The sequence below is a fragment of the Phyllostomus discolor genome, chromosome 11 (genome assembly GCF_004126475.2).
Source record: "Phyllostomus discolor isolate MPI-MPIP mPhyDis1 chromosome 11, mPhyDis1.pri.v3, whole genome shotgun sequence".
Lineage (NCBI taxonomy): Eukaryota > Metazoa > Chordata > Mammalia > Chiroptera > Phyllostomidae > Phyllostomus > Phyllostomus discolor.
The window spans coordinates 15946813-16090991 of NC_040913.2; the positions used below are offsets into that span (position 1 = coordinate 15946813).

At 35.3% G+C, this 144179-nt stretch overlaps 1 pseudogene; it reads left to right on the forward strand.

Moving 5' to 3' along the window:
• Positions 1-18835: 18835 nt before the first annotated feature.
• Positions 18836-80967, forward strand: LOC114508448 (annotated as a pseudogene).
• Positions 80968-144179: the final 63212 nt, after the last annotated feature.

The window sequence follows — 144179 nt, forward strand, 5'->3', positions numbered from 1 at the left end:
ATAAGTAGTAATGTGAAAAAAAATTGTGAGGAAAAAGAGGTAGCCAAGAATTAGCAATTTACACTATAGAATTTTATGGAACAATAAAAAACTAAAACAAACATAAACTTAGGAAAGATTGCATAGGATGTGTCACTAACACAGAAAAAATAGACAAGAGATTTCTTTTCTTTTTTATTAATTTTTAAAATTTATTTAAATTGTTGTTGCAGTACAATTTTCTATCTTTTACTCCCATCCTAACGCACCCACCCAACCCTCCCCTCCTCCCTCCCATTTCCACCCACCCCTAGTTTTTATCCATGTGTTCTTATACTCGTTCCTGTAAACCCTTCCCCTTTCCCCTGAAATTCCCTCTCCTCTCCTCTCTGGTCTCTGTCAGTCTGTTCTCTGTTTCAGTGTCTTTGGTTATATTTTGCTTGTTTCTTTGTTTTGTTGATTAGGGTCCTATCAAAGGTGAGATCATATGGTATTTGTCTTTCACTGCCTGGCTTATTTCGCTTAGCATAATACTTTCCAGTTGCATCCATGAAATTTCTTTTTAAATGAGTAGAAACAGTTCTGAGAAAGTAATAGCCAATTGTTTTAAATAGGGCCAATTCAGGTAATGTAATAGTAATGTAATCATTCATTTGATAAAAAAACTTCACTATAGGTCTTCAGCAGAGGAACTGTTTTGGGTTCCGGGACAGAGGGAATATTGCTAGGGTTTGAGGAGTGAGTGCTGCATTGGAGCGGAGGCACAGCAAGTAGAGACTACTTAGCTGAGTGATTGGAAAGAATAAAAGGAAGTTTTGTAAGTAGTACAGAGTGTGTCTCTGTGTGTAAAGGGGATGGACTTTTTTGTTTGTTTAAAAATGGGTAAGGCTGACACTCATTATTAGACAGAGGGAGGGAATGTATCTAATATCATTGAAAGCATATTTGCTCGAGACTTCTCCACACAATTGCTATAGTAAGTACACATATTGGCAACTTTTTTATTTTATAGTCTAGGGAAAAATAAAGAATTTTATGTCCTGCTAAACACATTCAGCTTTTAAGTGGACAAGACAATGCTCATTTAACTCTCTTGATGGATTCCGTATGGGATGTATTTCTTGGTATATTGAGACAGTGGGTAGCAAAATCTCACTGCCACTGTAATTGTGTCCGTGTACCAAGGTGTTTATCTCTAGGATGTGAGATGCTGCTTTTTGTTTTGTTGTGGACAAAAACAAATACTTCACGGTTTTAAGCCCTGTACATCTGAGAAATCATAACATTATATAAAGTAAATGTGTCAGGTAGCAGCTAGGAATGACTAGCCAGAGGGGAAATAAAAGCAGGTCCCATGCCATTACAATCTAACAAAGGACTTAATACAGGAGGCTATAAGCAAAAGGGAGACAAGTCTCGCCTATGCACTCTGCAGTCCTGAGGTCTGTTTGATAAGATTGCCAGTGTCCGGAGCGTTACAAGCAAGACAGCGCAGCAAAGAGGGGAGAGTCCTTGAGACCATGCTGAGGAAAGGGGCTTCTGTAACAACATTACTAAGATGACAGGATGTTCTGAACAGCACAAGATGAAATTACACAGGAAGAAAAGGTGGGCCTGTGCTGGGAAAGGGGACCTCTGGAACAATTTCACTAAGACAAAGAGCTTTTATTAACTGAGAAAGAAAGCCTTTGTAACTGTATATTATTCCCAAGATACAGAGGGGAAGAAGGAGGGGTACCTCTAAAAGCCAGCTGAGGTGTACAGCCTCTGAATTTCAATAGCCAGCCTGCTTAGATTAGCTAGGTACCCACTTGTAGCCTTAGCTCAGGTGTATAGAACACACTTACTAGCAACTTTCTTTCATCTATAGGTGGGTCATTTAGTCTAGCTGAGTATTTGCTTGCAGCTTTGCTCGTATGTATTTCATAAATAAACTTACTATCTCATTTCCACTACACATATTTGTCTCATGCATGAATTATTCTCTTGTGGGCGAGACAAGAACTCAGGCAGGGGAGGACTCTCTCTCCCCAGCCGTAACAAATGGATTAGGCTGTTATATTGATAAAATGTGTAGAGTGCTGTGTTGAAAGGAGAATGGTCTCTTTGATTCATAGTTCCATTCACAAACAACAAACTACAGGTACCAAGTCATGACAGCCGCCTTATGCAGGTCACCTGAGTACGAAGCTTTAAAGAACTGCACTCTGAGAACCGGCAGCTCGGATCCTCCTTTTCCTTCATTGCCGGGGGAAAGTGGTATGACGTTAAAATGAGGTAGATGTTTATTTGCTGTATAATATTTCTGTAAATATCAGGGAGTTCGTTTACTTTTATTCATGAACCCTTTTAAATGCTCTATCCAATCTTAATTAGCATAATTATACTCCATTGAATATGTGAAATCCCTTCTGAACAAAATCAAGAATGACACGATTCTAACACTATCCTTGTTATCTAAATTTGTCACAGCTTATAAAAAAACATTGGGTGAAAGAGTTAATAATTCAGTCAGTAAATTCAGGGTAAGTAAGAAAGCAAAATAAAATAGGATACTTTATTTAATACCAATAGCAAAATATAGCATATGTATGTGTCTGGTTAATTGTATTCTATCACAGACAAAATTAAATGCACTGTTATATAAAAGTATATTGCATATAAAAGTAAACACCTGTTAGATTTTATATTTCAAAAGCTACTGAATAACAAAACCAGAAAAATGTGTTAAGTTACATTATTTTAATGGCGATGAATTCTGGACCAGTTCACCTGCAGGGACTGTCCAGTGAGTACAGGACCAGAGAGGGACAAGGAAAGGAATGAGATGTCTGAGGTATTCAGACAATGTGGCCACACGGGAATATGGGTGAGTCTAACGTCAAAGTAGGTAAATTTTAGATATTTTTATCTTAAAGGAAAAACAAAAAGCTTTGTGTAAACTATTACAGTACAAAGTGAGTACAGTACAAAATGGCTATATTGTGAAAAATTGTGAGAGTATCAGACTCCCCAATAAAAACTATTATTGCGTGTGCTTACTTTAAATGCTGTTATCAGTTTGTGCTGGGGAAAAACAAAACAGAACAAAACAAAACTCTCTTCCCCTTTTGGGACACCCAGAATCAAAAAGCCATTCCTTTTCTATACGCACCATCTTATATTGTGTTTTGTTTTTTTTCTGGTATAAAGCTCTAGCACTTTTATTTACCTTCATTTAAAATTTAACCACATATAATTTTTCAAGAATTTTCTCAGAGATTGTATGTGTTTATTCAGTTTTTTCTAATCTCCCGAGGAAATGGTCACTCCAGAAAATACAGTAATAGATACACATTTATTTTTTGTAGCGAAATGCAATGTTATGTCTCCTTTCAATTCAAAGGACACATTGTCAGGCCCAAATACAGAAGAGCATACAAAAATAAAAGAAAAAACAATTTCATTGAGCTTTCTACTCTGTGAATAAAGCCGTTTGGGGAGAGGAGAGAAATCAAGATACATTCACCCTCAGGTAAACACTTGATTTTGTTTTACTGTTACTTTTTGTACCCATTTTGTTTACCTTTTTAAGGTAGAAGAACACAGTGACTATTAAAATTGTGTAACGATGTTACACCAGCCCTACAATCAAAGCATTAGGACTTAAATGAAAATCAACATCCAGCAAACTACTTGGTTCCATGATATTTCATATCTTCTTGTGTGGTAAAGGAAGCATGAAAAGAACAGCTGCCTTCCCAGAAATTCTAGAAGAAATGTTTGTGTTCACGGTAGATTAATAGTGGTTAAATGTAATAGAATATGGTAAACAGGTGTGAGTTTTTTCTTCTCTACAAGATGCATTATGTCTTGAAATATTTTGTGAGACAGCAGTCTGGAGAAACAGGTAAAGATGACACGGGAATCAGCAAGTCTAAAATCTAATAAAATTTAATTTTCAAGGAAATGGAAGAGAGAATGGGACTGAAAACACCCAGGAGGTATAGAATGGCCAATAGCAACAAAGTGGAATGAAAGCGGAATACAGGTCACATCCACTTTGCGATTCCATTTTTAATGCACTACCGGCCAGTGATTTTACATAATGATTTTAAAAAGTGAAGTAAAATTGACTAACTTTTAGGATACTTTATTCATTATTATGGTTTACCTGGCAAGAAAGGTAATTATGGCACACATAGGTGATACCTTTTTTGCTACCATTTGGAATAATTGTTATAAATGAAAATGCATCTGAAACTTTTAAGCTATGTTAGTCACATTCTGCATTAAGTCTAGCTTTTATTATTACCTGCTGATTAGACTTTCAATGTGAACAAAAATCAATGCACGAAACAATTCCTATGATTGTAGTATTATTATACAAAATTTAAGGCATTTTACACATATTTATCCTAGACAAAAATATGTGACTACATTAGATATTGTCTCACATGACCAAGAACTCTTAAGGAGTAGAAATATATACTCCTGTAATGCATTATAAAATGTGCAATAGCTGATAAGGATTTCCAGGCTATAAGAAAGACCTGTATATCTCATTAAATGAAAATGTTCAATGAGACTCACTCTAAATTCTCTCCTCTCTTGTTTTATATGATTACAAAGAAAGAAAAAATTACAGCTATGCAAGCACCACTGGTCATGTGCCACATGCACACACAGTACATACATGTATGTATGCATACACATACACATCAGCTTAGTATGAAATTGAGTGAAACTTATTTACAGCAAAACCATAATACTCCACATCGCATAAAGGATTTCTCAGCCCCATGTGAGAGCAAACTATAAGCGGAACTCCCTATAGGTTTTATTAGCTGAATTCATGTCAGGAATCACTCTTTGGTTGTTTTCTCTCTACATGGAGCTGCTTAGATGGGGTGTTTCATTTACATAATCGAAGATTCCTAGGGCTAAGTTCCACACTCAGAACAGCGCTATGAGGATGTGCTGGAAGTTCAGGGCGTATGAAAAGAGAAGTAAATAACAGAGAAAAACAAGTCTAAACTCTCCAAACTCTGACATTAACACTAATTTGAAAGAACACACGCACCCACACTCCACTCTTTTCATGCCATGACCAAGTTTTCTGTGACTTCTTAGGTAGCAAGTAGGGCCCGATGGAATAAGCCTGGTTCTGAGGCCCCTGATTTCAGTTCCTGGCCAGACCATCTGGTATGTGTGGTCACAAGTGACTTAAACTTACTAATACCACACATTTAAATGATCTCCCAATAACATTATTTTCACTTAATCTTCAGTGAAATTCAATTGTGGAGTAGAGAAATTACCTGTCTCTATTTTACATTTGAGGAAATAGAATTCCAAATTAGTTATGAACACAGAATGGGGTCCTACATCAAACCAGTGACACATCTAATGGTGAGACAATTTATCTGTGCTCCTCAGTTAATTTAACACTGCCATTCTAACTTCTTTATAAATTCAGTTTTGTAATGACTGGTTTCCCACATACAGTGAAGGGAAGCTTATTGTTCTATAAAGCTTCCTTAAGTTTTACGTGTGAGGCGATATTGACACATCATGGTCAATAATATTTAGCAACTCTGGAGCATGCATTCTTTTATTAGCCCGCAGAGGAATGTCAGCAGTGACTCCGTATGAAAAACCGCAGTCTTTCTCTAATTATGGTGCAATGCACAAGCATTTCCTTGTATGAGGTGAAGTAAAATTTACCAAAGAACCAAGTTACTTCCCTTTACCTTCACTCTGCTCACAGACAAAACTTCTTTGGAACTGACTCTCTGGCCTGTATGGAAAAATGGACAAAAAAGGGGAAAAAAGGCCCTGACTGATACGGCTCAGTGGGATGGGCATCGCCAGCAAACCAGAAGGTCGCCCATTTGATTCCTGCTCAGGGCATATGCCTGGGTTGCAGGCCAGGTACCTGGTGTTGCAAGAGGCAACTACTTGAGATTTCTTTTGCACATCAAAGTTTCTTCCTCTCCCTATTTCCCTTCCTTCCCTGCTCTCTCAAAATAAATAAATAAAATATTTAAAAAATTTAAAACAAGGAAAACAGAACAGAATGGAGTGAGGGAGAAGGTGAGTGGCTCGAACAGCCAGGTACCAAGCCAGGTACCAAGCCCTGCCGGATGCCCCAGCTGTGGGTATCATATCTCCTTCATAAGTCCCATGGGGCCCCTTGGCTGGCAGAGACCTTGTCTCAGCACAGGAAGTACAATGGAATAATGTAAGCTTTGATTTTGCTTTTACTGAGAGATTAGAGAACATCACAATATTGAAACAGACATATTCAATTGGGGTTGTGTTTCCATATGAAGGCTCTGAGTAGGAGGACCATTAACCTTCAGAATTTCACTTTTCTGGCATGAAAGGGCACTTGCACTGAGAGAGCTGGTGTCGTGTTGTTGATTTTGTGCCAGAGGAGTTGAGATTGATCTCAGCACGCTCGCTGCCTTCATCTTAACGGGTGGCAGTGCTCTTTCAAAGCCCTGGAATGTATCTATTTTACTGTGAGTCCTCAGCTTTATTCTATTAACCTTTAACGAAATCAATGAATCATGAAGTTCTGAAATTATCGTCACAAAGAAACTATTGTGTAACTACAGCTATTATGAATCTATGCATTATTCTTGTTGACACCAAAAATTATGTTTGCATATCCCTTACATGGGAATATTAAATAAATGCACAGGAAAATTTATCTTTAAGCCATCTGGGTCTCACATGGTACCCAAAATATATTTCTTGTTCATCTCCTTTTCAAGTTTTTAAAATAATTTTCTGTTAATGTATTTTATCAAGACATACTCTGAAAAAGTTGATGTTTGAGTAAAACTTATTTACAAAACAAAGCAAAATTATTCCCCCTTGATATTAAAAATGAATTATTAAATGTAAGTCTAAAATACTGTTAGATAGAAACTTTGGAAAATACACCAATAATCGAGTCCTCTGTTTATTCTGTTGGAGATTACTTATTTAATATGGAGATTAGTTTACAGGGCCTCTCTGCTGTGCTTGTCTTAACAAGTTCCTTTATTAAAATTAGATCCTCTATATTTTAGTTTTACTAATTTTAGACGTGGTTTCTTCATCTACACATAATGATAACCATGCTATGTTTCTTGATTGGGGGTATGGATTAAATAAAGTAATATGTAAGAAACAAAATTGCACTGAGATCACACTAGGCATGTAATTTATTCTAGTGTCTTTTCTATTCTCACATTTGTTTGAAAGTTTAAAAGAAGTCAAGATAAAAAGGTTTACTCAAACAGCATTCCAAGTGTCTTCCTCTCCAGTTATCTAACATTTATGACTCCCGATACACTCCCCTCGTATGCAGTTTTTGATGTTTGTTTAGTGATGTTGCCTAAATCAGTAATAGATTTGCTTAAGATCTGAGTAGTCTTCATTTCTGAAAAGTTTACTCTCACCTTATTTCTCACTTTATTCAATTTTATGCATGCCACACTTAAATTATTATTTTTCATATATTTTATTGATTATGCTATTACAGTTGTCCCATTCCCCCCCTTCACTCCCTTCCACCCTGTCTATCTCTCCCTATTTTATGCCTACCAATTATGCTTCTTCTTTCCTGTACTTTTCCCCCCTATTCCTCCCTTCCCCCTCCCCACTGAAATCCCTCCATGGGATGTCCATTTTCCTGATTCTGTTCCTGTTATGGTAGTTTGCTTAGTTTTTGTTTTCATTGTTTTTCTTTTCTTTTAGGTTCATTTGTTGATAGTTGTGAGTTTGTTGTCATTTTACTGTTTCTATTTTTGATCTTCTTTTTCTTAGATTAGTCCCTTTAACATTTCATATAATAAGGGCTTGGTGATGATGAACTCTTTTAACTTGACCTTATCTGAGAAGCACTTTATCTGCCCTCCCATTCTAAATGAAAGCTTTGCTTACCTTTAATTATTCTATATATGAATCTAGGGAAGTCCTTTTGACAACTGCCAAGGTATTCAACTTTCATTGGCAACTGCAGATAAAAAGAAAGGGGTTGGAAGAAATAAAGACATGTGTCACTAGAGTTGCAATACATTTTTAGCCCAGCTTGTGAAAAACAACCCCACTACTTGACTACAGTATGCATACCCCCATAAAATTCCACGTTTTTCTAAGCTGTCAACAACGTATCAGTCAGAGTTCAGGTAGTGGGGCAGAGACAATCTACCTAAGCAAGGAATTACACAAAGTAAAGCCTGCAAAACAATGGGGGAAGCTGTGGGAATGAAGAGCCACAGAGAAACTGGACCTGAAGTTTTCCTGAAGCATTGAATTAGAGGAGTGAGAGTTTACTCCAGGCTTACAGGAGAATCTGAGAAACAGACACATCAGATGTTAAACTTGTACCTGACCCTTCCCCTGTTTTTCACTCTGTGTTCTAATATTACCTCCTCAGAAAAGTATCAGGTTTCTTGATAATGTCACCTAACATCGAGTCCATCACAGCCATCGTCTTTTATCACATTCAGCTTTATTTTAAATTAAAGGCACTATATCCATCTAAAATTATGTATTAATTTTCCCACGTGAAAACTCCACAATAATTAAGCTCTTCATAGGACTATTCCTAATATTTATTTCTTTTCCATATAACTTGTGCCCAGGCCATACCTATAAATATCAGAAAATAATGACATTTGATATCACATCTTTTAAAAAATCTGTAGATATGCATGACTTTCATCACAACAACAAAAGGGAAACCCTAGATTCCAAAAGTGAAGAAGTAGAGGAAACCTGGAATTTATCAGGTCAGGTGACCAAGATAACTGATTTGAACTAACTTTTCAGGAATAGGGAAAAGGCTTTGGTTTTATGAAAGTTTGGAGGTTGGATCTTAGAAAACCATAGAAAAATGAGATATATGAAGTACTATGTATTACATGAAAGAATAGTAAAACTGTTCTAACTGGAGAAAAGTATTTTATTTCTTAAAATAAAGTTCATTATTTAAAGTTCATTATTGAGGAAAAATTGACCTAGTAAGTCACATATATTTTATTGTATAAAATTTATAGCACAATAAACTAATAAAAACAGCAAATGCAAAAAGTATTCCCTTGACAATAAAATCAAGAATTTATCTCTGTTACTTGTAATTAGCCAAATTTTTAAAAAACATACATTAATCTACTGTATCTTGAGTCTAAGTGTGTCTGCTTTTGCCAGTGACATCCCTGTGAACTGGTTATTAATGAAAACAATAATTTTGTAGAAAAAAATGAGGTCAATTTTAAGCATGTCTGGTCTAAAGTACAAATATCAAACTCACACTGATCAATTAGAAAATGAACGATTAAAACACACATGGAGCACAAGCAATATTCACCTGATATTGAGCCATAGTGTACACTTTACATTATTTGCCTAAGTATATCTTACAGACATTATCTTTTTTAAAATGATTTTATTGTTGTTCAAGTACAGTTGTCTGCATTTATACCTCCTACTCTCCCTTCCCCTCACCTCCCTCCCCTGCTTCCACTCCTCCTTGGTTTTGTCCATGTGCCCTTTACAGTTGTTCCTGAAAACTCTTCCCCCCTTCTCCCCATCATCCCCTCCCACCTCCCCCCTGGTTACTGTCAGTTTGTTCTTAATTTCAATGTCTCTGGTTACATTTTGCTTGCTTGTTTGTTTTGTTGATTAGGTTCCAGCTAAAGGTGAAATCATATGGTATCTAACTATAATTCAATTAAGTAAAAAAAAATAAATATATAAATAATAACATTTAATTCTGTGTATGAGGGCATTTTGTGTTATTCTAGGACTGAACTATGACAAAATGTTATTTAAGTGAAACAATCAGTTATAATTTTAAGTACAAAATTTTACATAAATATGATAGTTACACAAAATTTTAAAGTAACCCCTCAATTTTTCTCATTGTTTTTATTTAAATAATGCTTAATATAATGATGAATGCTAATGTCACAGCAACACACATTCTACTTTGTCATCTCTTGTATATTTTTATAGTCTGATAATCTGTATGTAAATTGCTTAACTAGGTTTTAAATAAAACCTGACTGTTTACTATTCAATTCAAGAAAAGGTATTGAGTTCTCACTATGTTACAAAGACTGTGCCACATACTGATAAAAATAAGATGAAACAAAGCCTTCACTTTCAAGAAGCTTACTGTCTTCTTGCAGTATGGGCAGTTATACCAGAAATTACAGTAATACAATAACAATAATGTAGTAACAATAATTTTAGTAGCTCTTATAATAAACGAAAATCCATAGTGCTGTGGAGTTATGTACAATAGATATGTTGGATAATAAAGTGCTTATATTACCAATATTTAAATAACTCCAGTAAATAGTTAGAATAGAATAGAATAGAATAGAATATTACACATATTCTATTCTCAGTAGAGAATAGAATATGTATAATAACTTCCACATATGAAATATGTTCCCTGACTCTTTTCTTTTTAGACACAACTTACTAAGCAGAAAGAGAAAAACAAAGTCCTACTACAAAGCGGTTTACAGGAATTTTTTTGGCTCTTTCACCTTTTTTCTATTTTTTATTTTTCTACCATGAGGTGAATATACACAGGTTCACTACACAAAATATAATGACCTGTCACTTCTGTAAGTTGGACTGGAGAGCACAGGTCAGATGAATGAAGTTTTCAGTTTTGTTTTGTGTTTGTTTTTAAAGGTGGACACAGTGCGGGACAGACATCAAGGCAGCTGCTCTCGGTGCATCAGACCTGCTGGGGAACGGTTTCACCACTACAATAACATTAACTGTCTCACACGACATTGCAGATCATTTTTAATGTGTTTTTCTGAATTTAATACTGAAGTCTTTTTAGGTCAGAGAGAGTGAAGGGCATCGTTCCTTTAATTACAGATAGCACTGGTTTTTTGGAAGCAGGGTATGACTTGGACATCAAAAACATCTTCAGCACAAAGTTCAGCATTTCTGTCTGCTTCTTTCTATTATTTTAAAGCTAATTTTTGAGTTTCAAGAATAAGGTAAAAATATGTCAAGACAACAAAATACTGAAAACATTCCAAAATAAGCTTTAGGTTACCTAACTGAGTTCATACTTGTCAGACTCACTCATTCCTACGTAATAAAAATGTTTTTTATGTTTTTGCTTTTTAATTAGATTTCCAACTTGATATGTAAATTGTACTGCTAATCACTAATATGATATTGCTGGTAGAGAATTTTTTGCTTTAACATTGTCAGTAAAAGAATTTAATGATATCTATGTCCTAAAAGCTTAAAGGAATAATTCAATGAGAAGCAGACCTCATTGCAAAGATATTGCAAATAAAAAGAGAATTTTAGCCTCCTCAAATTTTAAGTGACTAGTCAACAAATAGATTGCCTAACTGAGTCATTTCCAGATGGAATTGTAAATAGGACACCTAGTTAATCAAGGTCTCTCAAACAATCCTACTATTTTCACTTAGTTTCATCATGCAACTTCTTCCCCATTCCATCACATTGATTCATAGTTATATGATACATTTATGGTATAAATTCAGGGCCATTTTATCACAGAATGACAGAGAAAACTCATGAGATAATAAAGTTAAACAAAATGGACTCTGTTCCAGCAAAGGCAGCAAAGGCTTCATGACCTAATGTTCTAGAGAAAAAAAAGTCGGTACATAGTAGTGGACTGTCTGTTATTTGCCTCTTTAATGTGTAAACACTTCTGCATCTATAATCTTCCAAGGAAGAGTGGTTAAGAAACTTATAAGAAAGTTTAGAAGAGTTATTGGAAATCTCACACTGCTGGAGAAAGAAAATTGGAACATAGGAATCTCTAAAAGGAAGGACAGCGACAAAAACCATAAATTATCTATTGAGACTCCTAGAGGATTATAACATATCAGTGGAGGCCAACAACAACAACAACAAAAAAACAAGAACACTGGTCTTAAAAAAATTGAAATGCACTAAGGGCTAACCTCTGAACTGAGAATATCTGACTATTATTTTATAAGGTTGTTAGAGCACAGGGTTAGTTGTTACCATAAGGAGGATAGATCTTGAGCTTCTATAATTTCTCATGAGAAATATCTGTTATTTCATGCAAATTTTTCAGGGACCAATATCTCCCAAGTAGACAATATCACCAGAGTCATATAGGAACTGGGTCTAAGAGTTATCAGAAATGGACTTTAAAATAATGATGACAAATATTTAGATAGAAGAAAACAATTCTAGAAACCGAGTACAAGGTTAATACGAAATCAAACAAAAATCTTGTAAATTCTAGAAATTAAACAATAACTTAATCAAAATGCAAGAACAAAATATTTTAAACAGCTGCTTAGTTGACAGGAAAATAGGTAGGTAGACTAAAGCAAGGAGGAAAAAACAAGGGAGAAGTCCTTAAAAGGTATATAAAGCATGGGGCAAACCCTGTTATGCGTCCATTGCAGTCCCAGGAGAAGAGATAAAAAAGAATGGGGGTAGAAAGAGTATTTGAGGAAATAACTGAAGTGTAATAAAAACTGATGAGATATCGTAACTCAGAGATTTCAAAAAAAATGCGCTCTGACCCCACCACAAATAAAACAAACACAAAGAAAATTTCTCTTAATGTTCAATATAACTACTGAAAATCAAAGCCAAGATAAAATGCTAAAAGATGCCTGAGAAAAAGATTCATTACTTACAAAGGAGCAACAATAAGACTGACATTTAACTTTTCAAAAGCAATCATGGAATTAAAATATAGTAAATGATGTTATTGAAGTAGTAAAACATATTACCATCCACCTCAAATCCTATATACATTGAATATTTTCCTTCTGATTGAAAAATTAACTAAGTGCAGGAAGATTTAAGAGCAAAGAAATGGTAATTCTAGATGTATTAAGAGATCAAAGATTATATTATGAACTACTTTGTATAAGTCATTTTGAAAATTTAAAATTAGTGGGGAAATCCTAGTGAAACAATTTAATAAAAATGTCACAAGAAGAAACAGAATTTGATTATAGAAAGAAAATAAATATGCAATAATTTGCTTTCCTGGAACTTATTTCCCACCCTATGGCACAGAATTGTTTTAACAACATATGTAAAATGCTATCTGCTTCCTGCCCACCAGGTCAAATCATGTTAACATCATAAAAGTAATGAACCAGACTATTATTCTGTGAAAGGAAATGTGTTTGAGATATCAGAAAACTAGATCACACCCTAGAGCTGGGGACCTGACATTCTGCTAAGGCAGGACAGTAAACATGTGCTGCTGGCCTTGCCAGTTGAACGTGAACCGCTGCTGGTGGCCTTTTCAAAGAGGGATAGAGAAAAAGCATTCCCCGGGTCAATGAGCAAGTTTCATTACATTCACTGATTTGCTCCAACAATGGAACCGCACCTGGAGCAGCAACTTCCATTGGAATCTCGCCTGATGAAGTTCACAATAAGTCACTGTCATTTTCCAGTTGTCTTCTGCAGAGGCCAAAATGGGTGAGTTGAATCAGAATGTGATAGGACTCAGCAATTCTTCCTCTAACAAATTCTTGATGGTGACATTTACCTCCATAATCCTTCCAATAAACTTATATTACTTTTGGCTTACCTGTTTCCTGAGTAGAAGCAGTTCTAATGGCTGTCATCTAGCCTTTCCTGGGACGAGAGTGAGGCACACAAGATGCTTAAAGACAAATTTTAGGGAGACACCCACTCTGAGTGATGCATATTTCTCCTTAAATACTGTGCCTTGGGCCTCTTATGTGCCTTACTCTGGTCCTGGCCCTGCATAAAGCTTTCCTTCCATGGCCCAGAGGACCAACGTGTGGATTCTGCCAGTTGTGAAGGATGTCTATTTCAAGTAGGCATTTTGTACCTGCAGAAATACCACAGGTGAGTGCTAAGGTCCCATAATTCCAGTATAAGAGAGACCTGAGTGAAAAATGTCTCAATCATCTGTTCGCTAAAAGATGCTATGCTGACATGTGGACCATTAACCATTAGATCTCCATAATTAGTGTCAGTTCAGAGTCCTTGTCCAGAAATCTCCAAAGAGCTCATTATTTTTCCTTCCCCAATGTACAGAGTAAGATGCCATCTTAGAAGATGGCTGCAAGGACATTTCTAAAATCCTGAAAAAAGACAGTATACATTATTGGTGGTGTAGAAGGTTCTTGTCTCAAGGAGCCATAGCCTTCCCTTTAAGAGGCTTTGGATCTGTGAACTGGTTTGTCTGGTAATGGAGCCTGTAGCTCTCTGCTCTGTTAAATAAAGTGAGACTTGTTTTCCTCAGACCTAGGGATTTTCTGCTTGTGAATACCAGACAGGGCTTCCATAGACTAGCTTCCGCTTCAGTTCCTCAGACACCATGATCAATTAGCCAGCACTGGGCATCTCTGTGAATCAGAGGATATTTTCCGCTCCTTTGAATCATTTACCCATTGCAGTAACCATATCCACTGTAATTGTAGGGATTAAATCACAACAATTGGTCCCTTTCACCTAGTGATCTTGTCTAATCCAAATAAATAATAATAATTATAAGTAATAATAGTTATTAACTTTACTGAAATATAAAAGCCAGATTAAGGCTTTAATACTAACAGCCACAGGTTCCTTCATTTTTTTCATTCATGACACGTATTAAATTGTCTGCATAAAAAATACTGTAGAAGTACCACATGCTTAGAAGCAAAGGTTCACTAGTGGGTAGAATCCGGAAAAATGTGATGCATCTTTGTGGAAAACCTCAACTGGGAATCCTTTGGCAAGCAAGCCTGTTTTATGGTTGTACTTCAAATACAACAACTAGAAAAAATAGCCTACTCTGCTGATTTCTAGTGATCCTTGAGTGATTTCATTTTAGTTATAGATAAAAATGTTTATTTTCCCATAATACAGTAACTTTTATATTATTTTATTTCATTGTATTAAGAAGATTCGATCTCATGAATTACACTGCGTGCATCCACATGCTTAAAACACTAGCTCTGATGCAAGCAGAGTACAGGAAATGACTGCCTTCAGTGCAGTGTAGGTGCACATGCCGACATGCCATCTCATAGTTAAGTCATGGAAGCAGAGAAATGTTAAGTGCAGCAACTTTAGTGAAACATATGGGAATGTTTTCCTCAGAGTGAAATTTCCTACCAAAGCTGTTTTTCTGCCAACTCTTTTTATGATTTAATTTTTGTCAGCATATTATTAAATGAACACTTTTATTAGTTATGTGCATAACTCTTAACTGAATGTCTTAGCTTTTAAAACTCTCCTAAAAAGGTGTACCGGACAAATATTTAAAGTAATATTGTCTAGAATTGTAGACAAATAATCACATACATTTATATTCTAAATGTCTTATTTTAATTTTATACATTAAATATATTACATAATAGTATATGCAAATATAGTCTTGAGGATATTTTGTGTGAAAATGTTAATAAATTTCATCATATTTATTCAAACTTCAAAGTAGTCAAAATATTGACATTATATAAGCAAATGTCAATGCTTATATAATGTAAGCTTTGCTTACAATAAGTTTTTATCAAATCTATGTATGCAGTTCATATAGTCACAAAATTAAATGCTACGTGGGTTTTACTCCCTTCAAATATTTGTTTAATGTTACTGAGACATAAGCTCTACAAAAGATATAGTGTCTAATTCTACCCATATCCAATATTAAAAATAGGAAAATATATTATATATTTCACATGTTATATAATGTATATTTTAAGTTATATGTAAATGAAAAAATATGTCAATGAAATAAAGAATGAACTGACAGTAATCAGAGGGGAGGGGGATAGTGGGAAAAATATGGGAAGGACCACCAAGGAACATGCATAAAGGACGCATGGACAAAGACAAAGGGGGTAGGATCGAGGGTGGGAGGTGGGGGTGGAGGGGTAGGGGGTATGGTGGTGGAGACAACTGTACTTGAACAGCAATAAAAATGGTAAAACAGAAGAAATAAAGCAAAATCACATAATAACTTATGGAAAAAAAAAGGGGGATAGTCAGATATCATCTCATCACCATAAATCCCCATTGTTTGTATTGACACGTGTTTGTTTCCCTGATAAGTTCCGTGAATATGCACGTTCTAGATGGCTAAGATCATGCAATAAACAGGATTTATGTCCTGAAATAAAAATTATGTTCTGAAGATGCTTTCTCAGTTTTCTCAAATGTTATGCAAACTCTTTAACTTCAAGGGTATGTAATTTTCTTTCTAGTACATAAAATTAAAAGGAAAAAACACTGTGGAGATATGAATACAAATTGAATTAAAAAACAAGTGTAAATTTTAGAATAAAAAAACTTCAACTTATACATATTGTGCAATAAAGAACTTCAAATCATGAATTTGGAAAAAGAAGTTCTTATCTTCTCATTCAATGATAATATATTTTATTATTAAATGAAATAATGAAACACATAACCATGCATTCATGTACTTAACTATAAATTTGTTCCTTCAGTGAAATAAAATATATCTCAGTCAAAATGCAATGCAAATAAAACATTTCGGCTTTGCTACAAAACCAATTTTTGTATTTTGAATTGTTGAAATGAAACAAGCCCTAACCCTCTTTCCAGACCATGCATTTGTCGTGGCCTCTGAGTGGTCGTATGAGCAGTTGGCTTGTTTACTCCAGCATCACCACAAAACATGTGAAGAAAATTATATATAGTACATCATACACACACACACACACACACACACACACACATACACATTTTTTCATTCTGTGTCTTGACCCTAAACTTTAGGAAATGGCTCTAAAATTCTCTGCACCTAATCCTCAGAAGTAATCTTTGTCAAGTGCTTTCACCATTCGTTTCATTGCAGTATAATTTACACACAGAGAAACACTCATTTGAGGTGTGAATTTAGATGAGCTTTGACCATGCAGAGCAGAGGGTAGGCCAAAAACACGGATGTTCCTGCACCGAGTCTCGGGCATTTTCTCTCAAGGTTTGTGCGCCTTTTGAGTCGAGGCAGTGACTTCGTTCTAAACTGTTTTTAAAATGATAATTACATAACTAACAGCATTAGACTGGAAATGGAGTCTCACTCTGACCAGAGCTGGTCTTAGGTGATCCAGTATAATAAAAATTAACACATTCTGTGAAAATGTGAGGCTGATTAACTACCTATTATAAAAGAGTCATTTTCCCAAGGCACACAGCTTCTCCTTTAATTCAAACCACTGAGTGTGCAGGCATCAGGCATCGGGTGCTACTCTTTGCCTTACCATGTGGAACTGGGACGTGTAAGAACAGGCACAAATACAGAAACTCTGACTGCTGCTGAACGGTGACTAATAAACTGCCTTGTCTCCGACCCAAGTTTACAGGTGTTTACTGTCAATTCTGAAAATGTGGCAGGCTAAAGTCTCAGTGAGAAAGCAGAGTAAAAACCTCATACACTTCACTATTCTTGACAACTGCAAGTGCCTCTATGTATCAAGGTTGTTCTTAACTATTCACTTAAAACGTCAATGCGATGCTAGTTATGATAGTAACTCTGAGATCCTACCCTCTCAACCCATCACAAATTCTTTGTTTTTTCCTTCATGTTTACTCTCAGTGAATAGCCTCACCTTTTAGTTTTAAAAATATATATACCATTAAGAGAAAGACTCACTTTTCATCCTACCACTACATGTGTAAACCCACCTTTCTCCTTTCCTTGTTTTTCTTTTCCATCGTATTCAAATGTAAGATATACTCCCTTTTCTGTATTTATTTCTTCTTCCTGCTCCTTCTCAAAAACAGTTTCATATTTTAAGGACTCTTTAGCCATTTAAAGCAAAAGACAGAACCTCAAAATGACTAACAATCAAAAGTGTCTTTACTGTACTTTTCATTCTAGTCACAATCATTACACATAGAATATACCTTCATACAGATAATTATTTTAAAAGTTTGGATTATTTGATTTCTGAATTTTATCAGTGTTCAATGATTCTTGAATCCACCCTCATCATAACAAAATCTTTCTTGTTATTAATATCTTATACAATGATATAACCAACTTATATCACATACTTTTAAATTTTAATTTCTTGTATACATTAACCATTTAAAAGTTGCACTTACATTCCTAAGACACTTTTTTTGTTTTTCCTTCTGAAATTATACCATCCCAGTATTTCTGCATTCTCATTGACTGTTCTGTGTCATTCAGTTTGTTCATTTTCTAACATGAAGGTCATCAAAACGAAATTCCATAAAACCCTTATAAATGTTATATTCTCTTCCCTGGTGAGATCTGCTGCCATGGCTGCATATGACATTCTGACAGGCAATGCAGGAGTGACCCAGTTTCTCTGCATCCTTACCAGCATTTGGTGCTATGTTATTTCTTATTCCACTCATTCTGACAGGTGTGTAATGATATCTCACTGTGATTTAATTTTCATTCTCAGAATTGCTAATGATATTGAATATCTTTACACATGCTCATTTGTCATTTATATGTCATTTAGGTGAAATGTCATTCATGTCTTTTGCCTATTTTTTAATTGGACTATATTTGGTGTGTTTTTATTTATTATTTATTTATTTATTTTTGCTGAGTTTTGACATGCTTTTAGGTATTTTAAATAGAAACCTTTCATTGGCTATACGGATTGCAAATGTTTTCTCCTAGTCTACAATTGTCTTTCCATCCTCTTCACAAGGTCTTTTACAGGTAAAAAGTTTTAAATTTTAATGAAGTACAATTTTTCGATTTTCTTTTAACCTACCTTTCTTACAGTGTCAAGTAGAAGAACTATTATCAGTAGGCTGTAAGACTTAAAGACTGTCTCTGAGGTTTTCTCTGTAAATGTTTATTCTTTTACATTCTGTATCAGTGAAACTGAACATGGAAAAGGAGTCAGGGCTAGGCAACGACTCACCTCCTCCCCGTTTCTGTGGCGCCCAGCCGCAGGCCCGCCTGCCTGCGCACAGCGCCGCAGCTGGCAGTTCTGAGTCATCTTCGCTGGTGTCAGTGAGATCCGGCGGCAAGCTCATCTCATATCCATTCGAAGGCAATGTGTTTGTTCAGTGCGTGTCAGTAGCTCACTTTGTACTGTTTTTGGAAAAGTGTCAGCAAGACCAGAGAACTTCCACTCTACCCATGTGCAGCCAGGCAATGTGAATCAGTGCGGGGGAGGGCGGGGGAGTCACCTGGAACCAGCAGAGAGCTGAAAATGCTCATTTACCGAGCATATTACACCTCAACAGACGAACTGTTACTAAGGAAGCCTGTATCAGAGACAGAGGAAACACTTAAGGTGATTGCATCTTGAAAACACGAATGATAAAGGAAAATCAATGTAAATTAGGTTTCTACACTTCACTCTAAGTGGTAAAATGTTTATATCAGTAGATTGTGATAGGTTACATTTGTATATTTTAATAACCAGAGGAATCACTAAGAAAACTATATAAAATATAGTCAAAAATACTATAAGAAATCCAGATGAATTCTACAATAAAAATTCAAGTAACTGGTAGGAAGGTAATAAAGGGAAAACAGAGATGAGAACCATAACAAACAAAAACAATTAATAAAATGATAGATTTGTGTCCAAGCACATTAATAATTGCACTGAATGTAAATGGGATATATACAGCAGTTAAATAATAGAGTATAGCAAAGTGGATTTAAAAATATGACCCAGCTATATCTTATCTGCTAAAAACACATTTCAAATACAATGGTATAATTATATCAAAAACAGAAATATAAAAAAGAATACATTATCCAGGTGCCACTTAAAAAAATAGGTTAACTACAGATATTAAATGAAGTAGATTTCAGAATAAATGTATATATATTAGAGATAAAAAGAGACATTGTTATAGGGTGCAGCAAAAGGGGGGACCCCAAGTGGGCATTTGAAATGGGGCCCAGAACTCAAGGTGTCCAGGAGATTTTAGGTTGTCCTCAACCGCCTCCCCCCCAGGTGTGGGTTGGGGGAAGGGAAATATGGAGCAGGGCCATTGAGAGCTGTTTCACATAGCAACAGCCTTGCAGCTACCCTCTGGCATGGTCATTTAACATATCTATAGCCTTTGACTGGTTACATAGATATGTTAAATAGCTGTGGCCATGCTTTGAGCCAGGGGGATGGAAGTAACTTCCCCACCAAGACGTAACTGGGGGGCAGGTCCCCCTAGTTACAGCGCCTAAGTGAGAGCTTGGAGAAGATTGGCTCCATGACATGGGGCTATGCCTGCCCAGACTCACAATGGCAGCCCAGTGAGGCTGGAAGGATATGGGAGTGCTGGCACGTATAGCCAACTGTAGGAGGAGTCAGAAATGGGGCTGCAGAGGAAGATTGGCCCGGGGATTTAAACCCAGACATGGCTGCCATTGGGGGGAGAGCCATGTGGCTATGGCAGTGCAGAGAGGATCACAGTTATTGAGAAGAAAACCACTCAGCTTTGGCAGAGTGGAAACTCCCGCAGCCCTGTGAGAGAGAATCACCATGTGGCTTTAGCAGAGAATTGCCACTCAGCTTTGGCAGAGTGGTGACCCTCCACACCAGCTTGGAGGGAGAACCACATGGCCCTGAGAGAGACGACCACGTGCCTTTGCCAGAGTGGGGACCCCCGCAGCTTTAGAAGGGGGAACCACCACCCAGTTTTAGCAGAGATCCTGGCGACACAGCTGAGGGTGCCAGGAACCCAGGGAGGTCTCCCAGTCAAGATGGAGTATTAACTGGGAATAACCAGAGGACTGCCTGAGCCATGGACTTCTATTTCCTTCCCAGAGATACGGTACTCTGGACTGGGCAAAGGGGGAAGGAAGGACTACATCTGTTTGTGGGTATTTTAAGAGATTTTAGGATTTTTTGATGAAGACATTAGGTCACTACTTTAAGTTTGTATGGCATTAAATAAACATTCCCTTTTCAGGAATCTCTGGCATTGAGAGACGTCTTTCCTCTGGCGCCGGACATAATGGACCTGGGAGCTTCTTTCAGTAATAGTATATCGTCCCAGGTCCCCCTTGTTTGTTCTGTAACAACATTACATATTGAGAAAATTGTCAGTTCATCAGTACAACCTAATGATCCTAAATGTGTAAACTTTAAACAAGCCTCAACACATATTAAACAAAAAAAGATACAGCTACAAGAGATATGTAGGCAAATCCACACATATACTTGTTAACTTCAGCATGACCATTTCAGCAATTAATAGAACCACTAGACAGCATAGCAGGAAGAACTGAGAATAAATGAACAATACAATCTATACCAGCAACCGCATTCTTATAACATTATTTGTGAAAAAAAAATACTGACATAAAAATACAATTAACCAGCATAATTCCATGAGATATACTCAGAAAGAGAGAAAATAATGCTGGAAAAAATGTGTCAGGTATAAAAGCTAAAATTAAAAAAAAATGCAAACAATCTTTAAATATGTGGGTAAATTTGAATAAATGAAAGCCTATTTCTACATAATGATATGATGACAATGAGGAGGAGGAGGATGACGCTGTCTACTACATATTTGGGGAAAGTGCAATATAAAATGCTGAGGATAACATGCAGGTGAGTCGATGATAATTGATATGAAATGCATTTTTTGAGGATGAAGATTAAGATAATGAGTGTGCTTTTTGTTAAATGTCATGGTAACATTTTAAAGGAAGCCTTTAAGTAAATATCAGGATGTCAATTTAATATCCAAACCAGCTGAAAGAAAAAAAATAAATTTTAAAAATGAAAAAGAAAAGTAGCATACAAAAGATGGGATGGTTATAAGATACAAAATAAAATGAACTCTAAGGAAATTATAACATAAGGACTAATTAATTAGTAAGAATATAAAGGGGATATTCAACAATACTTTATTTAGAAGTAGAGTTACTAAAACATAAGTTTATAAAAAGCTTCAGAATAAAATAGTAGGGTAATGATTTGGTATTTTCATTAACTTCAAGTATTTCAAGTATCTGGATTTAATATCAGATATAATGGTGATAAAAGGCTTTAGTAAGATGGAGGAAGTCACTACAAAATGCTGAAGTATATAATTTTTAGGATATACATTCACACATGTAGATGTAAAGGCAGTATTTATGTGTGTGTATTCATATGCAAATAACCTATGGTAAAGAGAGATATAACTCCACTTAGAAGTGGGCCAATTTTCATCATATTGAAAGCTTTAAACATACCTTTCTCATTTTTGATAGATCAACCAAACATAAATACAGTCATAATAAAGATTTCAACATCATAATAAGTCAACTTCATTTAACTTACAGAAACCCTGCAGTTATCAATAGAAAGCAACTTTTAATTTTATATTCTATTTTCTTTTGAATATGATATTTACAAAAAAATCACAGCATTGTAGGCTACACAGCAAAGCACAAAGAATTTCAAAGACCTGTTATCACACAGGTATTTTTAAAGCATTGTACTTGTTAGAATTCATTTCCAAGCTAGTATAAATAATAACCATATTTTGTGATTTGAATTGTGTCCTCACAAAAGACATATTGCGTTGTAGTACTAGGTACCCACAAATGTGACCTTATTTGGAAATAAGATTTTGGCTGCTGTAAACAAGTTGAAACAGGTTATCAGGGATCTGAGTGACACCTAATCTAAAGACTAGTGTTCTTATAAGAAGAGGGATATTTAGACACAGCAGGCACAAAAGTAAGACCATGTGAAGACACAGAACACAGGGGGGAACAGCATGTAAGACAGAGGCGGAGAGTAGAATGATGAATTTGGAAGCCAAGAAAATACCAAGGATTTCCAGCAACTACCAGATGTTTGGAGTGAGGAATGGGGCAAATTCTCCTTCAAAACCTCCCAAATGAACAAATCCTGCTGATACATGGATATTGGACTGCTAGTTTCCAGAACTATAAGACAATCTTTCCTGTTGCTTTGTAAGCCACCCAGATTATGGTAATTTGTTTTGGCAGCGCTAGAAAACAAATACACCATAATTTTGCATATTCTCCACAGTGATGGCTTAAAGAAAAAATTGTTATGAAAGTTTAAAAACACTATAACATCTACTTAAGATGATTCAACTGCATGTGGAAAACTCACAAAGAAAGACAATATACTGGATCAATACTTTTTAATATTTTTTAAAAAACTATAAATATATTGCCCTGGCTGATGTGGCTTAGTGGATTGACTGCTGGCTTGGGAACGCACAGGTTGCTGCTTTGATTCCCAGTCAGAGCACATGCCTGGGTTGCAGGAAAGGTCCCCAGTGGGGACATGCAAGAAGCAACCACACATTGATGTTTCTGTCCTTCTCTTTCTCCCTCCCTTTTCCTCCCTTTAAAAATAAATAAATAAAACATTTAAAATATAAAATGAAATAAAAATTATAAACATACACATATGTGCTCTAATTATAAATATATTAAATTACAGATCTATTATAATCAGATATCTAGGAAAACCCCAAATAGTTTGAAATTAGATAAACCTTTAATAAGAATCCATTGGTCAAGGAATAAGTCACAAGGACAATATATTTTAAAATGAAGTGTTTTGGTATTCAGTATAATATTATGTGCCACTTAATATTATGTAACAGGATGCAGGAAAGAGGGGGGCCCCAAATAGGGATTTGGAATGGGGTCCAGAACTCAGTGTGTTCAGGAAATATTAGAAAGATATATAGGATGTTCTCACCCCTTCCCCCCACAGGTGTGGGCTGGAGGGATGGACAGCTGTTTTGCATAGCAACAGCTTTGCAGCTAACCTCTGGCATGGTCACTTAACATATCCATAACCTTTAACTGGTTACATAGATATGTTAAATATCTGTGGCCATGCTTTGAGCAGGGGAGATGGAAGTGACTTCCATCCTGGATGTTACTGGGAAGCAACTCCCCTTGGTTACAGCACCTGCGTGAGAGCTTGGAGTTGATTGGCTCCTTGCCACGGGGCTACACCTGCCCAGACTCACAATGGTAGCCCAGTAAAGCTGGAAGGATAGGGGAATGCTGGCAGGTGTAGCCGATTGTGGGAGGAGTCGGAAATGGGGCTGCAGAGGAAGATTGGTGTAGGGATTTAAATCCAGACGAGAGGCCATGGGAAGGAGAATCATACAGCTTTGGCCAGAGTGGGAGTCTCACAGCCATGTGAGGGAGAATCACCATGTGGTAGAGCAAATCATGTGGCTTTAGCAGAGAACTGCCCTGTGGCTTTGCCGGGAGAGAACTACGTGGCTTTGCCAGAGTGGGGACCCCCCACAGCTTTAATGGGGGGGGACCCCTGAGGCTTTGGAGAGAGTGAGGACCCCATGGCTTTAGGGTGCTCCGTTTGGCCACGTGGCTTAGGAAGCAGGAGAGACTTTGCCTGGAAGAAAAGGAGAAAGGACTTTTACCAACAGACCATGAGAAGGTGCCACATGGCTTTGGATTAATTGGAGATCCTGGAGGTGACACAGCTGATGGTGCTGGGAGCCTGAATCATGGACTGCAACTTTTCCTGAGATATGGTACCCCAGATAAGGACAGAGGGAGAAGGAAGGACTGTGGGCATCTGTGGGTATCTTAAAAGACTTTAATATTTTAATGAAGACATTAGGTTACTACTTCAAGTCTGTATAGCTTTAAATAAATATTTCCTTTCCTTTTCACAAACCTCTGGCATTGAGATATGTCTTTCCCCTGGCAGCAGACAAGCGAGCCTGGTGGGGGTACTTTAAGTAATAGTATATCATACCCCCCTTGGCCCTGTTCTGCAACAGTAATGTTAATTTCAGGTGTAAAATATGGCGATTAGATAAATGTGTTCACCTTACTAATTAACTATTCTTAATGAATCATAAAGAATATATACCACATCAGAGTTTAAGCTGCATGTAAATTACTGTGTAATGTAAAATGTATATTGCAAAACCTCATATAATATTAGGGAATCAGTTCTCTAAATTTCATCTTTAAAAAGTAGAATAAAAAGAGTAAATGAAACTAAAAGTTAGCAATAGAAAGGAAACAATAAAATAAGGGCAGAATACTGACAACCATTAGGAAATTTGATTAAGCAAAAAGTAAAATTTATTTAAAAAATAAAAGGAAAAACATAACAATACCAGAAATAAGAGATTATCTCTACACATCTTACAGGCATTAAAAGGTCAGTAAGTACAGCTTTAATAATGCCATGTTAATGAGTTCAAAATAGGTAAATTTTTGGATAATTACAAATTAGCAAAATTAAAATGATAAGAAATAGAAAATCTTCATAGCCCTTGTCTAGTCAGTGTATTGAATTTTTACTTATAAATTTCCCACAAACTAAATTGCAAGCTCAAATACTTCCCTTTTAATTGAGGAATGCAATTCAATATTTAATGAAGAGGACAAAACCGAATTAGATTTCAATACTTTCAAAAAGTTGATGAATTTCTGAAGAACAAAATAATTAAGAAAATGAAATTAAAGTGCTTGTGGTTTTATGAGAATGACAGGCACAAATAAAGCCAAATGTGTTTCCCCCATAGGAGCATCGAAGTAGGCAACAGAAACTGGCATTGCTTTAATGTAACCCCCGTTATCGAGAATATGTGTCTAACACATGTGTCCATTTGTTTCGGAATCAAGACAAACCAAAAGATTAAGGGGGAAGTGAGGCATTTATGTAGAATACTGTTGAAGAGTAAGTAACTTAAATTGCTACATTATAACCAGGCCTAATTTTAAAAATGAACTTTGTTTTATATTCTCATGCCAACATATGTTGCCTCATTGCTTTTTGAATTTAGCCTTAACATATGAAGCACAGTAAATAGGTTTATTAAAAGTTTTCGACAAACCAATATTCTATTCTATAACAAAAGTTAATTTGGGCTTATTGAAGTTTGGTCTTTGTTGTGTAGAAAAGAGTTACTTAACCTGTTTACCCATTGACCTCATACTTTCTGGTACTCACTTTTTCTGGAGTTTGTGATTAAATTTAAGTAAGGTGATAATGTCAAAACACTTATGTAGGAGTTTATCAAAATGCACTTTTATGTGGCTACATCTAATTTTTTAAATTAAAATATGCATTCTAAGTAAGTTCTAAATCAGGTTCTAATGATACTCGGTTCACCAACTGCACTGATATTTCCTACACATATTATGTTTCTGCAACTACAATAGTGTTTTATTGTTTCTTTCCATGTCCTCCTGTCTGACTCGAGCAAATCTTACTTTCTCTTCAATCATCTGTCAATGACATGATGTCACCCACAGTGTTTTTCTTATTATACTACATGTAGTATTATCTCAGATGATTGTATATTAAATACACTTGCAAAAAAAAGGGGTGTTCCTCACATTTCTACACCAATAAAATAAATGTTTCAGAAAGGTTTCTGGGGTTTTAAACTTTTTTTTTCCTTCAAATTTTTCACCAAGCCTTTTGGCATACTAATGTAAATTGTGACTTACCAAGAAAGGGGATATAAAACTATTTCCAAAAATCTTTCAACCTTTAAACATACTATAGTAGAACTTTCTTTATTGCATGATGGAACATTAATATTCTTTATATTACTAATTGGGATTACAGTTTCTCAGCTTTTATGTTCTACCATGCTATCAAACTATTTTAATATTTAAATATTAGTTTTGGGGAGCACAAAACCATTTATGCTTCGCTAACTGTTCTTCTGCTACATAGTTTTGCTTCCCCTTACCAACCTCTGAAGGCTGCTAACTGTTTACCACAGGCCCTCCAGGATCTCTTAATCACTTGTCACCTGAAAACATACCCACCGGTGCACATAAGCCTTTACCACCCATCACCCTCCCTCTGAATGCTGACTGTGAACCTCTTCGGAGGAGCCCTCTGAAGTGAGTGTGGAACTCTTCTGTTTTTGTACAAATGCATTGAGACCGGGAGAACTGCATTCCTTATGACTAAACAGGAGGAGAAAATAAAGGGGATGCCACTGTGAGCATGTGGCCAGAGCTGAGAAGAGGGTGGTCCCAAAATGTACTCTTAAACAGTATGAGGCCAAAACAAGAATCTACTAATGTCTGTATTTAACAACAGTCACAAAATATCTGTGCAGCATGCTCTTGAAACCCAAGGAACGAGCAGACATGGCCATGGTCAGACATTTTGCATTCTATTTTTTCCCTACTTTAACTGTTTAATATCATTGATTTAAAAATGTCTATTCTGAGAATTTTTAAATAAAACATCCATGATAATGCAGGTATTTTGGAAGTCATACCCAAAATACATGTTGAAAAATATCATCACCATTCTGATCTTGTGCAAAAATCTGTAGATTGTTCAAGGGCAAATATATCATCTCTAGTTTGGTTGTATATTTAAAGTCGATGTGCTTGTATGTCCTACCCAGTGCGAATAATGGTGGATAATAAATGTCTCCATGGACCTAGAAGAAGTGATTTGTATAGCAGGATGCCTTAAGAAAAATGACTTCACTTTCCTCCCTCTCTCTGATCTACTACCGAGTATCCTTGGTAGTAGACTAAAATAAATAAGAAACCAGAAATTTAACATAGTCCACGCTTCTTAGTGCCCTAGAACAAAAAGCAAGGTGGAATAGGTGCAGAATGGATCTTCAGAAACACTAGGGAAATATTCGGTCCTCTCTGGTGCATAAATATCCAAGATCCACTCTTGGAGTTTTCTAGATTAAAAGTTGTCCCTAACAGAGAGGAGGCACTAAATTCCAACCACAACCATATTATTGTTTATTGATAATATTAACTCAGCCAAACCTTTACCTGAAAATTAAATGTTAGCATGCACAATAGTTTTGTATAAGATTGTGGAACACAACAGGGATCAAAATACTGAGTAATATACAGTCTAGTTCCTGCATTTTTTCTACCCTCATGCTGGCCTAATTACTAACCATTGCTGCTTCTTTGCACTATACTTTCCAATTTCCCCTTAGTATCTTCTAACACTTTTACTATAACATCTGCTTTACCTAATCATGTGACCATCACCTTTATTCAGGATCAAATTCCTTGTGGTCTTGCCTTGATTAGATTTCTGAAGTTTTCCTTTGGCCAATACTATAGGGCAAGAGAGTAATAAGATGCATCCTAATTAATCTCCTTCAGTTACAAATACTGTGCTCCCTGTAAAAGTAGAGAATGTTCACAAACCTCCACTTTTCCCCATATGTATGTATCTATGTGTTGTGATGATTATTTATATGTGTGTGTGTGTGTGTATGTGTATGAACTAACAGTAAAATGAGACTTTTTCTTCATGCCTTGAATATGGGCTTTTTATTTGTTTGGGAACACAGGCATCATAATTAACATTGTGTGAGTTATGCCTGGCATGCTCTGCCAGGCATGGTCTGCCCCTTTCCAGGAGTTTTGTTGCAATGTCATTTGAGCAAGGCTTAACTGACCTGCCAGAGGATGACAGCCTACATGAAGAAACAAGACATCCCAGCCAAAGCCACCCGACAGAGGCCAAGCTTCTTGCTGATGAGTCAGTATTGAAGCTAATGTCTGAAGATGCCTGAGTGAGCCCAGCTTAGGTCATAGGACTATCCCAGCTGAGAGTAACTTGCTGGTAATCTTAAACATGAGTTTAAAATTTCATTTTTAAGCTTCTGAATTAATATCTCCATAATATTGTCTCCTTTTCTCTTATTTTATAGCATCGATCCAGATCTTCCCAGATAGGAAAAATCAGTCATGTTGGTGAAGAGAGCGACCATGATCTCTGTCTGCTGGTCTACTGCTATAAGAAGCCAAAAATCGTGACAACGGTCAGCTAACCCGCTAGTGGAAGCATTTCACAGTTGATAGGCTGATTTAGAAACCCCAAAGACCAGGAGGTCAGGAAGCAAGGTTTATTCTTTGGGATATTTGATGTAGTAATTGACAGACTCCTGATCTGTGATCTGTGCATCTTTGCTATGAGGGAAGCAGAACAATGTATGTATTGACCCTCGATTTAAGGCTTACTCAGTAACGTTGTACCATACTCTACTGATTTCAGGCACGTGTCTCCAGCCTGCACCATTACTAGTTCTTCAGCATACCAGTCAACCATACTATTAATCCAGCTCCTTACAGGTAAGGGAGTACAAAGTAAGACTGGTGAACCCCATGCTATGAGCCCACAGCCACAGTCCTATAGTCAGGTACCATGTGTGGAAGATATGTTGATGGACAAAGTACGGTAAAGTTTCATGTGTAGAGGTGTTAGAAAGCCTCTGGGGCAAAGAAGGCAAATCCATATGCAGAGTATGGTTCAACACTTGTGAGAACTGAGGACTTCCTTTTGTACGATGTTTGGAGTCCAATGTAATTGATTGCCACCTGGTAGCCAGCAGGCACCCCTCTGAGATGCGGCCATATTAAGCAAAATTGTGACTAGTGCATGTGAGGCTAGAAAAGATCTGGGGATGAAAGCTCATGCTTTGTTGTCATGCATGACCGTAGGTGTGGGCTGTTGGAAAAGCAATAAAGTAGTAGCAGCAGATACCACAAAATCCTGGTCAACTTACTCATTGCTAATAGAGTTTAACTGTGACTTCCAAAATTGCTCATGACTGATCTATTACACACCACTTCTGTTTTATAATGGGATATTTATGCACCCATCAAATTACGTAGTTCACTGGAAGGGATACTATTAAAAACATTACAGATGATGCTAGTTTCATAGTCCCTTGTTATACATGATGATTTGGCTTTGTAGCCTCTACTTGAATCAATTAGCAATCACAGGAGCTCTTGGTAGACACGAGTGGGGACTTACTCCAAAATGTTAGGGGTCTGTTATATTTCAGCTATAGTTTTCTAGAGGTGTTATAAAAATTTTTCCCCCAAATTTACACATTTCTGAGTCCATACACAAGCAGGGGACTTTGCAGGTGACTGCTGAAGAGACATTACTATTATCTGATCCCTGATCACCTGTATCTGGTTGTTTTAGAGATTGTTCGGTATAGCAATAAGAGAATCATGCCCAAATACGGTACACATTTCTTCCCAAACCCAAATAGTGTTTCTCTCTCTCCATGATGGATGGTACAAAGTTAGAGCGACTTGATTTCAGTTTTAACATTGGTGCCACACACTACCAAATTCCATCAGTTTTGCAGACTTTTGAACTTTCACAGGTAGTGAAATCAATGTTACTCTATGGATCTGGTACTGCAACTGTGAATGCTATCACTACATGCTCAAATCTCTGATAACCTACCGATATTTACTTTAGGCAATGTACTTTGCATTAGCCAAATATAATAGGACAAAAGCCACTTTCTCGGGCCCTCTTTCCCAGGACTGGCTGGACCCCATAAAGCATGACTGACCCTAATTGTTTTATGGGCCTTTATCCTCGGGACTAGAAAATTACTGGAAGCCTCCTGAAGGTGCAGGGGCTCTGGGAACACATGAACTAGGACATATCAGATCTCGATGACCTGGGCTGGACCCTGTGCCCAAAGATAAAATCAAAACAAGTCACAGCCCAACTGGAATATCTTACTATACAACCACCCCTCGACTGGATAAAAGCCCAAGGCCCTAACCTCTTGGGGCTGGTGCATTTCACCACACCTAGCCCTTTTCCTCTCTTGGGAAAGTAAAATAAAACTTTACTCTCTGTAATTTATTCTGTTTGTGAATTCTTTCACACCCTGTGTCGCTGACCACCCTAACATTTTGGTGGCCCTTACGGGGGCATTCTCTATCTCTCCCTCTCCTCTGGCTTCCTGAGACTTGCAACTATGGCAGCAGTGGGCAGCAGAAGCTCAGCCCAGGCTAGCCCCCTACCCCTGTCTCTGTGGTTTGGAGAGGATTCTAATATTTCTCCATATCTCAGGGATCTGTAGACAGCTTCCTCTTCACCCATCTTCATGGCCAGCGATTGGTAAGCTTCTCTGAATCTCAGGACTAAAGCATCCTATTGAAAGTGGTAGATAGCTTATCCTCATGTCTCATTATAGTAAACCCCAGTACTGGGTCTATCACTTCCACAAAGTTTCAGCTGGAAGGGATACCTCCCACCACCTCCCTGCTGGTTCAGTCTGCTCTCGGGGCCCAGGGATGCCTGGCTCTGAGGCAGATTCCCCTCTTCCATCTGCCCTCAGGCTCCAGGATGCCCAGTTCTGGCTGCAGACTTCTAGGTTGCTTGAGTTGGGGACACCCTTCTAAAACCTTCCCAACTCCTCAGTTTTTCTCATTCCTGAGATATCCTTCCCTTTTCCCTTCCCTTTTCTTTTTGGTAGTTCTCACCCTGGGCAATATTCAATTGGCCCAACCCAAGGATTCCCCATTGGGTTGCCTACTGAAGAATTTGAAAGCTCCGGGTCTTACCAACCTCAGTCCCAAGTGCTGGATTTTCTGGTGCAACACAGCCTGGCCTCAGTACAAACTAGGTGACCAGGGGGTCTCTTAACTATGATACTGTCCTCCAGCTTGACCTGTACTGTCACCGTCTGGATCACCTCCTTAGGTTTAGTTGTCAGGAGGAGATGATATTTTAACCTTTTATAGGGACTCCAGGCTTCTTTATCCTAACTATGCCTTTTTGTTCGAATTCGCCTCACTCTGCCACCTCCTCGCAGACTGTAAAGCACTCTAAATTCTCCTCGTGGAGACCTGGAAGCTGCTCAGTCCTAGGAAAAATTGGGCCTGCCTCTCAATGCTGAGGAAAAAGTGGCATTTTAAACTCAAGCCAATTTTCTGCCTCTTCACCTGACTCATTAACACCCTCTCCATCTCTTCCTCCTACTCCTCCTCCTCAGGCCTCTGGCCCCTGCCTTCCTTTCCCATTGGGTTTCTCCCTGCTACTCCCACTCCTGCTGTCTCCTTCAGGAACTTCCCAAGAGAAAACTAATGTCAAGACTGACAATGTTCGCTAACCATGTTTCTTTAATTATTGACTTCCATGAGAGCCACAGGGATGGCTGAACAGGGTACCCACTTTCTCACAATGGCCTAAAGCAGCCCAGAGACTTACAGGGATGCCTCTAACTCACAGCTTGCTACACATTAGTCTCTCTGGGTGGGTTTAATCCATTCCTGGGGCATCTGGCTGGTGTTCTCTTCGTTGGTGAGGTCACCGTCAGGCACAGGGTAAACTCTGTGTTTCTCTGCTGGTGCCAGCTGTAACTCCCAGGCTTCCATTTGCACGTATATCTTCTGTATCAGTTTCTGACCTTTCAGGGGACAAGGCAGCCCTGCCCATGCTCTTCCCTGCTGCTACACTCCCTGGAGCTCAGACAGCCCTCCCCCCCCTCATTAACAGTCCTTTAAGCATTTACTGAGAGGCTCAACAGGTCTTGCTTGGTATTTAGGGCCTCCCATCCCCCTTTCCAAGTCTTCTTTTTTATTATTATTATTTTTATTTCAATCATTGTTCAAGTACAGTTTTCTCCCCCCTACTCCCATTCCAGTCCACCCACCCAACCCTCCCCCCTTCCCCCCATTACCCCCCACCCCTAGTTTTTGTCCATGTGTCCTCCAAATTTGTTCCTGTAATCCCTACCCATTCCCCCCCCTGAAATTCCCTCTTCTCTCCCCTCTGGCCACTGTGAGACTATCCCCTATTTCAGTGTCTTTGGTTATATTTTGCTAGTTTTTTTGTTTTGTTTTGTTTTGTTTTGTTGTTTAGATTCCTGTTAAAGGTGATATCATGTGGTATTTGTCTTTCACTGCCTGGCTTGTTTCACTTAGCATAATGCTTTCCAGCTCCATCCATGCTGTTGCAAAGGGTAGGAGCTCCTTCTTTCTTTCTGCTGCATAGAATTCCATTGTGTAAATGTACCATAGTTTTTTGATCCATTCATTTACTGATGGGCATCTTGGTTGCTTCCAGCATCTAGCTATTGTAGATTGTGCTGCTATGAACACCGGGGTGCAAAGGTTCTTTTGTATTGGTGTTTTAGTGTTCTTAGGATAGAGTCCCAGCAATGGAATTGCTGGGTCAAAAGGCAGATCCATTTTTAGTTTTCTGAGGAAGTTCCAAACTGCTTTCCATAATGGTTGTACCAGCCTCCAGTCCCACCAACAGTGCACTAGGGACCCCCTTTCTCCACATCTTCTCCAACACTTGTTGTTTGTTGCTTTGTTTATGATGGCCATTCTGACTGGTGTGAAGTGGTATCTCATTGTGGTTTTAATCTGCATCTCTCTGATGGCTAGCGATATTGAGCATCGCTTCATGTGTCTTTGGATTTTCTGTATGTCCTCCTTGGAGAAGTGTCTGTTCAAGTCCTTTGCCCATTTTTTAATTGGGTTACTTGTCTTCTTAGAGTGGAGTCGTGTAAGTTCTTTATATATTTTGGAGATTAAACCCTTGTCTGAGGTATCATTAGCAAATATGTTTTCCCATACAGTTGGTTCTCTTTTTATTTTGATACTGTTTTCCTTAGCTGTGCAAAAGCTTTTAATTTTGATGAGGTCCCATTTGTTTATTCTTTCCTTTATGTCCCTTGCTCTAGGAGACAAGTCAGTAAAAAAGTTTCTGCGTGAAATATCTGAGATTTTCCTACCTACGTTCTCTTCTAGGACTCTAATGGTGTCACGCTTTATATTTAAGTCTTTTATCCACCTTGAATCTATTTTTGTATAAGGTGTAAGTTGGTGCTCGAGTTTCATTTTTTTGCACGTAGCTGTCCAGTTCTCCCAACACCATTTGTTGAAGAGGCTATTTTTATTCCATTTTATGTTGCTGCTTCCTTTGTCAAATATTAATTGACCGTAGAGGCTTGGGTTTATTTCTGGGCTCTCTGTTCTGTTCCATTGGTCTATGTGCCTGTTTTTATGCCAGTACCAGGCTGTTTTGATTACAGTGGCCTTGTAGTATAGTTTAGTGTCAGGTATTGTGATTCCTCCTACTTTATTCTTCTTTCTCAAAATTGCAGCAGCTATTCGGGGTCGTTTATGGTTCCATATAAATTGTTGAAGTGTTTGTTCTATGTCTGTGAAATATGCCATTGGTACTTTAATAGGTATTGCATTGAATGTGTAAATTGCTTTTGGTAGTATGGACATTTTAATGATATTAATTCTTCCAATCCATGAACACGGTATATGTTTCCATTTGTTTGTGTCTTCCTTGATTTCTCTCCTCAGTGTTATGTAGTTTTCTGAATACAGGTCTTTTACCTCTTTGGTTAGGTTTATTCCTAGGTATTTTATTTTTCTTTTTGCTATTTCAAATGGGATTTTTTTCTTGATTTCTGCTTCTGCTGTTTCATTGTTGGTGTACAGAAATGCCTTTGATTTCTGGATATTGACTTTGAATCCCGCTGTTTTACCAAATTCATTTATTAGGTCAAGCAGTTTTTTGGTGGAGTCTATAGGATTTTCTATGTACACTATCATGTCATCTGCAAACAGTGACAGTTTTGTTTCCTCCTTTCTGATTTGGATTCCTTTTATTTCTTTTTCTTGTCTGATTGCTGTGGCTAGAACTTCCAGTACTATATTGAATAGAAGTGGTGAAAGTGGACATCCTTGTCTTGTTCCTGTTCTTAGTGGAAAAGATTTTAATTTTTGCCCATTGAGTATAATGTTGGCTGTAGGTTTCTCATATATAAAAGTTGTCAAAAGCAAATGAGAAAAATCTTGTGCTTTCTCCACAAAGATTAGTAATTCAAATTATCTGTATGGCCTCTATGTGTTCAGTCTTCATGTGTGTGACCTGTATGTGAATATGTGTTACCTGTGGTGAGTTTTCTACCTCTGGGTGGCATGACCAGGGTGTAATATTTTATTGGCCTAAAATATTAAATACTAATATAAATTAAACAGAATTCTGTGGTTTGGACAAATTATTTGTTATCAAAACTGGTTTTTAAGTTTGATCAATGTCTTTTAGTGTTATTATTACATGTGTGTGTGTTTTAAAACAAGATTATGTTGTTGTTTTTTTTTTTTAGTTAAGCTTGTTTGACAACCTGCCCAAAGTTTAAGTTTAAAAACTTAGAAATGACTTTGAACTATTCCAATGGGCACCTGAAATTCCTCAAGGATCTATTCTCTCTCCTTATAAAAGGAAAGTTTTTGAACTAGTTAGGCCTATTTAATATGCTCAAAATTACATGGGAAAATTTGCCAAATATAATAATAATATGTTCTATTTGTATTAATATATATATTTATCAAAATAGATGTTCTAGAAATTTCAAACTGCTCTAAGAAGAAACTTATAAAAAGTAAAAACCAAGTTCAAGCAGGAAGCTCTCAGGGGTTACAGGGGTCCTGCCAATGACATTGGACAAGCCAGGGTGATTGGTCCCTGTGGGGACATTAAACAGTGGAACTCCGGGTATTTGTAACCCACACACTGGGAATGTTTAATTACTTCCAATGCTCAATGCACACTGCCGATAAGTCCTGTACAACATTTTGAAATCTTGCATACTCTTTGTCTTTATATATATTGAGATTGTGTGTGGATTCTAAAACTGTGGGCTTTATACTATTTTTATGTAATTTCATAGTAATTATTACTGATTGTGTATTAAATAAAAAAGGGCTTTATATTATTCTCATGTCATTTCATAGTAATTATTACTTACCAAGAAATTGTTATCTTGGAAATGTTATGTCTTACAAAGAAGCAAAGTTCTTAATAAATTGCATTATAATCAAACCTATAACCATGTTATTTTAAATTTTGTCATCTTTAAATAGTCATTCTTTTACTCGAATGCATTTGCAAATGTATCTTTAGAAAAGTTCGTGAAAAGAACTTTGACTTATTTTAAATTACAGATATTTAAGCAGGTCCTATCTTTGAAGGAAATGAAGATTTATTGAACCCTAAGGAATAACTGGATGAATGGAAGTAAAGACAAATATTCAAAACAAACAAAAATTGATTTAAAATATCGCTGTTTAAATCTTTGTGTTTTCCAGATAAGAGGTAAATTGTTTTTGTTTTATTTTATCTCCAGAGCAATTTGTAAGGCATGCCCTCATAAGCAATATTGAATCATCTATAATTTTCTCCCTATCTAATTCCTCCAGAATTTGGCAACACTTAATGAATGGGTCTTATTTTCATGGCAATATGTCTGCTTGCATAAACCCAGTAAGAATCTATTCTGTTTGCAATAGCATCAGTTTCCAAATGTGGTTTTATTAACCAAGTGTCTGGAATGTCATGATCGAAGGAATCACATCTGGACTCTGGATGTCACAAGAAAACCTTAAGAAATTAAGACTGACTTTGATGCCATTAAAAGTACCTCTGGAAAATGACCTGGCAAGTTGCTTGGTCTCATGGTTCATGGCAGTCTTTCCAGGTACCGGACAAAGTTTGCTTTCCTGAAGGATGGCAATGAAAGAACCTCAAGACATTTTTGGGACCTCAAGAACTTGAATCCACCCAAACTTACAGGTATTTCAGACAAAGCAAGATGGAAACTGGCTTGGCTTCTTTGCCCTGAGGGGCTGACTAAAGTTCAGTCTGGAGGTTCCTTGTAAAATTCCAGAAAAGTGGATTTGATTTTGTTAAAGATTTTATTTATTCTTTGGAGAAGGGGAAGGAAGGGAGAAAGAGAGGGAGAGAAATACAGATGTCAGAGAGAAAAATCAGTTGGTTGCCTTTTGCATGCTCCCAGTTGGGGACCTGGCCTGCAACCCAGGCATGTGGCCTGACCGGGAACCGAACCTGCTATACCTTTCAGATTGCAGGCAGGCATTCAGACCCACTGAACCATACCAGCTAAAGCCAGCAAAGTGGATTTGAAAGAACCTATATGATCAGTTACTATGGTTGTCTTGTTCATGCAAAAAATCAGGCTAAATAGAAACTGAACTTAATGCAGACTCTTTGATCAAATGAAAGTGATTTTAGGGAGAAAATTATGTTCCACTGGTAATCACAAAGTCCAATTGTCATCCTCAAACTGAATTAAATCCTAATTTGTTCTAGTTTTATTCCAATCTAGTATTTCTTTTATCTCTTAACTTAGAATTATTAAGAGGTACTGATGCAGTGTCAGCCATGCAGAATTTACCTACTACTCTGTCTTACGCTTTTTGGGATTTTAAGGCCAATATCTAGTTCTGGTTTTTCCTGGCTAACTCTCTTCCTAGGGCCTATAGCAGCCTTTTATCTTGCTTTTGGGCCCTCTATCCTCAAATAGCTGATATCCTTCATTGAGCAAAGTGTCCTAGTTCTGGGAGACTCCTTTTGCCCATGACCCCAAGCTACAGCTCTCTCACCTTTCAGGCTATCCAGTTCCACTCTCTCCTCCTTATGGCCCATACCTGGATCCACAGGCAGGGGCACCTCTATGTCTGTAATCCACAGGAGGTTCCAAAAGAAGAGACCTCTGTTCCTATTCCCCAGAGCCAGAACAGATCCACGCCATTAAGAATAAAGCCATCTTAAAAACCAGAGTGGGGAATAATAGGACAAAAGCCACTTGCTTGGGCCCTCTTTCCCAGAGCTGGCAGGACCCCATAAAGCACGACTGACCCTAATTGTTTTATGAGCCTTGATCCTCAAGACTAGAAAATTACTGGTAGTGCCCTGAAGGGGCAGAGGTTCCAGGAACTTATAAAACAGGATCTACCAGGCAACCAGAAGTTGCAGCCCAACTGAAACATCCCGCTCTACAACCATTCCATTAACAGACAAAAGCCCAAAGCCCTAACCCCTCGGGGCTGGTGCATTTCTCCAGACCTCGCCCTTTCCCTCTCTTGGGAAAGTAAAACAAAACTTTACTCTCTGCCCTTTCTTCTCTTTGTGAATTTTTTCACAGCTTGTGCCAACGACCACCCTAACAATATGTGTAAGTTAAAAGCAGATGTGTTAGAAATCGACACCCATGCATCTCTAAAGACTTCAGTTGTGTGGTGGTCTCTTTAATTCCCCCCAAAATGTGGTAATTGCATTTGACTTACTCCCTTTACTGCAGGAAAGGGAGACTCAAGTGCAGTGGCTTCCACCAGGGCATTTTTAACACAATTCTCTCACTCCATATATTAAGAAACCAAACTGGAAATTCTGCCATGTAGCAAGCATAAAAGTTTTGACTATTCCTTTCAGAATTAAAGCAATAATTCAAGGAAGAAAGCTCTAATTCCACTGATACTACTTGGGCTAAGATTAAGAATCCATTTGTCAGGTAATTGCCACAGATCTTTATTTTGAGTGAAAAGCTCTGATAGCTTTTAGAGTGGCAAAAGGTCACTTGACACGCAGAATCTATAACTAACAACTCCTAAAAGGTTTTTAGAATAACCATTACTGTGGGCAAGTTAGTTTTCTGCTCAGCACAGTTCAGAAGACGTAGAACTGTTCTTGCTACAAATGTCAAACACTACATTTCAAAGTTAAACTTCTGTTTAATTTCTAGGAACACTAAAATTACTTAACCATTGTCACAAATCCTTAAGCTTGAAACACCTGATTAACTTTATATGAATTAGTTTAATCATGGTAATTGCACTCTTGTGCTGTCCTTGATGGTTAAATATTGCCAATTGACCTCCACATCTCTAGATCTTGTTACTCTCATGATATCACAATACCTGTAGCTACTGTCTTATTTTGCTCAGGAATCTCTGATATACAGAGCTTTGCATGGACTATGGATCCACCCTTCCAAAATTCGAGTCTTGATGTTTGGTAATGGAAGGGCCTGCTGGGAGGTATTCTTAAGGACAGCTGAGCGATGTGCACTCAGGAGATACATGTCATGTTCCCCTACTCCCAATTCCTCATACCCCATTCTTTCCAATATCACAAGAGCATTCCAGCACTTTTTATGTTATTTATCAATGTCATCATTGAGTCTGGCTTTGAATAGCCCATCTAGTAGACTAATAATACTTCCTATTAATCAAATCTACACATTAAAGCTCAATAGCTGAGTCCCCCTTTACAATGTATTTTTCCAAATCAAAACTTTATTATGGCTCCTTTGATCTATCACACTAGAATGGTCTCCACAAATGCTCCTAGACTATGTCAATACAGATTGTAGAAATCGTACAGTTCTTTCAATGTCAAAGTGATTTTCTCATGGATCAGGACTTGTACTTCTCCATCAGGGCTTTATTGGGTTTTATAGTCAACAGAAAACTGATCACAATGAAAAGAGTGTGTGTGCATGCAATTGGCCTGCCACAGATTGTGGGAAAACTGCCCTCCTTGCATGTAGCCATCGAAATGCTTATATGCATAGATTAGATCCTTGGGAAAGAAGGGTAGGAGGCAAAAGAAATTCAGGAACTGGTCCAGGTTCAAGATTCTTAAATTTGGCCCTGGCTGGGTAGCTCAGTGGATTGAGCTTGGGCTGCAAACCGAAGCATCGCAGGTTCGATTCCCAGTCAGGACACATGCCTGGGTTGCAGGCCACGGCCCCCAGCAACCGCACATTGATGTTTCTCTCTCTCTCTCTTTCTCCCTCCCTTCCTTCTCTAAAAATAAATAAATAAAATCTTTAAAAATATTCTTAAACTCATCCCTGCCTTCCCCCAAATTCCTATGCCTTCTTTTGGGGTCCAGCTTCTTCCCCAACAGAGTAAAATCTTTAGGACAAAATGCCTGGAAGAATAGTGCATTTAATTGGTGCTGCAACTGAGCAAGTGTTTCAAACTTGTTTTCCTCAAGTTAAGGGATTTTCCTTGTTATTGTTTAAGCTTAGAGGAGCCTTCAAAGTTTCTGTGAATTGCTCTGGTTTTTACGAATATTCTTAATTGTATATTGATAAGTCAAGTTTCCTTTCTCAGTGTGTGCTTTCTATAATAGTAAGAAGAGATCAGGTGATTCTATCCTTGCCATCACTTTAGTTTCCATAGTAACTAAATTCCACAACAATTCCACTTGTTCTATAAACGTTCTGCTTTCCACCTATAATTCACCCCAAAATACCACTGATGATAATTTCAGCAATTCTGGGACCTCTTATGCTATGGATTAATCCTGTTTGTGCCAGTATTATGGCTTCAATGTGTTTGCCTTGAATATTTGAGCACCCCAATACAAACAGATTCAATGTTTCCTGGGATATTTCTAATATCAATTATTATATTATGACAAGCGTATACATATAGCATAGGACAGGCTGGGGTGCTGCAAGAATTTATAAAGCATGCCATACCTGACTATTGAGTTAGGGGCACTGACAGCTTTCCCCTTAGAGTGTCAATTAAAAAGTGACAACAAGCAACACAATTGCCATCCAGTGTGAATGAATCAAAGCTATACATACATTTTTGGTGAGATCAACAGAAAATAAAATACACATTTTGGTGTGCCCCAGGATTTTAGTGATTAGTTTATGTGTGCCATGAGATGAGAAAGGGTTGAAAACAGCTGTTGCCTAGATTAGACAAGACTTGAGACACTTAACAATTTACCAGGAAAAAACTGGTTATCTTTATATTTTGAGTGTTTCCCCATCAAGGAAAATTTAGATATCAATATATTCACTTCTCATCTGTCTCAAAGATATTTATAAGTTTAGTTATATGTAATTTTGTATAATACCTTGTTCATTTTTTCATACATACTTTTGAGTATACTATGATTCTGATTATTCTAGTTTCACAACATTGTGTTAAACATCATAGTAGGCTAATTGCCTCATTCTGTATGAAGTATCTATGTATCAATTAATGCTGTGGATTCCATTGATTTATTTGACCTTAATTATTCATCTAGGGAGAAATATATATTAAATATATAAAGGTTTTTGCCAGCCAGTTGTGTATACTAATTCATTTCAACAGGCAATTGATAAATGTCAGGATATGAATGAAGTATACTTGAACAGCAATATTGAAACTTCTTCCTTCTGCTTTTACTTTAAAAATCAAAGTGAAAGAATTACCTTGTAATTATTTCTCACTCTAATAGTGGAACTTCAGTTGTTTTATTTAGGTTCTTCCATCTGTAGCGCTGATGTTTCTGAGGGTTTCATAGAGTATCCTCAGGACATTATATTTACTTAAATGGTACCAAGAAATTGCTGAACAGGCACTTAAATTTAGTCTCTTGATTGAGATAACTGAGCAGCAAATATGTATTGAGCACTTACTGTGGGAAGCACTACACTAAGTGCTTTATATATCATCCCAATATGCTGTCCAGATATGCCAAGGTTATGGATTCGATCCCCTATCAGGGCACATACAAGAATCCACCAATGAATGCATAAATAAGTGGAACAATAAATCATTGCATCTTTCTCTTCCTTCCTCTCTCTCTCTACAAAAATCAATGAAATAAATTTGAAAAAATAATATAGTCTCAAGAAAACAAAAGAAAAAAATCTGTATATAGCAATGTGTATAATGAAAAATTCTTACATTTTCATCCAAGAGCTTATATACTACATGAGAGTAGAAATGTTTCAATTTGGCTATTGTAATCACAGAATTTTGAGCAGTACTTGGTACATCATCCTTACACACTTCAGTCACAGCTATACGTTGAAACCGACTCTCAAATACACACTGCAGTGTTTTTGCAAATGTAAATAATACACAATTATATTCATACGATTTGGGTCAGTGTGTGTGTGTGTGTGTGTGTATCTGTGTGTAAATGATAGACAGTTGCATTCAGGAGTTCTGAGTTGAAGCTACAACCCTAATCATCTTGTAATTGCTTATGACCTTGGATGAACGATAATGATTCTCGGTCTTAACAGTAAAATAATACAATAAGGCATATAAGAAGGTGGTTGAGAATAATAAAAGAAAATAATGGGCAAAGTGGTTTCTAAAATGCCAATTAATCTACCATTACTTCTTACTATATTCTTCTCATATCACGTGCCTTAAAAGTGGTAGCCCAAAGGTGGCAGGAGACACACTGAAGAGAGACCCAGAGGAGACGCTTCTGGAGGGAGCGTCCAACGGTGCCAGAAGACAGCATCTGTCTAATATTCAGAAAAGTCACACAGCCTGCCAGAGAATGGCAAAATGGATGAGTTTGCTAATGAGCACTAATTAACCTGTTTAGATGGAAAATTTGGTTTAATTCAGCGGATCTACCACATGCTGACAGACTGAATTTTAACACTAAGTAACTTTCACTGGCTTAGCTTCAATCCTAAAATTTTCAGAAAAAAATGTTTGATTTTTGCTCTAGGTACTGTGAATACACATTATAAAGACTCTTTTATGTTTTTAACTTATTAGAAATACTTAGAAATAGAGTCCAAATAGTTCCTGTGCACAAAGAGATTGGGGGTTCAATTCCTACTTGGGGCACATACCTAGGTTGCAGTTTGATCCCTGGTTGGACCACGTATGGAAATCAGCCAAATCAATATTTCTCTCTCACATTGATGCCTCCTTCTTTATCTTCTTCTCTTCTTCTCTCTCTAAAATCAATAAACACATTTAAAAGAGAATCAAGATGTGCAACTCTGGAAATGAATCTTGAGGGAAAAAATCAAGTTTTACAGTATTTTTAACTTAGCATAATCCCATTCCCTCCTCCCCAGCTTAGTGGAGACCTTAAAAGTAACAGCTTGTACTTCTGGCAACAGTACCTGAAGGGACATTCATTTTCAAAGAATTGTCATTTTTTAAAATCTGGTAGATCCCTGAAAGACTAGTTCAGGTGGGTTGTCTTTATGTTGTCTAACTCAAGTAAGCCCGTTCCTGAAGTTGCTACTCAGGAAATGTTTGAAGAAAACATGTAGCAAGGGTGTCCAACCCATGGTCCAGGATGGCTATAAATGAGGCCCAAGGCAAAATCATAAATTTACTTAAAACTTTTTTTCTCTCTCAGTTTTCATTAGTGTTTGTCTATTTAATGTGTGGCCCAAGACAGCTCTTTTCCTTCTTCTATTGTGGCCCAGAGAGGCCAAAAGTTTGGACACCCCTGAAAATTTTCACTTAACATCATCAATAGGTTCTATGACAATAAGTAAAATGACTTTTAACAAAACCAATTGTACCATAGGTTAACTAATAAAAACAAGAGTTAAGTTCTAAGAACATCTCATCAAATTCATAATAACATGATGCTGAATGAAACAATGTTATCTGAGGACATACTACATAGGCAAATGTTTTACCAGTAGTTAGTTCTATGTGAGGCAGTACATGAACGTTGAAGCAAAAAGTAGATTAAACAAGAAGATTGGGAGCAAAGCCTGGGAAATGAGATGTTTTAGGGAATAAAGACTTTAAAAGGCTTTGATAAATTCTTGGGAATTTTTAAAGCCTGGCATGGGTGCCTCCTCAGGACAGACCTAAGAAACCATAATACCTTACTTCTAGTTGGCCCCGAGGATATGCGAGAGCAGGGATCAAAGGACAAGGCAGAGCGCTAACCTGTCTGGCTAAGTGGGGCAGGCATGCTCAACATGCATGCAGAGCATTCTGCAGAAACTGGGAGTTAATTTTTCCCCAAGCATTTAAGGTACTTTCTGCCCAGTCATTACATGGCTTTAAACAAATGGAAGCAAGATTTATCTAGCCACATGCAATAAAAATATAGACTTTACAAAGTTAGTTCAAAAATCAGTAAACAGATGAATAATAACTACAACCGGGAGAGAGAGAATCTGATTTAGAGAGCTCTACATAAAAGTGATCAAAATGGCAAGTTCTCAAAAAAGTACATGATATGAGAAAGATAAAAAAAGTATGGTGTAGGCAGCAGAAAAATCAAGAGGAACTAAACTGTTCCTGATGGTTCATGGATATTGGACTCACTTTGAAAAAACTTAAAATCAGTGATGCAGACACCGGCCCACCGTGTTCACGTCATTATGGATGTAATGAGACATTCACACAGACTACCGAGTCCGGTGGAGGAAAAGGGACAGCATGGCTTTTCTCTCAAGGGGAGCAAAAGCCGCGGCCTCTGCCATGACAGGCCTTTTCTGGGTTTCTCCGCCCATTACATGATGGTCCTCCTTTACTATGCACAGGTTTGCTTCAGGTGCTTGCCTTTTACAGAACACAAAGGAACCAATGCTGCCAATCACATCACAGAAAAGGGATATTTGCAAATGAAAAAGCAAAAATGGTTGAACTGGTTACACTCATCCTTGGAAGGTTTAGCATGGATTTTTAGGAAGTTACTTTTCAGTAAATGTCCTCAGTTCAGGGTGAGGGAGTTTTAACAAAAAGCAAGACTCATAGCGGCCTCGGCACACTGCAGTCCTGATTCCCCATGGGAGAACCTATCCGTGGGCGTGGGTCCTGTGCATCTCTGAGTGGGAGCTGGGCCCATGGCATGCAGAACGGTCTCCTACAAATCAGCTACTTAGAATATGTTCAAACAGCTGAAGGATGCTATTCTAAAAAAGTAAGACACTGCATGTCTTACCAAATAAATTATAAATCATTAATAATTAATTGTCTCAACAAATAGAGAGTATCAATAAAGAAATAAAATGATAAAAAAATAGAAATTTTGGAATTAGAAACTGTAAGAACTAAAATTAGAAAAAAATAGAGAAACTCAATTACCAAGTTTAGCAGATTAGGGGAGGAGAATCAGTGAACCTGAAAACAAGTCAATTGAGATGATCAAGTCTGAGATTAAAAAATATTAAGAAAAAGGAACAGAATTTTGGCAACTATAAAATATTCTGAAACATACCAACATATAAAAAATGATATTTGAAGAGATGATTCGTGTAAACTCCCCAAATTTAATGAAAAAGATAAATATACAAATTTAAGAAACTCAAATAACTCTAATTAAAAATATTCAGAGAGCTATGTACAGACATATCATAGGCAAACTGTCGAATGTTAAAGACAGAGCCTGGAAAACAACCAGTATCTTCTGACACATAAGTTTCCCATGGTAAGATTAACAGCTAATTTCTCATCAGAAGCCAGGCAGGTGAGTAGGCAGTATTTAATGTGTGGGAGAAACAACAATGACAACAACAACAACAAAAACTCTGTACACCAATAACTCTATCTTTCAAATTTTTATTTAACAATGAACGAGGTACTCTCTTCCTCTCTAGTGTGGGTAGATCTTGTGAATACTGTATTACTCCTTTAATAGGTTGCAATATATGGTACAATATATTGCACAGTATCACTGACTTTAATAAAGAAAGACTGTCAGGTACACCTATCCTACTCATGTGAGCTCTTTAAGAACAGTCTTTTTCTTCAGGGGGTTACAGAAGAGACATGATGTTCCTCATCATGTGTGATGTGCAATGATGTGACCCGGGCATGGACCAAAGGCACTCCTTTGTTCCTACTAAAGCTGAAACTTCCCAGAATTTTTTTTCCTTCTTCATATTTTTATCTTTATGGAGGGGATTTTTTTTAAATAATCAACTTAACTATGTAAATGAGTAATACATAATTATGGTGCAAAATTGAATGGAACAAAATATATAGTGAATACTTTCCCAGCCACCATTACCCCTAAGATTACTGTTCTAAACTGTTTCCCTACCCAGGTAACCACTGCAGTCAATTGATTGATATTCTTTCAGAGATATTTAAAAATACATGTCTGTGGAAAATGCTCTTAATCACTGCCACTACTCATTCTCTCCATCTTAAATAATACTAAAAATGTTAGTTGGACACACAGCTGCAAGGAAGAAAAACTGTACCCCCTAGGTTCCTTTGCAGTTAGGTGTGGTCAGGTGAGATACAAACATAAAAATTAAGTGGCAGCTTCCAGGAATGTTCCTTGAAATATGCCTCTGGCTTCCTCTGTTTTCTCATTCTTAAAAAATAATCATATATATACAATTTTGAGAGACAGGGTGGTGGAGAGAGAGAGAAAAAGAGAGAAACATGGATTTGTTGTTCAGTTATTACTCATTCATTGGTTGATTCTTGCATGTGTCCTGCACAGGGATCCAACCCACAGCTCTGGCTTTTCTCTGTTCTGCTGCCTGCACAGTAAATGGCAGGCTGGACCTGAAGACAAGACCATGATCTAAGGATGGTGCCTGGAGATCACAAAGTAAACTGGCTCCTGAGCATATGATAGGGCACAGCTTTAATCTCAGTCTGTGTCTGTCTCCCCCTGGACATTGGCAGAGAAAAAATAAACCTATCTTTAAAAAGTTTTCCCAAATAGGTAAATCCATAGGGACAGGGTATATATTAGTGGTTGCCAGAGGATTAGGTGAGGGGAGAATTGCAAAGTTCAGGAAAATTTGGGGGTGTAAGTATATTGTTCTAAAATTAAATATTAGTTAAGAATACACATGATTATGAATATGCTAAAAACAATGAATTGCCTATTTTAAGTAGTTAAAATGATTAATTTAATCTTATGTAAATTTTGTTTCATTAAAAAAATTAAAATAGAATTCAGTGGTACCTTGGTACTCTTCATTAATTCGTTTTGGTGCTCATGATGAATGCCAAAACAGACCAGCGGTGAGCAAGTGAGGAGTGCTGAAACATTTTCTCTCGTGGGGTGGGGTGGTGACTCATATAAGTTCTACTAAGTGCAGAGTCCCTAGCAAGTGCCAAGTGCTGAAATAATTTTGTCTTGTCAATGTGACAAGTACTGGGATTGATGGGATCTGAAGCCAAAGTGTACCAAGGTATGACTGTACTAATAACTTCCTCACTTCTATCCAACATCTGTAGGTGATGTGTATGGAAAGATAGTACCATAAAATCACTAATAATAAGAGAATCATTAATGTCTAAAATGACATATCTTTAACCACTGCAGACCTGAATAACTTCCTGTAATGTGGGACTATTATTCATACTTTCCATGACACAGTTTCTTCCCTGATTTAAGGAAATTCATGGAACAGGAGGAAAAGATGGGAGACATCTGATATCATCAGCTTCCTCATTCACAGTGGGGAAAAAAAAAAAAGACTATTGCTTTGTATGTTCCAGGAAACATTTTAGGATATTGGCATGCCTTGGTGAGCAGATACATATCCTTGTCCTAAATGATCTTGCAGTATAGTAAAGAAATGAAAACAATAAATTATAACAAGAAGTTGGTGTCATATAAGATGGTATAAACTGATAATTACTATGAAGTAAAAGGAAACAAAATAAAACATATTAACAGGGAACCAGGCTAGCGGGGAAATGAGACATGAAAGATGCATGGAATTTGGTGCTTTTGTTTCTGGACAACATGCCAAGGATTACTCAGACGAGCTAAAAAGCTTTCCTCTTGGAGGAAGAGAAAACTTACATTCTCATCTCCCACATCCTTGATTGTGGTCATTACCACTGGTACCTGAATCTTAGTAGAACAAGCATTCACACCTCCCTCTAGATTATGTGTATAAAAACCTCTTTCTTCTGCTGCTTTACTGCCTTAGACAGGTTTTGGAGTTTTGCAAGAGCATCCTGACACACCTTCCTTCTTCCCTTCTCACTGCTTTTGTCTGTCAGACTTTTAGTCCGAGTAAATAAAAACACAATTTTGATATGAATGTCTCTCTCCATTTACTTTAAAAGCATCCAGTAACTAAATTGCTCACATCAAGTTTTAAAGGACTTCACAGGGCACCTGTGGCTCGACTCGTTTCTTGTCACAACCCATTTCACACTCTTCTCTCCCACATTTACCTCATGCTAAGATTACATCAAATCCTACTCTCCACTCCATATCAGTGTTGTGTCACTTTTGTATATGAGGACATTATTCTTCTTGTACCTGCAATAACTTCTTTTCTCTCAATCTTTGTCTTATGAATTGTAAGAAGGGTCATATTTATCTATTCATACAGAAGGGATATTAAATATAAATTATCACTAAAGTATAATTACAAATCACACACCCATGGACTCCCCTCCCAAGTCAATAAATAAAACACAGATTCATTTATTTCAACATGTTGAATATTTGGGTTGGTTTCCTTTTTAGAATTATGAAGCTTTCTGATATCAATTTCTTGAATGAATCTATTCTAAAATTTCAAATATGTATATATTCAGAATAGGTTCTCCAGGTTATAAAGTATGGACTTGCTGAGCCATAAAATGTGCATGTATTCTAAGTTTTTCTAAAGTGGGTGAAGAGGTCTATACTACAGACTACAATGAATAAAAGATCTCTCTCTTTTTTTTTGCATTTCTTTGAGAGATGCTGTTAGAAGTTATTATACATTTTCAGTCTTGTGTACTTGCAATAGAAATGCATTGTGTTTTTTACATTTTGAGGTACAATTACCTACTATAAAAGTAACCCTTTGAAAGATGCATTTGAATAGTCTTACGTATTTAAAAATATTTCTAGAACCACCACTACAATTCTGGAAATTTGTCATCACTTCAAAAAGAAACTGAGTATTCTTTAGCAATCATGCCCTTAAACTTGATTTGAAAAAATAGTCCTTAGGTGAGTATTTAAAAAAAAAAATAACAACAAACAATATCTTTGACCTCATAATGTAAAAGCTAGAGCTTGAATTATATAAATGTACATTTACATTATATTTGAATTCTACCTTCCAGAATGTTAAAGAGTGCTTCAATATTTCATTTACTTCTGTCATATTATTATTAACAGAAAGCTTAATAACAGATATATTAAAATTGGCTCACCCAATTTTTTACTGAGTATTTTTTGGTCTTTATTTGTCTAAAGATATAGGGATTAAAAAAAAAGAAGGAGAGAAAGAAGTATGGAAGGAAGGAAGGAAGGAAGGAAGGAAGGAAGGAAGGAAGGAAGGAAGGAAGGAAGGATGGAAGGAGATGAAGGGAAGGAGGAAAGGAGGACAAAAGGGAGGTTAAAAAGAAAATGACTCATCCTACTTATGCCTTCTGAACACTGGTATACCCTTTTGTCTACTGTATTATTATGAATATATTTCAATGAACCCTTTATTTTTTATATAAAGAAAATCAGTAATTGACATGTAGGTGGTATGTATGGGATAATTTGACAGATTTTTCCCCATAAGAAGTTAAATGGTAATATCTTATACCATTTAAAGTAATATATAGATTACTTTTTCTTGCTCAAAACATTTTATTTTTAATACCTTTCTTTTTGAAATTAAGGTTATTGAGGTGATGTTGGGTACTAAGATGATATAGGTTTCAAGTATACAGTCCTGTGGTCCATCATCTTAGTTTGCATTGTGTGCCCACCACCCAGTCAAATCTTCGGTCACCGTATATTTGACCTTCTTTACCCTTTACTCTCCCACACCCCCCTTCCCTATGGTACCACCATACTGTTGTCTCTTTCTATGGCTTTCTGTTCATTTTATTTGTTCATCTGTTGCTTTCAGCTTTATATTCCACATATGAAGGGAATCATATGGTTCTTGACTGTTTTTGTTTGACTCATTTTGCTTAGCACAGTAGCCTCGAGGTACAACCCTGCTGTCACAAATGACAGTATTTCATCTTTTCTTATGTCTGAATAGCATTCCATTGTATATATGTACCATGTCAAACTACAGTGAGCTACTACCTCGCACCTGTTAGAATGGCTATTATCACCACAAGTGATAACAAGTGTTGAAGAGGTTGTGGAGAAAAAAGACACCTCTCTCACTGCTGGTGGGAATGTAAACTGGCACAGACACTATGGAAAATATTATGGAGGTTCCTCAAAAAACTAAGAATAAAGTTACTATATGACCCAGCAACCCCTCTTCTGAGTATCTACCCCCCCAAATTTGAAAACATTTTATTCATAAAATTATATGCACCTGTATGTTCATTGCAGCATTACACATGGCAGCCAAAACATGAAAACAAACAAAGGCTGTCTCTTAAAGATAACAATAAAATATTATACATTGCAACTAGACAAAGGAAATCACAAACTTTTTATACCTCCATGTCACACAGTTCTTAAGGTAATTTATAAAAAACAAAGAATTTGTTCAATTTCTTTGAAAAAAAATTCTTTGAAAAAAATTTCTCAATTTTTTGCTTTTTTCAAGCCTGAGTTTTTCAAGTTTCTGTCATGAATGTTAAGAGTTATGAATTCTCTTGACTTTCAAGGTACCTGCACATCCCTGATCTTTACACAGACAGAAGGAAAATAAATACTAAGGTCTTTCTTCCATTGCTTGATCTATCAAAGACCAGTAATAATTGTCAAAAATTTGCTTGCATGATTATAATCTAATCTTTGTATGATTTTATTTCTAAGTCACTGCATACATTTATATTCTTTAGCATTAAAATAGATATTTAATGATAGAAAAAATTGGCCCTTCCCTTTTACATCCTAATTAAAATTTTAGTATATTTTGAAAAATGTATTAAATGCTATAGGTGGCAGTTAAGAGAGCCCTCATGGACTTCTAAAATATAAATGATTAAGTCATTTTGTTCTATGGAAACTATGTGACCATGTTACACATAGTTACATGTGTAACTCACATGTCTGTGTCCTTGCTCATGCAAAAACAAAGTCACATACTTAATGTCCTTGCTCATGCAAGAACACAAGTTTCTGAACTATCAGTATGATATTCCATCCGATGCACTAAATGACTACAGTATTATTTGCATTACTACAGCTACCTTACCTGTCTTAATATCACAGTTATGTCCATGCTTTTAATAGAATGTATTTGTATCTTTGTCACCCTGCTTGTGTTCATAATCTAAGTATTTTACATTAGTGTTCCATCCCTGTTATTTTTTATGTGATTAATCCTGTCTTTCTCTCATATAGCAGCTATGATCTCTTTCATACATGCTCCCTTTATTATTTTCTGACAAATATCTTTTTTACCTGTCTATAGTGCACCAAAAGCTTTCTTTATCTGTTATAGTGATACATTTTTAACCCCAATAATGACCTCCATTCAACAAACTTGTAAATGTATTTCTTTATGTAGACATTATACCTGTTCAGCAAAATACATTTGTAAAAGATAGCTTTTATCTCACCTAAGTGTCTTTTAAATCTAGAATTAATACCTTAATATTTTTTCAATATTTTAAGAGGGAGGGACTTGAATAAGATGTAAATGGGGGATGTTAGTAGATAAGAGTCAAATGGGCATTGCTAATGGCTCCATCTATATTTAAGGGTATTTTAACACAAAATCTTCAAAAAGAAAGGATACTTTCTCCAGTTATTATTTTAGTTCCAGAAAAGGTGGCACTTCAGTGGAAAAACAAATCGTAATGGATATATTTTTTCACTGTCCATCCTCTGGTTATTTTCTTTCTTCAATGTTCTGAGAATAGGACACAGAAGTACTAAATTGGAAGTATTGCTTGACTTAACCCATAGGAAACAAAAGCAAAATATGAGTAAAAAAGTAAACTCAGTACATACTAAAAGTAATTCTAAAATGATGTATATTTACAATAACTTTTTCAAATGTTCTTTTTACTACCGAGTAATCAGATGTTTTCCAAAGAAACAGGTAAGCTGAAAAGATTGTTTAAAATAGCCCAGTTTAAAACCAAAGGTGTTATAAAGGACTAAGAACTCATGTTAGGTCATATATCAATTTTCACATTGGAACTGATATATCATTCAAATAATATACATTCATTGAATTTCCTCACTGGGTCTGGCACCTATGGGAAGCTACAAATATGCTAGAATGTAATTTCTGAAGTCATATTCTATTAATGTTTTATATCTTATAACCTTACTATTAAATTGTTTAACACAACCCCATCAGCATAGTAAAATGAATCTATGTACTCAAATTAAAGATTAATATGAAGATATTTATTGGCCCATAATAAAATTTATGATATTATGTAATATCTCCAAAGGCAAGGTTGCATTATCTAGCACAGTTGGAAATTGAGTTTCTGTCAATTGTGTGGTTCAGAAAATGGTGTTGATTTGTCCCATTGAGAATTAGTGACTCTAGATTGTGTGTTCTTGACAGACAAACACGTAAGCCATGTCACTTGCCTGTTGGCTTCTCTGGCTGCATCCTTGTATTGGTTAAACTAATGACTTGTGAAATCAGACCATAGTTATGCAGATTTGAAATTAGCATTTGCAGCCTGAATAAGAATGTGGTAAAAATAAACTACAGTAGAAAAATATTCATTTTTTTGCAGTCTGATATTGTGCAGATTAAAATTCATTGTATTAAATGTTATTTTAAAGTGTTCTTTTAATAAAATGAATGTGTTTCTTTTGAAATCACATATTTATGATGTTTTGTATCCTTACTACTTCATAAAATAAGAAAATAAAACCTAATTTGAAATAAAATAATGTCTTTTCTGTAACATATGTAACATCAATTTAGGTTTGTCTTTTACCATAAGATGTTTATATTTCTGTTTCTTTTCACAATTTCTAATAATGATAATATATAAAATATTTTATATTTGGTATATGGTTCCTTCTAAGGAACTAGAAGGATTATAAATATATAATTATAGTAATATTTATTTGTCAGATAAGTGGGAGTCAAAACAATTATTTCCATTCCATAGCTAAGAGATATAATGTGATCAATTATTTGCTAATGTCTAATCATAGCAAGATTGGTATGTAATATTATCCCATAAGTTTTCATATTCAATGCTTATTTTTAATACATCCTACATTGAAATAGTTTTAATGCCACACATCAAGGAAACTTCACTCTATCTACAAACTTCACTTTAGCTTTGGGGCTACACATTACTGTCATTTTTCTCTCTGCTAACCTTCAGCTCAAATCAGTGATAATATTTCCAACAATTAAACATGTATTGACCACTTGGCAAAGTCAACTGATGAGTCAACTTAAGATCCATCTAACAATTAACAGCTATCTTCTAACTGGTCACTTAGTTTAAAAAAATGCAATCAATTGTTTTGTTGACAGTATTTTTAGAGAGTCTAAGCTAGAATACATGAATGATTTAAACTAAAATACTGAAAAAGAAAGGAAAGGGTCAATTCTAGGAACATGTATGAAGGACCCATGGACAGGGGGATTAAATATGGGAGGTGGGCAGGCAAGGGAGAGTAATGGGGGGGGTGGGGGTAACTGTAATTGAACAAAAATAAAAAAAATATTTAAATATGTACTCCAACAATCTACATAAGCAACTTCAAGGTTAATTTAATTCCCTATTATATAAAAGCTCTGACATGAGTAAGGTATAGAACCATAATAATTTCTTCTATTAACTTCTCCAGGAATACATTAAGTATCAAGCTACCAAAAGACCCAATGAGTGATATTTCTAAAGTGCAGTAATAACTCGCAGGAGGAAATATGAATTGTATGGCATGCAACATTTTTAAAAAGGGGCACAACAAAGACTAGCATAGATCCACAGAAACTTTCTCTCTTTGCCTCTCCCCTTTCATATCATCAGGAATAAAATAATGTTGCAAGCTTAGCTATAATCTTGAAATCATTCACTGGTCATACAACAGGTTTTGCTGTGTTCTTAGGTAATTATGAAGACACACTTCTCAGGCATTACTTAAGTTTTCAAAAAATAAAATGTCACACACAATTTTCTAAATCTTTCTTTTTGTCGTTCATCATCAATACAACATGAAAAACCCCTATGCCCTATTAGTAATGACTAATAATGAATATGTCTGCTTAATAAACACACGATAGTCCATAAAATATATGTACCATATTTTATCAGCTTTTCCCATATTGACTATATTTTCACTTTTATGAAAAAATATTTCAATAAGCTCTGCTATGTATGTATTCTGGTAAAAATTGATATATATTACATTTTCTTAAATGTAAATTCTCTTTTTAAATATAATACATGTTCTACTTTGCTCTCTAAAACAGCTACAAATCCATCACACTTCACTCAGCAATGTATAAAGGCATTATTTTTTCCTCACTCTTGCCAAAAAATTCAGGTATTATATAGAAACATATTGTAACATATTAGTCTTATAAGTGTTAGTTATTATTAATTATATTATAAAATGCTAGTCTTATTAATAGTAATATATTATCATTGCTCTAATTTGTATCTCTAACTATCAGTAAACTTGATATGATTCAATATTTGTGTTGATTATTTGGGCTTGTTTTATAGTAAAATTCCTCTGCATATATCTTGTCCAATTCTCTTTGGACATAGTTATTTTCTTCTTGTCAATATTTATGTGCTATTTGTGCAGTGTAAATGCCAAAATGTTGTCATATTTATTACAACAATACTTTAACATTTATCTCTTGACTTTTATGTGCACATTGAGTTTTATGTCAATATGTTACTATTTTGTAGTTATCCTAATTAATATAAGGAGTCTTTCATACTCATGCTGGTTTTACATATCTTGAAAATATTAGAGAAAACATCTGTTTTTTCCCAAGGGCATTTTACACTGAAGAATAATACTTGCCCCATATCCTACGATGTTGACTTTACTTTAGGAATATATCTGAAAGTCAAACAGATGTTGACTCTAATTGAACTTGTCACTAGATAGATTAGGTCATTTCCTGCATCAGAGATAAGAAAAATAATATTTTAAATGTGCCCCTGATTACTGTTCTTTCCATCAATCACAAAAATGTTCTGTCATCTGATATTACCGTATCCTAATCTAGGCAATAGCTCTAAGAGTCTCATATTAGCCCATAAAATTCAGGTCTCCTTAGTCAACCTGCTTCTTTCTTCTCAAAAGGTCAGTTGAAGGATTTCAAAGGTGATACAAATATATTCACAAAAGAACAATTAACATAAAATTTTTGAAAGTATGATTAAATGACTTTTCATCAGTATCTACAAATATAAATTTGAAATAATATACATGATCATCATTTCTCACACAATTACCCATGTTAATAACATTTAGCTATTTACTTTTTATAGCTGCATAATGAAATCACATTTTTAGAGCTGGTTTTTATAAATCATTGCAGATTATTATTTGGGAAAATATACCTGAAATTACCTAGTTGTGTTTTAATAAACACAGGCACAATGTAAAAGTATATAATGTATTGACACATCCCCCAAACTAGGGCAATATCTTATCTGAGATAGAATTGTACATGAAAATTTATGTTGTCATACACAGTACCATACCCCAATACAAAATGAGAAGTATTGTAAAATAAATTACATTAGATTTATAAATATTGAACTCTAAGTAAATAATAAATAATCTTAAACTAAAATTGTGTTTAAATATGATGTATTATTTGCCATATTCAAGAGAAAGGTGATATAGAGGGCAGGAAGGAAAAATGGCTGAATTCTTTCATATATATACAGACTATTTATATGTAATATTTAACATATAATATATGTACACATCCAATAATGCATATTGTGTCTTCTATATTAATTTATATAATATATACACATCTAATGAATGTACATCTTTTATAGTATATATACTAATATATTATTTGATGGTATTGCATAAATGTAGTAATATCAAAAGAAAGTAAAAATCGAATGTAAAGAGCACTTTAAGATTTAAACTAATCATGCGCTCTGTCTCATTAATGTACTAATATTAATAAAAGGCAAAAAGTCATCCAATAATTACTTTTGGGCATGAGCATATATGGCATCTTTCTAAGGTATAAAAAGTTCACTTCTAATCCAACAAGATAGTGATGAAAATTAACACAGGTGAATCAATTAAAATCATTAAATTGTTTTAGTGATAGTGCGGTGACTGCCTGGGGGCAGGGAAGTAGAGGGAGGTGGAGTCAGGGATGGGGATGTAAATGTGGGTGGACGGAGGCTTGCCTTGGGTGGTGAACACACACTACGCAGTGCACAGATGATGTGCTGCAGAACCGTGCACCTGAAACCTTTATAATTTTGTTAACCAGTGTCACCCTAATACATTGCAATAGGAAAAAAATAAAAAATAAAAATAATTTTTATTGAAATCTAAAATAACAGAAATATATTCAGGTACCTAAATAACTAAAATTTAAAATAGATCTTCACTTGAGGAAATTTGTAATAAGTGACTGGTAATCATCTTGTAAAGCTTCAGGACATATTCATTTTCAAAGAGATGGTATAAGATAAAATTATGTCCAATATTTTTCCAATTACTGAATAGCTACAGAAATGCAACTTTGACCTGCTTCATAATTAGTTGTGTTATAAGTTTATGATATCAAGTAGGTGCACTTTGGATTATTATCTTACTTTGTCACGAAATCTGAAACTTTTATTTAAAAATAAAAATATACAAAATAGATTATTCAATAATCCCCCCAAAGTAACTTCATTCTCATATTTTTGGACCAGAAACCAACCAGAGACAGTTAGGAGTCAAGTAGACTGTGAAGATACCTACCAAATGCCAGAGCTGGTCAATCAAAACCTGTGCAAGCAGAATTCAACCAATCCAGCCCATTGTGTTCCAAAAACCATCTCTTAGGTGAATTGCCTGTATTGACATTAAGTTGAGATACTCAGGCTCTTGGCAATGACAATTAAGAATGTGTACTCATGTTCAGCTTTCAATACACAGATGTATTTTCCTCTAAATAGAAATGCTTTTCTATCTCATGTGTGTCAAAACCGTTTTTAGTGCCTCTAAGCATCTGAAAATCAAGATTTGGTAAACATGCATATTTTAGTCATGGACTCAGAGATTGTGTACACCTAAATTTAGTAAGTAGGTATCATGAACCCTGTGCTCTGTGTGTGTGTGCGTCCACTTACCACAGTTAGCCCACGTTAATATATTTTATTTATCTTTATTTGAACAGATGAGGAGTCCATGGCTCAGTGAGCTGAAATATCTTTCCAAGGTCATACAGCTTGTAAGACCCAAGAGAAGAAGTTCAAGCCTCCTGCCCACCTGCAACATTCTAGCTTTCTCCTTTGCCCTGAACCACAAGAGCTGAATGAAAAATGGATATAAGAAAGGTCACTGAAAAGGGACTTGACAATCTTAAATGCAATTTTGTTTCTCACATTCCAAAATTAAAAAAAAATAATAATAATAAATCAGACACACATCCGTTGTACTGTACAGAAAAAAAATGTGGTATTAGAACACTACTTTTCATTGGTGATATGCCTCTAACAAGATAAGTGACTATTTATATTAAAGCTACCATTTATTTTTCTTCATTCTGACCCAGCAGACATTTCTAAGTCCACATGTAAGTTTTCGTTCTCTCTCCAAAATCTCCAGCATCACAAAGATAAAAACTTTCTTATCACAGCACATGAACTTAGCTATTGATAGTGTCCACATGTTGAGTCCTTTAAATCCATATCACCCTTCCAATTCTAGGGATCTCCTTCATGTGGAATAAATTATTTATAAACCCCACTACAGGGAGGGGTAGGAGGGGGGACTGGACTGGGAGTAAAAAGGAGAAAACTGTATTTGAACAATGATTAAAATAAAATAAAAAAAACACCCCACTACACAGTGTGTACATTTACATATATAAATGATTAATTTATTTGTTGAAACTTCCAAATACAATTATGGCATTGTACCATTATAGGATGTATTATATACATTTGGGTTCTATAGTATTCTTTTTCCTCTGGTAACTCGTCCATGAAATTTTCTGTAATATACCTATATTAAAATATCTGCCCTAGAAACCACAGGTAAGATATCCAAAGAATAAGTCTTCTTGTGCACACGTAGCTTCTGAAATACATCCCTTTGGGAAAAAATATCTTTCACTTATGAACCCCTCAGACTCTCCATGATTAACATTCTCAAATACCCACATTTTAAAATGAATGGAAGAGAAGAACCAGAAGACTTAAGCATAGACCTCTAGAATTTACCTAAGAAACAAAATCAGGTGCTTATACAGCATTAGGATGATGGTGGAAGTGAATAAGCACAGTGATTTTTTAGAGAGGCTGATAAATCTGATCACATCACCCCTGGTCTGGAAGATTACAAAGGAACTAGCTCATTTCCCAAGTCTTCCCGGCATACTCCAGTGTCTACATCCTTTTTTTCCCCCATCCACTATAACAAAATTTACTCCATTCCCTACTTGAAATCTTCAATCACCAAACTCTTTGTAAAAAGTAAGAATGACTAGTAAGTAAAACAGAAATGACAGTCTCATTACTTGTTAGCATTACATTTTGTTTTTTTAGATCATAACTTATGACAACTGATTATGAATTTTTCCGTTAGGCATATTCTGTAATTCTCCTCTCACCCAACCTCCACCACAATCTCAGCCAGGGATGTGGACTTGGCTTTTCCCCATGACCAACAATTGCTGTTAGTGCCATAGGTGACTGTATATCCCAGAGCATGCACATTACAGTGTAAAAGACATGGTCCAGACTTTTTCGATGTGCTTTTGTTTCTCTCCCTACTCTTACTATTGCTCTCATTAAGTCTTTCTCAAATATGAAACCTTTGTATTGTTGGGAGCTTTGATGGCTACTTTTAACTATTTCTTGTATTTTTGTGGCTCTGGAGTAGAAGAAATAAACTTATGTAAGAATGTATTGTCGATTGTTTTCAAACTAACATTATTTTGAAGAGAAGAGCAAGAGCGGTGTGTTTTGAAAAGGCTTAATGTTCTTTTTGTCTTCTTTCTTTCCAGCAATATTATCTGCCTTTTCCAATTTATAAACATATGAGGAAAACAGGTAATTGACTCAGCTGGCTCCACATTTACTGATATATTTGAGAGACAGAATACATCTAAACTAATGCAATAAGCAGACTTCTGCAGAGTCCGACCAGTGAGAGTAACTTCTGTATCCTCTCCATTTTTAAACAATACCTTTGCTGGAAAGAAGGTTGGAGAGATTCACTGATGAAAACATGTGCATAACCCACAGACACACACAGCAGCGTGGTGATGGCTGGAGGGAATGGGGGATGAGGTGGAGGGAGGTGTACAAAGGGAAGGTGAATGGGACGTATGTAATAGTGCAAACCATAAGAACAAAGTAAAAAAAAATGTAAAAAGTGAAGACAGAATTTTTTTAAATTTCCTTTGACTTTCTTTGGGAAGTAGGTTGGCCATCACTTCTGTAATCTATCTTTGTCTATATAATAGCATGACCCTTGCGTCAAGCATGGATGAAGGCCAGACTGCTAACGCTAAGTAGAAGAGAACCAGCAGAGGCACATTTGCTCATTCTTGTTAATTGATTTGTTCTTTTCTCTGACGCCAGTGAGTTTGTCTTTGATAAACATGTATGCTCAATGCAGTGCTAAGTTCTGAAAATTCTGATCTTTTTAGAGGGAACTAATTATGGGCCTGTGAGAAATCCCTACCATTTTAGGATTTGTTTCAAGAAGAGGTGACTAAGTAACCAAGAAAAAGAACTGCATTTGGGGACAAAACACCTACACAACTCTTACACAGACAGTTGTGACAAGTTTAGCTTCATCGGCACAAAATATTTTGTATTAAGAAGAGGATTGCATTTCAATGTCACAATATGTTTCACAGAGAACACAAAATGAGTATAAATAGAAATCCCTTCCCTTCAGTTAGGAGGTTCTTTGGGACCAAGCAAAGTAAAGACAGTCTCCTTTTCTTGGACTCTTAAAGGAAAATAGACTTCTTTGGAATCATAGTTGACTGCTCAAAACAGGATCCTTCTGAAACATAACTACCAGTCAGGAAGATTTAACAGCAACTATTAATACAAGACAATAGTTAACAAAATGCCTTTACTGTATTCTATTTTCCTGTCTGACTTTGCAGAAAATTAAACTAGCTGTTGAATGCAAAGCCGGGTGCTACCACTTGAATGATATAGTAACAACAAGATTTCAAAAAACAAAAATCTGGGAAAATATTACTTCATTAAAAATTATGAACATAGATCATCACTTCTCTTTATGTTGCAGAAGATAGAGACTCTTGGGTTTTTCCAGAGTACAGAGAAATCTGGTAACAGTACAATTAATTTCTTCAGAAGAGATTCATTTCAATTAAATTTACATATTTAAATTTTGTGGGGTATATGACAAATAGTAAAAAGGTGATATTCATAATTCTTGTGATATTAATTTTGTTCCTGCATTTAGTTTTCTAATTTCCAGGTACTTAAAACAAATTATTTTATAGTAACTTAGAAATTTATGTAATTGGAAAATAAGACTTAATTTCTGTAACTGACTATGATTTCATTATTTTATATTTTTAAGTGTTAGGATACAAAACTCTCTAAATACTTTTAACAACAAAGAAAATATTTTTTGTGAATACCAGAGGAAAAAATGTTCACTGAACTTTTTTCGACTGGCAGAAAAAAATGTAGTACATCGTATAGGAAATAAGCAAAATTTCCAGACATTTATTTACTTGCCAATAAATTTCAAATATTATTAGGCTACATTGTAAAGAGCACTGAGAGAACATAAAATTTTTAATTAAAAAGTGCCAACTGCTTTATTTATTCTATTGTTCTCTAATTTGTCTTTAGCATTTAATTTGAAAATGTACTCAAATCTATTCTAAGATTAAAAATAAAATATTTTAGCCCTGGCTGGTGCAGTTCAATTGATTGAGCACTGGACTGCCAACCAAAGGGTCACTGGTTTGATTCCCAGTCAGGGCACATGTCTGGGTTGCAGGCCAGGTCCCCAGTAGGGAGCGCTCAAGAGGCAACCACACATTGACAATTCTCTCCCTCATTTTCTCCCTCCCCTTCCCTCTCTAAAAATAAATATATACAATATTTTTAAAAATAAAATATTTTTAAAATTTTGTAAATGTAATATATTTACCTTCACTGTTACTTACTATTTAGGGCTACTTAATTAGCTGGTTTGAATTTTTTGCCCAGATTACAAGCTAAATGAAGATGTATGGTATTATTATAAGTTATAGATATTGAAATCTCTTTCAATAAAAATATTATTTTGGAAGGTTTAAAAATAATGTTATGAAGTCCTTTGGCAAAGGAGAGAATTATAGATGGCTTATATATGTTCTGAATCTTAATTCATGTGTTAAAGCACTTAGCTTTAATCCTATGTGCTTATCATGAAACAGTTCCAATAGTACATTCAGCTACATTTTCTAGGAAGCCATTCGCTAGTTCACCATCTCAATAGTTATGAAAGCCACAGGTAGTTCTGTGGTTTCTAGAGTGGTGGCCTATAACTCAATCTAAGCTCGAGTGAAATGAAAATTTCCTCTAATTCACATGAAATGTTGTGCCGAATTACAGTAGGAATATGGAAAATAACTTTTATCTAAGAAAACAGCAGTTCCTGAGGCATCAGGGCCGTTGGTCATCCACAACTGTACGACATCCGATTGCACACAACGAATCACAATGAGGTGCTTCCACTTAGGACGGAAGGAGGAAGCAGGGAGCTTCTGTGTTCCTGGTGCAGGAAACAAGGCACGAGCCCCTGGGCGTTAGCAGCCAGCACTGCGGGAGTGTGGGTGGCAAGTGGGGCGGGGGGGTTAGGCGATGGTGATACAGACAAACTCAACATGGATTACATCATCCAACAGCTGCTGGAAGTGAGAGGGTCCAAGCCTGGGGACAATGCCTGAGAATGAATCACAGGGCTGTGACTAAAATCCCAGAAAGTCTTTCTGACTTTCTCAGTCAGAAAGATCTGCTAGAATGTGAAGCACCACTCAAAGTGTGTGGTGATATCCATGAACAATGTTACCGGGGAGACCTGAGTTAGGGGATTCCCTCCTTCTTGGTCCCTGTCTTGTTGGTGAGAAATGAATTAAGTGAGGGACAACATGTATACTAGACATGAGTTAGCAAGATTACTCATGAAATACACTTGAACATGAAGCTGCAGGTGAAGCACCAGGCTACTCTGAGTTCCCTGTCTATGGGGTTTTAGAGGGGTTTTGCTTGCAGCCAGCTTCCAGGTGCCTCCTCCTCCCTTCTCTGGACCTTGGCATGAGCACTCAGTTTCAATGTCCTTCTTTACCAGATGGTGAAAAAGATACCTACAGCACTCCAAAGGTTCTCCTCCTGTACTGTTATGCTCTCTATTGTGATTTTTGGAACACCTTGCAATCTTACCTGGGCTCAGGACAACTGAATTAAGAGGTGAGAGATGTCCCTCTCCCCCTCCCTGCCTTGGTTTTCTATCTATTCTGCCTAAAGGAAATAATAGCACTATGAATTCTTTTGACCTTTTGTATATGGTGGTTTTCCACCATAAAGCAACTACCTGTTTCTTGGAGACTGTGTGGACAGTGAGAAATAGTCACTGGAGACTGACTACCTGCCTCTCATAGTGTTCAAAATCAAATATCCTGAGAATTTGTTCTTCCTCAGAGGAAACCACAAATAGTCCAGCATCAATAGAATTTGTGCATTTTATGATGAAGGTAAAACAAAATATAACATTAAACTATGGAAAACTTTCACAGAGTGCTTGAACTATTTACTGATAGCAGCCATCACGGGTAAGACAATATTTTGCTGTCACTAAAGTTTATCAGCACATTTTCAATTTATGGAGCAGGTTCAGTAATTTATGCAACCAACTGATGTCCCAGATCAAGACACTATTTCTGACATTGTGGTCTGACCCCAATAAATATGCCTTAGGCTGTGGTGAAAATGACACAAGAGCGTCCTACACGTTTGGTGCAGAAGCGGTCGCAGAATTTCTCCACAAGCATGATCTGAACCTTATATGTGGTTGAAGATGGATCCAATTTCTTTTTGCAAAGAGGCATTTGGTCACTCTGTTTCCTGCACCCAATTATTGTGGAGAATTTGACAGTGCAGGTGCCATGATGAGTGTGGAGAAAGCACCTAATGGGTCCTTTTCAGGTTTTAAAACCTGCAGAGAAAAAGAAGATGAATTCCCCGAGATCCTTAATACCTCCAAAGGTTATGATCACAAAGCAAGCAAAAAAAATGTCATTTTCACACTGCCTAATTGTAACATATAACCTTCATTTTAAAAACTGTAATGTGTATTGGTCAGCTTGATCAAATCGTGTGTTTGTGGGGCCCTCTCTTCCACTTTTTGAATTAATGAATGACATTTGCTAGTTATAACAGCAAATAAAAAATTTCATTCCCAAGAAAAGAAAAAGTTTTGTTTTGAAATTCTCTCTTCCTTTTGCAAACAACTTTAAAGATTTTGTTAAAGCTGTACACACCAGGACAGGCCATCCTATCTGAGAGGCATGTGTGCAATTTACTTTTTTTAAAATTCATTACAACACAAGAAAAATATAAATTCTTGTTTCCTTTAGCATATAAAGAGAACTTTAGGGTGATCAATCTGTGCCAGTTATCATCATAAAATGCATACTGTTGATTAAAACCACTGTGAACTTTTTTTAATTGCAGAATTTGTTTTAGAGGGCATGCTTATTTCTCTCATGTTCTTGTCATGCACAAACTGGTTTTATAGCTATCAACGTTATGAGTAACTTTTAACCTTGCCAGCATCGCTGGCACAATGTGCATTTAATCAAAGCACGCTTTCCTCTACCATATACTTAAAATGGTGATTAAAGCTATTATTTTAAAAAATCACAATTATAGATAGACATAAACCCAAAATGAATATCAGCCAGAACTCTGTATCTAGTTTTACTGAATCTGTTTTATACAACTGAATATATTTTTATTCAATTTGAACAAGTTCTCTTAACTACTGAATGACTAAATATAACCACTTATTTAAAAAGCATATTTGTTTTAAATGATACATTTATTTTTTACCTGTTCTATGCTTCAAGATATAAATTTCATCTTAAATATAAGTGTAATTTAGAAATAGAGTATGATATAAAATTGTCATTGCTGAGGGAGAACTATTTGTGAGTGAGAAATGGAGGCAATAGGAAGATAGAAAGGCAACATGTTTACCCAATACAAACAAAGACTTAAAGAAACACTTTTTGGAGAAATTATTGTAGATAAACAAGACTGAAAGAGACAAGGGCAGGAGAGATCAGAGAAGGGGAATGAGGGTAAGACTCTGAGGGAAGAAAATAGGCAACAGGCTGGGGCGATGTGTGTTGTTCCGACGACACCAGTGTAGTTTGCTAAGATCCTAGTGTTTTTCCTGTCTGAGAACCCCTGGGCCCAAGCTGCCATATCCCATTGCTCATTGTCTTGGTAATAGGAACCCCTCTTGGTGGTAATGACATTACAAGGAGAAAACCAATGCCAATACAACTGTAATTTGAGCAATTCTATATATGGCCTATTTAGCTGCACCTTCAGAGAGAGAATAAAGAAAAGGTTGGTTAGAGTTTTCCATGTAAAAAGATGCCACTCTCTGGAGGAGAAATGTGACTTACGTTTGTAAATATGTTGACTAGAATCCGTGGCCCAGGGGAACTCTTCCAAGTCTAGTCTGCTTGCTTCTCCTGCACAGGGAAGGCTTAATCAGTGTAATGTTAAACCCATCATCATGTAGTGTGTGACCGGATTTTCTCACATATGCTTTTCATACATTATTTTTCAAAAGTAAAACCTTAAATACAAGACACACGACGTTGGGAAGACATGGTGCTCCCTCTCCCAATACTCAGTGTGGAGTTCAGGGTAATCTAAGCAGCCCTGACTCAGAAGGTCCTCCCTGCTTTCATCTTTACATTGAAGGCTTGGGTCTGCTCATAGAGGAGCTCTAGATAATGAGTCCACAGTTTGGAACAGTGGACAAACTGGTGGTTCTCCAGTGGTCAGAGACTGCAAGCCATCCTGTGCTGGTGGGCATAGAGACAGACTCGGTCAGAGTCTGGCATGCTTGCCTGGGATGTGGTTGCATTAGAGATTCTACACCCAGATCCACATCTTATTCATTTATTTCAGGAGTGTTTTAGAAATGGGAGACATTATTTTCCCTGAAGAAAATATAGAGAAGGGGTGCCAAGTTATTAGAGGAGAAAATATTTTATCAAAGGAGGAAAAATTCTTAAAAGGACAGGTGTTATAAAGGTATTTCTTTACCCAAGATATGACCCCCGTGATGTCCAGGAACATCATTGTCTGTCTAGCATCTAGAATACCTGTTAGGAAACAGGAGGCTCTTTTAAGTGATGAATAGGACATAAACACTCTCCTAGTTTCCTGCCTGTTCTTCCCTGAATGTGTAGTTTACTAATTATGTTTGGGGTTGCTTTATTGGCTATGTTTAATCAGCACAATTTTTTCATCATTACATAATTACATGTCACCTTAAATAACATTTTCTGCTGGTTTTATTCCTCAACATTTTTTACTATTATCTAATCTTCCTGCTTTTCCCCTCCTTCTATAGAATCACCTCCCTGTAAAATATCTCACAAAATTGTCGCACTGCTATACCAAAAATAATGAGAAACTACATTATAAGATACTTATATACCTGATAAAGAAATCATATTTTTCAAAAGCTGTGTTTATTTAAGCACAGCATAAAGGTTATAAAGTGCATATATATTAAGTATAGTGTTCAAAGAAGTTTTATAAACTTAAAACACACATGTACCTACTTTTATTCACCCTATATGTGTTCACTTGTTATTTTTCTGTCATTACCTCACCTTGGTACTAACTACCACTCTATTTGGAATATTTTATGAATGTAGGAATCTCAATATGCTCTTTTTTGTGTCTGACTTTACTCAGGTAATATTATGTTGGGCAATTCATCTATGATGTTCTTTTATACTTCAGATTCACATTCAATTATAAGAATAAATCTCATTTACTGTTTTAATTTACTCTACTATTGAAAGTGTTAAATACAAAATGGAGGCCAGAATTGAAAATTCCCTCAGCATATGAAACAATTTATATGCATAAGCAAAACTAAATCTAACTTATTACATGGACATAAGTGAAATTTAGGTTATTTCATGTAAATGTCTCTGATAATCATAAAATAAACTTGTCATTGTCCTCAACAGTGGTATTGTATAAGATAATCATTTCCAACTAATCCCTTCTTGTCTATAATCCCCCCATTGTAATGTCTAGTCACCGTGAAGTTTAAACACCTTCCTCATTTTCACTTTATAATAAACCATCACATAATTTGATGACTCTGAGCTTCATATGAAGTTTCAGTTTGAAAGCTCCCAGTCGACAAACTGGTCTTATATGCAAAACAAACTCTTATTAAATACTTATTAACCTAATAGTTTTAATTTTGTTATTTCTGAATTTTTGACAATAAGGATTTAAATGTTTCCATTTTACAGCTGTGCGAATGTTGCTTTAAACATTCTTACACAGGTATATTGGAGCAAATATTTATGTATTTCTCTTTCATATATGTCTGCAAAAGAATTCTGAGCCATAAGGTACACACATATTGGTCTTTAATAGTTACTGCCAAATGGATTTCCAAACAGTCTGTAATAATTCATAGTCCTAATACTATGACACTGGTAATCTAGTTAATATATTATTCAGCACATTATTCAAAGTTATGTTTTGTTCTAAATGTAGCCACATTAATAGGTTTTTATAACTTTATTAGTTTTTGCCTTTTTGTTTCTCCATACCTTTTTTAAACAATATTTGAAATTTCATACAATTAAATTTTACTAATCTATTGCTTTTAATTATAGAACCTTACTTATTGATTTATTTTTCCATATTTTTGTGCTGTTCTAGATATCATGATATGCATTCCTAAATTTTTAATTGATTTAGAAGTAATATTATACCACTTCACATAATATATAAAAAATTTCAATCATACAGATCCTCATATGGTATTTTTATGCTATAGTTATCATATGAATTACATTTAAACATTATAAACTTTACCAAACAACATTATGGTTTTTGCTTTAGTAGCTATATAGATTTTTAAAGAAAATAAGAGAAAACCTAGTCTTTCATATGTACCTGGCTATTTACATTTGCAACAGTCTTCATTCATTTTTTAAAAATGAGTTTATTCCTGGTGCCATTTCAGTAAGACTTTCATCTCCCTAAGTGTGTATATGGTGACCAAAACTATTCTTAGACTTAATTTATCAGAAAATATATTTATTGAATTTTCATCATTGAAAGCTGTTTTACTGGATGTAAAATTTTGAGGTAAGTTATTTTTTTTCTTTTACCACTTTAAAGCTATTTTGGGGTTGCTTTCTAGGCTGTGTGGTTTTTATTAGGAATTGCAGTCACTAGATTATTCTTGTGAGATAATGTCACATATTATTCTCTGCCTGCTTTCAAGATTTTCCCTTAATCACTTGTTTTTCAAAGGTTTGCCTATGAGATGTCTAGAATTAATTCTCGTTGAATCTGCCCTATGTGCAGGTTACTGAGCTTCTCAAATCCGTACAGTTATATAATTCAACAAATTTTGAAATTTTAACCACGATTTTAAATCTTGTTTCTTAATTCATACAGGAAATAGATGTTATAATTCATTCAAATTCTTGCTACCATACCTGAAAATAGGATCAATTCTCATCACCTCTTTGATTCAGTGCTCCCAAGAGTTCTTGAAAATTTTATATTATGTTAGCTTTCTTTCTCTTTTTCTCTTATCTTTTAAAAATGTCTAGGTCTATGAAAAATGCCTGAAACATTAGAGGCATTATATAATCAGTGAATACTTTAATCCTTCCTATTATTTCATATTTAAAATTAGTTTTCAAGCTACTAAATTTTCTCATTAAATATTTTCATTAAAATTAACTTAATCTAGCACCTCATTTATTTTTCAATTTAAAAGATATCACACAAAACACACAGTTTAGGATGTAATTTGATGATTTATAACAAATTAAACAAGCATATAACTATTACTCCAATGAAAAAATAAAACTTTAACTGTATCTAAAACCATCTTTCATGCCTCTTCCAAATTGCTTCTACCTAAGGGTAGATTAAAGCGAAATACCATTTCCTTGTTTCCTACTTTCATTACATATCGTGTTTCTTTTACTTTGGGGGATCTTTATTATTCCTTTCATCACTATAGCATGGCAGAAATAAAGCCGGTGTCAGTTTCTGGGCCCAGCGCATGGCAGATGCAGCTTATGCTTCTTAGCTTTTGGAAGACTTATACTTGGAAACCATCTACAACATAAAAAGTTTGTATGCTATGTACGAGACAAGCATATTATGAAGAGGCAAAGGTGTATAAAAAGACTGAAGAATGAGAGACAATGGAAGTGAGGATGAGCAAGGAAAACTGAGTGAAGGAAACATGTGGAAAGTAGGTTTTCCAAACCTAGCCAACTCTGCTGAAGGAATATAGTATAGAATATGTGAGCCACATATAGTCAGGTTGCCACTAAGCTCCTGATCCCAAACGTTAGTAGAAAAATAAGAAGCTTCTTTGAGCCATCCTGTTTACTATGTAGCAACAGATCACTGGAATAAGATAACAAATAACTTGTATACTACTTAGTCCTTATTTCTCACAACCCAGAATTCTAGCATCATTGTTTAATCTGGTCCTTTTTAAAAAATGTTATGTAATTGAAATATACAAACATGTTTATTGGTATGGTTTATTTAACTCAGTTCAGCTATAAGATGCATATGTGTGTTTGTGTGGGGTTCTTTCTTCTTTTTCATTGTATACAATGAAATAAATGCTTTTATATATACACACATATACATTGTATGAATATACAAAACTTAGTATTGATTTTCCTATGATGAACATTCTAGTTATTCCACAGTTTGGATTATTATGAATAAGACTTCTATAAATGTTTGCAAATGTTTTATTGCAACCTTACATGGGTTTTTGTTTTATTATCAATGAGAATGAAATTATTAAGCCTTAAGAAATTTACCCAGAGTTTCAATTTCAGGAAGCAACAAGGACTGCTTTTATAGAGATATGCCAATGTACACCCCAACTACAGTGTTTGAGAATGTCAGTTACTCCAAATGCTTGCCAAATTGAGGGTTATTAACTTTTAATCAAATCTATTCCTGTGGATATCTCAGTGTGACTACATTGTTTTTCACTGATAACAAATGAGAGTGGTTACCTTTCCATATTTTATGGGCCACTAGGATATTATGTCCTATAGAGTGATTGTGTAATTGTTAAAGTCTCTTGTCCATTTTTCTTTGATTCTCTGCTTTTGATTTAGAAAATCTTTTCTATATGAATTTTTAAAATATACATTAGACATAAGCCCATTGCTTATATGTGACTCAAATATCTTCTCTCACTCTATAAGTTATATTTTTATTCTGTTGATAGCATCTTTTGATTTAAATATTTTCTTCATTTTAATGTCAGACATCTTCAGTTTTTCATGTTTAGTACTTTTGTGTCCTATATGAGTATCTTCCTTAACATTAATGCAATTGTTATATCCTCATATATTATTATCCATAAATTTTATTTATTTTGTTCATATTTAAATCTATATACCAGATTTTCATTTTGTAGTGAAGTAAAGGTCAATTTTTTCATGCTTTTCATATGAACATCCAGTGCTTTATTAAACTGGTGTTTATCCACAACTCTGTAATGGGAAGAATGACCCTAGCTGTGTTCTGTAAGGCCAGCTTTTTTAAAATAATGTAGCCATAGGTACTTGGAATTGCTTCCGGACTCTTTTCTGTTTCACTGACCTATATGTTTACCCTGTGTCAGTGCCAATTTTCTGAACCACTTTAATAGATGTCTTAGTACAGCAGAGCATATTCACCCTCTGTGTACCTTTTCAAGATAGCCTTGGCTATATTTGGCTAGTGAATTTCCATATTCTTCATAGAACCAAGTATTACCTTTTCAAAAAACAGCTCAAGATTTTGATTATGGTTGTTGCATCATAATTATATATAATTTTGGGGGACGTATAAACTTTGTGATATTGATGCTGCTAATCAACAATAGGCTGTATTCCTGTATTATTAAGGAATTCTCAATTTACTCTGAAAAGTTTTATATCTTATTGTGGGAGAGATCTTAATTGATTTTATTTTTAATCATGTGGTGATTATAACACTCTAAAAGTTATATTCTTAAATTTCACCTTTGAATTTTTATAGTTCTTTTATAAAAAAATTAAAATTGCACAGTGACATTATATCAAGTATGCTTGTTAGTTGTTTTAGATTCTAACAATTCAATTGCAATCTTACTAAAGTTATTCATTTTAATTGGGAAGTACCAATCACAAATCTCTTGATTCTTTTGCCTTTTGTCTGATGTATTTGTCTTCATCTTTGTACCATCATTGCAGTTGAAAGCACCTATATTTCATTTCAATTGCTGCAATAGTCTTCCCATTAATATTTTATATTCTCTCTTACTCCCTCTAGTTTCCCTGCAACAAGGCTAATTCTTTCAAATTTCAAATTGGAACATATTCCCTTGTTTAAAAATGTTAATGTCATCTATCACTTTTTTAGCCCAACGTATTGTTTTCTGGATTTGTCCCTGCAAAACCGGAAAGCCTGTTACATGCATTATAACAGCTTTGTCTTTCATGTTCTATGTGTAGGGTTACCATTATACATACAGAATGCCCAGTTAAAATTGAGTTTGAGGTAAACATTATACATACACACATATATATGCAAATGCATGTGTATATTGCATGTATATAATATATAGCATGTTATATATGGCATATAATTATATACCACATACGCAATATATATCATATACTATTATATAATATATACAATATATACTATGAATACAATAGGTATATGTTATATGCATGTATAGTACATAATACACTGTAGTATACTATTATGTGTAGTATATCATATACTATATAGCATACTATAGTATTGCGTATACTATATACTACAGCATATATTATATAGTATATACGATATAATATTATATGCTGTGGTATAGCATATATAGTATAATATGTACTATATTGTAGTGTATATATAGTATAATATGTACCATATATTATACTAGAGTATATGCTGTAGTATATTATATAATATGATATATGATATATGATGTATATCTAGTATATTATTCACTATAGTATATTATAGTATTTATATTATATTATATCATATACAGTATAATATTGTATAGCATACTATAATATACTTATTTTATTATAGCATATGATATAATATGCTATACTTAGTTCATATGAACTAAGTGGTGGGGGGAATGCTGAGGAGTGGTAGGGTGCAGAGAGGAGGAGTATAAAGGAGAAAGAAGAAAATATTTAAAAAAATAAAATATATGTCATACATTATTTCAAGGAAAAATTTATATTTTAAAAGTACTTCTTTTATACCTAAAATGAAGCATTTTTATTCCCCCTAGATATGGTTATCTTATACACAGGTAAACTTATGAACCCCAGTAACAAATCACGCTCTTGGAAACAATTATTCATTCGTAAATTTGACTAAGATGGGCCTGTGATCACCTTGGACATTTTCCTGGGTCTGTCTATATAGAAGTGTTTCGTTTTTATCTGTGATCTCTATCTGTGGGATGATGTTATTCTTAACTTGCTTATGGACATCTTTGTCTTATGAAATAAAATAAAATCAAAGTTGACCAGAGAGATGGAAATATGTAGAAAACAACAAGAGAGTCAGATTATCGATGTGAATCCCTGAATCCAGTTGTGGAAATAAAGACCAACTAAATAAACAAAGACCAACCAAATGAGAACAGGCAAAGGCAATCTGTTCAGACTTAGTACACAAGGAAGCCAGCTGCCATCACTAGAGTTTTGGGAGAGACTCCAAGGCAAGCATAGGAGTGAGAGAGCTTTATAGTAGACAAGAAGGAAAGCTTCAAGTGCCTCCTGATTGGAGGTTGTTGGCATGGGGAAGCTGTAGACGCACTAAGTAGAAGTGAAGTGTCCTCTGCAATTAGTTCTCTGGTTGGTTTGAAATTGGAAGTGGGGAAAAATAGGGAAGCTGCCAGTGACTCATAAGTATGACCATTTGGAACTGGTTGTTATAGGAGTTATTATTTGGTTTCCTGGACCATCAGTACAGATAACAATCTGGTGTTCTGCAAGTCTGATTTATAGTAGGCCAGCTTCCCGGGCTGGTTGCTATTGATAATGGGATGGTTCCCTGGGAAGGTCGCTGCATGTTTGGGTCAGAATTCTATTTTTATATATGGCTTGGGGCTATTGTCCTTCTATATTCAGTCTTTCACAGTCACATATGAATCAGATTTGTTAATAATGTGAATCAACACATTCCCCTTAATGCTTAATCTAGCTTGAGGTATATGGAAGTCATAAGGAAGAATTCTGACAAATATGAAACCTTCAGATATTTTCCACCCATTTTTATAACATAAAGAGATAAATTATGAACATAATCTACAATACCCAGCATAATTGGCTTCTGGCTCTTTAGTGTATCCCTGCATCAATTTATCAGCAATTTATAAGTACGCAAACACCATCTTCACTTTCTACCAACTCCTTTAACGAATGGTGTGTTTTCACCCATCGGCATGTTGCTCCTCATGTTTCTTCTTCCTGAAGTGTTCTGCATGTAGCCCCTCCCCTGCCTCAATTCATCACTATTGTTTTAAAAATTAACGCTCACATGTTCTCCATCTCTCAATTAAAGCAACTGTTCTTCAGGGAAATTTTCACTGACCTCTAAGACAACGTCAGATACCTACTACACTGTTTTATAAACCTGAACTTCTCCATTAAATACCACACTACACTTGTAATCGATAAATTAACTGTTTAATTTATTCTTAAATATCTTTTCATTCTGCTATGGATGAGGGACCTAAACTTTTTGTTATCTGCTAACCCTTTCAATTTGCCCAAAGATGGTGGTCAACATATATTCATTATATGAATGAATGTAATATTCTTCTATGTATTTTTTAAAAATAAATAGATTATATGCCTCAAAATGTTTAACTATTTACTGGACAAAAATAATTATAGTTATAATTAAATATAAATTAAATGAACTAAGTTACATAACTTAGTAAAATAACAATGTAAAGCATTACATTAGAAATATGAAAGAGCATTGAACTCAGAATTGAAGCACTTTCTAACTCTGGCCTCTCTATAACATGCACATAGAATTACTCCCTAGTAAGTCATCCGCAGTCGTGCGTATTTGTATATGAGCATAACAAAGTCACATACTCTCTTCTTCACATGTGCATATTCAATATTTAATCAAACCTTTTAAGATTATCAAATAGATCTGGAATTTGTCTTGTGGTTCTTTTATATTACATTTCATGCTTTATTTTAGAAAACTTTCTTCAATTTACTCCTGGATATTTCTCTAAAATGTTACTAAAATGCAATAATTCAAAAAAATATATTACATTGTGAGAGGAAAATGAACACCAACAGAGAGAAAGATAGGAAGGAATGAAGGGAGGAAAGAAAGAGAGACCTATAATTTCCTAAAAAATTACTTGGAATTACAGTTTACATAGAGCTAGGAAATGATCTAATTTCGTGTCTGGAGGAGCATAATATACATTCTGGTTAAGCAATTTCTTGATGGCTATTTAGTTCTGAGATTTTATATGTATAGTGCTGTTTATAAACTATAATATTTATGATATAATATTTATAATTATAATAAATGAAAATATGTAGTTTTTTAAAAGAAACAACACTCTCCAAATGGAGCCTCCTGTGCTAATCCCCAAATCAGCAAACCAAGCCTTAATATGTAACCTAATTGCAGTTTCAGCCTCTCTTAGGCTTGTGACTGTTAACCAGTTAATCCGGAGTTAACTGGTCAGCACTAGTAATCTGCTTGGTAGATCCCTGCCTTCTGGGAAAGGAAAGGTGACTTCTCCTGAAACTATCCATTCTTGGCTAGGACCTTCCTTGTCTCATTCTCGTATGCCATGTAAGTCTTCCATTTGTACAGGTCCTCAGAGTGTCTGTCTGTCTGCTAGATCAGATGCTCCACATTCAAGAGTCAGTAAATAAAGCCAATTATATCTTTGAATTAATTCAAATTTTTTATTTAAAAATATGTATTCATAAACATAATAGTTTTCATTAATATAAATCTGGGAAAATTGATGCTAATGTGAGAAAGTTACAACTTGAACATTTATACTTTTAAAAAAATAAAATGGGGAAAATCTATTTATTTGAATTGGAACTCGCACTGGTCTCGACTTTTAAGAAGTGATGCCCTGTCCAGTGGCAAAACACCATTGTTGCTTCCTGGATATCCTAGTTGTTACCATTGGCCATAGTTAAAGTAGTCCATAAGCTAACTGAAATAAAGGCCAATTAAGAGCAACAATCATAATTGATATGAAGTTATAGACTTCTCTTGACAAATTCCATGTTCTGATGAGTTAAAAAAATAGTACTTGACATTTTGCTACATGAAAGTTAATTGCTCTCCAGTTCCAATTAGAATGACATATAATTTAAAATGAGTTGCTTAATGTGTTGTTCTAAAGGAAAAAAAAGACATATAACCTGAGGTGACCATGATTTAGTAATTTGTTGCCACAATTCACACAGAGCAATCAAACTAGAAATTTCCTGCCGGATGATGATTAGAGATGTCGTTGAGGGCCACGTATTCATTTCTCTGGGGGCCAAAGTTCGGGGACCACCATGTACGTGTTCTAATGTTGACTAATATTAGCTTTGGGGGAAATTTCCTAATTAAAAGCTGATGATAATAAGCCCTAACATTTAGCCATTGATAATAATAGTGATACAAGAGTAAAGATCAAGCAAAATAAAAGAAAATGTAAAATACAATTTTATTATATTTCAGATTGATTTAGTTTTCAATGATGCTTGCCTTAGCTTAGCTAATTACAACATACATTGAAAGATAATAACACAACATTAATCAATGAGGTCTATGAAACTAAAAAGAGATTAATGTAGGCTGAAGCAGCATGAAAATAGTTAGTCTTAAACTAGACATTAAAAGATTTAAGAAAAGGCAAAAACACTGCAAGTCTTTGTGAATGAAAAGGGCAAATGGAACAAAATAATACCAGGTTGACCTTGAGAAACAATTATAAAAATTAATTACCTGAAGAAAGCTTTAAGATTTTTTATAATCTTCACAAAAAGTGGTAACACTATTCAATTTTTCTTTTATTTTGAAACTATAGATTTACAGATTTATTTTTAATTCTTCTGTTCACATAAATAGTCCATAAGCAGTAGAAAATAAAACAGATGTTAAAGTAAAAGGGCAGGCCAAGATTCAGAGAGAACAGAGGACAGAGGGAGCCTCTGGAGGCTGGTGCAAAAACACAGAGCAGGAGGTGTTAGGAATCCGTCAAGATTCAGGCCCAGCTGCCCAGGACCTGGTGGTGCAGAGAAGACAGTGGGAAGAAAGGAGCCACCATCTTTCCAGCCTGATCCTTGAAACACAGTGTCCAGGCTCTTCTCACCCCAACGGTGGCAAAAGGGAGCTGACTTGGTTAAGATAAGATGCTGCGTGAAGTGTCCTGAGGAGCTTCCCCAGAGAAAGATGCAAGTCACCGTTGTATCTTAAAGCTTGTGGATAGGAGGATGGGATGAATGCCACCAGGTCAATCTACTTACTACCTGAGCCAATCCATGGAGCCAATCTCAGTGAGCTGAAGCAAGGGCAGCCACCCCATCAGCAGAGACTGTAGGAAGACTTAGATGATGGGCAGAATGAGCGAGAACAAGAGCTGTCCACAAGCAGGCACATTCCTTTAGTGAGAGGATGGAGACCACTGGGAGCTCAATTTTTCTTGTGACCTTGATATAGCATAATATATGGCTACAATATGCCGTTTTCCCACTAAAAATCTACATATTCTTCTATTTTTTAGGTCAAAATGATTTATATATTGAGAATCTTTATCAATATTTATCTCATATCCTGAGAAACCATGAATGTTTCATAGCTATCAAACATTATTATACTTTTATAATGTTTAAAATATTGGTGATGTTTAAAAGAATAAAGTAGCCCTGCTAAGATGTGGTCAAGGAGAAAACAGATATTTTGAAATGATACAAATTTTTATGCATAATTTAATACTCTAAAGCAAAAGAGATACAAAGAAAAGTAGCATAATAAAAAATACAGGTACAAAGCTAAAAAAATTGCTAAAAATCACACCCTAGTTACAGTGGTCTAAATGAATTAATAGCAGCTGCAAAAACAATCAGAGTTCCTCCAAACCAATCCAGTAATGCTTCGTACATTTAAAAGAAACCAAGAGGAATGACTGTTTTGCTGAGTCATAGTTTTATGAAACTTTTCTCCAGTAAAGGCTAGCTCAAAATAGTAGAGCAGTGGAACAGACGGTTCAAATTCTGGTGTATATGAGGTCAGGAAACAAATGCATTATTTGTTGCTTAAATGAAAGTTAAATGGACACACCAAAAATGTCCATAAGAAAGCTGCTTACAGAAAGTAACAGCTTGTCCCAGACTCAACCGTACTGTAGTTTATTTCCATTGCTGATAGGCCAATCCTTTGCCTTTTAATCCATCTTGAAGTCGAGGTGCTATACAAAAAGCCACCCAGGTCGTTAGTGTCACTCCCTTCTTTTCACAAAACAGTCTTGAGATACTGCATTATTGCTAGAATGAACTAGACACCATTAGACTATTGGCCATTTCTTGTTTACTTTCATGTGCCACATAAATTAAAAATATGAATTTCTACATGGAAATCTAATTAAAAGCATTCATCAAGGAAACCGAAGAGTGAAACCACTTTCATAAGATTTATCTCAAGATTGCAGCTTTTGATAGAAGTTCATGCTCTACATGCGGTTCTGGGAGTTTAAAAACATACGATTGATTTGTATGTACGGTATGGGAAATATAAAAACATGACTGAAAATCTAGACAGACAAAATGTTTCCCTTGAAAGTTATAGAAAAGTTTCTCTTTTCCTGTCTATGAAGATCTTTAAACTCCATTTTCTCTACCCGTGTATTTTTGCTTTCCTACATGTGGCTTCACAGTATGCTTGTTAGTGTAGAAAGATGTCTTTGATAAACCCTTTTAGGGGTGTGAAGGGAGAGTCCTTAATTAAGAACCAAATATAAACAGCCTGCCTGTCAATATTTGAGGTGCACTATTCAGAATAGCTCATAATTAGGTCCCTAGAGAACATGAAGCATTATGCCATTATCTGCCTAGAACATTATGCTCACCTAATTTTTTCTGTCCACTTTCAATATTTTTATTACTTTGCACAATGTAGAATTGAACTTTTAACATTATCACATCTGTCTAAACCTTTGCCTTTTTCTTTGCCCTCTTCCAAGTCTCCTCCTGTGAACAAATTTATAATCCTCTCCAATTATTAAATGAACAACTCTCATCTAGTTTGCTGGATTAAAAAGAAAGCTGATACGCCTCAGTGTAAAACACTTACTAGTTTTCCTAGCAAATTTTGGTCTCATTTAATATTGGTTAAACACACAATCCTTTGTTAAAGTAATGTGTAGACTAGGCCCAAAATGAACTGATTATGTTTTAAAGCAGTTTAGTGTTAGGAATTCAAAAGCTAAGCTATATAGGATGAAATCATCATTTAATCTGAATATATTGTTGCTAGTGGGTTTTTTTTTAATCATATGGGTGTCACTGCCAATCTAATGCTTGAAAATGTTATTGCTTCTGGGAACAACACTATAAATGACAACTGAGAACTCCAACTTCTGAAGCCATTACTGTAAGACAGTTTTGCTAGTTCAGCAGAGCTTTCAAAATATGCTCTTATTAGACCAGTGCTGCATTTGTTTAGATCAGAGGCTTGTGAATAGTGGCTGGGATGACCCTTCTGTGGCTAGCAGACTTCTGTGATAGACTATAAATCCAAAAGCCATCAAGGGTTGGTTTAAAACACACACGAATAATAGACCACTTAATGTGAGCACATCACCCATATCCATATTACTTAACACTATTTCCCAGTGTCTACTGTATTTACCATGAGGATGGTTTTTGTGAGATAGATAACAAATTGTCTTCAGAAAGCTTGTACTTAAATACAGGGTATACATTTGCTTGCTTCCCATTTTATGGTTAAGAAACCCATTGAGCTCCCATCTGTTTTAATCTTTTTGAACTCTGTATAATATTTCTTCCAGCTACTAATTTCCACTTCCAGCTAATAACTGTCCTCTCTTCTCTCTCTCTCTCTCTCTGTCTGTCTCTCCCCCCTTTCCCTATTTCTCTGTTATTTGGCTAACAAACCTCTAGACCTTCCTTTCTGTTTTCTTCTTCCAACCCAATTATTTAATTTCTGTGCATGACTGTGTCCTATGACCATTCTATTGCTATATCTTAAGTCAATATCATAATTCCCACATTGCTGATTTCATGTGAGAGCATATTTTCCTAATGTTTTCACTTCCTAATATGAATCATCATCCTTAGAATACTTCCTAAATTCTAGTTATATATTCCCAAATCTCATGTGATAACCTGTCTGATATTATTTAATAGGATCCTATTCTCTTGTCAAATGGGGGAAAACCTGAGGTCATCTTTATATTCCATTTCCCTTGGCCTCTGTGCAAAATATTAGGCACATTTTGCTAAGTTTATCTTTCTAACAGTGCCTACATTTTCTCTGCTGCATTCACTCTGGTATGTTTCTCCATTTGGTGGCCAGTATAGGTACTGAGATCTTCAAAGACTGATACGGAGAAAATAAATGCAGTGCGATGTTTGCTGGGTCTGTGAATTTTTTTTTGTGGGAGAGATTATACACACTATATTTAGATGTACATTTTGAATTTTAGATGTAAATTTACGTGAGATTTAACTTCCATAAAGAAGACTTTACCTTTGCATTGTTTAAGACTCTTAATTTGAAGAAATGCACTTGAAAAGGTGTGAATAGCCCATTCTTCTCCTGTGGTTACCCCATACACATATGCTATTAAATTCCAGTTCAACTCTTCCCCCTTTCTCTCTAAAGGAATTGATGAGTACTGCCATTCTGGTAAATTCTGATTATTGCTGCTCATTTATCAGTTTTAGAATGTGTTTGACAAAGAGTGCAGCCAAACTTCTTAGTTGTCACACTCCTTAGTTGTCATAAAACAAAGTAATGGTTTGACATGGACAACATTGATGCATACGTCAGCACCTTCTTTCCTTAATATTCTGACTCCTGTTTCTTCCACAGTCATAACATTACATGGCCAGCATTGTTATTCCTGAAGTACTTCTTTCTCCCAACTACTCTAGAATCAGTAATGTTTTCAACAAACTACATTCACTGCCACTTGCCAGCTGATAGTTTACTTCTTTATATTGTGGCTACTAGAATACTTAGAAGGACTTGCTACCACATCTCAAGCCAATATATAAAAGGTGATGGTTGTTAATTAATTATTTTTCATTGGATTTCCTTCTGTACAAATTAAAATATTTAACTCATACATAAATGAGCCTGTGTCAGTTTGGGAATAATTGACATACATATTCAATTTTTTAAAAGATTTTATTTATTTATTTCTTAGAGAAGGAAGGGAGGGAGAAAGAGAGAGAGAGAGAGAAACATCAATATTCAGTTGCTGGGGGTCATGGCCTGCAACCCAGGCATGTGCCCTGGCTGGGAATCGAACCTGCGACACTTTGGTTTGCAGCCCGCGCTCAATCCACTGAGCTACGCCAGCCAAGGCTCATATTCAATTTTTTTCATTTCATATATGTGTATATATATATATAGAGAGAGAGAGAGTTAGTTATCTAGTTATTCTGTCTCCTGACAATAAACTCAAAGAGTAGAAAACATGGCCACTTGTCCAAAGTTGAGCTTAAAAATGACCCTTATCTTAATTGATATCATCGTCTAGTGGGGAATAGTAATACTTACCAAATGCAAATTTAACAAGTTCCTATGTCAGAGAAGCTCATAGTACAATGAAACCTCTTTTAAGGAAAATTGACCAAGTCAAGGAAGACAGGAAAGACTTTCCTGAAAAGCTGAGGCCATGCAACCAATAGTGTAGATGTGTGTATTTTGCTCTAGATGAAGAAGAAAGGCAGCTCTCTTGAGAATGTGTTGCAGAGGGAAAGACTGAATGGATGCAGATAGATGAGATAGCAGGCTACGTGCTATGTCTAACTGCGAAATGACAATAGGGTGGCACTGAGGGAGGGTGGTTTTGGTGATGTTGAGGAATGGTTGAGTTTGAAGGTGATCTTGGAGTTCAGGTAGCAGGGACTGTGTGATTGGCCAGGGCACTGATGGAGAATTACTTCTCATTGCCCTTCACTCAAGTCTTTAGGAGTTAATAAATCATTGTATTTTCTCTTCTGACTAATTCTCCCCCCTTACTGTTCTCCATACCAATCAAGCCATTTAAAGGTTTATGTTCAACTGTGATTTTTGTTTCTTGGTATTTTCATTTCTCATTAAGCCTAGTGTGTCTGACTCTTGGCGATCACTCAGTGTTCACTTGAAATGAATTTAATGTTACTTTGATTTTCATCAGAATGTTGTTAAACATTACTACTGGCCAAAGAGCACAACTGGAAAGAAACAGGAGAATAATTACCCTTTCATCTTGAATTCTGTGGCTTATGGCACAAATATAGATGAGTGGAGGCTGTTATTATAAACATGTATTTTCATAACAACCTAAGTCCCTCGGACAGGATGTAGCCTAAGGACATTCAGCAAATTAACTGCAGTCATTAGAGGGTCTGACCATTTGAACCAATTAATTCTTGTGTTGTCACATCAAACCACAAGACAGAGAAAAGATTCTTGAGCTATTTAAAAAAATGCCTTCAAAATTCATTATATGTGGAATCTAAACAATCAAAATAAACAAACAGAAACAAGCTCATAGATACAAAGAATATTTTGATTGTTACCAGATGGGGGTTTGGGAGCAAAGGTGGAAAGGTGAAGGGATTAAGATGTGCAGAGTGCCAATTATAAAATATCACAGGGATGTAAAATGCAGCATAGGGAATATAGTCAATAATGTTGTAATAAGTATGTATGGTGTCAGATGTGTACTGGATTTATCAGGGTGATCATTTTGTTAAGTTGTATAAATGTCTAATCACAATGGTGTACACCTGAAACTAATATAATATTGTATGTTAACTTTAACTGAAAATAAAAAAAGGTTTTTAATCCTATTATTTTCTTTCTTTTCTAAAGGGATAATAGAAGATACTAATAGGTTTTGGTAGACTTCACAATCTTGTAAATACTTTAATTTTTCCCCAGTAATGCAACATCCTCAACTTAGTTGAATTTTTTTCTTTTTCTTTTCACAGTTTCTAACTTTAAGCACTCAGACATTCATGGAGAAAAGGAGCAGTGAGGAGGATGTGACGGATGGTGTTTCACACATGTTGGAGTCAGGCTGACCCAAGGATGATGTCCTGGACTTGCCGACTACGAACTGTTTAAAACTGAAAACACCATTTCAACACTTCAGTTTTCTCCTCTCCAAAATGCAGAGCACATCTGCCTTGACATATTATTAAGATTACAGGTAATTTATTATAATATAGTTAGCAAAATTGCAGCTAAAAGAAAGTGCTCAAGGTGTGCTTGGTTTTCGTCTATTTGTCTTCTTAAGGAGCTCCTCTAGTTTGGAAATCCCTCCTAGTTTTATTGCCATTTTAAAGCAACTTTAACCATATATGTATATGATGAAAGATCCCACTTTAGCAGCTGTCTTCATTTTAAGCACAACTAATTGCAAAAGATCATGAATAATATTGCTAGTCGGAAGGCAGTATATCCACGCTGCTGTGCGTATGCCCCAGTGCTGGAATGACGTTTATGCACCCTGTGCAGGGAAGACAGCTGTGGAGACGGCTGAAAGAATTCTCTTTAAGTTAGTGTTTCCATTTAAGGCAAGTTAATTATTCCCAAGGCTTAAGTAGGTTGAAAATTTACTTTTTAAATAAATTTTGAATACAGAAACAAATGTACCTAAGTTCTTTGACATTTTCTATTTTGAAAGATCATTCTATACATATTCACACTTTTTTATACTGAGAACATTTGATTGAATAAATGATCAGAATGAGTTTCAGAAATAAAAAGGAGACTGGTATCGTTAATAACGATAATTGGGATTCAATTCCAAAATGATTCTTGTTCAGTTAGAATACTGTAGTTTCTTTCTTGTTAAAAAAAAAAGAGGGAGAAATAGGACAAATCGAGTCACTTTGCTAAGCCACATCGCCAAACCAAAACTTAATAGCATTATTAAGTGTAGTGTCAGCATCTCCCAGGAGAGGAGTTTTCAACCAAATAGTTTGGAATTTCCTGATTAATACTAGATGACCTGGCCTAAAAAAAAATCCTTTCATTTCTTTTACTAATAACTCCCCCGCCACATCCTTTTCCCTTTAAAAACCTTTTAGTTTGTACAACCTCTCAAGAGGTTTTTTACGGGCTAGATCATGAATGGTTTCATAAAGCCAATTAGATCGTCAAATTTACCCTGTTACATTTTGTTCTTTAACTTTTTTTCCTCTTCAGTAAAAAGAATAACGTTTTATGTTGACAAGGTTAGGCATTCAGTAATTGTTATTTCTCACTGACTGATCCTATAAGCAACATTTTTTGTTGTTTTCAGTTCATTATTTCAGTGTATAAATCATCATTATCAATATATAATTTAGGTAATGTTAATGCACTCGTTATAATTGTAGAGTGTGAATTGTTCTGACAAATGCATTTGATAAAAACCACTTAACCATTGTGAAATGCTGACATAAAAAGTTGACATAATAAGTTAAAAAGCATAGCTATTCTTTATTATCTCAAAAAAATGCTTGCTGTCTCTCCTGTTGGCCTTGTTTGTTTAGGTTAACACTGTCATAACAATGAAGATACAAATATTCCCATCACAACAGAAAGTTCCTTTTGCAATTAATCTCTCATATCTTCTGTTTCAAACAACCACACATCTGTTCTCCATCCATGTAGAATAACTTTGATTATTCTAAAATGTCACATAAATGGAATAAAGCAGAATGTATGACTTTATATATGGATTCTTTGACCCAGTTTAATGCAACTAAGATTCATCAATGTTGTTGAGTGAATCTATTGCTTGTTTTCTTTCATTGCTTAGTAATATCACATATTATAAATATATGGAAATTTGTTTCTTCATTTATTAGTTGATGGACATTTGGCTTCATATCCCCACTTTGGGGCTATTAATTATAAACACCTACATCCAAGATGAAGAGTGATTATTTTAGTATTTTCTTTTGTCTGTTCCAAGTTTTTCTGGATACAAGCACATGTCAGAGACCCTTTGGAAGAATAGATTCTAATTTTGAATGTACATGTACCATTTTGAATAATTTTTCATACAGACTGTGATAAAATATTGATAATATATATAACTGAAAAAATACTTGATTTCAGAACATATAGTATTGGGGTTCAGAATGAGTCCCCCTAAGCTGTGCCTCTGTGGCGGCATATTGTTTTGAGCTGAAGGCAACTTTAGCTGTGAGTTCAAGAGAAACTACTTCTGCCCTCACCCAAAGGGCAAACTATTAATTACTAAGCATGTTCTGTCCCTGAAATGAACTTCTGAAGCCCCAAGGACATTATCTCATCCCTAGTTCAGAATGTCATACATACCCATTCTCCTTTCTATCTTTGAACTTCTTGCACATTAAAGTCTCTCTCTCATGTATACAGGGTTCACTATATATACATATATTATGAACCTTTTATATATGTAAACTTTGGTTATTTTTCTCTTGCTTATCTTTCATGTTTATTTGATTAGACAAGCCAAAAGAAAATTAATGGCATAGGGAAGTTTTTTTTTCTCCCCCCACAATAGGAGATCCTTATAACTCAATAATAAGGAGCCAATAAACCAAATGCATAATGTACCATTATATATTTTTAGTGCCTTTCAAAGACCAGAAGTTCCTTGTGTGTGTGTGTCACCTGTCATGTTCGTTTGCTTATGTCAATGTACCTAAAATCTTCTCCTATATAGTATTCTAGACATTATATGATTTTAGTGTTTATATTTATTTCTGTGAACAGTTTAAAATTATTTTATATATTATGTAAGGTAATACTTGATATTTATTTTTCTGTACAGATAGTAATTTGTTCCAGTGACCTTGTTGAAAACACTTACCTTGGCATGCCTCTGAATTTTCAATTGACCATCTATTATGGGCCTGTTTCTGGATACTTTACCCACTTCTGTTTATGTATATCCATGCTCATGCCCAAAACATGCTGTCTTGAGTACTGGAATTTCATTACAAGTTTTGAAATTGAGTAGTGTTATCATTTTGACTTTTTCCTTTTTTTACTTCTAAAAGTTTTTTTTGTATAAATTTTACACATAAAATACATAATCGTTTTCTCAATCTTAAAAATATTTTATTTTAGAGAACAACTTCTGGTCATTGTCATGATAACTACAAGGAAACTCTCCCCACCAAAACAACCATAGCTAAATATGAATATAATAGAAACAAATTGAAGTCTGAGGGATGCTCTATAGATGGCCATACAGGAAATGAAGAAATGTTTAATCAGGAAAATCTACTAAATGTGGATGAAATCAGTGTCTGTGTCCTTTGTGCCAAGACCCGTCCCCTTCCTTCACAGAGCTGCATGATAAACCTTCACTCAAGAGTCAATGCAAGAAAAAAAAGGTTCACTCTCCATCCAGGTTTCACTCTACGGTACACAACCCCGCTAAGAAAGCCAGGCCATAAAACTCCTCATCCACCACTAGCTTTGAATTTCAGAGCCTCTATCCCCTGTAAGAACAGCCGAGAACTCTGGGGTTCATTTTGTCCAGCCAGCTCCCACTTTGCAAGCAGAAGCTCTACCCCAGGACTTATAATAATAAAGAAGTGCCAACTGCCCTCTCACCTCACCCCAGTTGTGGAATGGAGGTCTCATGCCAGAAAAGAAAAGCCAAGCCAGTGGCTACCCCCATTCAGTCCTCTTCACATAAACCAAGAATGCCACTCCACGAAAAGCAAGCTACCATCCTCATGCTCCACTCTGGATTAGTGACACAGAGATTTTGCCCAGGAAGAGAGGGGATATAAGAACCATGTGCTCTTAAATTGCTTTTATTGGAACTGACTTTATTCAGAACAGACAATGGAGAAATCCGCACGTAAGGGTACTGTTGAAAACAATAGGGGTTTTGTTAATTAACAATTGAAAGAAGGTCATGACTACATGAGAGGAACAAGCTAAACCAAAGCCCATCTAGAAGCATAACATAAACAAGCACAGAAGGTGACAGATAAAAAAGCGCTTTCTGGGAGTCTGTGGAAGCAAGGGGGCCACATACTAACCCTGAAAAGCTCAGGGGAGGCCTGCATGGCAGCCTTACAAACTCAGAGACCTACAGCAACCACATAGTGTGGTCTGAAATTTAAACTTTCTAACTAAAAGCAGGTTGTGGTGAGCAGTCAATACCTAGGCTGGAATCTTTCCTGACAAAAGTCAATCTTTACCTTAATTGAGCCTGTCTATTGACTTTTTGAACTACAATAACATACTTTTGGAATGATAAATGTCCTTTTTACAGACCTCTCAAAGCGTAAACACCCACCAGAGCGGAGACCAGAGATCCCCTCATTGTTATTGTCGTCATGTTCATTGCTGACTGTTAACGACCCTGTACCCACCCACCAGTAAAGAAGTATGAGTGTGTGCCTATCATTTTACTTTTTATCTGTTCCCAGAGGTTCCTCTCCCCTGCCTTTGCTTCCTCCTGCCTCCCTCATGTAATACCAATGCATTTCATGTAACCCACTTATGTCTTCTCTTTTGATTGTAGTGTATAAAATAAGTTACAAAACCGCCACTTTCCTGCAGCATCATTGTTACGGGGGATCTGGTGAATGGGGAGGGACAGCTGAGGCAGCACGGGAGCCTGCCCAGGCTCCGGAAAGGGCGTGGTCAGGAAGGGCCAGAGGCGGTGGGACCGAAACTGCAGCCGGAGCACAACAGGTTTCCGTACCCCTGGGTACAGTGTGAACAAACTGGTGCATGACGCCCCACCCCAGGCAGAGATAACGTGCACAGCTAGAAAACTCTGTGCCCCCTTCTGGGGCATGGTGGCGGGGGGGGGGGACCAGACCTGTCAGTGTAGCCGAGATTGGCTGGAAAATCGGGATGTTTCTGGCGCGCATTGGATTTTGGGCCCAGATTTTTTAACAGAGAGAGGACAGGGACTCAGCCTCTTTTCCCTTCTGGTTCTTCTAGCTTGTCCAGTTGGAGAACCGTTCCTAGGCCAGTGGGCCCTAGAGACCAGGTGGTCTGGCAGTGTTCCCAGGCCCCCACTCCTGGCCTGAGAAGCGTGAGAGACTGGCACTGCGTTGGTGGGTGGTCCTGCTTGCCTGGTAGCAAGGGTGCACTGGCAAGCCTGTGGCCAGAGGGACAGGGCAAAGGTGCTGGGCCAGCGGGCAGGAGTGGCAGAAAGGGAACCATGCAGCAGGTGGACTGCGGTGAGCGCACAGACTCCAGAAAGTGCCTGAACCTGGTCTGCGACTAGGAATCAGCTAAAGCCACCTGGATGATCAAAGCATGGAATTTTACACGGGAAAAGGAATTCCCAGCACTGCTTTGAACTAATCCAGCAAAGGGTGCCAGGGTCACTCTCCGTGAGTATTGAAGGTACATGTACAATGTGTGGCTGGTACGTCTCTCTTTTTCACCGTGCTTCATATATTACTTTATAATCTTTCATTATTTTCATCTTAGTGTCAATCTGCTAAAATCTGGATTTTTCCTAAGATGTAGTCCACATTATTAATTTTCTTAAAAGGATTTTCTGATTTTGTTCATCCCATGTATGTAGCGAATCTAATGTCAGAGAATCTAGTGTTTCAGAGATCTACACCTTGATATAATTCATCCATGTCATAGCATCTGCAGCTCTCTCAGCCACAGTTCTTCCGCCTTCGCGGCTGCTCTCACACACCTCTGGAGGCATGCAGATGCTTGCTGCTCTTATGCAGAATGACAACACCATTTCCATGTTGTGAGAAAGCTCTTTCCATGAGTGCCATTCTATTTCCCTTCAGCAGGACATGAGAGGAAAAGAAGCACCCGCCACTAAACTAATCTGGGTATTTCCAAAAGTGCCCTTTTTACTGCCCCCTCTTCCCTTTGTCTTTCCTGTGGTCTCGTATCATCAGAAAGAGGGGTTCACTGATTTCAAAGGAATATACTTCTTATTTCATACTCTAGGCTTTTCCTACCTTTTGCATACTTTGAAACTCCATGATCCAAATTGACCAAGTGTACCTCCAATTATGTAAAAGGAGCCATTGGAATTTAGAAAATCGATTTTCCTTGGTTACCGCTTGCGTTACCTTCCGTTTCCTTGGTTTCCGCTGCACAACCTAAATTTTACTAGTTTAAAACAAGCCCCATTTATTATTTGTGAATGATTCCGCCGGTTAATTGGGTGCAGCTGGGCAATTCTTCAGCTTCATGTGATGTCTAATGAGGCTGCAGTCATCTGAAGGTTCAACTGCGCGGGAGTGTTCAAAATGACTTCTGCACATGGGTGGCTGGAGATGTTAGCCATTAGCGTGGAACTGAGAGCTGTTGACCGGGAATCTTTGTTCTCCCCATGGTCTCTCCATGCAGCTGCTAATTTCTGGAGCCCTAGTCTCGGAGGTTAAGTAGTATCGCTCTTTCCAAATTCTCTTAATCAAAGCAAATTACAGAGAAAGGCCAGACTCATGGGGAGTGAAAAGATATATTCTTGATGGGGAAATGGCAAATAATTTGTTTCCATCTTTAATTTCAAAGTCTTCCTTGATAAAACCTAATTCCAAAGACTACTGAGTCACTCAGGACCATCCCAAAATCAAATCTGATTGTCAATACTCAGCACTAATTTTCTTGTTCTAATGTTTTTTTTTTTGAGAACTTCTAAATCTTTAATTCAGTGTGTTTGCCTCCAGATTTAAGAGTAATAAACATATCTGTTTCATCTTCAAACATATACACCGATCAGGAAAAAAAAAATTAAAATCAGGAGTGCACTTTTGACATCAGAAATTTAACGCTGTTAAAATTAAATTAGAAGAGATACAACTATTCTGGGACTCCCTGAAACTGGTAATTTCCTAGTATCATAAATGGTTGTTTGTGATGAAGTCCCACTGACAATCATGCATAATGATTTGCGATATTCCTACGAATTTCATACTCAATGGGGAATGTTGTAAGCAAGAAGAACAACATGTTTCCCATCTGTTCTTTGCAAACGTTCGGGGAAAGACTCTTGTAAAGAAGCCCTAATCAACGGATAAACAGAAGTGGCATTTTAAAATCACGATTGGAATATTTTCTGATATTACTTTATTGGAATGATAAAAATTAATTACTTTCAGAACGACTTACTGTATATATCATTGCTACACTTCAACTACTGTAGATTTACATGAGAGCATTAACAGATCAGGAAAATTCTAAACTACATTATGCATTTCTAATACTTTTGCAATAATTTCTTAGGTCCCTATTTATGCTGTGGTTTCAAGAATTTTATGAGAATAAAATACAGTATGCATCTTTTTGGGATTGACTATTTTTATTCAGCACAATTCTCTGAAGAGTCATAAATATTAGTGTGCATATTCATAGTTCCTTCTTATTACTGAGTACTATTCTATTACATGGATGTACCACAGTTTGTTTAGTGACCCATCTATTCAAAGGCAACTTGGAAAATTATAGTTTTTGGTTTTATTGAATAAAAATTCTGTGAGTATTCATGTACAGATATTTTGTGAACGTAAGTTTTTATGGTTTTGGAATAACCCTGAGTGCAATTGCTGTGGAATGTGGTGGTTGCATGCTTACATTTTAAAAGAAATTGCTAAATTATTTTTAGCAGCAGGTTTTACATTAAATTATCCTTGAAAAATTGGATGTGAAAACTTTTTTGTATGTCAAAAATTGAATTTGCAGATAAATGTAATGAGAATTCTTGAAGCTTTTTTAACTTTTTAAATAAACTTTTTGCTGCATTATGTCATTGTAAAAATATTTTGCTAAGAAATAATTATGCCATACAATAAAGTCTTTATACACCAAACAAAATGGGTTCTTGAAGCTCAATCAATAACATTACCATCATTTCCTTATTTTTAATGACTTCAATTAAAAAGTAACAACAAAAATAGCCCCTGCCATAATCAGGATGACTTTGACAAGTGAAGAGAGGTAAAACAATTTATAAGATGCAAAAAGTAGTCATATGCAAATAATATATTAAAGCTTTAATTGTAACTGGGATAAGTTCAAGAAAATAAATGATGGTACATTCAATTTTTACAAGAATATTACAGGTTCTATACAGCTAATGACACATCAAGAAGAATACAAAAATGCAAGTTTAAGTATGAAGGCATTATACATGGTAAATTAAAATGCAGTCAAGGAATTAGGGTCAATCTAGAATAATTATCAATTTGATTTTCTTTGTAAATTACTTAATAATGTTTCCAATTTTTACTGTATGGCTCTGCAGTCATAATAAATTAACCCATGTAACAAAGTTCATTTAAACTTAAAATGGGAGCTGTCACTAAATAGAAAATAGGTAAATGACACAGTGATATATAACAATATCATTCTTTGAAAAATACTTTAAAAGAATATTTCTAGGGAATATAAACATATTTATCTGGAGATGCATTATGTAGTGCTTAGTTTTAGAATGTAACTTCAAGGAACCCAAAGATAGCAATATATACTGATATTTGCCTTAATATTGGCCTAAATGCCATTAACACTCATAAATATATGTGTACACACATATTTACACACAGAAGCAAATACCCATATTCACAGACCTATATATACACATTAGCTACTTTTAGCTGTAATAGATGTTCTCTTTCATATATTGTCTAGGGTTTGTGTCAAAAAGCAGGCACTTATTACATAAAGTAACTAAAGCAGGCAGAAGAGAATTTTGCATTAGTTTCCCACATTCCAGCCTTCCACAGAGCAACACAGTGAGGGCTAGAGGACTCTTTGTTCCTACGTGAAGTTTATCCCCCGAATTTTCAGATTCAGACTTTCTTAAGGGCTGCTGGCATATCTACCTGTCTCCTCTCTGGATATATATAGAGAAAAATCCTCTATTTCTATAATGCAAACAAGTTATCTTTGGGGAGTGTTAGGGGTGGCCCCTAGGTCTTTACAAACTGAAGGGTAAACAAATGGTTCCAAAGGGTAGGTGGGGAGATATTTCCTATTTTTATCATGGCTTGTCAAGTTCCTTTGCCCAGACTGTATAGAACATTCAGGAACACCTAGAAACACACACACACACACACACACACACACACACACACATTTCTCCCAAAATATTCACTCTTTAGTGTTGCCTGGTTCTGGCCCCTGGCAAATTTTCCCAAGTATATCCAATCTGTCTACCACTCTGATGAATATAATCCACACTGTCTGGTACCACATCTGTTCGACTCATCATATATAACTCTTATTTAGGGACAAGTATGGCCATGAATCAAATTAGAAAGCTTCTGCACAGCTAAAAGGAAATTGCCAAAATGAAAAGGGAGCTGACTGTATGGGAGAACGTATATTTGCCAATGATGCATCAGACAAGGGGTTGATCACCAAAAATATATAAATAACTCATATTACTCAATACCAGGATGACAAAAAATCCAATTGAAAAATGGGCAAAGGACCTGAACAGACACTTCTCCAAGGAGGACATATAGATGGCCTGTAGACATATGAATAAATGCTCAACATCACTAGCCATAACAGAGAGGCAAATTGATACCACAAGGAGATATCACCTCACACCAGTCAGAATCACTATCATTAATAAATCAACAAACAAGAAGTGCTGACGAGGGTGTGAAGAAAACTGAACCCTAGTGCTCTGTTGGTGGGAATGCAGACTGGTGCAGTCACAGTAGAAAACAGTATGGAATTTCCTCAGACAACTAAAACTGGAACTGCCTTTTGACCTGGTGATTCTACTGCTGGGAATATAGCCTAAGAAGCCCAAATCACCTAATTCAAAAGAACTTATGCACCCTTATGTTCATAGAAGCATTAGAAACAGCCTAAGTGCTCATCAGTAAATGAGACAATCAAAAACATGTGGTACATTTCCACAATGGAATACTATGCAGGAGAAAGAAAGAAGGGACTCCTATATTTCACCCCAGTATGGATGGAAGTGGAAAGCATTATGCTAAGTGAAATAAGCAGGGCAGTGAAAGACAAATACCATATGAGCTCACGTATAAGAGGAACCTAATGAATAAAAATACACTAATAAGCAAAATAGAACTAGAGGCATGGAGACATGGAACAGATTGAAAGCAACCAGAGGGGAAGGAGGAGGGGATAAAGGTGGAAAGAAGGGGAAAGGTCTAGGCAAACAGCATGTATGAATGACCCATGGCCATGCACAACAGTGTGGAGATTGATGGTGGGAGAAGTGGGTGGGCTGGGCAGAGGAGGGCAAAGGGGGAAAAACTGGGATAATTGTAATTGAATAAAAATTAAAAAATTTTAAAAACCAAAAAAATGTAAAACCCATTTGAAGAAAAATGTTATTGAATGATAAGATACTGGTTTTTAATAACAAAGTTGAAGAAAAGTATTTTCCATAATGGGCAGCACAGGAAAAAATACTTAAACAATAGAAAGCTATTATTAGTTTTGGATTTGCAGCATTTTCTTTTACATTTAAAAACATGTCATTCAGTATGTCAATAACGCTTTGTTGACTTTTTGAATCTATGCAAAATATGTAGAAAATATTCTTTGCTATTTCTAATAATTGATCTTGAAATGTTATTTGCCCAACTGAATCAATAAAATAGCTAAGAAATATTTCTATAACTTATACTATTTTTTAAAGTAGTGTCCTATACTGACTATGTATTTTGGTGCCCTCCCTACATCTGTCATCATGCATTTATCATTGTTTTATGTTATTGCATATTTTTTTAAAATATGGACTTCCATTAGTTTTCATTATGCATGATTTTCTATTCCATGCTGTATTTAAAATAACAGAACCCAAGAGGGTTATGTTGCTGCACTCGGACAACTGTTATGAGTAATGCCAGCCCACGGACCTTTAAAGACCTCCTCAATGTCCTGTATCCAACATACTAGATAAGGTTTATTCTCTTATCATTACAGAAAACCACCAATCCACTTTGCAGCAATAAAATGGATATACTGTTTTGAAAGTTTATCATTTAATAAAATTTTTTGAAATCAATTAAAGTTAATTTCAATTTTTAAACAAATAGAAAAGTGTTAACATACCACAATGGAGACAAATGAGAGTGATAGCTTTGTTAATAGGGTACATCTGTGTCCCAGAGTATCATGAAGTATTGTATAAAAAGCTTTGTCAAAACATTGTCATAAATAAGAGAAATGCAATTATGTTGAAAACATAAATTTCCATGTTGTTGTACAGCTTTAATTACCTGGAACACTCTCTCCACAATTGTCATCTGGCATATTTTTACTCATCTTTAACAGTCAACACATCTTTCACAGTGTAAAACTTTTTATGATTATACCAAGTGGCTCTTTCCACACCCCTTATACAGCTGAAGACCTGTACCGATGACTTTTGTACCTCTAGGTACAGAATGAAAGCAATTATGAGTTCATGAAAGAGATGAATAGGATAATGGTTACTTTGTTTTATAATATTTTCTTATTGTACATGGAAACTTTCATAAGGAGAGTAAAATTAAAAACAAGCAAATTTTTAAAACAGGTAAAATGAATGTGAGCAAAACAGTAATATCCAATAAAAGCAACACAAATGACTGATGATCTAAACTGCAAAAGTCCTGAGTTAGATGCATAGCATACAGTAATTTAGTGATCTCTCTGCCAAATCCCTTTTCCTCAGTCCAGACTTAATGCTTAGTCTCAGGTCCTGCAACAGTCTTTTCCTATTTTCATCCTAACATGCATGACAAAGTATTGTAATTTTTTCTACTTGTTTCCCATATTCCAAGGACCATCTTTAAAAGATGACACATTTCTAACTTATGGTTATATATGTTTATGTCTAGCATAAATCTCTGAATATTTTATATTCACAATTAATAGTGAATGACTGAAAAAATAAATTATCGCATGGCTATGCATTCACTAAGTAGTAATGTCCTTGTAGAGCCATCTTGCCACAGTGATTTTTATGAAACTTCCCATTTTGAAAAGATCAGAAGATAATAAATTCTAAAAATTTTGTGTTTTAAATCATCTTAAATACTCTGTCAAATTGCCTAGGTTTTGTAATTTTCATCCTATCTAATATATTACATGAATTTTGGGTCTACCACAAAATCATTTGAGTGTTATAGAACATGCGTTGTGTGTGGAGGGGAAGAATAAGAACAGCCTTTTTTAACTATTGAGAAATTTATGACTCTTTATTGATTTTTTTTCTGTTAGTTTTAACATGAATATTGGAAATTTTATCACTTGATAATTTTTCTTTGTTTTAGTAACCAGGTTGTTAATGTAAAATCATTGCCTCAATTGTAAATATTATAAATAAATGTGGGCTGTGGAATTTTTACTGATGTATTTTTATTTTCTTAACCATGCAATCTTTCAACCCATAAGTATGCTTCTGATTTTTACTTTTTTTATTGTATGTGTTTTTCTATGCCACATTAGATCACCTGGTAGACCAAATTTGTCATTTGAAGGTAGGTGTGGGAGTGATCTTGCAACAATGTTCTGTCCAAAACTGACATCCCCAAGTTGAAGTACAATGTATTCTTTCATACAGCTATCCTCTGTACCAGCATACATAGAAACACTTCCTTTTTGGTTCTTCTGTTTTATGATCCAAGCTTCTTCATTTCTGTCAAATGTGAGGCATTCCCAGGTTCCTTGCTCAGTGTTTAATTCATCAGAAAACCGTTTGCTATGCTGGCTCATTAGCTGCATAAAAAAACGTGGGTGAGTTTGCCAAAGGTAAATGCGCTTAGTCATCTTACAGACATCTCTGTCCCTGTATCTGGATTAAGTGTGGGGGCCTGTTTCACTTTTTAGGACCTGGCATAGAAAGTCACATATTGTTTCTACTACGTTCTATTCATTAAAGAGAAGTTACGATGGCTCAGCCAAGTTGAAAAACCAAGGACATAAATTCCATGTCTTCACAACAATGTGGCAGGGCCAGGAACAGCATATGCTCTTGAGTGTATTAATTATTTAAATTATTTTATTGTTGTTCAAGTACAGTTGTCTGCATTTAACCCGCACCACTCCACTGAATGAGTTGTTGCAGTCATTTCTGAAATCTGAACTTGTCATAGTACCCTCTCTCAATACACGTACGAAAAAGACATTTCATGTTCTTCCACCATGCAAAATACACTCTCTCCAAACCCATTCAAGTCTTATCTGGTGACACCTTTAGGCTTAGCTGAGAGGTTTAAGGGCCTTGTTATTTAAGTCAGATCCAAGTATGGATGAATCTTCCCAGCACAATGCTGTGGCTTTTCTCCTTGAGTACCATTTTCTCACTTGGAAGATGTATGCTTTAAAGACTTATGTATTTTTACAGACACAATCAACATACACTGGTGGAACAGACATAAGAAAACTGCTTTAGATACTCCCTTCAGAAAAGGAGAAAACACGACGATCAGTGACTCAGACCAATTCTGAAATCCCACCAGACACACTGTCCTCTATTTAATTAGGGCATTGGCCTTCTCGCTGAAGCACCTCTTGCTTAAGTACCTGTAAAGCCACCGTGTAGGACAATGTCTTTACAATTCAAATGATCTCCATTATTTAAAGAGAGAATCTACAAAGCACAGGCTGAAGATTCTTGAAGAGTTTTGGTGTATTTAACGTAGTCTATGAAGCCCTGGGAATTATACTGATGAATGAATTTCCATAGTTCTTGACTCAACCCTCTGGACTATTTATTTACCCTCTGAATAACACTCTCTTTTGTATAAAACATATCCCTTTTTGTAATTTGTTAGTTTCTTCAACCTTGTTCACAAAAGCATGGGGGTCCAAAAAACTCTCCATTTTGTACTATCCCTGATTCTTTAAATCCAAGTCAACCCAATTCCTTTGAAAGTTATTTGGGTTGCTCATAAAAAACAAATAGTCTATACTAAGGGTTATCAAACTTATCAGTAAAGGGACAAAAATGAAACGTTTCTGTTTTTGCGGTCATACAGTTTTGAGTCACTACTGCTTACTCTCATCTTACAAACAGTGTGGCCAGTAGGTAAGCGAATGAGTGTGCAAAGTCATTACGAATCTTGACTCACAAAAACATTTGGTGGGTTCCATGTGGATTTTAGGACTGGTTTCTGACTGGGTCACCCCCTAATCCTATAAAATAGATAAAAAGCCACTTCCACTGATTTCTTTGAAATGGGCTGCCTCTCGCTTATATACCTGTAAAGCTGCTGTGTAGAGCAATGTCCTTAACCATTCAAATGGGCTCTATTATTCAAAGAGAGAGGATCCACAAAACACAGGGTTAAGACTCAGGAAGAGCTTTGGTCTATTTAAAGTAGTCTCTGAAGCACTGCCTTGAATCTGGTTTCTTGACTAAAGGTTTTAGAGCGATTACCTAGACTTTATATTTATACCTCCCAAATTAAGAGTGAAGGATAACCTGGATTTAACTTTGTCTAGAAGTCATGTCTTCATTTTAGCATTATTTGTCTTTTGGACAGGATGAAAATGAGGAAGAGTTCACTTTTCTATCCTAGCAATTTCTGGCACCTTTATATTTCCTAGTTCTATCAGTAACTCACCTTTATTTCTCAGATGGTTGAGCTTAGAACACAGGCTACAACACCTTATGAGGACGCCCACATTCGGGTGTTCTGGCCAACATCCTTCACTAATGTCCCTACGGACACAGCATCAACTCTACACGCTTTCCTGATTTCGGTTGTTGGCCTTTGAGGCAACCAGCTTTTGCAGAACGAAGACATGATGAGCCACACCTGCTGAGTTTTTCCCAACTTGCATATTCATGAGTAAAATAAATGTTGTTCCTCTAAGCCATTACATTTCAGAGTGATTGCTTATGCAGCAATAGATAGTGGATTTATATCTAACTTAAGGTATCTTTAAATATCTCCTCTTCAATGCCCCAAAAGAAATTGATATTGATAAACATTATAAGTAAATTTGAAATTTCATTAAATATAAATTATTCAGGCAATTAATCATGGCAGCATAAAAGGCTACACATTCTAAGAAATGTTTCCCTGTATGGAAATTGGAATCATCTTTTATTACCTTGCAGGGAATTATCCACGATTCATTTATTCAGCAACGTGTTATCAGCAGACTGGGAATTTAATCGCTTCTTGATTATAACTCATTGAGCACAATGGTGGGACTTTAAAGTATTTTAAAGGTAACACTGTGCCTTACAGGTGATATGTTCATAAATTTTAAAGGCATTTTCTCCAATGAGTAATTTAAGGAGCTTATTATTTTTTATTGTTTAAACTTGTAAATCTCTAAATTGTGGCTCTGTAGAGTAGTTATTTCTTAAGTTGAAATAACCTATGTCCTTTCAAAGACATTTAGTTCCTCTCATAAAGAATATGTTAAAGTAAAATAATGTCTTATTCTCTAAATAAAGTGAAACAACAACAACAACAACAAAGAAAACATCTCCACAGAGATTTTGGCACACTTTATTATTGTGGTTTACAGTTAGATAAAACTTCATTTTACTCATAACATAGTAGACAAAATAAAAATTTGTTCTGTTACTCAACTTGACCCAGAAACAAAAAAGTATAGGAGCATGGTCACAAACAATGAGTACTACAAACATTAAAAAAGTTCTCAGTATTTGCCAGGCACTGCTATAAATGCTTCACATCTATGTTAATATTCTTTGCAAATCTGATTCATGGATTTGAACGTGGTCAGAGATAAACCACATTTATGTGAGTCATGCAAACAATACTCATTCTGTTTTCAAATATGATGTGAGTTTTAAGAGACAGACTTTGGTGTCAGACATATGTGAATTAATATGTTGCTTCATCATATACCTTCTTTGTAACTATCAGGAAATTATAAAGTTTTTCTAAGTCTCAATAGGTAAAGCTACCAAATGGAGGTAATATAATAACACATGACTCATAAAATCAAATAGGATCATTTAAGTCGTGCTATAATGAAGACCATCACAAATGAGATAATTTGTTATGACCAATTGAATACAATTCTAGTCCAGGATAAGTAGAGACTCAATTAGATATGTAAATATACTTAATATGGTATGAGAGACCTATATATTATATTACAGCCTGAATTTTGTCCCTTGAAATCCAAAGTGACTATACTTGGAGATACAGGCCTTCTCGAAGTAATAAAAATTAAACGAGGTCATGATGGTAGGGTCCTAATCGAACAGGATTCATAACCTCATAAGAAGAAGAAATCTCTGTCCGCCTTTTCTCTGCACACTGTGAGTGAAAGCCACATGCGGACAAAGAGGTGGCTGGCTGCAAGCCAAGAAGAGAATCGTCATCCTGCTGGCCCTTCACTATTGAGTATTCGGTCTCCCAAACTGTGAAAAATAAAATTTCAGTGGCTTAGGCAGCTCAGTCTCTTCTGCCCACATTTTGTTATGGCAGCCCTAGCAGACTGATACAGAGTTTAGGACAAAGAGCTGGGTGCTATGGCAGGGCATGACACAAATATGGACTTAGGACAGATTGGAGGCTGAAAGTGTTTTGAGGGAAATTCTAGAAACAGGAACTTGAAGAACAATTCTGGTAATTGCTCTGTAAGAAAAAAGTGGTAATGAGAAAACTTCCATCTTCCTAGGGAATATGTTAATAATCAGAAATAGAATACTGGTAAAACTATGGACAGTAAAGTTGATTCTGATGAAGTTTCAGACAGAAGTGAGAAACACGTATTGGCAACTGAAGGAAAGGTAACAGTTTTTATAAAGTGGCAAAGAAGTTGACTGTTGAATTGTATTCATGACTTATTTTTTTCTGGAACACAGAACTAGTGATCAATGAGATTCCCAAGCAGTGTTGAAAGAGCATATTTGTTTCTCCTGACTGCTCACAGTGAAATGGGAGTAGAGATAGATGAATTGAAAAAGGAATTGCTAAGTAAAATGGAACCAGAACTTCAAGATGCAGGAAAAAATTGAGCAAGCACATTCTGAAGAGAATATCAAAGTTGTTGCTATAATATCAGTTGATAAAGATCTTATGGGATTATATGAAAGAAACACTGCTAGTTTGAACTGAAGGGGACTGAGATGAGGGGAAATGAAGGCTGTCAGACTCCCTGGATTTGGCAGACTAGCGTGATAGAGCCATTCAGCTATGAACCTGTGTTATTCTTCATGAAGATAAAAAAAAATAATAACCCAGAGTTGATTCAGAGATCATCAGGGCCAGCAACTCAGTTTCAACAGGCCAGATATCCTTTGCCCCACGCCTTGGAGACAGGACTGCCCTTCAGGGCCAAGCGAGGAGGACTGCCAAAGCCTTGGGGGCGAAGCGCTGGGCAGGCAGAGCTGCAGAGGCTGAAGCCTTGCATGGCAGAGCCAGGGGGCTGGGCGCCACCTGTAGATGTGGAGCGGACACTGCCTCCCCCGTGGGCCTGAGGAAAAGAGCCTCGGATTGAAGGGGGCTATTCCCAAACCTTAACATCTAGTAAAATCTGCCTTGCTAAGTTTTGGGCTCACTTGAGCCCATGCTGCTTTCTTCTTTCCTATTTCTTCCTTTTGTAATGGGAGTGTCTATTCTTTGCTTGTGTCATTCCACCATTGTACTTTAAAAGGACAGAACCAGTCTTATTTCACAGGTTCATAGCTGAAGATAAATTTTGCTTCTTGACGAGTTGTACCTCAAGTCTTACCCATAATCATAGTTACATACTTCGATGAGGCTCTGAACTTTATACTTCAGAAGGTTTGTGTTGTTGTTGTTGTTTTTTAAACACTTTATTATCTTATTTTTAGAAAGATAGGGGAAGGGAAAGGGAAAGAGAGGGAGAGGCATCAATACGTGGTTGCTTCTCATTCGCCCCCTACTGGGTACCTGGCTGTAACCCAGGCCTGTGCTCTCTAGACGGGGAATCCAATGAGAGACCCTTTGGTTTGCAGGCTGGCACTCAATGAGCTACACCAGCCAAGGCATACACTTCAGAGTTAATGCTGGAGTGAGTTAAGGCTTTAAGGCAATTGGAATGGAATGAATGTATTTTGCATGCAAGAAGAACATAAATATTGAAGAGCCAGGGACAGAGGCTGTGTACTGAATTGTGTCTCTCCAAAATTGATATGTTGAAGTCCTAACCTCTCAATGTGGCAGGGCTTGGAGAACGTAATAAAGGTTAAATGAGGTCATAAGGGTAGGGTCCTAATCTGTTAGAACTGGTGATTTCCTGAGAGTAAGAAAGAGATCTGTCTTTTTCATTCCACAGACACACGCCCTGGAAAGATCATGCTAGAGCACAATGAGAAGGCAGCTTCCTGAAAACCAGGAAGAACATCTTCACGAGTCACCCACCCTGAAGGCTAAATCAACCTTCCTGGCTCTACAACTGTCAGAAGATAAACTTTGTTTGCTTAAATCACCTAGTCCATGATATTTTATTTGGCAGCCTGAACAGACATGGATATTAGCATACTATTTTGAAAATAATCAAGCTTCCCAACTATGTATATACATTTATTAATAATTTTGAGTAATTTTCCTATTTATAATCTCACTTCATATTTTTAACATCTCCTTTTTATAACATCTCTGCTTTACCTCTTTTTATTATATTTGGTTTTCCCAAATTCTTCTGTCCTGTATGGCTACTGGGAGAATAAAATAACAAAGAAAGACAGTGGGCAGTTCACAGAACCTGGACTACAAGAATCCTTTCATTGCACCAGGAATTTTTTCTACTAATACCTCCCTAGTACCAACCTATGATAGTTAACCTTTGCCATCTTTGGTCCAACTCCAGTGAGCTACTTATAATCCCTTTAATGGCCCATATTCTGATTTAACTTGTATCCTTTGCAATAGGAGTCATCTCTTCACAAATGCTTCCTCTTTGCAGGAACCCAGATTTCAAATTATTAATTCCTTTCCACATTAGAGTTTATTAAAGTTCTTTTTTCATTTTTTTTGTTTTGTGTTGTCCATGTTTATTTAAATTTAGTTATGTTTAGTTTACTGTTATCCTTACCTGTACCATTTATTATTTTAAATTTACCACACTAGAGTATATGCTAAGCTGCTATGTTTTCCTCCTCTTCCATACTCAAAATTCTGAAAGGCAGATTAGATCCTTTATTCATTTCTCCAACATGTACACAGCCTGTTGTCCGGGCCTAGCATACAGTAGATAGTAAGTCATTTGTTGAATGAATTAATGAGCTGAAATAACACTTTGTTTCACTTTTTCATATCCCTCTCATTATTTTTTTTCATTGCACAAATATTTTTACATTCCTAACACTGAGGATATTACAGATCATGGCACAAAAATGAAGAAAATATAGTCACCATCATTAAAAATCAGTGGCTTACAAGTATAACTGGGACATTAAGACATTTGAGTAAACATTTTGAGATTTTATTCAACCCCTTTGACAAGTAATTGGTTGAATAAGATGTAATAAAAATAATACATAAACGACTTTTGTAACTGGTACATTTTTGTATAGCTAATAAGAAGTTTAAAAAACAAAGGATATATAGAAATCGGGATTTTTATATATTTTGTTTTTTCTCATTAAATGGATAATTTAATCAAACACTGTACACAACAAATTAAAATGCCTCCTGATACAAACATTTTGATGTCTAATTGAAAATTGAAAGTACTGGAAAATGAAAGAAAATCCTGGAGTTAAAGATTTGGTACTGTGGACACAGACTGTTTATCTTTTAGTGAGTTTAAAATGTTTTTATCTCTTATACCTTTATAGTTTTAGATAAACAGATGGTGAGGAGGGATCTGGCAGCAGGAAAAATATTAGAAAAATTTATTTATGGCATAATTAGTTGAAAATATGTATACTATTATATGTAGAGCTACCCCCAAGATGTTAAAATATTTAAATAATTTTATAAAATGTACAGTGGAGGCCAAAATTATAAAAATAAACTACTACGGAAATATCAAAATCTTTATTGCACACTAATTAAGTCAACAAATTAATTAGAAGGCCTTCGTAGGTGTTTGGATAGCAATTTATTACTTACCCAGCCCTGGATACACACATAGTAACTCATCTTTGTACAAAACATTTAACATATCTTATCTTTTGATGTTAGTTGACAAAAAGTACTGCTCAATTTTTTTAATTCTTCAGAATTCAAAATCAGATCTATATGTCTATCTATACATTAAATTGGTATTTACTGGCACTGCACATATAGAAGTTGAGGATCAAAGAAAACTCCTTAAGTTTCTGTATGTTTCAATTGATCTGGGTGAAGGAAATTAATACAAATAATTGCATATAACAGCAAGCAGCTGCGTTAAATCAAGATAATGGTTATGATATACTCGGCGTTATCCGTTTCTATGCTTGTCCACGGAGAAACCTATAGGCCTGGGGCCAATTCATGGCTGTGCATACTCCTGGATTGTTATTAATGCAAAATTCCAGAGTGCACACACTAAAGATTTTGTTATTAGCAAAAGAGAATAAAATAAATATATTATCATTTATGTGACTGTGGCTTACTGAATACATTTTTCCATTATATGTTCACGGAAACACTTCAGGAACCAAAGTGTTTTGTTTTCGTTTCAGCTTTTGGTAGGGCCGCTGCTTTCTCCTTCCCCCTTTTGTCCCTTCATTTCAGAAACAAGTTTCTGTATACGTTGCAATTTTAGTTTGCTTTTTAATGAATCTTCTCTCACCTGACCCCTCCATGGTAAATTATATAATAATCACTGAATTTGCAGAATTTAAAAATTAACTCTTCTTCCATTTAAAGGAGAGAAGATCTGGAGCTAGTCGAGACCAAGTGAAAGACCGACACCTTGGTTGGCTCTAAAAGAGTGAAGGTAAATTACGTTCAGGAAAGAGAAACGTCAGTGACATAGAGCTGCAGCTGCTGGCCAGTAAACTGGGGAGATCAGTGATGACATTGTTTCCAACGCATTACCAACCTTCTACTGTCAGAGAACTTAGGTGGTGAAACCTTTTTGACAGCTCATGAATCATTTGAGATGTTGAGTTACTTTAGATCTTTTTCAAATAAGTAAATAACATCCATGTAAAAAATGGAGAAAGAAAAAGAAAATGCTATGTGCTTGTTGACAGTAATACTTGTTTGTATTAAAGATTTTTAAAGGTCTGTGGCCTGTAACATTAATTACTGGAGTGCCCTCTTTTTTTTTCTACCCTCTCCCTGTCTCTTCTTCCTCTCCTTTTACTCTCTTTGTGTTGTTCTTTTATTGTTTTGCATTTGGATTGCTCATCACCTTTAATAATAGCCTGAACTCTGTCAATAACTTTCTGTGAATTGTAAGATACAACTAATAAGAAAATTGATGTCACAATAAGCATAGTAGCTCATTCATTACATACTGGAATGGTGTAATACAGGCAATCAAATTGTCATACCTGTCACAGATTTCCTATATATTCATCAGACTTGACTTGCCTCTCTACATTTGTCAATATAGAAGTGGATTCAGCAAAATTTCAGAGTCAGGAACTGGAGGTAGAAGTTTCTTTCCATGAGACAGAAGGGTGAGAATTATAAAAGCACTATTTGCCAAAAGTTATGTACCTTTAAAACTATTTGCTTTATGTTCCAGGTAAATATTTATTCTTTCTTTTGAAAAAAGGTGATCTGACGATAGAGAAGAAAGTTAAGAGAGATCAGAGAAGAACTGTGTGCAGTGAAACACAAGAGAGAAAATGAGAGGCTTAAAGAGAATTTAAAACTAGTTTCTTCTGTTTTCTTCTGCTTTGTTAATCCCAAAAAATCAGATTTTGGTATTACATGAATATTTAGAGATACTTGTAGGCAAAGACGGACTTCAAGAGTAGTGAGTATTATTCTAGTTACAAAACTGAATTTCTCCTGAATCCATCCTATTTCCACAGCCAACACCTCAGTGCAAGCTCTCAATACCATTGTCTTGATCTCTGGGAATCAGTCTCCCTGCATCAGTATCTTTTCTCAAGTTATCTTCCATAGACATAGTATATGTGGCTCACTCTTCTTTCAGTGCTTCTTACATACATTACTTCTTTGCCTAATGTATTGATTTAACATATTCTTTCTTTTCTTATCTAATTACAAACAATTCTTAAGCCAGATACTCAAGACAATGTATAGAATTCTATCAGCTTCCCTATGTTATTGCCTGCTTTTCTGCTATCCCCCGACTGTGTGTAGTGCATCAGTCAAATCCAACTAGTTACTATTACTCGGGTTTCTAATTCCTTTGGCACACAACATGCTCTCCACTGTAACCCATCGTTTTTTCCTCTAATACAGGAATTTTATTTTTTGAAAACATAATATAAAGCTTTTGTGATATTTGTTAATAATTTTTTAAAATTTCTTATGTTAATTAAGCCTATTTTTATATCTATCTCCTTTAAAAGGTTGTGAGGTATTTAAGCAGTTATTAATTGATGTGCATTCATTAAAAATATTTAATCAGAAATCACTGGGTACAAAACAAGTATGAGTTGTTTCAGTCCTAATTTCATACAAAATGATGCTGTAATCACAGAATTCATGGACTGGTTGGAGTTTAAAATGAGTATTTGATTCAATTGTAACATCAGGCAGAAATGCCATGAACATAGTGAGTATTATATACGAATATATATACATACATTCTAACTGAAAAATAAAATATTGGTAGCAGGCTTTTCCATTTACACAATTTTATGTTTTATGTTCTCCTTTACCTCAGTGCTGATCTACGTTTTTTCTTTTGTTCACTATTTCCATATACAACCTGGTAGTACACTACAACATTATCAAATAAAGGGCAACGGTATTGTGAAACTAAGCCCTCTGACTACTCATATTTATGAAAATCGTTGAATTCAGAACATCTGAGATTTATTTTGTTCTGAACCAGGCTTTAAACTCCTTTACATGCAGATATTTATTCATGGCATTTCAGAAGAAAGCATTTTTTGTCAAGCCACAGTGTACGATTTAGGTAAACCTCTAAAGTTTAACAGATGGACTATGCCTAGAAGTATATAGAGAGAAAGCATTTCTTCTAACATGGAGAGTTGCTACATTTTGCACAATCATCGTATTTTCAACTGGCCCACTGCTCTGCTGCCAAGTCATGTGTAATGTAACCTCACGGAGTGTTGAGAAGTAGGAAATACGGCACAGAGCTGTGTACTAAAAGAAGCTCTTTCTCCCTTCCCTCTACAAACGGATGCCAGACACAGATGGTGGAGCTGTCCGGGATTCTTCCACTGTCTTGACATTCCAAATGCAGTAACAGGTCACGGGAAAAGGGTAAAGCCACACCTCCAAGCTGAAGCAGCAAAACCTCTAGTCTCTTCCTAAATGCTTTTTTCAGAACATTAAGTTATCGAGCCCGTGTAATTTTTGTGAACTTGCTGACAGAATAAATTGAATAGAGTTATACAATTAGATGAAAAGAAAATGGGAGAATCATCGCAATACCGTTAGCAGCAATTTTGTTATAAAAAAATCACCACAGTTTCATGACATATTTATATAGTTGAGGGAGTGCTTTATATTGAATGTACATTTTATTCATTTCTCTGTCCATTCTTCAGCAAGATAGCTTGAAAATAATCAATTAACTTTCATCATACTAAGGCAATTTACCTCCTTAAACTGTAGAATTATATCCAAATGAAAAGACCCTTAACTGACATGCTAATAACACGTTAAAAGAGAAACAAAAATATGACCTCTAATTTACCTATTTAGAGAATTTGTAAGAAAAATAGCATTTGTGATTATTCCTTAGTTTTCAGAATAATAAACCAATATTTAATTTAATCCAAAGAAATTCCGTTGGGGAATAGACTTAATGCAGATCATGGACTTCTGGAGAAATAGAGTAAAATTATTTTTAGTTCTTAAACCATAATGATTTCTGATTAAGACAAAATAGGGGTAAATAATCTCAATATATTATCATTTGCTTATATATTGATTTTTTCTCATAATCTATACTTGTGTCTCAATTTTTACTTTATTAAATTGATTCTTGACAGAGAGACTTTCAAGTCTTCACTATGTAATTTATACACAACATTTTCACATAAACAGCAATAGTATACATTCTCTGGTGTCCCAATTGAGGAAATTTGAAGTAATTTTTAAATCAACAGTTTCCAAAATTCTATGCATTCAAGTTTATCAGTTAATACTTTTGACTCTACTGTCTTTTCACCCCTTTGTCATTGATTTGTCATGGACTGATGCCATTTTGTTCTGGTATAAACATGTTTCTTATTTCTATTATTAAAATCCTTTCTGCAAAAAATCCCCCTATATAAGTCCATGAACAATTTATGAACATATAAAAGTATCTTCAGCATCTATTAATCTGATAGCAAAAACATACCACCACTGAATATATGTCTAAAATTTTTTTCCCCTGTTCATGTTAAGAATCTTATGCAGACAAGCATATGCTTGCTTTTTTTCTGATTTTAGATTCAACTCTTGACTTTTAATAGAAAAATCTTTTGGGATGTGTCACATTCTTTTTATATTAATTAACATTTAGGTTTTTACTCTATGTGCCAAGTTCAATGTTAGTTTTCATAAATCACATTATAAACAAGATCTGAAATTACAGTGCTTTATATGTTTTAAACCCTACACTAGATTTCTCTCTTGAATAATTTACATGAACCCAAGAATAATCTCAAATTAATGGTAATGACTGCCATTTATGGCAATTACATAGAGGCATTTATTGAGTCAATAAATCAGTTACAACAATGTAACTCTTTCCAAATCAATCATAACTTGTTTTCTCTAACTAGTTATTAAAGGTCACACTCCAAATAGAAGAACACCAAAATCAATTGCTCTCTAAATTTATAACACATGTCTTTTACCCTTAGAGAGTACTTCCTTAATTCAGATTTATGGAATGGAGGGACAAATTAATTCCTGAAGGATTTAGGCTATGGAAATATGGACTTGAAGTGAAGAAATTATTGAAGAAGAAGGGGTAATCTTGCAATATAAATTTTCTTCCATGTAGGTTTCCTTCTTTAATTCCTTCCTTCCATCCCCACTTGAGGATAGGTTTATTAATTTGAGAGAGAAAGAGAGAGAGAGAGAGAAACATCAATCAATCAGTTCTATATGAGCTCCAACCAAGGATTGAACCCACAACCTAGGCATGTGCCCTGACCATGAATTGAACCTGCAGCCTTTTGGTTTATAGGAGGGCATTCCAACCAACTTAGCCACCATGCCAGGGCTCACATGGGTTTTCTTGTAGCATTGAGAAAGAGTGATTACTGAAGAACACAATCTAATTATCTAACTCTTAGAAGTATTTCTCTCACGACTTATTTTCACATGAATTGGGAAACTCCTGATAATTTTGATATATTACTCCAAACTATTATCTCATTAATGTTTAACATGGGTGAGTGGTAAAAAAACTACCAAAGTGTTTGGAAAAACAAAGTATTCCTAAATATTTTTGAGTAAAATATGAGAAGTTAATAATATTTGTAATATTTTTCTAAACTTCAAGTTCTTTTTCATTAACTTGGTTAATTAATATAACTACAAATCTATATTTGTGTTCAAAGATAAATTGCAAACCTTAATATGTATCATTGAGTGGTCCAATGTATTAATATATTTTTAGTAAAAAGTACTAGACATTATTTTGGATGATGAAAAATCACCATCTAAATTATTTATTTGTCCCTAGAAACTTGAACTACTCTGTACATTGGTCTTAATGACCGGAAAACTATATTGTCCAATGTATTCATTTTCTGTTGTTGTGATAACAAATTGCCATAAGCACAGGCCATGAAACAACACCAATGCATTATCTTACAGTTCTGGAGATCAGACATCTGACATGGATTCCAACAGGCTGTAGAAGAAAGACAAATTTCAAGCTCATTCATGTGTTGACAGAACCCAGTTTTATGTGGTTGTAGGACTAGATCTTTGTTTCCCTGCAGGGTCTCAGGTGTGGATTACCTGTTTTCCCTGTAAACCTCTCTGCATTCTCTTCACAAAATATCTGTAATTCAGAACCAGCAATGAGGTGTCAAATCTTTCTCATACTGCCACCTTTTGGACCCCTTTTCCATCATTACATCTCTAGGCTAGAGCTGGACAATACTTTCTACTTTTAAGGACTCATGTAATTATACTGGTTCACTCCCAGGTAATTCAAGACAATATCCTCTTCTCAAAATCCATAACCTTGACCACATCTATAGTCATTTTGGCCGTGCAAGGTAACACATGCATAGGTTCTGGGAGTAAGGGAATGGGCATCGTTTGGTAGCCATAGGAGAGGGCATTATTTGGTCTACTATACCCTTTTATGAATCAACTAATAATGTTACCATGTTCTCATAATTACTTTGTCAAAAACACTAACAAGTGTTTACCTCTTCAAGATATCTACCTTTCCAAGCCAAACCTTAAACAGTTGCAATCCCCTTTACCTCATCTAATGTTGACAAAAGCAATTTGAGGGCTTGGGATTTGGTTTAATATTTGGATTTACATAAACCGGCCAAATGAAATTAGGCTGTCTTCATATAGCCAGGTAGATGACTAATTTTATGTATAATACCTTTTGTATTAGAGTCATTAATTTATATGCAATAGTTAAGAAGAGCAAATTTTATTTTAAGAATATTCTTGCATCAGAATCTCTCACAAGTCTAGAAAAACAGGATGTGAAGAAGATACAATCAAGGATGTTTACCGGCTGAGGAAGTCGTTGATTGATTAAGGCTGCCTCTGTTCAGAGAACAGCTCTATTCCCAATTTGTGTATCTTTGGGCAAATGATTTAAGCTTCAGTTTCTTCATCTAATATGGACAATAATACCTAATTCGCAGAGTTATCATGAAGATTCATTCAGTCAGTACATGTATATGTGTATATGTGTGTGTACACACACACATATATATATAAAATACAAGGTAATTATGTTACATTATGTAAAACACTGTCTTATGAGGGTGGAGTAAATAATTCTTGCTAGCTTGATGGAGAGGGGGCCATATTTAGGAAGCCAACATGACAAGAAACAGCAGTAGGTCTCTAGAGGCTTGAGAAAAGTTTTCAGGAGACAGCAAGCAAAACGCCAGAACCCTCAGCCATGCAGATGCAAACGAAGGAATTTTCACAGCAACCTGAGTGTGCCTGTAAGTGAATGGTTCCAACTTCCAGATGTGTCAGCAACCCATCTACAATCAATGTGTGTGTGTGTGTGTGTGTGTGCGCATAACAATTATATATGTGGGGTGGGCAGAAGCAGATTTACAGTTCTTCATATGGAGAAGTACATACTACCAGAATAAATAATAATGCAGAATGAACATATTTCATGTGCTTAAAACTGTAAACCTACTTTTGCCCGCTTTTTATATGTGTGTTTGTACACACACACACCATATATATACCAATTGTGTACAAACTGTATGTATATAAATCGGAAAATGTACAAAATGACATTACAACTTATATGGACAGAAAAGGTAGAAAAATAACCAAAATAACCAAAATCATTTTGAAAGACAGAGCACATTGTACAAAACTTTATAATTAACATAAAATTATAATGATTAATCAGTGCAGTATAGGCACAAGGATAGACAATTATAGCAATGAAATAGAGTCAGGATTCCAAAGAGACCCTGGTGCACATGTATTGTTATGCACTGGAAAGCTGCCCTGCCGAGCAGTACAAAATGTACAGTCTCTACAATCAAGGTATTGCATTAACTAAATAGTTACGCAGAAAACAACAAACTATGGTTTCTATCATCTGCCATACACCAAACTGATTTTTAATCTATTATACATTCAAATTCAGTAGGTAAAAGAATGCATTTTTTTTAGAAAATAGCGTAGAATAAAATCTCTAGAATCTTAGGATAGCTAGTAGTTTCTTTAACAGGACATATAACATGAACAATAAAGTAAATATAGATATATTAACTTGAGCTTCGGTTTTTGAAATCTATCATTATACTAGTTTTCTAATGCTCTATAACAAATTATCACAAACTAGTGGCTTAATACAATATGTATGTATTTTCTTCACTGGTCAAAAGTCAGGAAATTATTTAGTTATGCGGTTTTCTCAGGCTTGCATCAAAAGTGTGGTTTAATCTGTCTCAATCCAGTTCTTAACATTCTGTGTAATAGAGAAAAAAGAATGAGAGTCTCCAAGATTCACCATTTTCCCTTCACATGCACTGTTTCTTGTCCCGTATGTCTACATCTTCGTGTTTTCGTGTCTCAGACGTGCTTTAAGAATCACCAAAATGGAAAAAAAGGTACTTTTCATGATGAACACTGCCAGTGATTGGTATCAGTCTAAAAACTGCGGTGAGAAGATACATCTGCACAATTATTTTCTGCTGATCTGGCAACTATTCTGATATGTGGAAGCACAACGTTTTGTTTGAAAGTCAAACTGGTGTGAGAATTAATTTAGTTTTCATCCATATATGATCCATAAGACCCTGGGCAGATTACTAACAATCTCCTCATTAGCTGCAGGGTCTGTGCCCTCTCCCTTTGAATTTGAGTGTGTTTGAAAGCTGCTTCGACTAATGGAATATAGAAAAAGTTATAGTATTGCCAGTTTTTAGGCCCATGACTTAAGAGAATGACAGTTGAAACTTTCTATGTGCCGAAACCCAGTCTCCATTATTGAGAAAGTATATGCATTCCAGGGCAAAAGGTTCTTGAGTTTTTCAGCTGCGTGCTAAGCTACAGGCAATAACAAACTTGCCAGCCAGGAGAGTGAGCCATCTCCCAAGTTCATCTTCCAGCTCCAGTCAGGCTCCCTAGCTGTCAGCACACAGAGCACAGGTGAAGTGCCAAGCGAAGTCCTTGAATTTCTCTCTCTTCTCTCTCTCTCTCCCTCTCTCTCTCTCTCTCTCACACACACACACAATGAAAAACAAAGTAAAATTTTGGTATTTTGGTGTATGCCAGAAGTTTTGGGGTAGTCTTTAATACAGCAATAAATAACCAAAATAATAAGTGATCCAGAAATTTCTGAATTAGGTGCAGGACATTCATTCTTTCAAAGGAAATGACGAAGAAGAAAAAATTTCAGACTGGGAAACTGTCTATTTTGGGATGAATAGCATTTATTAATCTCAAAGACAGCTTACAATATTTTATTATATATGCACACACAAAATGTTGATCTTTATTAATAACTGTTAAAAATAAACAAGAATGATAAATGTCTAATATAGTGCAACTTTTATAATATTAAGAGTAATAATTTTAGAATATATTATCCTTGATTATAAAAGCAATACAAATAAGTGTCATTCCTCCAAACCCATTAAAATTAAAGAAGTAATAAATAAATATTAAACTAAAGTATAAACCAGTACTACTTGAATTGCTAAGATAAATTTTAATAGGATGGCAGAATAACAAACATTATCTTTGGTGAAATGTGGGAGGTTAATTTTAGCATATCCTCATATTTTCTTATAGGAAAAATGTCTTTGAAAACAAATATTTATTATCAAAAGGAAAGGCACTGTTTGAATGAGGAACATGTGTAGGTGAAGCCAGCTCTTCCTTACTTAAACTGGTCCTTTACTTTTGAGAATGTAACGTATTACAGGAAATCCCATCCTTTCCTCTTGTTCTGGAAAGCACATCTGATGTCTTCAACTCCGGAGGAATGGGACCTAGATTCTTTCATTGTTTGTCAAATATGTATTTTTAGCAACTCCATGCTGCCAAAATAGTTTTATTCTTCTATAATTGCATTAATGCTAATTATCATATATTTGAAGCCTTCTTATTGTGTGTCTTATCAAAAGACCAAGTTAAATATATATAGAAATTCCTATTAATGCTGCAATGTCTTCCTTTCTCTAAGCCTCTAATAAAACCTAATGTTAATTTTTTAAAAATTTCAGCTTTTGTTCCTCATTTGGATTTCCAGACATACATAGAGATTATTATTTGCTTTGGAATTTGGTATCTTTGCCAATACCATGAAGTGTATAGCACAAACACTAACTTTCTTAAAATCTCCTTTAATCGCTGAAAAGTTATTTATTTCCTGTAATGATAACAGCATTGGGCAAAACATTGTAGAATTGCCATTTTGAAACATTTTAATTGCATAAAGACTTTAAAAATATGTATTCAGTGTACAGACCAAACTAGATATTAAAATGTTCAAACACGCACTGTGGTTGCATAGCAACAAAGCAGGTTTTACTGTTGATTCTGAAGACAAAGTCAAAGGATGGGACTTAATTTATCATCTCTAGGAAAAAAGGTTACTTTATATTAAAAATAATTTATTAGAAAACAAAAATAAATGAATAGATATATAAAGCACAGTGATACAAAATGACCATTTTAAGTATATGCAATAATAACAAAATTATTTATATTCAAATTCAGCTTGCTGAAAGTTAACCAGAAAAATATAAATACTTATAATCTCCCAAAGGATCAAAGTTAGTTACTGTCATTTTTCTTACCAAGTTTTTTCTATTAAAAAGTTTTTTTAATTAAATTTAGATGAATACAAAACACAAGAAATATGATGTTTCTGGGGATTATCAAACCACAAATATGATCTAAAACTGAATTTAATACAACAATAAATAACCAAAATATTTAGTCCAGAAATTTTGAATAAGGTGGAAGACATTTACTCTTACAAAGGAATAGTTTATTGAGGAAAAAAAAATTAGACTAGAAAACTGTCTATTCTGGGCTGAAAACTATGACCTATTATTAAAAACACCTGAATATATTTTATAGTATGTGGTATGAAATATTGAATATCTTTATTAGTTGTTTAAAATAATAACAATGTCCAATATAATACAATTGTTACAATGTTAAGCATAATAATTTTGAAGTATTTAATCCTATAAGAACAACACGTATATATCTCCTTCCTACAAATTCATTAAAAATTTAAGAAAAAGATAACAAATAATAAGCTGAAGCAATAAACCACTACTATTAACTATCTATTTTGGCATATAGAAAACAATTCCTAAAAAAGCAAATCTGAGGGTACTTGAATATAATTATGCCTGTTTCTGGTCAGACATGAAGTAAAAAGTGAAATCATAGTTGAGATTGTTTTAAAATATTTTTAGATATACACATCCCATAACTGATATGAAAAATGTAGCTATTATAAATTTAAATGCAGTTTTTGTGACTTTCATTATTCCCCAAACCAAAAAGTTGCAGGTTCGTTCCACTGGTCAAGGCACAGGCCTGAGCTGAGGGCCAGGTCCCCTGTTTCGGGTGTGGGAGGGGCAACTGGTGAATGTTTCTCTCACACACTCAGGTTTCTCTCATTTCCTCTCTCCTTTCTCTCTTCTCTCTTTTCTCCCTCCTTTCTCATCTCTCAAAAAAAAGGATAAAATCTTTAGTAAAAAAAGAAATATGTTCCAGTGAACTAAATATTCTATATTTTAAACATTCTGGAACCCAATTTATTATTTTAATAAAAACATAAAGGTATATGAATTACAATGACCAAAACTACATAATGTGTTCCTTATTGCTTGATGCTATACTGAGTATATGATTGTCCATTAAATTTTTATCCCATGAATCAATCTACAAAGTTAAATTAACTTTCAATTACACTTCAGTATTTAAGAATGGAATTATTATTCTAATTGAGCATATAACCAGTACAAATTATTATGGGCATAAGAAGAAAGTTTTAGGATTTATAGGTAAATGATGAACAAATATGATAATGTAATACATTTTTAAATCATTTTTCTAACTGTTCAATTAACATATAGTTCAGTGAGCCCCCCTCATCCATTTCTTAGGCCAATCATTGAAGTGTCGCCAATCATTAGCTAAATATACATCTATATTGAACACAAAAGATGATGGATAGATATATTTGTAAGCACTTTTCTACTAGAGTTAAATAAAATAATGTTTCTCTATATGATGAACCAATAAGCTAGTGCAATTATTAACTCTGTGTTTTAGTTTAAACATAATTGTGAACTAGAAGATGCTTGTTATGCAGAACACACAATATGACAAAATACATAAGACTGTAAAAAAAATCATAAAAAGACATTGAACCATTTTTTGATCCAAAGTTAAGAATTTTGCAGCCCTTTAAATCCTCCAGATATTAAGGAGTACTTACTAGGAAGATGGAATAACATGAACAAAGATATAAAGAAATTGAAAATATCATCAATTCAGTGTTCTGAAAGTAATCTGACATGCCAAGGGATAAGAGTATGCTTGAATAAATATCAGGAGTTAATTGCATATTTTAAGAGCCTGTTATAAATGAGAATATTTAGGTGTTTCCCATGATGCCACACTTACTTTAATCTTTATTCAACTTTATTCTGAGAAAAATGTAAAAATATTCCAGAAAGTATAATTAACAAGTCCAAAGATGTTATTGACCTCACTGTTTTTCAAATAAGTTTGAATTATGGTATATTTGAAAAAAACACCAAAGTGCCAGAAAAAAAAAAGAAAAGAAAAGAACACTTACGCTTTATGCAATTCAGTGCTGCCTCAGCAGAAATGAGCCTGCAATACATAGGTCTGAGCACAAAATACCTTGCTTGTCAAGCTAAGGAACTTGGATTTTTAATGTAAGAAGACAACACCCAGGATAATGCTATGAGCAATGCATATTAAAAGACACATTAGATGAAAAGTTGGGAGTTGCAAGTAACGTATTTGAATTTAAAGAAAAAGTAAATGTTTAATGAAAGAAACAGGACAAGACGTAATAAACTTTGATTCATGGCAAAGGCAGAAACATTGGCAACAAAATAGTAGATTTTTGTAGTTAAGGGAGAAAATACATTGTGTATTGTATTTTGAAGATGTAAGAGAATACACTAAATGATAAAAATGTGGTTTTTAGATTAGTCAACAAATAACATAAGAAAAAATGATTACAAACCTAGGGAGTTATCATTGAATGATTCAGAATGCATTTGGGTATAAATCCTGTACCTTTAAATTGTGATGTGGGCTAGAAATGTATATTTATCCAATAGCATTCATATTATAGTTGAATCTGTATCCAGTCAACCACATATAACAGCAGAAGAAAAATAAGACCAAGAAGAAAGGGCTGGGAAAAATAATTCGAGGGGCGTACAAGGAAGCTAAAAATGCAGTGAAAGTTGGAGTAAGTAATGGCATTTTCGTTCCAAAAATAAAAATAATAATAAAGAAGGGGAATGCTCACTATTATCCAGCGCTAAGGAAGGATTAAGATAACATTGAAATGTATGCATTCAATTTAGCAGTTAAATAATTAGTAGTTTTATTACTATTCTAATTGAAAATTGAAGTAAAATATAGATTTTATATGAGGTAAGAGAGCAATTAGGGTTCTGATATGGAGTAAATGAATACAATTATTATTTTTTCCAAAAAATAATATATTGAAGCAATAAAGGAAGGAAATGCTGTTTGTGCGTGTGTATTCTTTCTCTGGGGTGCAGAGTAAGTACGAATGTTTGGGCAGATGCTGTAGAGCCAGTGCATGATGAGCCAGAGGTCCTTTCCTTCTGACACAGTGTCCTGCAACTCACTCTCCAGATGATGCTCCCTCATTCAGTGCAGATCATGGAATGGAGGCACCAACCAACTGAAGCGATCCTTAGAATGAGTAAACATTAAATTTTTATGGTTCCAGGCAGTAAGACTAAGGTATTTTTTGCTAGTGTTCAATAAGCCCAGTCATATCAGACTGATACACAAATATATCTAAGCATTTGTTAAAATGTGTATATATATGTACACATGTATGTTTATGTTATTGCATTGTGCACCATAATCCTAAAAAATATAAATTATGTGTTTGCCTTTTCTAGTATAGGAAGGGATTTTATAGAAATATTTTTTTAAAAAGTCTTGTTACTGTTAATTTTTAAAACTAATGGGAAAATTAGCCCTGGCTGGTGTGGCTCAGTGAATTGAGTGTGGGCCTAAGAACCAAAGAGTCACCTGTTCTATTCTCAGTCAGGGCTCATCCCTGGGTTGCAGGCCAGGCCCCCAGGAAGGGGTGCACGAGAGGCAACCCCACATTGATGTTTCTCTCCCTCTCTTTCTCATCCCCTTCTCCTTTCTCTAAAAATAAATTAATAAAATGTTTTTAAAGTAATTGGAAAATTACTCATTGATTTTCAAAAATAAGTGCAACAGAGACTTAACAAAGTGTTTATAAAATAAATCCAGTGATACAGAAAAGAGGATAAACCATGAATACAATGTGAGTTCCATGCTAGTTTCTAATGTCAGTTTAACATTTGAAAAGTAAGATGAAAAAAAATCATGTGATTATCTAAGCAGACATAGACAATCATGATGAAAGTACTTAAACTAGGTGACAATTTTAGTAAACAAAGTAGTAAATGCTGAATCATCAAAATTCTCCCTCTTATTGTGAATCAGGCAGGGAAGTTATGTGCTATTATAACTTTTATTAAGCATTTTACAGGAAGTCTCAGCAAGAGAACAATGCAAGAAACATAAATAGTAAGCATAGCAATTTTAAAAAGACAGAATAAAAGTATTTTTCACAGATGACATAATACACCTAAGAATGTAGAAAAATACATACTAAAGATAGGGTCATGTCATGTCAATTAAGCAAAACATTAAAAGTAACAGAGATGTAATTTCTTCCTAAATTAACTTATACATTAATACAATTTAAATCAAAATTTCAGCAGTTTTATAGAAATTACTAAAGTAATTCTAAAATTCATATAAAAAACAAAGTGTCAGCCATAGTTAAGGTAATTTTAATGACCAAAGTCACAGAATACTAAGTGCTAAAACCTATTATAATAGTATATTAATAATTAAGACATGATTTTGTCAAAAGGATAACAGAAGAGTCCAAAAACTAGCCCGCACATCTACAGTCACCCGAATCATGACAAAGTTGAATGGGAGAAAATGTATATTCAAAACAGGATTCTGAATTAATTGGAAATCTGAATGGAAATAAAATGATCCCTACCACACAACATAACATAATTAAATTCCCAATGAACTGCAGGTCTCTATGTAAAAAATAAACATGATAAAAGATAAAAAACGAAGATTTTTAGATTTAGAGGGTACTATGCTAGGTGAAATAAGTTGGCCAGCAAAGAAAAATGCCATATTATTTCAGTTGCATATAAAATCTAAATAACAAAACAAAACAGATATAAACTCAGAGATAGAGACAGCAAACAGATGGCTACCAGAATATGGATGGGTGGAAAAGGGTACAGGACTAAGAACTACAAACTTCCAGTCACAAAATAAATCATGGGGATATAATGTATGGCATAGAGAATGATTTCAATAATATCATAATAACTGTACATGGTGACAGATGGTAACTACATTTATTGTGGTAAATCACTATGTAATGTACATATATGTTGAATCATTATGTCATACTCCTGAAATAAATATAATATTCCATGTTGACTATAATTAAAAATAAATTATTTAAAAATGAAGATTTTGGGGGAAAATGTATGGAAACGTCTTTGAGAACTTCTCAAAGATTACTTAAACAGGATATAAACACACTCATCATCAGAGAAAATGTTGACACTTTGTATCATATTATAATTAAAATTTCTGTAAAATATCATACTTTGTTCTATAAGTACCATCTCTGCTTATTACAATACATGACTGATAGTGAGGAAAGTCATTCTGCACAGTGTGGGGAGAGATCCACAATATCACATCTGTGACATCACACACACAGACACACACACATGCTCACATACAGAACAGCATAATAAAAGTCACAGAAGACATTAATACACACTTCAAAAAAGACAAAATCTCAGTGGACATTAAACATCTGGAAATATGTTCAAAGCCAGTCATCAGGGAACTGTGGGTTTAAGCACAATGAAGTACCGTTACTCTTGCACCCAGAACAAAAATTAGGCCTGAAAATAATCAAGTGCTTGCTGATACGTGAGCTTACCAGAACTATTATACACTATCACGGGGAGTGTAAATTGGTGTAAACACTTTGGAAATTGTTTGGTAGTATATACTAACAGTGAATATATACTTTTTCTCTAACCTACTGTGTCCTGTCCTTAGCAGAAAACCTACAGAAGAGTGTTCAAATATTCAACAGTAATATGTACAGAAATGCTCAGAGCAATCATAATAAATGTCAAAAATTGAAAAATATTCTAATATCCATCAATATTATAATAAGTAATAAAACTGTCATCTATTCACACAATAAAATATAAAGCAGTGAGAATGAATAATTTAATCCACATTCAATATGGATAAATCTCCCAAATATAGTGTTGATTTGAATTAAAGAAGCCATGCGGATGATTAGTAATATGATTGTTTGTATAAAATGTAAAATCAGGCAAGACGATTCCATGATGTTACATGTCAGTAACGATCCCCTTTAGGGAGTGTTTAGTGGCTGAGGGGGAGCAGGAGGAAAGCAAGGCCTTGTTGACAATGTTCTGTTTACTCAACTGGCTACACGGGGGTGTTCAGTGCGTGTACATTTTGTGAGCTGAGCAGTGATTATATGTCAACTTTTTGTATGTTTGTTAGATTTCAGTGCCAACATTAAAAATTATAAAATAGAGAAATGACATGTTCAATTGCACACAAAGCTTTGAGCCCAGATATCAAAGCCCACATTTTTTCCTCAGTTCTATGACTAATAATCACAAAACTATGAAGCTCATAAAGAAGAAAAACAAAGAGTAAAAATAACTGTATCCTGAAGCACAGGAGTACCTACTACACTGAAGTACCTACTGACTTCAGATAGATTTACATCTGTATTTGGTGCTGACATTTGACAAAACCGTATTTACATAAGAAAAGTTATCACCTACTCCACCATGCTTTGTATGTAAGTATAAACTAAATGTAAACTTGAATTAGGTTGTAGTCAAAGAGGTTTATGTCATATCATAACCTTCTGTGCAAGCCTGAAAGTGTATAAAAATGAAAAATTCCAGTAGTTTCTTGAAAATGACACTCAAAAAATAAAAATGTTTTTTGCTTTACTCAGTCTGTTAAAAAAGCTACTTCGCAATGTCTAAAATTATTTTTGGTATAAAATACTAGTGTGATAATAACTTAGGTGCAAGCCATATTTGCTTACACTAGTCTATATACTATCAGATAACAAAAACCTGATTTTGTCATCCATGATTGACAATAGCTTTTGCTATTGAATTGATTATATAGATACTTAAATAAAGTAGAGAAATGACCACAGGAAAGGCATTTTTATCAACAAAAATGCATGTTGTAAAAGCTAGACATACTATGCAGTGTTGGTGTATTCAGGCGAAAACCTCTATTCTTGATCCACTCAACAAATCATAAAACAGTTATTTGTAACCACATATGCCTGTAAACTATCTGAAGAAGTTTGTTCATGATAAAGTAGAATAAATTCAGAAGTAGGCAGAAATAATTCATGTAAACATGAATTCTTGACTGTGCCCCATCCTTTCTCTAAATGCAGCTGAGAACATATAGATGACTAGTTTAAATTTAAGAAATCACAAGCATTATTTTTTAAATGTTCACATTATATATTTCTTTTATTTTTAATTTTTATTGTGGTTCAGTTACAGTTGTCCCGCCTTTTCCCCCACTGCTCTCCCCTGCACCGTCCCCTCTCCACTCCCACAGTCAGTCCCCGCCATTGTCCATGCCCATGAGTCCTCTCTCTTCATGTCCTTGGTTTGCCCCTTCCTTTTCTTTCCGAGTTATCCCCCTTTCTCTCCCCTCTGGTCACTGTGAATTTGTTCTTTATTTTCATGTCTCTGGTTCTATTTTGCTCATTGATTTCTTTTGTTGATTAGATTCTGCTTATATGTGAGAGCATATGGTATTTGTCTTTCACCACCTGGCTTGTTTCATTTAGCATAACGCCCTCCAGTTCCATCCATGCTGTCATGAAGAGTAGGAGTTCCCTCTTCCTTTGTGCTGCATAGTATTCCATTGTGTAAATGTACCACAGTTTTGTGGTCCATTCATTTACTGATGGGCACTTAGGCTGTTCCCAGCACTTGGCTACTGTAAATAATACTGCTGTGCACACTGAAGTGTAGGTTCTTTTCAATGGGTGATTTGAGATTCTTAGGGTATAATGCTAGCAGTGAGATGGCTGGATCAAAAGGCAGTTCCATCTTTAGTTTTTTGAGGAAATGCCATAGTGTTTTCCACAGTGGTTGCACCAGTCTGCATTCCCACCAACAGTATATACTAGGGTTCTTTTTTCTCCACAACCTCACCAGCACTTGTTTGTTGATTTATTAGTGATGGCCATTCTGACTGGTGTGATGTGATATCTCATTATGGTTTTAATTTGCATCTCTCTGATGGCTAGTGATGTTGAGCATTTTCTTTTTCATGTGTTTATGGGCCATCTGTATGTCCTCCTTGGAAAAGCATCTGTTCGGGTACTTCGCCAAGCTTTAATTGGATGGCTTGTCTTCCTGGTGTAAAGTTGTGAGAGTTTTTCATGTATTTTGGAACCACAGGTATTATTGATGAAGCTTCTGCCTCTATCACATTCAAAACCCAGTGGTGTCCTCCCTTTCTAGAATTGTAAATGAGATTCCTCAGTTCCTTTATTAAAAATTTGTCCTTCTTGTTAAGCCTCCATGTCTCTCATAGATACCCTGATTTCTGCCAGCCTATCACAACACACCATCTACTTGTACTTTCGCTGTTGTAACTTTTTTCTTTAAATATCCATCCAATAGGGGGAAAAGTAGGGAAAATGAATCAAGTGACTTTAAATAATTAAATACTGTGTGGTCTCTTAGTATCTGCATCTACTATGTTTTCAAATTAAATATTTCCATAGAATTGTCAAATGATTAGCATTAATGAAATTTATATTCTAAAGTTATAAATTATGATTAACCTGAGAAAAAAATTATACATTTTAAGCTGGTCATGTGTCACAAGCATTTGTTCATGATATAGTCTTTCCTGTAAGTCAGCTGGGCCACTGCTCGACTAGCTGCCCGCTGAACATCCCGGCACCAAAGAACAGACAAGAGTCACACACAGAAACTATGCTGTTCACTCAGTTTTTATTGAATGCAGTTTCACTCGAAGTGGAACATAAACGCATATTCATATCCTACTCACATCTAAGAGAAATACAACACACAACCACAGGAAATAACAAACCCAAGTCCCAGAGTCTCAGTCTGCGGGTCCAGGAGGCAGCACCGTGGGCAAGGGGGTCCTCGGCGGCTTGCAAGGAACGATCTTCAGAGCCAGGTGGGCAGCAGGGCAGATGAAGTCTCAGTCCAGCAGCACAGAGCCTCTGGCAGCTGATGCCCTGGGAGGTCAGCGTGGTGTGGAGCAGCACCTGGTGTTCTTCCTTTCTGGTAACATAGATTTGACCATGTTCCAAACTGAATTCAAGGTGTGAAGGTCCCCAACTCACTCAGCCTAAATGTACTCAGGACACATACACAATAGAAGGTCAAGTCTATGACCATAAACTCCCCAAGATGGCTTTTTTTATACATTTCATTTTTCTCTCCCTCTTTGTGCCCTATCAGGTTCCTTAGCATCTGTTCACTTTTAATTGATGGATTTAGTTATCGGGATCCTAGTTCATGCAGGAGAAAGTGGCAAGTCTTGGGGCTGTGATCTGTGTGTCTCTTGTGGTCTGCTTCAACCAGGAAAGCAAACTAGAGTGGACTAAAATCTGGGTAAATGCCATGGAGGAAAACAAGCTTTAGTAATCAGTTTTCACCCTTCCTTCTCTTACTCTAGATTTTATGTAAAAATTGACTCTGGTTTTCTATCCTTTTATGATTATTAATGATATCAAACATCTACTATTTTAGATTTATTACAACATTTATTCTGTTTTTATTGACCCAAGCAACTTATACCATACCATTATTAGATATTTAAATACATTATGGGTATTTTAAGGATTTCATTATTTTATTGAGTGTTATTTTAAGAAATTAAAACACTTTCTATGACAGCTACCTGAACATGCAAATGAGTTCACTTTGATTATGTAAGGTAAAAGGCATTAATGTGCCATCAATTGCTTTCTTAATATTCAAGAATTAGTGTCATTCAAAGTTCGATAAATATAATTCAATGTTTTATGATGACCTAATGATAATCAATAGCCAAATAAATATTTACTATTTGAAATTCATTTACTCTATTGAAAGTTTTTGCGAGTAAATACATATTCATCTATGAGATCATTTGAATTTATAATGTTCATACAAAGTATGAGAGCCAAAGGAGAAGTTGGTTTAATGTACAATGAAGATTTAAAATCACTCAATCAATTATGTAGGATATATCTCAATTGCTCATATATTTTGCGTAGACTGTCCCTGTATTAAAGTCAAACCTATGGTAATGTACTGCTTCACAAGCTCTGATTTGTAGTCTATAGGAATCATAAGATAATCCCACAATCCAAATTCAATTAAAATATTCTTATAAAAATATTTATTTTGAGCATAAGTTATTGCTATCTGCAGTTCTGTAATTCCTCTATAAGGCAAATCCTTGTAATTTTAACAGTTCTTAGTACTATGATATTGAGTCAACTTCACTATAAACATGAGCTAAACAAATGTTATTTTTGGCATCACATAAGGCATTGCTTTCAGCAAAGAGGGAATAGAGAGATCATACATCAATATAATAAAAGTCATCTGTAGCAAACCCATAGCCAATATCATACTCAATGGGAAAAGCCTAAAAATATTTCCCTTAAGATCACTGATACATCTGATAAGGCGTTCATATCCCAAATTTACAAAAAAACTTATGAAACTCAACACCAAAAAAAATCCAATTAAAAATGAGCAAAGATCTGAATAGACAGTTTTCCAAAGAAAACATACAGGTAGCAAGTAGACATACAAAAAGGTACTGAAGGTTAATAACCATCAGAGAAATGCAAATTAAAACCACAATGAGATGTCACCGTACATCTGTCAGATTTATCTACTGTTGATTTACCATTAATAAATCAATAAGCATCAAGTGCTGGTGAGGATGTTGAGAGAGGAGAAACCTCACGCACTCTTGGTGGGGATGCAAATTTGTGCAACCACTACTGAAAGCAGTACGGAGATGACCTCAAAAAATTAAAAGTGGAACTGCATTATGACCCAGAAGTTCCATTTTTGGGAATTTATCTGAAGAAACTCAAAACACTAATTTGAAAGAATACAAGATGTATCCAAAAAAAGTCCAGCCATTGTTAATGTAACAAGAACGGTTTGTGCAACATCTATGTGACATGGCAGCTAAGGAAAGTGGTCTGGAAAGCACATGTGAGAACAATAATGACTTCAGTGCAGTGGTCACTGGGGGTAGTAGATACTGTTGAGCTAGCAGGTGCCCTGTGTGGTCATTGCATTCACAGTGACAGAGTGAATAGAGCAATGAATCCACCTCAATTTTTATATTAAGCTTGAGCACTCCTGAAACTATTCAGATGATTCAGAAGGCTGCCGCTATCAGCAACAAGTGATTGGTAGCTTCATCATAACAATATGCCCAGGCGTGCATCAAGTCTCCTGCAGAGTTTTTCTGTGAAACACCAAATTGCTCAGCCCTACTACAGCCCAGATTTGGTGTCCTATGACTTCTGTTTTCTCCCAAAACTGAAATCACCTTTGAAAGAGAAGAGATTCAGGAAATTATGAAGGGGCACCTGATATCGATTGGGAGAATTGTTGAGGGCCTACTTCGAAGGGGACTGGGCTGTCATGGTCCTTTGTACAATGTTTCTAGTATCTTGTATCTTCTTCAATAAATGTCTCTGTTTTTCATATCACATGGCTGGATACCTTCTGGACAGACCTAAAACATGCACACCCACCTACGTTCATTGAAGTGTTATTTACAATAGCCAAGATTTGTAAACAGCCCAAGTTTCCATAGTAGATGAGCAGACAAAACAACTATGGGACATTTACACAATGGAATACTACTCAGCATACAAAACGAGAAAATTTCACCCTTTGCGACTGCATAGATGGACCTGAAGAACATTAGGTTAAGTCAAATAAACAAGTCAGAAAAAGGCAAATACTGCCTTGGCTGATATTGCTTAGTGGATTGAGTGGCACACCAAAGGGTTTGCAGTTCAATCCCCAATCAGGGCACATGCCTGGGTTGTGGGCCAGGTCCCCAGTAAGGGGGCACATGAGAAGCAACCATATGATTTCACTCATTTGTGGAATCTAATGAACAAAATTAACAAACAAAAAGGAAACAGACTTATGATTTTAGAGACCTGTCTGACAGGTATCAGGGGAAAGGGGCCTAATGGCTAGATTTAGTCAAGAAAAAAATCTCAGAACAGACAACAGTATGGTGGTTGCCAGAAAAAAAGGCGCACGAGGGAGGTAGAAGAGGGTAAAGGAAGGACAAATGGTAATGGACAGAGACTTTGATCAGGCTGTTGAAAACACAAAATGACACATAGATGATGTATTTCAGAATTGTATACCTGAGCCAGATACTGCTACTAACTACTGTCACTCAACAATTTCAATGGAATTTTTTAAAAAAGGATTGAGGCAATCAGGTGGGCTGGGTCTGGTTCAGCAAAGTCAGGGAGGGTGACACTGCAAAGTGCAGAAAGAAGAAGTGGATCCGTGTGAAAACAAATTATAATTAATTAAGTAAGTAATTAACTAATTAAAAAGCCAGCATTATATAAGCAACACATCTTGAAAAAAGAACTTTTTAGGCTTTCTCTGAAAAGAAAGAAGTTTTACTGGATTTTAAGCCTGTCATCATTCAAATGAACTGAGCCATTATAACAACACTAAAAATGTTTGAAGAAGTCACAGAAAAGAAAATCCATATTATATACTCATGCCAGAAAGTTAGCATTTCCCTAGCATCAAATTTTTGTTATGCTCCACAATTTAAGTTATTGTTAGAAAATGTTAAAAGGATTTGCCATAGTAAGTCCATATGGTTAGAATCAAGGTATACGAAAATAGCATATCCTAGAAGCCATGTTAGAAAAATGAAATCCTTTAGAATTTACAATACCATATTGATAAGACATAAAACAAGGAGGCAAGTCACATTAAAATTTTAGTTGCTAAACATTCATCTCTAGATATAAATGAGTTTAATTTATCAACATTTATCACAAAATAAATGGAGAAACATCATTGTGCCCTTAAAAATATTAATGTATTTTCTTCTCCAAAAATAAAAATAGCTTATAAAATGCTAGATGTACATATTTTAATAAATGTTTTATAAAGTATATTTTCTATTTGACAATGTTTAAATTAATTATTTTGTGTGTAACAAAAATGCTATAAATAATTTCAACTATTTGATTATTGTCACTGTATGTAATTACTTTATTAAAGATAAAATAAGTTTCTTTATTCTAGGGGGTCACCTTAAATAATACTGTATATTCATGAGAGCTTCAAAACCTGACCAACGGGCCCTGGAAAAATCACAAAATCCAATAAAATTCAGAATTTACATTTTGATAATTTGAAAACATATTTATCTGCTGAATTACTTAAAACAATTCCAGCTAAGACTTTTTTCACAGTTTTGTAACAAATTTTATTTATTCTATTAGTGTAATAGTTGTCACTTCTAGAGGAGATTAGTTAGAATGCTAAAACTTATTTCACATTTAAAGAAATAATGAAGAGGTTCTTTAGAAACCATAAATTAGATCTCATTTATGTTCAAGCTACAGCAGTTAGAAATTACAATAAATTCTACATGTCCTTAACTCATTATCCTTAAGGTTAGTAAACAACTTAAATTATAAACAAATCTGACTTCTTACAGGCACAATATAGGATAAAGACAGACACATATATTTTAAATATGAGTGGGAAGTAGACATTCAAATATCAATATAACATATATTAAATTTTCTTTTTTTTATTTTATTTTAATCATTGTTCAAGTACAGTTTTCTCCCCCCTACTCCCATTCCAGCCCAAATTTTCATTAGCTTATGCTTTCATGAGCTTATCACAAAGATTTGAAGAGAGATGTCCCCACTGCTTTATGGGGAGAGATGCACCCCATAGAAGGAGACAAACAAAACTACGACTGCTAAGGTGCAGATCTAAGAAACAAGACATTTGAAGTCCCATCTAGCAGGTCTACTGTGTCTTTCCAGGGCGATCATTGGACTTGAAGTGGAAACTATCAAAGACCAAAAAGTATAGTGTACAAATGAGGGGACTACTTCAGTGGAAGGAATGCTCAGTGTTCACAGAAGTATTTTTTCAGTGGTTAAAATTCATTCAAGCAACAGTGGAAATATAAGGGAGTAAAAATTATTTCAGTATACCTACAGTTGAGATAATTTTTTATTTAAGTCAGATTTCATGTTCATAATCAGACTGCAGAGCGTAATTTCCAGCCTCTGAAAATCCCCTTCCAGGGAAAAGAGTTAGGCATGTCCAAAAATATTGACAAATGTTAGCCTGTTTGCATGTGGCGATCATAGCATTTTCCACAGAACAGAGATATCGCATGAAGAGCACATGTATTTATTTTCTAGTTATAGAAACGTTAGAGATATTATACTCCATAAAAACACAGATAATTATTCATTTAGCAGTTAGCAGTGGATTCTGTATAGATGCGTATTTCAATGATTTGTATAGGCAGATGGCTTAAATTATTCATCTTCAGGGCTTACCACTTCACTAATATCAATAATTATATCTATAGATATGCATCTATATCTGAATTCATCTTTAGAAGCCTACTCCAAATCATCTATTACTAGTCAAAAACAAGTCTCAAACTTTGTGTGAATAAATTTTTGTTGTTTATCCACCCCCACCCCCGACTGACTCTTGTCAAAATGGTATCTTCCTTGGTGAAAATCACTTACATGGACACCATTGCACCAATAAAATTTTGCTGTGACTTTTGAGTCTGTCCTTTATCCTTCTGCTGCACATCACATGAGCATATCTTCTCGGACATGCCTTCACAATGTATCCAAAATGATTTCACCTGGACTCTGGTAGTAGAAACCTAAGTAGTCATCGTCATTCTCTATTACTTATCATACTGCCTACTTGCCACAAGATGTTGATAGTATTACAGTCGAACTTGTAAGGCCACATATCAAACATATCATTATCACACCATCCTCTAATCACATGAAAGTAAAATTCAAAATTATTGTTCTCATTAAAAAAACATAAAACCAAACAAAAACAATGGTAAAAATGTACTAACTAGCTCAAGGTTTTCCTCTACATCATTTCCTACCATATTGCTCTAGCTTACCCAGTTTAGAAAGACTTCTTTGCTCTTCGTCATTAGTAACAAATTGGTTGCCATAGCAGTCATTTTTTCTTGCTAAATCTCTATGCCAGGACCGAACTGTTCCCTTACTTAGTACCACTTCATTTAGTGTCTGCTCAAATGCCACTGCATTCCTGGACTATTCTTATAAAAATGACACATAACCTATCATTCTTTATGTTCTTTCCCAGTCATATTACTACTTCCCGAAAGTATGTTATGTTTGTTTATCGACTATCTTTCCCAATTAGAATGTAAGCTCCACAATGGCAAGGATTTCATGTTCCTGTCTGCTCTGTCCCAAAGAACAATGCTTGGCACTTAGAAGATTTTTTTTCTTTTCTTTTTTTTTTTTGTTTTTTAATGGATTGGTGACTGCAGAGTTGAGGATACTCTCCTCTAGAATGCTCACTATTTAAGGAGCTGTGAGATAATTGTAAGGTAATGAATGGAGAGGAAAAAATCTTGCATGGCAATAATAACTGTAATGAATAAAATTTAGAAAGACAACAGTTCATTTGTAATTCATGCCAGTATCTTAATATTTTGCTTTAAGGGCTCACTTTCAGGACAATTACATTGCTTAAAATTTATAATTAGATGTTTTTGTTTGCTTATCTATTTTGCAAAGAGCTGTTCTAATGTGAACTAAAAGAGGTGGAGTGAACCACAACCCATCCATCCCATCAGTAAACTGAAACTCTTCCTCGGTTAGCAGCAAATTCTGATCGAGGTCCTGCATAGACAGAAAGATAAAAAAATAACTATTTGTTCTGTAATGGAGTAATAAAATGTACAATTGCTTGCAGTTTGTAAAATTATTTGATGTGGTAAAAGGAAGTTCTATTAAGAGTACTATGAGAAGCAGAGACCAGGGTTTAAGACTTTCAAAAAGCTAATAAAATAAGAAAAATATAAATAAAACTATGCAAAGAATAAATACATAGGCAATAAAACTTATGGTGAAACTAGTATATTTCAGTAAGATAATTTTATCATAATCATTCATACTAAGCCATTTTCAATGTTGCCCATGATGCATTGTTTGTTAAAAGAAGTAGGCACTAGAACATCATGCTTATGAGATTATGAGATTAACCTTGTTACATTACACGTGGCACATTGTCCTTGTCAGCCTTACCATTTACTCTATCAAAATTGATTCATTACATTAGTTTGCAGCTGTGTTTCAGAAATGTGTGCTGGCAAATTTTCATTCAATTCCTCAGTGCCTTCTTCCAAAAGATCAATTATCTTATTATATTTTCTAGACCATTACCAAGAAGGGAAGTAAGTTTCCCAAAGAAATTACTTAGGTTGTTTTTCTAGTACTTTTAAATCTGGGTTTATTAACCTTTGTTATGCCAAGAGAGAATTTACAAAATATCTAGATATTTATTGATAATTGTTCATCTCAGCATCTTCACTAACTCTTTTATATCTCATCCATGTCATTATGCATATTTTCAACAGGCATCACTAATTTACCTGAAGCAAAGAAAATTAAATATATTTCAACATGTTTATTTTATAAAGATTCTGTTATAAAAAGGTGAAATCGATCTTATTAGTATAGTCTGAAAGCAAAGTACAATTTATGCTCAATATTAATGATGCTCAGTATTAATAACAAATGTGATGAGACATTATTCTAATAACAAGATGTTCTTTCCCTTCTTTCCTTATAAGATTTCTGTTTATACTATTTTTGGTATACCAAGCTGGCCTGTGGACCATACTATAATTTTATATTCAAATATTATTTAATGATTTCTGACCCAAGAAGTCTGTAATTTAGAAAAGAATTTGCTTTGGGGGAAAATAACCTTACAAACAAATGACTAATTTATGCCCTAAAATATGTTTTTAAAAAATCAAAAAGTGAGCCTTTTCTTATAAGATTAAAGTGTTAGGGTTGTAAGAACTCTAGGGGCAATAAATAAACATTTGGCCTTTTAGCATTTCTACAGATCAGGCCAGTGCATTTAAACAGTGAATCAGATAAGTATTCACACTTAAATAGAAGGAAGAATAGACACAATTATGATTGTCTACAAATGAGATTTTATACTTGAAAGCCCAGAATGAAAAATTAAAATATGTTTCAAATGTTAGAAAATGCCATATGAATTAAAAGGATATTTAATGATAATTATATATGAAGTGGGATTTCTACAACAACAAAATTAGAAGAGATATTTTAAAAATAGATGACAATATAAAATATATTAGAGTAAATAAAGCAAGAGACATCCAAAAACTATGATAGAAAGAAATTTACTACAGAACAAAAGCTTTAACAAATTGACACATTTTGCTTGTGGAACAAAGGTTAATAGTCTGCCGAATCTCACTACTCTTATTAGAGCATAGTGTTATGCAGTCTTTCTGAATGTTAGTTTTAATTATCAAATATAAAATATTTATTATCTGTTATCCAGCAATTCTTCTTATAATGATTTGCCCTACAGATATGGTTACAATATGAAAAAGTATATGAAAATAATTTCTCCAAGCATTTTGTTATTAAAAACGATTTCTTTTATGTTTATTGATTTTAGAGAAAGAGGAAGGCAGAGAGAGAGAAAAAGACATTTACGTAAGAGAGGGACATTGATTGGTTGCCTCCCATATGCACCCCAACTGGGAATCAAACCTGTAACCTAGGTATGTGCCCTGACAGGGAATCAAATTTGCAACCTTTTGGTGTACAACATAATGCTCCAACCAGCCGAAACACATGGTCAGGTCTGTAATAGTAAAAATTTGGAAACATCTTAAATATTTAACAAGAGAATACTAGTTGTGTATATGTATATATTATAACATATACAGACTATTCTCTCAGTTAATATGTACTGTAATATGATTGGATACACTTTAAAATGTTTGATTATGCACATATAAGTAAAGTATACTTATATAGATATAAACATTCATAATATTATCCTAGTTTTAAAAAACTGAAAATGTAAAAATATATTATGTAAATATATGCATTTAGTGAGATCTGGAGTAATGCTCATAAAAATGTCAAGCATGATTAGATTTGAAAGGTTGAATATCACATAATGATTCTCCCATGTTCTTCCTGTATGATTTAAACTGTGGGTGTTATGCATCTGCCATTTCAAAAGTCATCCTTTATTATTAAAAAGGTAAATATTAAATTGGAGCTAAAATGTATTTTTGCTTAGTTTGACTATTTTCATTGGCACATAAATAATTATCAGAGCGGTGCAGTACCATGTAATTTTAATGCTAATATCTTAAATATAAGATATTTTATAATTTATTACTATTTTATAGAATATTTATAGAATATATACTGCTGCAAAGAATACACATGAATCATACATTGTATGGGAAGTTTTCCCCCAAAAGCATGGAAAAAACTAAATGCTACTGTGAAAATGTCTGAAAAGTGGGCTTTTAACTCTGTTTTCTCTATCTTTAACAAAAATCTTAATTTGGAAATGACATTCATTAAATATATGTATAACTTCTGAAAAAATAGAAATACTTTAATATAAAACTATATCATAAGATAAAATATTTATATTATCTGTACATGTTCTTTCCTTTAATTATAAACTGTGTGTATTTTTTTTATTATTGGGAGTCTAATGACATGATAACAAAAACACATTTGAATTATTCCCCAGCTTTCTAGGTTTTTTTGTTTGTTTTAGTTTGATGTATGCCTTATAAAAATGACAATCTCTGTTCCATTGACCCATATGTCTGTTTTTATGCCAGTACCGGACTGTTTTGATTACAGTGGCCTGATAATATAGTTTGATATTATGTATTGTGATCTCTCCTATTTTGGTCTTCCTTCTCAAGATTGCTGAACCTATTCAGGGTCATTTTGAGTTCGATATACATTTTTGAAAGTTTGTTCTAAGCCTGTGAAATATGTCATTAGTATTTAATAGAGATTGTGTTCAATCTATAAATTGCTTTGGGGAGTATGGACATTTCATTGATGTTAATTCTTCCAATCCATGAACATAGTCTATGCTTCCATATGTTTGCGTCTTCCTTAATTTCTTCAGTGTTCTGTAGTTTTCCAAGTACAGGTCTTTTACTCCTTGGTTAAGTTTCTTCCTAGATACTTTATTTTTCTTGTTGCTATAGTAAAAGGATTTCTCCCCTAGTTGCTGCGTCTGATATTTCATTGTTGGTGTACAAAAATGCCTTTGATTGATTTTGTATCCAACTGTCTTGCCAAATTCACTTATTAGGCTGAGTAGTTTCTTGGTGGAGCCTGTAGGATTTTCTATGTACATTATCATGTCATCTGCAAACAATGACAGTTTTACTTCCTCCTTTCCAATTTAGATTCCTTTTATCTGTTTTTCTTGTCTGATCATTGTGGCTCAAACTTCTGATACTATGTTGAATAATAGTAATGAAAGCGGACACCATTGTCTTGTTCCTGTTACTAAGAGGAAAGCTTTTAGGAGTGATAAATTGCACCCAAGTGATAAATGAACATCAAGAACAGTAGCAACAAGAAGCAAAGAGTTCAAAGAAGAGTTACAATCCTGATGGATTCAAGAAAAGGCCACATACTACTCATGTGCATCAGTAGAGATAAATGCTCAGAGATGCCTTACTGCAATTACAAAAGAGAATTAGAAGAGCCTGTCGTTGAAGAGCTAAGAGTTGACCCAGAATTGAATGAAGAACACTGATTAGCATAAAGGTCATTCTTTTTCTGAAAATAGATAAATTTGATAACATTCCACGATCAGTCAAAAATCCTGGTTGGAAAAATATCTTCAAATGTTAACGAATTCTTTGATACTAAAATATATAGTATAACTGAACAACACTGATTTTCTCCTTGCTCTTCACTCTTTATTTTCTTAAATACATCTATAAAGAGTCCAGAAGACACAAAAGAAAAATGACCTAATCATCTAGAATTGTTTTAGTCTGTCTTCATCTCTTTATAAATTTCCTTCATTGAACTGCATAAAATAAAAATGTGATCTTTTCCTTATAACCTAAAATATATAAATTTTCTAACAATGTAAGAAAGAAAAATACTCTAAGAATATTTAATGAAATGACACCTAAGAAATCCCTTCGTGTGAACCTTTATGTAATGGAAACAGAGAAATGTTAAGGGTCTTTCCCAAGTTCATGTCCCAGATAATTGGCACATTAGAATTAAATCACTGGGCTGCTGATGCCTATATATGCCTACCTTATTTCCACTTTATGAAAGGTCCCTTCAAGGAAGTTTTGTAGCATCTAGGTCTAACTGAAGGGCTGTAGCATCAAGGTCTCTCATTGGATGAGCTACATTCCTCAAGCTTTCATACCTTGTAGATTTTATAATGGATTTCAATAATCTTTGCTATTCCTCCTTTATTTGTTCACAAGGATCAAGATAAATTGTCCTACATGGAGAATTTGGTCACCCATTGCAAGGCAAAGCTGAAGAATACAAGAAGGGACTGTCATTGGCACTCCGCTACTTCTCAGAGAAAGAAGCTTTTCAACAAAGGACTCTTGAAGATATTGAAAAAGCTTCTGTCCCCTTTCACTCCACTTCCTTATAAGGAAATTCACATCTTCTTGTGACAGCCATGGAGATTTTTCTCCTTCCTTTAAACAGCCATGTTGAAGGGGAAAATATATATTGTGCCACATTTCCTATGAGTGATTAGCATCAGGTTTATTATTTCACAATGCTTTTCCCATAAACACAATATGAAATATTAAAAGACCCTACTCATTGCATTCAGCAATGGAATTTAAAACACATTTTTATATGTATGCCTTTAAGATTCAAGGTGATGGTATAAATTTTAACAACAAGGTACTAACCAATGGAAAAATATGTACTGTATTTTAACAATGGCATAAAACTGTAATTAGTGCCAATAAAAGGACACAGGAGCTCTTGCTACCCACACTGGTGAATAACCCAAGAATTACTTACTTGTCTTATTTTTATATGTAGTTGTTTTGCACAGGTCTAATGCTCTGGAAATATTGTGTTTCAAACTAAGCATTAAATTCTTGCTATATAAATGACACTTTCTCTCCCCAGCTGGTGTGGCTTGGTGGGTTGAGTGCCAGCCTGTGAAGCCGAGGGTCTCTGGGTTGGTTCCTGGTCCAGGCGCAGGGCCTGGGTTACCTGCCGGGTTTCCCAGGTATGAGGCAGGTGAGAGCAACCACGCATTGGTGTTTCTCTCCCTCTCTTTCTCCCTCCCTTCCCCTCTCTCTAAAAAAATAAATAAATAAAAATATTTTTTAAAAACGATACTTTCTCTTTAACATATAATTTTAGTCTCGTAATTGATCAAGTATCCATTCATTCAAACATTCAGTGATATGTATTCTTGCGCCATGCATATGCCCAACACTAAACTAGGCAACATGGTCTATAAAAAAACATAGAAAAATTGAATATTTTAAATTTTGAGACAATTGCCTAATCCAATAATTACAGTAAAACATACTAGATATGCATAATCCAAATATTATAAGAAAGCACACTAGATGTGTTAATACCCTAAGTAAAAAGTATTGTTACAGTGTCAAGCTCATCATAGGCAGTTAAAACAATATCTTTCCATGGTAGAAAATCTAAAAAAATATCCCCAATATCAATACAAAGATTGAAAGATCTGGTATTGTCTCCAAATCGTGGTGTAATAAGGTGTGACTATTAGAATAATTTGAGTGGTAACTCTGTTATTAAAATGTGTTGCAAGGTAACTAACTTTGAGTTGCAAATAGAAGGCTTAGTGAAAAAGTTTTGCCTCTTTCAAATTGTAGCTCTGTAAACCTGTGACAAGGATTTGAAAACCGCCCTCTGGTGACGTCTGAGGACTTCCTCTGCACCATCTGTTCCTTCGAAATGTCAGCACTATAAGTATCCAATACTGAGAACAAGCTGCAAGGAGCTCACAGAAATAGGACTACTAACTTTTATCAGATTCAGCCCACTACTTGCCATAGATGGCAACAGAAAAATCTGATGTCCTTTACTTGATAAAGATGGTCTTTATCAAAAACTGCTAAAATGTAGGAATCCTTATGGTTTATTGATACTTTATTAAAATATTTTACATACAAATTATATGGTACATGGTTAAGTGAAAATTTTGCCATTACTTATTTGCCTGAGATACTATAAAAAAACAACATATATAAATATATTGAAAGTTTGTTAAACTTTGAAATTTTGTTATTGACCAAAAACAAAAATGTAATTTGCCTATATTTGAATCAATTAGTATTTACAAATGCTTTAATCAACAAAATAACTATTTGATAATAAACAATCCAGAGAATATCAACATTTTCATATCTCAAATGTAATCTTTCCTTCAATTAAAATTTAGAGAATATATATTCAGATTAACCACCCAAGGCTTTTCTCTAAGCAAAAAAGCTTGAAAGGATAGTCTCGAAAAAAGGCAGTCTCTTGCACTGCTCACAAGACCTAGAAATGTGAGAACATTTTCCTACTAATAAATATCCAGGAAAATATAAAATTGGCTTCCTCTCCTAATGTCTTTAAAGTATGAGTTTGTGAGCATATATTGTAACACTGTGTTGTGGTATTTGACAAATGCATATGACTACTTTAGCAGAGAGAAAGTCAGAGAGTTATCAAATAGACCCACGTGATTACACACTGTCTATATTCAAGTGAGAAAGTAGCCATTCTAAGTGCACTGTAGAACTTAACTAAGCATATTGGAATATCTGAAGCAAAAATTTAAACTAACTTGAATAGGTATAGAAAAAGTCCAACAGGTAATAAAGTGGATTTCTGAAAATGTTTAAATCACTCAGAGGAAACTGGAAAGGAAAACAGTGGAACAAACAACAGATGGAAGAAAAACAGAAAATAAATTATGAACCAGTAGACATAAATCTATACAAATTATAACTATATTAATTACTGATGGACTACATATTGCAATTATGCCTGAGAATATAGACTCAGAGAGTGGCCTGGCGCTGCCAGGGGCTGGAGTTAGGGGAGAAGTAGGGCAATAAACTAATGAATGACTATAATGTTTCAATAAACAAGATGCATAGGCTCACACAGATGGTTGGGAGAGACCTCATGTTTCATGCTTGCTTTGTCATAGTCAATCTAAATAATATTAAGAAATTTAAAATAATATAGGCCAAGGCAGGATAATGGTTCCTTCCTCTGACCCTCTGACAGCTGCTGTCCCTCCAACCTCACTCTCCCCATCACTGCTGGAATCATTTCCGTGTCTGTCTTCCTTACTTGACAATGAGCTCCTTCATTGGACTGTGCCTTTGCCTCTGTGTCTTTGTTAACACTACAGAGCAACGCTCAATAGTCCTAACTGGTAACAAATTAGTAGCCTTCTTTCTGTGAGCTATGTCTGGACCTAAGAAACAGATGGAGAATATGTTAATAATGTAGATTAATCTTAAAAGTGGATGGTGGATCTGTCTATTATGCTGTGCAAGGCACAAAAATTTTAAAAATAGAAAATATTCTTTCAGTATTGAAAACAGCTTATTCCATGAAACAAAGAAGTTACTCATGTATTCAAGAATGAGTGAGAATAAATAAAATTGCAACATACATATTTGTTGTTTAACTGTCCTGTTTGTTAAAGAAAAAGAAATAGCCAAAATTCATGAGAGTAGGCACACGATATGAGCAGATGTTTTACCAAAAATATAGAGCATAAAAAAATCTGAAGAAAAAATGCTCATCATGAATTCTAAGGGATATTCAGTTAAAACAACAGTGAGGGATCACCATGAACTTATTAAAAGGACTAAATTAAGAGTGATTAATGATATCTAATATTTTGTAGGATGTGGAATAAAGGGGACTCTCATGTACTGTTGGTAAGACTAAGATCTGCTGTCCCACATCACACCTATGTCAGCAATACTGGATTGGACAGTTAAAACTCTGTTAAAGGACATATCTCATGTTAAGTGTTATTATCCCAATTCAATAACAATTTTAAAAATTGATACAAGAACAAGATCTAGTTTAATGCTACTTAAAGAGATAACTAAAAAGACAGATGGTTTCAAATGGAAAAATGTATCTGTGCATACAGTAAATTAAAAAACCTGGAGTGGTTCCATTAATATTAGATAAGATAGATATCAAGAGACAATACTACCAAAAATCATAGTGATAAGTAGGTCATTCCCTCAATAAAATATTACAACTATAAATATGTATCTACACATTATTCACTTTAATTTGTAAGCTTTGTACTTGTAAACTGGCTTAGATTAATAATTTTTTGCATTAGATGTCTGTCGTCAACATTTTCTTTGACTTTTTGGTTTTTTCCTCTATCTTGTTATACTATTCATATAATAATCTTTCGCTATGTTTAGCTCCGCATCTATCCTTCTTTAAGGAACATCATGATCCACTAGTAATTTGCACAAATATCTGAAGTTAAAGATAACTTGGTTTTCTTTTGGACCTTATTTCCCATTACAATTTTGACTGTTCCTCTGTATTTAAGCAACACCACCAAATATCCACCTTTGTGGGTTGTATAACCACTGAGACCAGGGAGAATAGTACTGTAATAGTACCTCTGTCTACATAGGACACAGAGCTTAAACTTTATAGAGAAGCAGGTGCCAACTTCACCAGTACATTTCTCATTACCTTGATAAAATTATGGTCTTCTGTGGCCTCCAGGAAACAGATATAGTGGAATCTCTGATCTCAAAATAAATCCATTTTAAAATTGCAGCTTTTATGATCTTTCATGATTCTTCCTTAATACTTTGCCAAAGCAGTTTTAATGTCGCTGCCTCATTGACTCTAAATAATCATGTTCAATGATTATTCAATGCCCAAGGGCCATAGAATAAACTTGGGATCAGTTTGAGACACTGTACACTGATGTTAAGTCCAAACACATAAAAGAAAGCTCCCTTGCCAATAAATTCCTTTCTACCCAGCATTTTGTCATCTCTGGATTAGCACCATTAGGAGACACTTCCACATTTGCACACATTCTGTCATCACCACACAGTAGCTAAGCATACAGGCCTTGTCATTGATCTGAAGGAAATGAGAGCACCTTAAGGAGAACAAATGTGTTATGAGCAATGTAACTCAGGTGTTCAATGAGTTTGGGAGATGATTAAGAGACAAGATTCCACCACGAGGTGGCAGGAGCCATGCTATATGGGTGGCATTTTGACAGGTTTGCCTCGGGTGAGGGAGGGGCCGGTCCCTCAGAGCACCAGTGCCACTGTTGAAATTTTGTTTCTGCCTGCCTGCCTTTATTCTCTCCTTCTTTCCTCCCCCACTCTCTCTTCCCCTTCCTCTTTTCCTGCCTATTTACTTTTCATCCCCTTTTATTTGTTCCTTTCTTTTTTCCTTCTTTTTATTTCCCTCTATTTTGTCTTTCTTCCTCCCAGATTCTACCTAAACCCAACTGCCTAAAAGTCTTTTTTTTATATAATCAAGAGGGTGATGAATAGTTGTGACTTCAAGTTTCCTTGAAAATGGGCATACTACTTTGTTTCTAGTCTCATACTGCTTTAGTGTTTTTTCCTGAAGAAGAAGTACTTATTTTACACAGGTGAGTTGTTACTGGCAGTCCTTTATTTTCAATAAGCTGATCTTCTCATATCATTGCAGGGCTCTCCAGACTTTACTCAGATTTCAACCAGATTTTCCATTAATGTCTTTTGTTTTTGTTTCAAATATTCAATCTCATATACCACATTGCATTTAGTCATCATGTGTCCTCTGGACTATGACAGTTCCTCAGTTTTGTTTTTGGTTTTTTGTCTATTTTTTTTTTACTTAATGGTATTTCCCAAGATCTTTAAATTAAATGAATCATTAGGTAGGCTTTTACAGATGAAGGTCACTTGAATGTCTCTATGAGGAAGTGTGACACTATAAGACCATTTTCCTGATGCTTAATTAACTTCGAATTAGGTGTTCACATCTCTGTTTTGTTTCATCAGTTTCATGTAAGTGAATTATTATCTAGAAAATTTATTTTTCTTTTATCGTTGTTTCTACATGTGTCAGGCTGAATCTCCCTGTCCAATTCTGGTACCTTGAGCAAATTCTGTATCTTGCTAACCATGCTTTTTGTGTCACACTCAGTCCCGACTAATGTTCAGTTTCCACCGGGAATGTTACATCCTTCTTTCATTCTCTATAAAGACTTCTCCTGGAATCTTGAATGCCGGCATTGGGAACCACAGTGCTATTGTCTAGTTCCAAATTACTTCTTTTTCACTTCTTCTTCAAAACACAGTTTTCTGAATGTAAACAGCAAAATAATATGTGGTCCTTTACCTAACGTGTCATGTAATTATTATTTTTTTTTTTTGCTGTGTTGCTTTTCTCAGGCCAAGAGTGACAGATCATTAATGCACTAGGTGTGGTTGGTGCTCAAGTGCTGATCCCCCACGAGGAGACCATTTGTTCTTTAGGCAACCCCTCACTAGGGTTGCTGTACTTAGTTCCCTGCACTCTTCTTCGTGTCCTTTTACACTCATTCATCTACTTCTTCTCAGGCCCCTGGCTGAAACTCGCTCGCTCTTATGTCTTCAGATAGCAAGTGGTTCTTTTCAGTAAATATGAGTAGGTTAGCTCAAATCCAGCAAATACTGACAGCATCTTCTGGAACATAAAGATGACAATGTGGGCTGCTTACTCTTGACCCCTGTCTCAGTCCTGCTGTCTCTCCCTATTTTTGGAGGTGATAGTAATAGTTGTTGCTTATACTTCTAATGCAGGCACGGAGATAAATCATCAAGCCATTGCCCACGCAGATGTCTGTCCAGGGAATAAGATCATATTGCTCTTATCAACCTCATCATTGTCCTCATCTTTCTTTTTCTCCTATTGCACAGCTCTCCCATTCTCCTTGGTCTTTTTCTGATGTTATACTCTTGTCCCTACAAAAGGGTAAACAAAGAGGAGAAAAAAAAAAAAAAGCAACCTGGAATAAATGTCAGACTTTTTATGTTTGGGCTGAATATCATCCTGAAAAATACTGGTGGAATAATACCCGAAGACCGAGATCATGGAAATGAAGGAAGCACAGAGCAGTGCCTGTCACAGATGTAAATCTAGCACACATGCACATCTGACCCTGAGGCCCGTGATTGAGGAAATTCAAGGTCACAAAATATGTCTAGTACAAGTAGAGGAAATCTATGATGCAATTCATAAATAATCTGTAGGATGCACTTAAAATGGTGCAGCACAGGGAGAAACAGAGATCAGCATCACGAGAACTATATTTTTGTCTGAGCATTATGATTCGAGTCATGCATCACTTGAGCATAGGGATCCATTCTGCAAAATGCGTCTTTAGGTAAGTTTGTCATTTGTGGTCACCATAGATTGCACTTACACAAGCTGAGAAGGTCTAGCCTACTGAACCCTTAGGCTATACGATATGCCCCATTTCTCCTGGACCCCAAACTTGTACAGTATGTTACATACTGAGTACTGTAGGCAATTCTAATACCGTGGTAAGTATTTGTGTACTTAAATATATCTAAGCATAGACAAATATGCATTAAAATACAGTACAAAAATAAAAAATATACACTTATTTAAGACATTTACCACAAATAAAGCATGCAGGAGTGGCAGTTGCTTGCTCTGGGTGAGTCAGTGAGTGAGTTGTGAGCGCATATAAAGACCTGGGACATTACTGTACTGCAGTGTTAGCGAGCACTGTCCCATCAGCCGTCCCCTTGATTCCTGACTGGGCCAGAAACAGAACCTCAGAGCTGTCAGTGCTGCTCCATGAATAGGGGTGTGGGCTGCTGATTGGAAATATCGAGGAGAAACTGGCCAGGTGAGGCTTGATTACCATAGCAGTGACTGCCATGAGGGAGTAAACAGTGGCCTAAAAATCAATAGAATAAAAATCAAGATGGAGAGATGAAGAAATATAGGAGCTGTCGTGGTGATGTGTTTTGGCTACTGCATGTTGGAGCAGTAGTCAGATTAAGGAACTTTGTGATGTTCTTAAAAAAGAGGGTATGTGACAGGGAGATGGTGTAGAACTGACTCAATATTTGACCTTTGATAATTTGTTTTTGATTCCATTGACCCTACATGGTCCAAAGGGCTCTTTTTGGCATTGGACTGATGGAAGAAATAAAACTTATCAGGGCTTTACATAATTACAACCAGAAAAACATTTCCAAAGTACAGGGACAAGCTGGCTCCACATTACCAGAGAAAGCTTACACTAAAATGAATTTACAAATAATTTACACACTGTTCTTTGTAGACCACCAAGCTAGATCTGTGGGGGCAATAGCACCCTCTGAACATATATCACAATGGTGGGGGGCCCACTCCTCTGTGCTGAGACAGGTGAATGGCTGACTGGTTGGAACACAATCTGTGCTCTCAAAACCGAGGTGTTGCCCTGGCTGGCATAGCTCAGTGGATTGAGCGCGGGCTGCTAACCAAAGTGTCGCAGGTTCGATTCCCAGTCAGGGTACATGCCTGGGTTGCAGGCCATGATCCCCAGCAACCGCACATTGATGTTTCTCTCTCTCTTCTTTTCCCTCCATTCCCTCTCTGAAAATAAATAAATAAAATCTGTAAAAAAAAAAAATCGAGGTGTTGTGAGTGAAAGATCTATTATTTCCAAGCCCCACAGAGACTGCTCCCATCAGAGGGGAAAAAAAAAAGTCCTTCCAATTCTATCTTTCCATTTCTTATAGGGAATTGAGCTCCATTGTAACCTTCCAGAACCAATGTCTTCTATGAGGTTCGTTGTTAACCTAAATGCCGTTATGCAGCATATGACTGTAATTAGCTGTTTTTTCTTAATAAGCTTAATTAAATTTTTCCTCTTTACTTTTTCTCACCTGCTTGTTCACTAGACAAGTATTAAATTCAGTTTCTTATCTAAAACTGTAATGAAGTAACAATAATGGTGAAGGTCACTGACATCAATATCATCACTTAATGAACACTTAAATTTGATGAAGCGCCAGTTACAAGAATGTAGTGTGAATATTATACATACATGCTGTGCATATATGTGTTTATGAATATATATGCATACACTCACTTGTTTTTCAATTATAGTCTCTCATTTATTTTCCTGCTTGCTATAATAATTTGAAAAACATTGGCTATTTTTATAGATATCAGGGTTGTAAATGATTTTAATTATATTGGCATTATTACAACTCACACTTTAAGATACATGTTTTAGACCTGTAGGCAGGAAGAAAGAAACCAAGTACATAGAATGGTATAGTAGTCTTTGGGATTCAAGATATTTGTTACCTCCCTTTTATGAAATCACAGTGCAAGATGACAAACTGGCTTGTACAAAGAAAACATATATTTGAAATAAACTTTTTAAATTGAATTAGTTCATGGCTCCAAATAAGCCACTTCATTTGAAATATGATCACAATTACCCTCGCCCTCGGTTTCTAATATACCAACAGTCAAGGAAGAGAGTAGCATGACACTGAAAGTGTTTAATTATTTTCATTTAATGATACTTTATAATGGAGCCCTGTGGAACCTAACCCTGTTATCTCTGCCAATTGTTATGTTGGTTCGAAATGAATACACTGAGCGAGTGAAAGCATTTGGTTTAATTTGCCAGTAGCAGTGGTGAGCCCAACAGCTAAAATTATGAAGATACCCATTGACATATGTGATCTGAGGACAAGTTGGCTGAGACATCTGTTACGCTGCTTCAGCTGATCTGGCTGGCTAAGTGTGTCTTCTGCAGTCACCATTCCATCTGCTTCTCTCATAAAATAAAGTACTTAATTTGACACAATCACCTCAGCTAAAAGAGAATCTATCTGTTTCCCCAGTTAGAATCTCCAAATGAAAGTTTCCTTTCTGACCTGAAAGAATCTTGACTATGATTTCTAGGACATTCCTCAAATCAAATGTGAAGTGGAGTTATCAGAGATGTTAATTCAAAAATACATAAGTGGTCATAGCCCTGGCTGGTGTGGCTCAGTAGATTGAGTGTCGGCCTGGGAATCAGAGGGTTGCTGGTTTCGATCCCCAGTGGGGGCACATGCCTGGATTGCAGGCCAGGTACCCCCCAGTAGGGGGCAACCACACATTGGTGTTTCTCTCCTTGCCTTGCTCCCTCCCTTGCCCTCTCTCAATAAATAAATAAATAAATAAATAATCTTTACATACACACACACACACATATATGGTTCTCTTCGCTGTATTCTTCTTTGTGTAGTCAGGTGTCAAAGAAAAATTATATTTCAAGCCTAATAATAATAATAATAGCCCCAATTAGTGTACTTATCCTCAAAGTATTGTTTTGTGCTTCCACTTCAGCATAATTATGGATATATTAATTTGCCTTCAAAGAGAATGCAAGGAAACATCTCCCTGTCTAGACGGAATGTTAAATTTGGCAACTTTATTGCTGTAATCAGTCAGTTTTCTTAAGCCAGAGCATCACAGTGCCCGAATAAATCTGCATAGTGTTCAAGGTGCACCACACACCTGAGTTCCCTATTTGGGCCAGCTGCCTTCATGTTTCTGATGCTATTAACAGAATCAAATGAGCAGGACTTCTTCAAATCTCTGGTACAAACTGTCACATGTGACAGAAAAATTATAGTCTCAGGAATAATGAGCATAAGGTTTCTGCTTACTTCTAATTATTGGAAATTCTCCATCACTTGTAAGACAAATGTTTCTTCTTTTATCTCCGCATGCTAGTCCTAAGTCTTTCTTCTACACCCCATGTGAATAAGCAAACTCAACTTGCTTTTTCTCACAAACTTCCTCAAATATTTTAAAGCAGCCAACATTTCAATGTGGTGTTTAAAAAAACAACTTTTTGTCTGCAAAATCACAAAAGCATCCATCCCATCTTTCATAGTTCCTACTCTGGAAACAAGTTATAAATTTCACTTTTAAGTACAGGATCTTATTCTTCCAGGGATATGAACATGCTTCCTCACTTAAAAACCTGCAAGACCTATTTAAAAAAAATGCAACAAGGCAATTTCAAGGTCCCAATTCTATCTGGTATCACAGGATACTAAAAAAGCACACACAGAAGTTACTGTTAATTTCTTCATTACATTTAAGTATGTCAATTATTTGTATTTTAGGTGGTTTTATTTGCATCAATTATCTCACCTATCAAGAGAGATTATAATTGTGTGTTTACAGAGCACACAAAACGCAGCTTAGTGTTGTGTTGTTATTAATTATTGTACTATTTTCAGTACAAACAATTGTAACCCACTTTTGCTCCACATGTATTCATCCATAAAATACAAATTATCTCTAATTTGATTAAATGACTGGAGCAAATGCTATCTGTATTTTAAAAGACATCATCACTGATCACAACAGGTGACTGAATTTCAACAAGTATAGATGATTATATATCAAATATAATTTTGTATAAGAAGTTTATTAACAAATGTAATTTAGAACTATTGCTCCAAAGCATATATACTTTAATAATTTCAAAGGGATTAATAATCCTCCTGAAGATTTTCTTAAATAAAAACATAAAATAAGAAGTAATATCTGCATCATTGACAGAAAACTATAAAGCAATTCCATTCTTCATTTTTAACTTATTTTGTGCCATTAATAGAAAACATAGTTTTTTTGTGGTTAAGAAAAAGAGACAAAAGTCCAGAAGTTACTGGTCAACAACAACCACCAAAATATTGTTTCTTTACTTACATCATATTGGTACGAGAAGGTAAATTACTGAGCTCAAAGGAAGAACCATTTTATCAACTAGATCAATTTATGAAAATGTTGTATATACTCTAGTTTCTGAATAACCAGATTGTCCATGTTTCCAGAAATATCTGTCAGTTTGGAGGTATGCTTTGTTTCTGTGTTGTAATAATAATTTTGACTCAGGCAATTTAAAAGAAAGACAACTGAAAATGTAAGATGTATTTGTAAAAGTACATGTAAGTACATATGTGTGTGTATTTGTGAATAGATGCAGATTTGTAGATGTGGATATAGATATAAATATATGCATCTTATTTTCCTAAATATAAGCAGAATCTTAGTCTAAATACTAAATACCTGAATACATATTCTTAGTCATATAAAATATCCCAATTTCTATCTAAAATGCTTGACAGCTTTTGTAGAATAACTACACTTGGATATTTCTTTTTTAAAAAAATAATTTTATTTACTTATTTTTAGAAAGAGAGGAAGGGAGGGAGAAAAAGAGGGAGAGAAACAGCAATGTGTGGTTGCTTCTCACACACCCCCTACTGGGGACATGGCCTGCAATCCAGGCATGTGCCCTGACTGGGAATCGAACTATCAACCCTTTTGTTTGCAGGCCTGCGCTTAATCCACTGAGCTACACCAGAGAGGGCCAGATATTTCTCTTTTTTTTTAAAGATTTTATTTATTTATTTTTAGAGAGAAGAGAAGGGAGGGAGAAAGAGAGGGAGAGAAACACCAGTGTGTGGTTGGTGTCCCCTACTGGGGACCTGGCTTACAATCCAGGCATGTGCCCTGACAGGGAATCAAACTGGTGACCCTTTGGTTCTCAGGACAACCCTCAATACACTGAGCTACAGTGGCAGGGTGATAATTAATTTTTATAATAGAATTTACATATATGTTTTTAGACAATTTTCTATCATGTTTAATATTATAATTTTAAGTATTCTTTATTACAAATATTAACTAATCAAACATATTAACATGCACCTATAGACATAATATATTTATCCAGTGGGTTATTATTATTGAATTGGTAATCTTCAAATATTGATTGTGTCTTAATTTCTACCATGTATTCAAATAATATAAATTAACAGTATCCATAACCTCATGGTGACTTTTGTTGGGAGAATTTACTTAGAGTTGACTACTTCAAATATTTTTAAAAGTCATATCACTTAATTTTTTTACTTTTTGTTTGATCCCGTGGATATCA